Source organism: Phodopus roborovskii, unplaced genomic scaffold (genome assembly GCF_943737965.1).
Source record: "Phodopus roborovskii unplaced genomic scaffold, PHOROB, whole genome shotgun sequence".
Taxonomy (NCBI): domain Eukaryota; kingdom Metazoa; phylum Chordata; class Mammalia; order Rodentia; family Cricetidae; genus Phodopus; species Phodopus roborovskii.
Window position 1 is genome coordinate 12676159 of NW_026126409.1, and position 121896 is coordinate 12798054.

General features: G+C 48.5%; 2 protein-coding genes across 3 annotated transcripts; both read right to left on the reverse strand.

The window, feature by feature from the left end:
• Nucleotides 1–7112: 7112 nt before the first annotated feature.
• CUNH13orf46 (chromosome unknown C13orf46 homolog) lies at nt 7113–16528 on the reverse strand. The gene is made up of 8 exons (XM_051182043.1): nt 16277–16528; nt 14261–14312; nt 12995–13130; nt 12862–12909; nt 11843–11893; nt 10672–10739; nt 8751–8829; nt 7113–7259 (listed from the first exon to the last, which is right to left on the reverse strand). The coding sequence occupies exons 1-8, from the start codon at nt 16464–16466 to the stop codon at nt 7194–7196; spliced, it is 690 nt and encodes a 229-aa protein (XP_051038000.1). The 5' UTR covers nt 16467–16528; the 3' UTR covers nt 7113–7193.
• A 3859-nt stretch (nt 16529–20387) lies between these two features.
• Rasa3 (RAS p21 protein activator 3) lies at nt 20388–120060 on the reverse strand. Of its 2 annotated transcripts, XM_051182046.1 has the most exons (24): nt 119765–119959; nt 80941–81058; nt 64688–64791; nt 57091–57185; nt 50066–50142; nt 46326–46406; nt 45903–45975; nt 42859–42935; nt 41262–41366; nt 39861–40017; nt 39237–39385; nt 38297–38411; nt 37302–37376; nt 36510–36633; nt 35240–35346; nt 33927–34004; nt 32958–33035; nt 31617–31690; nt 30281–30387; nt 29429–29511; nt 28982–29190; nt 27826–27929; nt 23156–23339; nt 20388–21940 (listed from the first exon to the last, which is right to left on the reverse strand). In XM_051182046.1, exons 1-24 carry the CDS (start codon nt 119817–119819, stop codon nt 21865–21867), a joined length of 2505 nt encoding a protein of 834 aa, XP_051038003.1. In that variant the 5' UTR covers nt 119820–119959; the 3' UTR covers nt 20388–21864. The 2 variants fall into 2 exon arrangements, with proteins under 2 accessions (XP_051038003.1, XP_051038002.1); XM_051182045.1 differs by lacking the exon at nt 80941–81058 and having other exon boundaries at nt 119765–120060.
• Between the last annotated feature and the right edge of the window lie 1836 nt (nt 120061–121896).

The window sequence follows — 121896 nt, forward strand, 5'->3', positions numbered from 1 at the left end:
CAGTACCCCAGCCTCCAACACCAGCAGGCATTCCCTGCGAACACTCCAGCAGATCAGGCCAGGGAAGCAGGTAAGCCAACTGAAGACCTTCACTACTTCCTGTGCTCCAAATCCAAGGTCCTGTCTCATCCCCAGTTCTGCAACGGAACATCTCCCGCAGGCTTCTCCCCACTCTGCCCACATCTCCTGTGGGCCCCACAGATCTTCCACTCCTAGCCTCCCTCCCCTGACTTGTTGCTTTATTCCAGCCCCCAACTCCAGCAGGCATCCTTACTGACCCACAGCCCACTCCCAGGGAACCAGGTTGGCTGAATGCAGCTATTCACCTCTCCTGGTCCCCCAGACCCAATCTCCCAGTCTCGTTCCCAGCAGACCTTCTGGAGGAACCACACTTCACACTCTGCCCCCATTCCAGAGAGACGAACACTGTTTCCTTCCCCTGCCCCATGAATCCCCTCAAACCCCTAGTCTATCTCTAAGTGTCAGCTCTGAATACCCAGAAATACCGTTTACCTGGAATCTCCAGGTATCTATCAATATATAAGTCATTTAGACAAAAACTAAACAGAAATGCTGGAGCTAAAATGTTATAAACCAAACATACCTAACAATTATCTACACAAATTCCACCCAAACACAAAAGAATATACCCTCTTCTCAGCACCTCATGGAACTTTCTCCAAAGCTGACCACATACTCTGACACAAAGCAAGTCTTAATAGATAAAAGAAAACTGAAATAGCATCCTGGATGCTATCAGACCACCACGGATTAAGGCTGGATAGCAACACCAGAAACAACAGAGTTTACAAAGTCATGGAAAATGAACAACTCTCTACCGAATGAGAAATGGGCCAAGACAAATAAGAAGTTAGACACTTTCTAGAATTGAATGAAAATGAATACACAACATACACAAACTTACATGGCACAATGAAGGTGGTTCTAAGAGGCAAGTTCATCATCAAAAAGATTAAGAGGGAATAACCAGGGCACAGTCACAAACAAAGCAAAAACAAACTCCAAAAGTACCAATAAGTCAGTGTCCAATTATCAGGGATTTGCTCACAATCTTCTGGGCTCCTCCAAGGGGCCGGGTCACTTCTCTGGCTGTGTCCTCTGTAGCACACACTGCTGTCTTCTAGGCTCCAGCTGGCTCCACTCTGACAATGCTGTTCTTGGAGGTCACAACCCATGGTACTGGCATCTCCAAAATGCTGGGGTCTTCTGCTGCAACTGGACTTCATTTTTACCAATAGCCTCTCCTGGGCTTATGGTGCCAAGTTCAGCTGCTCTCCACGACCCCTTCAATCCTGGGGCTTCAACTGCTATGGAGGCTGCAACTTTTTCCAATGGCCTCTCAGGGTGCCAAGCCTCAGCTGATTTTCATGACCCATTCATACATACATATATTCATATATTCAAAACCAGTACCACCTGGGTGACTCTTACACATCACCAAGTTTGGCTTGGTACAACCCTGGCCACCTCTGGAATACAACTTCTACGTGTGGACTCCAAAGGACACTTCCCACAAGATTTCACCCCAATGGTGGCGTTCTCTTCTTAATCACCACCAACTTCAAGCCCCAGCTGACCAGCATCCATTATCTCAGTAAAGCATGGGTTTTATGTCAGAGGTTCTGGTCTCTTGTTAATCACAGCTGATTCTTCAGCCTCAGCTGATGAGAACCTCAGTCTTAATCAAAAGTCTTGGTAGAGTTTTTCCTTCTTCCGAAACTATCGTCTGAGCTGCTCTCAACATCTTTTCAGCTCCTACAGAACAGCTCACTAAGATCTTAACACAATGGAGTTTCTAGTCAAAAGTTCCAGAGTCCTTCCACAATTTGCCCCAAAACAACACTGTCAGGTCTATCACAGCAATACCCCATTACCCTGGTACCAACTTGTCTTAGGGTTATTATTACTGTGATGAAACACCATGACCAAAAGCAAGATGGGGAGGGAGGGAAGGGTTTGTTTGGCTTATGCTTCCATATTGTAGTTCTTCACTGAAGGAAGTCAGGACAGAACTCAAACAGGGCAGGAACCTGGAGTCAGGAGCTGATGCAGAGGCCAGGGAGGGTGCTGCTTACTAACTAGCTACTGGCTTGTTCAGCCTGCTTTTTTATAGAGCCCAGGACCACCAGCCCAGGGATGGCACCACCCACAATGGGCTGGGCCCTCCCCCATCAATCACTAAGAAAATGCCTTGCAGATGGATCTTAGGGAGTTTTCTCAATTAAGGTTCCCTCCTTTCCAGTGACTCTAGCTTGTGTCAAGTTGACAGAAAACTAGCCAGAATACCCTGAGACTCCATTTCCAGTGCAATTGCAGAGTCAGGGTGCCCTGTAGCTTGTTTGGCATTTAAAACCTCCTGTCCCATACCTCCATGAGGTATAGCCTTATAACATTCCTAAAGATGGCATCCTATAAATTCATCAGATTGGTATTGTAGGAGTACACGACCATGCTAGTCATATTAATTCAACTTCTTTACCTGGACATGTAGAGGACACCCAAGTCAGCAATGGGACAATAAGATGGTCACTTGCTTGTCACCTAAGCATCCTGGAGAAGAACTGAGAGGCCAAGAGTGCCTACTAGACCCAGGAGCTTCATCTTAGCTTGGTCTTCACAGTTGATGGGACTATTCAAATTGCCTTCCATCTACTCTATCTGGAGCTAGTTCTATCCTTTGTATCCATAGCTTCTGGTCCCACCATTGGCAAGACAGCTCAACTCCTTCCCAGAAGCTTGTCTCCATGCAGTGCCTCCAACCCACAGTGTTGGTGGTCTAACCCCTGCAGAGACTGAATCTGCAGCTGCCCAGAGCAGCAATTCTCAACCTCTGGGTCAAGATCCCCAGGGGGTCCAATGACTCTATCATAGGGGGTCTCACTTAAGTATCCTATATATCAGACATTTACATTATGATTCATAACAGTAGCAAAAACACACTTACAAAGTAGCAAGGAAATAATGTTATGGTTGGGGTCATCACAACATGAGGAATTGTATAAAAAGGTCGCAGCATCAGGAAGGTTGAGGACCACTGGGGCTTCTGCCTCTCAGTAAGGTCTCTGAACTGCTTGAATTCTTTAACACTTTGTAGCCTTCCTGTGACCTACACACATAGGTTATAGACAGACATTCACTGTGTGATGTGTAATTTGAGAATATTAGTAATTAAGATTGAAATAAGGGCTGGAAAGATGGCTCAGCCATTAGGAGCACAAACAAAGAATCCTTGCGGAGGAGCTGAGTTACATGGCCAGCAACTGTGTCAGATGGCTTTCAATAGCCAGTAACATGGGGGCTGGGGCTACCAACACCACTGACCTCAAGTGCATCGGCATTCGCAAACCTGTACACAGACGCATAATTTACCTATAAAAATAGGTTAGAATAAAATAACCTGCTTTGCCAATGGCTAGCTATTAAGGGAAAAGTAGATTACTTGTCAAACTGTAACCAACAAAGCAAGCAGTTGGTGAATTGTTAGTCAATGTAATCTGACATTGTGGATACAAACATGTCTGTCAGTGTGTTAGAATCCCAGACCAGATGCTTCTCAGTCCATCTGTAAACCTCTCTCCATTGTCACAGTTGTTCCTGGGGTTCCCATTGCTATAGGGATAGACAGATACCTAAGAGCAGTCAGTAATTTGTAAACACACTCCTTGGGTATCCAGAGTCCACCGATGGTAAGCAATGGTCTTACTTTCCAAGGAAGCTTACAGGTGTTCAGACTTCTCGGGCCACCACAAAGTCCTCTGTGCCCACACATCCTACCCCTATTTTACACAGGCCACTTGAGAGTCAGGGACAGCCTAGCTTCTGGGCTTGTGCTAGAACTCTTCACCCTTTCCTATAACACCTATATGAAGCAATCCCTGCCACCACAACTCTCCTCACAGTCCCTGCCCTGCTATCAGCTTAACTATGGTAACTATGGTAACTGAGGCCTGAACTTCCCTTGGAAGCCCTCTTGCCTGTATGCCCATGGTATGAATTCTCATAAACTTCTTGCCCAAAAGAACATTCTGTGTCAGTGTCCCTCTCGAATCCCCAAAGAGAGACCTTTCCCTGTGCTCCTGATGTAGCATGCTCATGACAAACGATGAGTCCAGGGGAACCCCTTCCCTCCCTGGAGGACAGTGCCACCTACAGTCTCAGCTGCTGGGCTCCAGGCATGCCCCAGGCATGCTCTTCAGCCATCAGGAAGGAAGCTGTGGCCCGGGAGGGACCTAGTAACTCTTTACCCCCAAGGCCTTGCATGGAGTGACACCCCATCTGAGCATCCTGCTCACTGTGCACATCATGTCAAGGGATGTTGGGCATATGACACTAATTATATCCTTGGCTGCAGACACTTAACCAAGGTGTTTCCCAGTCTGAGTTATGAGTGTCCGAACTGCAGCTGGAAGGGGGGGGGTCTGCATTTTACCAGTGTGAGAGACACCCCTCTAAATATGTAATGGAAATTACTTTCTCCTAGTTACTTGGGAAACCACAAGCCATGCCAAGCATTTGCTGAGTCAGGCTAACAGAACAGCCTTCAAGGTCATGCCCCCAGCCCTGGCAGGGACACTCTCAAACAAACGAGCAAGCAATGAATTCTGGGGCTCTGGCTTCCTCCAACTCCTGTCCTTTCCAGGTCTACCTAGCATGCCAGATCCCCTGCTGGTTCCTGGAATCTGCGACTTGTTCCCACCTCAGGCAGCAAACTTGGCAGCAAACTCAGGAGGATGTCACTGGGTTCCTTGCCAGACAGTCCTCAGTGGACCTGAGTGGGAGGCTGGTTAGGCGGGCTTGTAGATAGGGAAACTCAGGGAGGGCTGCAGACATGTCTCAGCAAGCCTGGGCCTGCCCCACAACCTGGTTCTGCAAAGTTGCTGACTGGGGACTTTCCCTGTAGTTCCAATTTCTGAGACTCCCCTCTCTTTCCCAGTGACAGACAGGACTGCAGGGAACATTGCTCCTAAGCTGCTCGAGGCCAGGGCTAGGATGAGAGACTAGAAGGTAGAAGGCTGAGTTCACAGTTGGACTGACCAAGGATATGGAACTGTCTCGGGATGAGGGTGGTGGTGGTTGACTTTGGCCTTGAATACTTGGTGCTTGCCCAGCAGCTTATGCCTTGCTATCCATCCTGTACAGCCCGGGGCTGTGCTGAGCCTGTGCTCTTTGGCCTCAGTGAGCTGAGGCCACAGGTAAGAATCTGATGGCTATGATTGTTACTTCTAGAAAACAAAATGGTGGAGTAGAGGGGAACTCCTTGGGGAGTCTTGCATCAGAAGGGGGTACTATTGTGGGCAAAGGTTCTTTGGGAGACAAGGGCCCTTGAATGTGGGATAGAGGCCCTCAGAGAATGAAGCCTTCCCCATCAATGGGCACTGAGAATAGGGATAGGTGCTACCACAGGGCTGGATGGTGATGAGAAGGCCCAGGGCTGAACTGAGAGGTCATGGGCTTGGTAGAAGGGGTGGAACAAGCCTGTGGGTAGCTCATGAGGATGTGTGCCCCACCCCAGCGCTGCTCAGTCTCTGGGCTCTGCCTCAGCTTCCTGCCTGCTCCCTGTACCTCCGTCCCCTATCTGTAAAGCCAGGGTCATCCTTTAAGATGCCTTAAGCTGTGTCAAAACCGAACAAGATGGCTGAAACCAGGTGCTCCTTCACCGAGACAGCCTTCAAGCTCCCTGACCCTGGCAGAGCTTTTACCCATCCCTGGAGAGGGCCCTGAAACCACAGGTCACTTTTGTCAGCTGTGTGCACAGTGCATGAGCTCTGAAATGTGCCCCCAAAGCTCAGCTTACCCAGGGAAGATACCAAGAATATTGTCATGGTTCTGGTGCTTACTAGAGCAGCTGGCATGTACGGCATATGGGCCTGTCTGTACATTCACCAACTCTTCTAACCAACTTCTTACCAGAAGGGACAATGTGTCTCAGTGACCCAAGGCCTCTTTCAAACCTTTCAGATATGAGCCCAAATTCCACAAGGACCCACCCCACAGACCATCCTTGGGTCCCCACTTCCCCTAGTCCTCCCCATTCAGCTTGAGGTCTATGTTCTACACACATACTGGGCTGCTGTCAATCATGAGTCCAATAGAAATCTGTTCTGGGAAGGAGGCTGTAGATGCCCCCATCCATCCCCATACCTCCTAGTGACCATGACAACTCCAGAAACCCTGTCACCAATGAACTCACCATGTCTACCATGTCCTTGAGGATTCCAGGTACTCAGGGCCTCAGATGAACATGTTTGAGGAATTGTTTTGCTTTGTCACATGGGAAGATGATTGGGGAGTTCACACCACCAAGCATCCTTAGGGAACCAGGCTTCCAGGTAGAGGCACTACGGAAGGCTGTGGCCCAGGGCCTGGGGGATGCAAGGATATGAATGCAGGGAGGGTCAGTTCGGATGTGACCTTTGCCCCTCTCCTCTGCAGCTGTGGCCTGGAGGTTGTCTATGTACGACACTAACTCCAGCGATGTGTTCACATTGTGTTGTTTCCTTTAGTGCGCAATTAGCTGGAGTTTAAGTTCTGTGAGGGCGATGAGGCGGCCTGCCCATTGGTCCTGGGTACTTGGTTCCTGGGCCTGAAAGCGAAGAGGGTGGGAGAATCTGAGTCACCAGGGGGCGCCATCAGACAGGCTAAAGTCCTAGTCTGGGCGCTTGCACAAAGCCTAAAGGGGCAGCAGCAGAGTGGAAATTGAGGGGAGGTTAGCAGGCTTCAGAAGCATGCGGAGGTGATGGGAGAGACTGCCAAAAGACTGATTTTTATGAGGTATCAAGAGTTATTGTCTGCCCACCCACAGGTAGGGTCCATGGGCATGGAGGACTTGGTCCATGTGCTGCCCTGTCTCGGTATTGAGTGGCACATGAAAACCGTTATCAAGTGACAATGCCTGTGTTATAGTGAAAACTTAGAGTTTTATAAACTCAGGGGCAACTTGACCCCAACTTGTAACACAGTCTACCCCTGACCTGAGTAGAGGTCCGAGCACCCTCCCTCTGCAGCGGCCATCTGCTGGAAGGTAATGAGTTCACTGTCACTTTCTACCTTACCTGTGATTGGCCTTGGGTTGGAGGAGGGTCCCTGCCTCGGGTCTCCGTTGGCTGCTGTCACTCTGGCCCTGCCCATGGAGTGGGGATCATGAAGCGGTTCCAGGCCTGGGCTGTCTTCCCTTAGTCCCCAGAGAGTTCTACTAGTGGCTGAGTCAGAGGGGTCCTGTCCTGAGACGACTGGTGCTTCTAATAAAGCCAAGCCTGTTTCAGTCAGTGCCTGGCTGGGAACATGAGGCCCGAAGAGCTTGGGATCCCTGGGGTCTGAGTCACTGGGGCTCCTGGGAACCAGGAGGCGGTGGTGGGGGTTGGAAGGCTAGAAACTAGGCTGTCAGCACTCCCTGAATCCCAGCATCACTTGGATCTTAGCAGCCAGTGGCTGTGCTGGATCGTAATGACAGGGGTCCTCCCACAGCCTCTGACGACCTGAAGCAGCAACAAGAAAGGCCCTTCGGATGATGGCTCGGTGTCTTTACCAGCCATGGACACGTGGACAGGATGCAGGCACCTCTTATTCCTCAGGCTCCAGGCCTGTTTCATCTTTCTGGTAAAACTGGCTGCTGCCAGCTGCTGCCCAAATATAACGGAGCTCCTGCCCGACACTGAGCCCTCAGCACATAGGTGACCACCCTCTTCACCTGCTATGACCTCCTCTCTGATGGGTCAAATGACACTAAGAAGCCATAAGACTAAGAGTCCACAAACAGACCGATGCTTAGGCATGGAAGTGAGACTCAGGTCTTATACATGTAGAAATGCTCTGAAGCAAGGCTCAAAATATTTTTTGAGCCTTTCAAAATGTGATTTGAAAATATGACATCCATCTCTGGACCTGGCAGATGCTGCGACCTTCTACAAAGACACACAGAAGGAACAATATCATTGAGACTTAAGCAAAGGTTCTATCCTGAGGACTGGCTTTGGCCAACACAGAACTGCCATCCAGACTCTGCAACAATGGATGGATGGGTAGACAGACCCATGCTGAGTCCTGGAGCCATGGCTAAGGTCTTTTCTTCCTCCCTGTTTGTCCTGAGTATCCCTGTGTACCTTTCTAGAGTACCATTCGGATGGCAGCTGGAGAATGGGAATGGTTCTAGACCACATATAGCAGGCCCAAAGGGTTGCCTCACTTTACCATATAGACCCACTGGGAGGACCATCTGACCCATTTGTTTCCAAAGAGTAATGATATGGGAAAGGATTGCCCTTTCAGCCAGGTGTCTGGGTGGAAACTGATGGGTGGGCCTTCCTTCCCTCTCTACCCAGACAATGGCCTCCTGGAAAGTAAATTCCAGACTCTAAATGCTTCCAGGATCTGCAGGGTAGACTAGTGTATGCCATTACTGACAGGTGGCTATGAAAGATATAGCCATCTTCCCGCCTCTGTCCACATCCCATGGAGGAAGATCATGATCTACAGACATCATCATGTCTCTGGTGGTCAGGCTGCACACCTGGGTACTGCTCATGCTTCTCCCTGAGCATTCTCAGGCCACAGCAAACTAGGAAGTCTCTACATCACAGCACCACTGCCCTTTCTGCCAGCTGTGGCTAACCTTGCACGGTGGAAATGGAAACCCCAGGGGACTGGTCAGGGGGCTCTGGAGTGAGCACACCACCCCTGTGTTCCTAGCTGTTCAGAGTCCTGCCCTTCACTGCCCTCCTGGTCCTGAGTACCTTCTCCAAAGCATTGGCAGTTTCCTTCACTTTCTTCTTTGTGGAATACGGGATGCAGCACATCCAGCTGGTCCTTGTCCTGGACGCCAAGAACATGAGGGAGTAATAGTGCACTCCCTGCTCTGTAACACACCAGCCTCCATCCCTTACTCTCAAACCCCACTCTCCCACTCCACAAACACCCAGGGAAGTAGGGCTCTCCCTGAGCCATCTCCTCTCTTCCAGACCAGATTCCAAAGCTTGCTGCTTAGTTTTGCTTTCAGGTACCCAGGTCTCTCATTCTCTGGCTAGAGGGACTCTTATACAAGAGAACCATTGAACCTAGTCTTCCTCCAGGCAGCAAAACTTGGAGGCAGAGGAAGGTAACCTTCATGGATGTTTGTCTCTTAGAAGACGTGGCTCCCACAGTACGGTGAAGGCAGTCACCCAGTTCATGGTCAAAGCTTCCCAAGTGGGTAGCAATGGGGCTGTTGGTGCATGGTTGGCCCATTTCACTGAGGGGTGGGGGTTCTGGGCATAACATTGGAAATTAACAAGGTAAGAGGTACAGAGTGTCACCTGTCCCGATCAGGTTGCATGTAGGACCTTTGTCTGTACCAAGTAAATGTAGGTCTCAGGGCTACGCTGACACCTACCCTACCTAGGGTAGTGAGCATTAGGGATTGGAATCCAGACCCAGAAAACAGATTTAATTGTCTATCTCTTAAGATAAAGAGTAAAACCAACAAGCCCCTTGCCTGTGGTTAAATCCATCCAAGAACCAGTAAGAAAAGGAATCATTTGGAAAAGACTTGCCTCTCTCAAGTCTGGACTAGGGACTGTGACCAAAGTGTCCTGATCACTTGGTAAAACTTGATATGGTCACCTATCATGGCCTGGTCATATGGAGGTCAGTCAGGGGAACTTCCCAGTAAGGATGAACAAAACGTCACTGAATTCCTTCCCCCAAGAGAGATGCTTGAAGCCAAGGTGGCAGTCACTGAGACAATTCCCCAACTGCCCACCAAATAGAGGACTAATTGGAGTGTGATCAAAGAGCAGTGCCTGTGGGTGGCTTATGGTCCAGAGGGCACCCACCCGACACAAACCCAGCTTATGTCTGAGTATGATATCAAGGATCATGCAGCCTAGCAGTGTCCTGGGTCTATAAGGTACAATCAGGGGTGACTACAAAACTCCCCTTTTTTTCTGTGCTACTCCATATTGTGTGAGTTCCTTCAAGACCACATGCCAGTTTTACAAATCCATTAGAGAAATTTTTATCTTGAAAGTAAATAGTATATAAGCCAAAATACTAACAAAGACATTAATTCTGAGGCGGTGGGAGTTTGAGTAACTGATTTTGTGTTCTCTGCATTTCTCTGTATTGTCAGAAATGAAATAAACTAGATCCACAGGCCAGAGGCAAGTGTCTGCCTGGATCCTGATAACTTTCTTTATGGCTAATGGCTCTGAACCTCAGGAAACCTCAAGGTTTTGCTTGTCCACCCAGGGGCATGAGTCTTAGTACCAGTGCACAAAACCCTGCAGGGCTAAACCCAGCTATAAGAGGCTAGCTCTCCCTGCTGGCATCCGTGTATGCAGGGCCTTCTCAACCCACTATCTGTAGCTAAACTCCAACTGGGGACCCTGACACCATATTGTTACCTTCTGCTTCCTGGTCACTTTGCTGGCTGATGGCATGGGGAGCCATGGTCTAGTGATGGAGTGAGATGTGGCGCCTGGTTCATTGGTTCCCACGCTCTGAGAAAGTTTATCATATTGTTGCTTGTTCCCTGGCACCTCTGGTCCAAATAACCACTTGGTTTGTGCATGGTTCAGGGGTGGAGGAGAGGCAGGAGGCACAGTGCTGCCACCATAGGAGTGGGAATGTCACTCTGATAAGCACCCTCATCTAAGTTATCCCCTAAGCAATACTCACTCATCCTCTGACAAGTCCCCTGTGTCCAGGGGGGGCCTCTTCTCTTCTCTCACGGCACAGGTGACTATCTGTGGGAAGTGGCAGAACAACCTAGGAGACCCACCCAAGGAACAGACGGGGCCAGAGAAAGCCAGTCCACGCTGGCCCTGAATCCTCATTCCAGACAGTGCTCTGTTGAGTGGGAATGCCCAACAAGGGACCCAGGCGCCTTGTGTGAGCCTCCATGGCTTCTGGGCTACAGTTGGAGAGAACTGGCCCCTTGGTCTACTTCTGCTATTGGCTGACATTTCTGGAGTTCTTAGAACTTGGGGCCCTCTGAGTAGCCTCACAGAGAATTAGTAACCAGTCTTTTTACCACACAGTGTGACTCAGAAGCTAAGGGTATAACAGGTGTAATCTGGAAAGTAGCCAACCCTCAGGTACTCCTTGAACTTGTCAATTTCGGGAGTCACCCAAAAAGAGATCTGCTCCTTACAGCAGAGAACTGGAGAAAGGCTCCAAACAGCTATGTCAATAAGCCACTGAGAAGAATCTCACCATGCTGTGATAGTGGTGATGGTGATTATGTAGTAGTGATATTGACAATGATGGCAGTGATGCTGGTGGTGCTGGTGGTGACTGTTAATGGTGATGACAATGATGGGGATGACAACGGTGGGTGGTAGTGATGGTGATGATGATATCCAGGGTGAAAATAAGAATGTGATGGTAGTGGTCGTTACAGTAGTGATAATGTTGGTAGCAGGGTGGTGATGGTGATAGTACTGTTGGAGATGGTGATGACAATGGGTTGTGAATAATGGTGACACAATACCAAGGCCACTATTTTGAGAGCTTTACAAAGCAGCCTTGAGATGGGGCTATGTGGCTTCCATGACAGAACAACTCAAGCCCAAGCTGTTCTTGAGTATTTTGAGCAGTTATTGATGGAGCCGTGTATCTCCCGTTCTCTCAGCACAAGCCCAAGGAACTAGGTTTGGGTTGGGGGGACAAAGGTGTTTTCCTTCTGCTCCCACAGCCAGCCCTTACCCAAGCACCATGGAGGGTCCCTAGAATTTCTGGCCTTGGGTCCATGCCTCCCCCTTCATGTGTCTGTTATGCCCCCCCCCAACAGTGTGGGTGCTCTCCCAGGGCATAGTTTGGATCTCTGGTCTGGAGAGTTTTGCTGTACCTCCTCCTCAGTATGGTCTCCCAGGTCGATCTCCACAAATACAGATGGTTTCTATGGATGGAAGCAATAATTTGTGAGTGAGCTTGGAAGGAAGGAGCTGTCTCGTAGACATGTAGATCTGGGTGGTTTCACCACATTCAGGTGAAGGGAAAGGACCCTTGTGAAGCTTGCAGGTCCCAATGGCAGCTCAGACAGTAGTGTCCGGAAGGCTAGCTAGCTCTGAGCAGGAGAGAAGTGTGACCTTCTGACCCATTCCTACTAAGTGGAAACAAGTTCTTGAGATCCTAAGAGTTTCTTCATCCTCCGCTTTGGGTGCTAGGGCCTTCAGGTAACAAGGCAGTGTGGAGACTGTGGGATCCCTCCCCAGCCCTGATCTACCAGGAACATGTGGCTCACCTCCACACATTTGACATTTGACTTGTCATTGAGTGACAAGTTCACTCAAATGAGATCTACTCTGTAAGGTGGGCCAGCTCAGAGAATGCCAAATCAGTCTCTGTTTGACACCTTGGCTGGCCCAGAATCTTGCCGAGGACTATCTGCTATAAAGTCCTGGTGAAAACTGTATCCCTCTGTCACCATTCTCAATAACACGGTTTGGGGAGGAGGATAAAGCTTCCTTCCTTGTTGAAGGTCACCGTGAAATTCTTAATTCAGTATGAGGCTTACACAGATGTACCTCAGTGACCAAGGTCGGGTGTGCCTTTGGTCAGCACACCTGGGTAAGAGGCTGTGGAGCAGGGGATTGTTCTGGGTAAAGTTCAGCTGGAAGGGAAAATGTTCTCAAGAGCCACAACTTTAGTGACTTCATTGTTTGGCAAGCGAGGGCAGGATGCTGCAAGGTCAGACAACAAAGAGGCCCAGAGTTTGACCCCTGAACCCTTCTAGCCCAGCCAGACAGCACAGCACCTGCTCAGGTGGCTTTAAGGACCTCAAGTCTACAGTGCGCACAGCCTGCTGGGAATTGTGCACAGCCAGACTTGCACATCTTAACTCCTGTGGCTAAAGTTAGTGCTTGCCTGTTTTTCTAGAAGGTTATTCAGCTTCATGGATTCTGGCTCTTGCTCCTATAAGTGAAGATACCAACAGGTGAGTACAGGGGATGCCAAGCAGGAGGATAGAGTGTGCAGAGCTGCCCAAGGCCAGCCTGACCTCGGCCATTGAGGTGTGTCTTCCTTTTTGGGCACCATCCTGTTCTGAGGTGCTGGCCTCTGAGTCGCTCTTCTCATCCAGTTTTCTGGGCTCATCCTGGCTCTTTTTCTTTCTGTCTTCCTCTAGGCTCACCTGACTGGAGATAAATGGGTAGGGGAGGTGTTGAAAAAGCAGTTTACAGGAGTCAATTGCTTTTTGTCTCCTCCTCTATGGCTGGGAGTGGGGTGAGCCTGCGGGCCCTTTGGGGACAAAAAGGAACGCTTTTTTTTTTTTTTTTTTTTTTTTTTGTCCTCTAACAACTCATCTTGTCTGGAGACACCAGCTGCACACTCCCTCCAGGTAGAGACTGTAGGGCTATGGGCATTGGTGGACTGTTCTGTGTCTGACACTCATGCCTAATCTGGCGGCTCCCCTACTCCATGTACCCTGTCGAGTATGACTAGGGGAGATGCAGGTATGCCCTCGCCATTGCCAGAGGTAAGACTCAGATAGCTGCTGGCCTTTGACATGTTTTGATGTTATGGGTTGCACCACCCAAAGGCCTTCCAAGCCCCAGACTGTCTTTTTTTTTTTTTTTTTTTTTTTTTTTTGGCTAGACAGCTGCTACAGGCCTATGTGACATGTTGTTCCCTAGTACTACCAACCAATGGCACTTTCAGCAGCTTCTGAGTTGCCAACATCCCTTCCACCTCAGTATTTTCTGATCTAGCACCTTCCACTGGTGTTGGCTCATGAGCAGCCATCTGTAAACAGGCAGCCTGGTCTGTGCCTGGTCCACAGTGAACAGACTTAGGATCTGAGAAAAGCCCTTGGGTTCAGTGACTTTTAAGCCCTATGGAAGGCAGGATGGTAGGCAGCCCAAAGGGATGATGGTTCTGTGTTAGGTGTCCAGACAGCCTGTTCTATTTGACCACTAGTGAGACTAAACGGTTATACAGCCTCACTGTTCAGCAAGGGCGCTTGGCAGGACACAGGGTGGGGCTTCCTTTCTGGGAGAGGCACATGGAGATATTTGTGAGATACTTCCACCAAGCCAGGTGGATGCCAGATAAGGACCAGCCAGAAGGGCTTCCTGGAGCCCTGAGACACTCTACGGTGGGTTCTGTTTTTATGATGAGTCCCTTGGGTTAAAAAGGATCTTGAGCCATCCCAACCAACCCCCAACAAAAGGACGCTTCCAAAGTCCTAACCCTGAGGGAGGGCTCCATCCCTGTCCCCCCCCCCCACTACCTCAGTCCTCACATTTCAGAAGTGTCTTCCACTCACCAGGTGGTATCATCCGTGTCACTTCGTGAATCTTTACCTTGGTCCTCAGACTCTGAGGACAAGGGCAGTTAGTTAGTAAATGAGCATTCCAAGGTATGACGCTCCAGCACCCAGGCTTCGCCACAGTTCCATACCTCACTGACTGGCTGTCCTGGCTAACACTCCTCTCAGGCAGGCTCCAGGCCAACAGCCATGGCTAAAAAGAACTCCTCTCCTCCTCTACTTCTTTGGCCACGTTCCAACCACTCCATTTTTCTTCCTAGCCCAGCACCTTCCATGCCTACGCAAGAGCTTTTTGAGCCTACTTCATGCATAGCTGCAAAAGCCCACCCCTTGCTCTATTATTCTCCTTCTGTGATCCAGGCTGGGCCTCCATGACCTCCTGGAACACACCCATGGTCCCCAAATCTTCCTCACCCCAGCACAGATTACTGGAGTGGCAGAGCAGGAAGATAAGGAAAAGGATCCCTCATAAGATGGTCACTCGCTGGAGATGGGGTGGCTTGTTCAGGAACATCCCAGCCACCGATGACTCCCAGCTCTGAGGACCATCACTGGGGTGATCTTAATTATCCTCTATTTCATGGGGCAGGAGGTACCTGCTCAAGGCTGAGGGGACCCTAATGAGTGGCCATGAAACATGAGTTCCCTAGCTTCAAGGACAATGACTGCAGGCAACCATGCCAAGTGAACCTGGGTTGGTCTGTGAGCTTTCCCCTGACACAGCATGTAACTTCCTCCCCTCTGCTTCCCAGGATCTGGCCATCCAGCACAGCATCTAATGGGAGGAGTCATGCACAGATGACTACATTGAGGCCTCCATCTGGCCCCAGTGCTGCCACGGGGCGGGGGGGGGGGGGCGGAGGGGGCAGACCTCAGCACGGATGGCTGGTATCATCTGATCCCCACAGTGGCTGTGGGATCCCATGGTGTCAAGAGTTCTGGTTCAAAACAAAACAAGCCTAGAGACTGGGCTGGGGCTGCCCTGTTCGGACAGCTCGCTAACAGGACTGGCTAGCCCTTTCCTTGGGGTTAGTGTCCAGGCTAGTTGATGGCAGCACAGGAGATGCTTCTGCACCAGTCAGTCATCTTCTTTCCATCCTTCCCAGCCTTCTGCCTCAGTGTAGGCCTTCACAGAGATGCTAGGTGCTTCCAAGATGCCTTCTTCCCACAAGGGAGCCTGTATACTCCTGATCTCAGCACATCTGGCCTTGGCTTAAGCCGTGTCCCCTTTCTCAGGGGACCTCATGTTTGTGTTCCTCTGTTGCCTGCAGTGCTGGTCTCAGACTTGTGGACATGTGTGGATGGAAGCTGCCTGCCCAACAGTGTGTGTGTGTGTGTGTGTGTGTGTGTGTGTGTGTGTATGCTTTACACAGCCTTGCATGTGGCAGGTTTCAGTTCCATCTCAGCTTCAAAGTCCAGAGAGTCCAAATGATGAGAGGAGGGCTGGACATCAGGTCTCCTGGGAATTTACATAATCCCAGAAGAATTTAAAAGTGGACTAGAAGGGCTGGAGAAATGCTGTTAAAATCACTGGCTGCTCTTGTAGACGTCCAGGGTTCGATTCCCAGCACTCACACGGGGGGGGGGGGGTTCTCATAACACTAATTCCGATTCCACGAGTTCTGGTGCCCTCTTCTGGTCTCCACAGTGCTGCATGCACATGGCACATAGGCATATATGCTGGCAAAACACCCATACACATAAAGGAAGATCTGTAAGCCCCACCCCGGCACACATGTATACATGCACCTGTGTTTTACAAGATGCCAACTATTAGGACACTCTTCTAGTTCTCATCCTTCCTGTGAAGTGTACCTAGCCACAAACAGTCAAGAGAAAGACTGGCTTTCCATTGCTCGGTGCTGTTCTGGAGTTAGAGGGCAGCTACTTCTTACAGGAATATGCTTGCATGATGTGCAAAATATCTGCATTCAGATGTCCACAAACTCTACTTTCTTGAAGTTGGGCCAGGTCTGGCCTGCCCTCCCAAACCACTAGGGAGCCACTCCCTACCTGGCTCCTTGCGTAGTAGCTTCCTGATGCAGACTGGTGGATCCCCCTTCTGGTGTAAGCCACCCACACTCCTGCTCCTCTGGAGTTCAGCCCCCTCAGTGGTCACCTTGAGGTATCCAGGGACTATTCCTGAGGGCAGGGCTCCAGGACCAGGCCGGTGCCTCCTGTGAGTGATGGGATCCTTTTCCATCCTGACCCAGAGGGGAGGAGGGAGCCACCAGGGCAGCCTCAGACGAAAGGCATCTCTGCCAGCCTCTCTCCCTGTCTCTCTTCCAGCAAAGTGGTCCAGAGCAAACTTAGTCTCCGTTACTATGGTGCTGTTGTGACATCACAAATTAGAGCTGAATGTTTGTTGAGGGCCATCCCAAAGGTCCTTGAAGGCTCGAGGTTTTTTGAGTAGTTTCTGGTCTGCCACTTTCCTGTACTTCTAGATTCTTCAACAGCCAAGAGCCTTCCGGAAGACAATGCCTCACAAACATGTGTTCCTGACATCTCTGCTTTCTCCTATTGGAGAGTCTTCCTTTTTCTTGAGAGATGAGGATGGCAGAAAGCAAAGTCAGGAAAATGACTGAAGGGCCCTGGGACAGTGTGATCAGATTTACATCCAGGTCAGTGGGTCAGGGGTCACCACCGAGAGGAGGGCTTGATGACTTAAATTACACTGACAAACATCTGCCTATACGGGATCACAACCTGAGTGCTTCAATTAGAAAAATACCTCCCAAGGCTGGAGGGTTAGATCAAGGAGGGGAAGGGCTGGCTCCCTGTAGCCCTCTCAGGGTCTACAGATGTCATCTTCAAGGGGCTGCCCCCAGGCTGTGTCAGCTCTTCTATGAAGACACCAACCACACAGGATTGGGGCTCCCCCTAGTGTCAACATAACACACAACCACCCCCTCAAAAGGGATAAAAGTTTATTCTGGAGCTAAATATAATGACATTCATGGTGCCCCAACTCCATGCCCCAACATGATAACAGTTGAAAAAGTTTTTCTTTTAAATATATTAATTAGTACATCTGTGTCTGTATGTAGGTATGTGCACACATGGGTGCAGGTCTGGTATGATCCAGAAGAAGGTGTTGGGTCCCCTGGAATTGGAGTTAAGCAGTCATGAGCCATCTGATTCAAGTTCTGGGAGCTGAACTCTAAGAGCAAGATAGGCTCTTTGCACTGAGCTATCTTCAGCCTCTGGAAGTTTCTAGCAGAACAAAGAAAGTCATAAATAAAAGCACTTTTCAAATACAATCAGTGGAAATATTAAATAGATGGCTTAAAACCACAGGGACTCTTGGTTCTAGGCCTCAGCTGCTATCTGGTGACACCCATAGCTTTTTGGTTGGGGAAATGAGTTTTATGAATGCATTCCAAAGGGTTGACCCTTTGTTAGGTCAGACACAGAGGTAGGCAAAGAATGGCTATAAGGTGGTCACATATAGCCCAAGATAAATTGTAATTAGGCTCTGGACCTGCAACATTCCAACCTATCCACAACCACTGAGGTTCTTATCAGTTAATCAGCTTTGCAGATGTTTAATGTAAGGTGTCATTCTTTCCACACTAGAGACCTTATTTCATTTTCATAACTTTCCAAGATGTCCTTCTCAAGCACAGTCACACCCGAGGTTTCTGGTGTTAGGTTGTCAGCATAGGATGCTGGAGATATGCCTTGACCTAACATAGCCTAACAGAAGACCCTGGTTCACTGCTCAATTACACAGCCATTTCTAGCTACAATGCTAGGAGGAGGGTCACCTGACTCCCCAGGGCTTTTGAGTGGGCCTGAGAATTAAACTAACTCAAGGTAAATTCAGCAGGAAGAAATTTATATGAATTTATTCTCCTGTCATGGGACCTGAGCTGATTAGTTTTTATCAACTCGACACACAAACACATTAGCATCAAACCATAAACTTTCCTTTGTTGTTTCTCTTCAAGATGTCATGTTAATATTAATACCACAAGAAAAAACATGGTTTAGCTTTTAAACATCCCACAGTCTTTCAATAATTCTGATAATTTAAAAGTTTGATTTCTCTTTAAAAACCCAACATCTCTTTAAAAAGACAAAGTCTCAACTGTGGGCTTGTTTAAAGTAAATACCTTACATATTTTCTTATTCCAAGAGGGAAGAACCAGGGAAGTCACAATTAAAGCTAAGCAAACCAAAATTAAATAGCTTAGTGTCTGATGTCTAGGACTCACATTGTCTGGCCTACACAGGAATTGGCAAATCCCTCTCTTCCACACAGTACCCCACTCAGCAGCTTTCTTCTGAGGGTCCTGCCTTCCCAACATTAGTTCTGCCCTGTGCCCAGTGACTGGTTCCTCCCTGCCTTCCCAGTGATTGGATGTGATCAGGAGGTATAAACCCAATCTCTTTCCTCCCCAAGTTGCTCTTGCTCATGGATTTTATCACAGTAATGGAAGCACACTAAGACAAAGCTTCATAAAGAATGAAGCAGAAGTAACAAAATAAAGTTTTCCTGCTAGCTGCATGGAGAAGAGTGGTGAAGGGATTGTGTGGGATTGTGGCGGGGGGACAGCAAGGGCTGGGTCAACCCTCTTCTTGCTACAGGGGAGATGTTCACCGAGGTTTCTATCTGCAACCACTGCTTTTCAAGTGATCTCAAAACCACCATTTCAGAGCACATAGCTCCTGACAGCCGTTCCCCTGTGCAGACAGGTCTCCCCACCCCTCTCTCCCATCCCAGCATCTCACATATGGGAGGCTCCAGGTCACTGATCCAGTGACCAGTGCAGAGACCTAGCATCCCCGGGGGTGGTGGCAACCCTACCCCACTCCAGATGCTCTGATGGTTGGAGCTCAAGATGGAAGTCTAGAGGTTGTTCATGGTGACGGCCTTCTACAGTGACTAACAGGCCTGGAAGAAAAGCACACAGACATGACTGAGGTCTCCATCAGAGAGAGCTGTGGAGGGGCTTTGGGGCCCTGTGTACTCTGGTGTTTCATTTTCTGTATGTCCTCCATACAGTGACTTGTCTATCCCCAGCCTCCGAGTTATCCCTGGGTTGACTCTTAACTGACAGGATCAAGAGTGAACCCTGCCCCCGTACCCCGATGAGCTGAATCCTAACTAGGCAAGCTGGAGTGTGAGCTGGGCCTTAGCTAGGCATACCCCAGAGTAAACTGAATCTTAACTAGGCATGCCTCAAAGTGAGCTGAGTTCTAATTAGGCATGTTCCAATTTGAGCTGAGTCCTGACTAGGTATGCCCAAGTGTGAACTGGGCCCTAGCCAGACATGTTCCAGTATGATCTGAGCCCTGATTAGTCATGCTCAAATATGAGGTGAGTCGTTTGTCTTGATATTGTCCAATTCTTTATGGATACTTTGCTTCCAGCTGATCCAGGCTGACAATGGCTGTAGCCAGGGCAGCAGGCACTCCCCGCTCATTCCTAGGAGTTACTGGCAGACAAGAGCCCAAGGAGCAGGGTCACACCTTCCTTGCTCTACTCCACACTCTTTTGTGGCCAGGTTGACCAGCGACCCCTGACAGTCTCATCCTGTCCTGGGAAGCCTTTTGGCCTGAGTTCTTGACCCCAGAAAGTCCCCAGAGTAAAGTCTAACTCAGTGCTCCCAAAGCCAAACTCTGGTCTTTTCTTATAATGGTTCAGACTCCTAATGAAATTAAAGGAAAAGAAGTTAATGAGAGTCAAATAGAGAGGAGAGGGCTAAGGGATTAGGTGCCACAGTGGTGTCCCTCGTTCTGGAGAGGGGCCTCCATGCCCACTTCACTCTCTAGGTCTCCAGGAGAGCCTCCCCCCAAAGCATCTGCTTGTCTGTTCCACGCAGTGCTATGACCTCAGGCCACCGTGTCCTTGGAGACACAGGAGAATCTGTCCCCTCCTCCCCTAGCTGTCTTCAGCTACATAGGACCTACTCTTTTGAGGGTGCCAAAAAGCCAGGCCCTCACAGAGTTACAAGTGGACACCATATGTCAGAGACATCATATGCTGTCACCAGAGACAACACCTGCCTGGTTTCACAGCAATTCTATCTACCTTTACCTGCTACCCTCCCTGTGGGAAACCTCTCATACACTGTTCCCTTCATGTGAGCCCCTCCAGAAATCCAAACCACTCCTCAGAAAGAATAAAACATCTGTTTTTAATTGCCCAATAAAATACATTGCAAAACGTTAGTATCTTATAAACAGAAACATTAAGTTACAAATCCACTTTAAGAACAAGCTCAGTGCAGCCTAATCATTGTGTCCAAAGTCATTTCTTTTATCCTCCATTTCTGTGACAACCAAGGCTGTTACCATGTCTTCTAGATGAAGCGTGAACTTCCCAATGAGAATGAAGAGAAACTGGCATTGGCATATGTGGTCGTGTCCTTCAGCAACATCCAACAACAGTGTGCCTTTTTGTCAGTCTGTGCAGACTGTGTGTGGGGGACGAGGCTCCAGCAGCATGGTGGGGCCAAGCTGATGCGGTCTGTCTTGTCTGTTTTGGGGCCCTCCCAACCCGACCAAAAGTGTATCTAGACAGTGCTGTGAGTAGCCTGTTGGGTTCACAGAGACACAGGCATGTGAAATAGCATGTTTGGCCTTTATTACTGACGATGCAGCTCCTAGCCCAGGTCTCTGTCCCTCAGGACCCTCTGGCTTTGTGAGCAAACAAATACTGTTCCCTTAGGATTTCCCTGTGCCATCCCCTTTAATGCATATAGGTGTTGATGCTCCAAACTGCCTTATATCAAAATGCTATTTAAAAACAGTCCCTTAAAAACATTAAGAAAAACAGCTTGAAAAATGCACATTTTAAAAATCTTTCCCAAACTTCCACCACGGTAGCACGTATGTGGATTCTAGTTTTAAAACTTACCCCGAATCTAGATGGATGCCCAAACTGAGGGTTAATGGCCACCTGTCAAAGACTGGGCTCACAGCCCTCCCTCTCCATGTCCCCAAAGACCCAAGGCTTCCTGTGCCATCCTGTCCATCCCAGCCACAAAAAGACCCTTTAGCCAGGAACAAACCAACATAAGCTAAAGAGAAAGGCTGCCTGCCTGCTGGCTGCCAGGAAAATGCTACTTCTAACATCCCAAACAGGGATTAAGTAGAACAACAAGGATTAAGTAGAATTTCTAGGGCTAGGGCCAGACTGCTACATGTATGCAGAGACACAGAGTTCAGCAGGCAAAGAACAAGAGACAGTGTACACTACAGAGGGTGCACATCGCCATGAATGCACCAACCGTGCCTCTGTGAAGAGAGATTGGGTCATGAGGAACACGTTTAAACACAGTCCACACTCCCCTAATAGTTAACAGACCGCTAGATCCCATAAAACCAAAGTAGTAAAAAAAAAAAAAAAAAAAAGACAAATGATCATACATTCCAGAATGGCTCAGACCACCTGTGCTGGCAGCCAAGGAAAGTGCACAGCCCAGGCAACAGTTCCTGCTGGGGAAGAACATGCTTGGCTCACAGTGACCTGTGGGAACTGGTGAACACAGTTCCTCTCCATGTATGTGTTCTGTCTTCTTCTCTCATCTGCTTTTAAAGGTTGTGGGTTTGCCGGTGTGGCTCAACAGCACATTCAGGGAGATGCCATGACTTTAAATGGAATGGGTGGAGATCTCAGACTGTTGCCTGATGTAGTTCTGGAAGCTCTTGTCTCCAATAGGGTGCTCCCTGGAGAGGAAGCAGAGAGGAGAAAGTAAGGCTCCACTCCCAATAATACTCCAACAACTACTGTACTTTTAGTAGGCCTTGTATTTGTCACCGACACACACACACACACACACACACACACACACACACACACACACACACGCAGGTCCACAAACAGAGCCAGTTCTGATCCCAAGGAACCACTTGACTGTGGTTTCTCCTGTGTGTGGCATACTTCACATGCTGTACATGTGTAGATGTCATGTGTGTTTACATAGAATACATTTAGAACATGCATACTATACACACATACATGTGGGCTGTGCATTTTAACCATGTGTGGCACATGTACACAGATGTATGCATGTGCTAGTATGGACATATGTGGGCTGGGTGTACACATGTGCACTGCACAGAGTATGCAGCACTTGAAGCATGTGCACATGTACATGGTGCTCTGGGAGGCCATGGTTCTGTCCTCTTGTGTTGGTGAATGCTCTATGCTGTGACAGAGCCTGGAGCACTGTGGGTGACTGTTGCTGTATGGTGAGTGCACACCTCACCTCCCTCCATGAGAAATGGAATCATGCCTCTCAGCCTGTGTGCCTCAGACTGTGAGGTTGGCACACACGTTTAATACCAACAGAGCAATGTTTCCAGAAGGTAAATGTGGGCACTACTACAGGTGTGTCTGAAGGCATCTGGTAGGATGATGAGACTAAATGGTCTCAGGTATGTCTGAGACCAGGGCCAGCAGATGCTGACATTCAGTCCCATTAACACCTGGGGGAGTCAGGACATGGACTATGGCCACCTCTAAGGGTCCCAGTGCAGATAGGATTAAACCCTGTTAGTACCCTTAAGCACTCTTCCCCTGGAGGAAGGGTGCTGTTACAGGGAGGGCGGGTAGGCTTCTAGGCTTCCCTATGGGTCACCCGCTCAGTAAGGGTGATGCCCCCAGTGGCCCCGGAAAGATGGCAAGGGACATGTGTAATGGGCAATGGGCCCAAGCCATTGGTGCAGCCTCAAGCTGGGAGGCTAATGGGATGGTGCTGCCTCCCTGTACACCATGGAACAGAATTAGATACCTGCTCTAAAAGAGACAGCAGGAGAAGCTAAACCCAGGCCACTGAACTCCATGGAGCTCCAGGACCCTCCACATGAGGTAGGTGTTCACTGAGGGTCCTGATCTCTACATCAGCCCTCATGACCTGGAGCCCCACCCCCAGCACTCACTGGCTCCCGTATCTCGTCTTCTTGAACTTGTCCCTCCTGTATTGTGCGTGCTCCTGTTCAAGGGTTCCCACCCCAGCGATGACCTGCTTCAGTGTCTTGTAGGTCTCCTGGGGATCATCAATGATAAACGTCGAATATTCCTCTTGCTCAGGGCCGTCGTACACAGACTTGCTGCCACAGGCCTCTGCCACAGGGTGGGAGAGGGGCAGGAGAGTGTCAGCATGGGATGTAGCCCAGGGTTCTGCTTTTCCTAGCCCTGTGTCTGGATGTCTACACAGATTACTCCAGTGAGCTCCCCAAAGTAACGCCTGCAACATAAAGGTCCCCGACTCCTTTTAAAACAGAAATGGGGCTACCTCTAGGATCAAGCATTGTCTAGCTAGGAGGAGCTCTGGATGGGCTGTATAGCCATGGTTTCTCCAGTTTGCATTCTGAGACCTCACATCCCAAGCCACAGTTCTGACTCCAGCCAACCTCACAAGGGTGAGTTTCACACCCATGTACTGCCAGCCAGCCAGGTCGGGAGAGGTGGCCACACCTGCATACTGGGCTCGCTGTCTGGGGGCTTGTCAGGAGGAACTTCCATTTTATAGGGTAGAGTCTGGCACATGTCACTCACCAGAGGCTTCTGGCTAGCTGTAAGGACAGAAGGACAGAAGGAAGGCCTGGCAATAGCACCCAAGGACCTCTGCTCTCTACCCCTTTCATCTTCTCCCAGGATCCATCCTAACACCCCCACTGAAGCCACGCTACAGCCTCTGGCCATCAAGGATCATCCAAGCACCGAGCTGCCCATGCTGTCCCCACCTGACCCTAAATACCTGAGTTGGCAAGCTTCTCTACCTTACTGTCCCAAAGACAGACAGACACACACCCAGAGTAGGCATTCAAGCCCTACAATTCTTCATATGTCATGGAATGAGAGACTGCTTTCCTTCAAAGTTATATGTTGAAGTCTTTTGCTAGCTTGGTTGATTTTCTGAGCTAGCTGCTTAGCATGGATGGCCTCGAACTTTCTGAGGCCCCCCAGCTTCTGTCTATTGAGTGCTTGGGTTACAGGCACGTGTCATGTCATGTCATGTCACATGGCTGGCTTATGTATGGAAATGCAGTAGCAGGGCCCTGTGGATGGGACTTGTTCCTCTGTAAAAAGAGGCCTCTTCCACACCTGAGGGAATGTGAGAAGTCCATCTGCAATCAGAACAGCCCTCCTCCCCTCCCCTCCCCTCCCCTCCCCAGAATCAGCAGCATGCTGTCTGGATTACAGACATCCAGGCCCCAGAGCAGTGAGAAGAGAGTCACTGTCACCATGACTACAAATGGCCAGTCCATGGAAATCCAAAGCAACCAAGGGAGAAGAGGAGGCAAAAGTTAAGAGCTGCTAGGAGAGCAGCCACTGTTGGCTCTGTGGGTACAAATCAGAGTGAACTCTGGCCTCTGAGCTTGTTTTGGGGATGGACAGTAACATATGCAGACAATGTCCCTTTTACTAATCCAAGAAGAACGAGGTGACGGTGGGAAGGCTTCACATTTGATGGTTGTATAAGAACGAGATGTGGGTACCAGGTTCTACAGAAGTCGTCCCACTCAATCTCCCCAGGCCTGAATAGTAGTACAACCTGGATGGTAGATGGACAATTGGCTTGCCTATGACATAGCATGGTGAGCAGTGCCAACTGTCCCCCATAGGGACTCTTTTTCACCCCCTCTGCATGCTGACCATAGCTCAGCAGGGCAGATGCAATGCTGGCCTCCAGTACAGGCTCTCCCCAAGCTCTGGACAGAGTGCAGCAACTGAGTTTTACTGGGTCACCAAATTTCAGAAGGGATATTAAGAGCTACAGCAGGCACATGTGGGTGGGCCTGAGAGGAGACCATGCATGCCATCAGAGAGAACAAGGAGTTGCTTGGTGTTTGAGCAACACAGCCTCCAGCTGACTGAACAAGCCGAGGCTCGCTGAGGAAGGGCTTTTTGTTAGATGGGAGTAAGCCCCACAGGAGGAAGAAGGAGCTTGTGTAATAGAAATGGGGGACCTCAAAGCATTAGAACACTCCAGCACCATTCGCAGAAGAGTGAGACTTTGGAACACTCAGCACTAAACAGATGTCTTCACTAAACCCCTCCCTTTGGGGCTCAGGGAGCCAAGCAGAGGAGGAGGGGGAAAGACTAAGAGCCAGAGGGGGTGGAAGACATCAGGGAAAGTGTCTTCCAGACAGAACAGGACTAACACACATGAACCCACAGAGACTGTGGCAACATGCTCAGGGCCTGCGCAGGTCCAAGTGAGACAAGGTCCTCATGCTGAGAAGGGGAGGGCTCCTGTCCTTAACCAAGAAGTCATCTCCAACTGACAACTATTTGCAAAGCAAAACTTAGTTTTCTCCAATGGAGTCTCACTGGGCATATAAACCACATCTACAGCTAGGCCTCATGTCCAGCAGTAGATGGGCAACACAAAACAAACTCAGTGTTTTTGTAGAGCTTTATTTTTTTTGTTTGCTTTGTTTTTGTCTCATATTGCTTTGTTTGGGCATTTTTTAAAAAAATTACTGGTCTTTTAATTGTATAATATAGTTTCTGGTTTTGTGTTTTTATGGGTTTGGGTTTTTTTTTTTTTTGCGTATATGTATTTGTGTGTTTTCCTTTTTATTCTGATTTTACTTTATTTGCCAGAGAGAGAGGGAGGCAGGAGGGAGGGAGAGGGAGGGAGGGGAGGGGGGAAGGGAAGGAGGGAGAAGATAGGGAAGGGGAGGGGGAGAAGAGGGAGGGAATCGAATTGGATGGGTGGAGAGGATCTGGGAGGAGATTTTTATTTAAACAAAACAAACTCTCCACCTACAAAACCACCAGGCCAGCACGGAGGAGATGTCAGGCAGAAGCCCACACTGCAGAACCCCAGCACTTCACAGGCCATAGTGTTGGACCAGGTGAGGGCCAAGGTTTCAGCCATAAACAGTCAACGGACCCTTATTGTTAAGACAATGCCTTAGACGGATGGAGAATGAGAGTGTGAGAACAGTTGGTCTGTTTTCCATCCATCCACTTGTCTGTAAGCCCTCATATCTACTCACTTTTCTGTTCACAGTACAGCCATCTGTCTAATCCCACTTGTCCATTACCCATTTATCTGTTTGTCTGTCTTTCCAAACATAAGTCCACCTATCAGCTATTTACCATTTGTCCTTCTGTCTACCCATCAACTTGTCCATCCAGCTGTTCATTTATCCATCTACCTGTCCATCTGCCTGTTTATCTAGGAGCCCATCCATCCATCCACCCGCCCAACCACCCACCCACTCATCCATCCATCCAATGGCTATTGGTATCTCCTTTGCACCAGGCTCTGGGGCAAATAAAATCTGTCCTTTGTTCACAGAAGGTCATAGTACAGAGCGAACAATTCCAAGATGGTTGCATATGCACTGACAGAGGCAAGAGCTCAGGTTGCTGAGCTTCAGAACCTGGGAAGAAACTGCATAGAACCAGTCACCAGAAAGAGTGAGGAGGGTGGGGTGGGCTTTCCAGGCTGAGCGAGGAGTGGGACCCTGGGACAGAAATGGAGCTCCATGGTGCAAGACAGCCCCAACTATGTAGCATAGCTAAGAGAAGCAGGGAGGCACTCAGTCACAGGTGCAGTCACCCTTATTACTCACTGAGTCCTCTCCTTCATTCTACCTTACTCTGCTTCAGTGACTGTTGTTGGAGCGGCCCACGGCTGGCCACATGTCTGCTGAGGCATCAGGCAGTTGTAGGTCATGGCTACATGGCACCCTGGAACCTCAGAGTAGGTACTGTGAATGCCTTGCTGGGGGGTGAAGATGCAACTGATGTGTACATGTATGCGAAGCCCATGTTATACTCAAGAGTCCACGTGGGCATGCATAGTTGCCCCGTGTTGTCCGCGCATAGGTGTGCACATGCCTGGTACACTCAGATGATGCTGGGTATGGCTTGGAGAGCAGGTGTGGCTGGGCTCATGTGGCACTGGCATGAGGCCCATGGAAGTTACACTCTTGTCTCACCAAACATACTAATGCTGCTGGGCCAGAGCAGGAGAATGAGAAGGGACATGCAGGCTTATTCCTTGACTTTATTGCACGTTTCCCGTGGGCCATAGAGCCCATCATATAGTCCCTAGGAACAGTGTGAGCTCCCTCAACTCTAGGGCAGATGAGTGGTTCACTTGCTTTTGGTGGGCTCTGCATCTGTAACTCTGAGTTATAGACCTCAAACCCCGTTCAGGTGACATATAATTTGTTCCATCTAGAGTGCCTGCTTTAATTCTATGAAGCAATTAAATGTTAAAGGTGACAAAGTAACAGATATTTGAAACATGCAGTATGCCTGGCAAGGCATGTGGCATACTCACATGTGTCCACACACTTGTGGGCATGTACATGAAGCACACGTGTGTATGCACGAAATCCTTTGTTGGTGTAGATGTTACTAAGAAGGGTCAAAGAATATCAAAGCTCACAGTTTGCATGTTAAATGCTATGAGAAAATGTCAGAATATCCCATGGCCAAACTACTCTCCTACCAATTGCTCTTTAACCTTCACAGACACCCTCGGGCACCACAGAACCCCAGAGGCTCTGTAGTAGCATTTTTGCAGTGACTCACCCAAATTTTCAACTCCCCATGGTTGATGCCCAGGGCCCACACTCACCCTGCATCTTTTCCAGCTTGCCCATGTACAGGTTAAAGAGAGAGTAGATGCGCTCTGTTTCACGGTCCCCATCAATGTCCAGCTGGATGTTTGCTGGGAGCCCACTGTCCAAACATAGCAAGTACAAAACAGTGAATGCAATGCCTTAAATACTGCTGTGTGTGTGTATGTGTGTGTGTGTGTGTGTGTGTGTGTGTGTGACGGGGGGGGGGGGAGGAGAAAGGGGGGACTGAATCTTGGACATGGTATGATATGAGAAAGGACTGAGAGAGAAAAAGGTCTTCTTGGGGCACATAGGGTAGGAATGACCCAGAAGAGCCTCACACATGAGTCCTCTCATCCTTGCAGGCTGTGGGGCTCCGGTTCTTGTCCTTGATCCCCTCCTAGGAGAGTTCTGCAGATATAGCCCACACCCACACACACACACACACACACACACACACACACGCGCCTGAGAGCCTGACAAGGTGCCCCCTGAACCTCAGGCTCTATATTAATGAATCTGGGCACAATGACTCTAAGTCTCTGGGAGAGTTCAATGACGGCCCAAAGGATGAGTGACCCTGAGCATTCCTTCATTTCAGGACTTGTCACATGAGGCTACCATTGCTTCCTTTATGTGGACAAGCTCCATAAGAGTTGAACAAGGGGCACCAATCTTCTAGGCTGCCTCCAAGATTGGCAGGGTTGATAAATGCAGGAGGCCCAGCTGACCACAGGGTCAGGCGGACAATGCCTGCCTCAGTTTCCAGGAAGGGGATGGGTGCAGTGGTCCAAGCAGAGAAGCCAGGGTGTGGCACATGTGAGCTGAGGATGTGCTCAGGGATACGAAAGTCACTGATGCTCTTGGTTAAAGAGACAAATCACCCTGCTCTGGGACAGCTGTGTAAGACACTGTACATGAGCCTACCACCCCAAAGACATTTCTGCCCTGGGCAGGAGAAAGAGAGGAACTTTGAGGGCTTGCAGCTCCTACCAGCCTATGCAGAGCCTTCCAGAGGACCGCACCAAGGGTCCCCTCAAGAACAGCTCCGCATGTGTGGTTCTGATTTGGTGCATCTTAGTCACTATTCGGTATCTCAGCTGACTCGCCTTACATAGTGCAAAGGCCAACAGCTGTGCCTGGCCGGACAGGGCTGCGGAGTCATGGACCTACCCAGTGCAGGGAGTACAGCCAGCAGCTGTGTCTGAGGAGGCCCTGCAGCAAAGCCAGTGGCCATTCAGGTAGGCAGACGGGTGGTACACGGTGAGACGCTTCTGGTTACACTGACTCACTTTGGTGAGGATGTCGATCCAGTCCTTGGCCTCCACACAGTTGTTGGCCTGGATGTACAGTGCACGCTCTGGCTGGATAACCTGGAACATCTGAGCACACAGGATAGGATCGGGGCTGTTAGTCCAGCAGGTGCCAAGCCATTTGCCTAGCTTCTGGTAGGTTCTACACTGGGCCAGGTAGAGAAGGAGGTGGGATGATGAGTGTCCAATTGGCAGAGTCCCCAGGTCTGGATTTGCAGGGTAGTGGGTGAGGGCACATTGCCAACAGCAGAGGTGGACAATGAGGAGGTAGGACAACCCGTTGGGTTGGAACTGGGCCATCACTCACATTTTTCATTCTGAAGGACTCCTCCTCTAGTCTCTCCACAGCCAAGATGTTCTCGATGGGGATACTACAAAGGGGCTGATCACCTACAGCAAAGAAGGTGTGAAAGTTGGGCTCATTTGCACAGCATGCCCCAGGGGTGAGGCGCCCCATGGCCCAGTGCCTGCAATGTCACAGTAGAGGGCTCTTGGCTGTCTTTCCTGAAGGCTGGAAAAATAGGAAGAGCATGGATGTGGGGTTGGAGTAAGCATGGGGTTCTCAGAGCACAGTACCTACACAAAGGCAGAACCTTGGCTCCATTCCCACATGTGATAAAGCATCTCGTGTCCACAGGGACATGGCCCACAGTCTCCAGCACTACAACACACTAGCCAGTTTAGATCTAGGACATGACAGGGCTGCTCAGCTCTATCCCTATGACTGGAAAACAGAACTCTGAGGTCCTCTCCTGATGAGGCATGAAGACACCTGGCTAAGTAGGTCTTCCCTAAGGAAAGCACACTGCTGCTGAAGTCAAGGCCTCTTTCCCTTTTGCTGAACCACTGCTCTGTGACTCTGCATCCTGCATAGAAGCAGGAGCAAGAACGACACAAAAAGGGGTACCGGGGGGGGGCAGCGGTACTACAGACAGTTGAGGAAATAAAAGTGGGGGTGAAGGGTCTGCTGTACCCAGTCAGCTCTGTACCCTCTGGCTCTGTGGGGAGCCGGTCCTGAGGACAGAGTCATCTTCACTCAGCCTCCGATGGTCTGAGGTGCCACCTGCTCCCAGGCTTCTGTGGCAGAAGCCCTGTACTGTTAACTGGGGGCCTCTCTGCTGGGCTGGGCCCCAACTGAAGGAGTGCAGTAACCAGTTACCTTTGCTTTTCTGGTAGGTGAACTCGTGGTTCGTCAGGCGAAACCACCTCTTCTTGAAATTCTTCATCCCAAATCGTTTCCTTCCTTGGGCCCGCTTAATCATGAACCTGTTACAAAGGACTCAAGTCAGGGCCTGAGCTCTTCATTCTCATAAGCCGGGCAGTGTTACCAACACCCTGCCATTTTACGTCCTTGTGCTAAAGTTGAAGGGCACACTCTTGTTTTTTTAAACCGTTTTGCCTCTTACTAGTACTTCCTTAGAAAAACACAATTTTCTTTGTCCTGTAAACACATAGAATTTGGGTAAAATTGAAGAACACAGCATCCCTTGGAATGTTGGACTTTACCATATAGAGGAGCAAATAGATGGCTCTGTGGAGAAGTGTCTTTGGATCCCTTGCAAAAGGATTCATAAATCTTCTTGCTCAGTTCTTGACCCAAGGACTACAAGTGGCTTTTTCTAACTGCCACCAGTCTTTCCTTAGGGCTTGGAGAGAGGCAGTAATCATTGCTGGAGGCTACAGTGAGGACCACTGGCCTCACAACCTAGCAAATACTATTAAGTGTGCGAAGTTGGCCTCTCAGTTCTGTGCTGGCAGGTAATGGACTGGGCAATGTTTTGACTGAAATGGAAGAGCATTTAATCATGGTGTGGGCCTTTGTGGACACAGTTACTTTAGAAAGTGGATGTGGATGATTAGATAGGACAGGGTGTGAAGTGACAGGCCAGTCTCCAGGTCGACACTGCAGCTAAGCGTGTAGAACTGTGTGTGACCCAGCAGAGGAACAGTGTTGGGTAAAGGCCCGAAGCCTCCACCTGAGAAAGCTAGTGAAATTCTAGGAGTGTGTTGGCAGAGCTGCAGAGGCTGCACTGCTCCCGCAATGGCTGGTTATGCTGAGAGTTTGTCACCATCAGTATGAGGTCTGTAAGACCTGTACACCCTGGGCCAAGTTAAGAGTTATGAGACAAAGCCTGTTGCTTTAGAGGTTGTAAATTAATGCATATCACATGGTGTCGTGTATGTAGTGTTGAATACCTGGTTAATGTAGAAGGTGATTAAAAAAAAGACATCAGACAAAGTTAGGGCAGCCTGATGGTGACCTATAGATGGCTCAAGCTTGAGCCAAAGGGACATTGGCACAGCTGAACTGGGAACTGGGAATTGAGATTCAGAGCAGGGCTCATGGGAACTAGGCATGCCTGTCAAAGTTCATGCAGACAAGAGCAGGACGCATTCCCAGGACTCCTCAGGCATGACCATGGGGTGGGAAAGGTGGGGTTGGAGAAGGAGGTCAACTATACAATAGTCTCAAGCACCAAGACCAAATTTCTTACCCTTCTTTAAGCAGGATTGGCTGTTCTATACTCTTGGGGTCCCTTCTCCCCGATGATGAGATCAAATCCAGGAACTGAAGTGGGCGGAAGTCAGACCGTCAGAAGGGAAGTGTGTGGACAGAGTCTGAGCCACCAGAACCCTAGCTGGGTGCTTAGACCTCCCCCTCTGAACCCAGGGGAGAGATCTGGGAATGTGAGTGCTAAGAGAGATGCTGTAGGGTGTGCTCCAGTATATGATCCCAGTCCATCCCACAGGTCTTGTCCATCTGCTGTGACCTTGCTGAGGTTCTCTCACCAGGAGCCAGGTGCATGCCAGGGATTCTACCTGAGCTTCGTGGGCCTAAGTCAGTTCTAGTGGTCCATCCTGAGGTACATGGGAGGCAGGGGGCTCTAGTGTTACATCCTGAGGTACATGGGAGGCAGGGGGCTCTAGTGGTCCATCCTGAGGTACATGGGAGGCAGGGGCTCTAGTGGTCCATCCTGAGGTACATGGGAGGGAGGCATATACCACTAGAGCCCACTTCCCTCTAGGTCTGCCTGTCTAAGGTCACTCTTCCCCCGGCCCCCAGCTTTGGTGTGTGACCTCTCCACTCCTTGGATTCCTTCTATCAGTTGAAGGTCACCCCCAGCTTCAGTCCCCTACTTCCCTTTCAAAGTTCAGGACTTTATGATCTCTAAGATAGAAGTCGTGTTGACCGCTTCTGAATGGTAGACAAAAAGCAAAGCCCAGGGGAAGGTCTCCGTTCTATTTAAGGGGGTGGCCACTGACAGTTTGACCTTGCTCCAGTGAGTGTATAGATAACACAAATTGGACTGGTTTTGTTTTTTTCCTTTTTTGTTGAGGGGGAGGTCACAAGGGCAGGTGGCACAGAAATACTGGGAAGTGTGTGTGATCGGGTGTAAGATGTGAAATTCCCAGAGAATCAATAAAAATACTATGTTGAAAACAAAACAAAAAGCAAGCTGAGCAAAATATGAAAAGCAAGCCAGTCAACGGCATTCCCCTGTGGTTTCTGCTTCAGTGTCTGGCTCCAGGTTCCTGGTGGAGTTCCTGTCCCGACTGCACTCACATGGACTATGATATAGACGTGTACATCAAATAAATCCTTTCCTCCCCAAGTTGGTTGTGGTTGGTGTTTTATCATAGCAACAGAAAGTAACTTAATAGAAGGCCTTTGGCACAGAAAACAGAAGGTGAGCCTCCATACTGGACTCTGAGGAGAGCCAAAGGTGAATTTTAGGGCATGCAGGCCAGCCTCAGTTTAGGGGCGAGATGGGTCCTGGCAATGACCATGGAGAGGGTGTGGGGACCTGTGCCTTGGAGGGTGTGGGGACACTTACATTTTTTACGGCATCCGCATATTTCTGCTCATTGAAGAATTCATAGAATGTTGCCATGTATGACTCCTTAAAACTGGCCTGAAATGAAACAGGTCATCTGCTGACAGCCACCAGCACCAATGCTCATGGCCAAGGACCAGAAAGCTACTACACATAGTGACAAGCCTAGGGTGCCACCAGGGAGGCGATGCCAGGCCGCACAGGTGAATTGTAAGCACACAGCCCCACCTAGAGGTGTCTGCATGAAGCTGGGATTTTGAAGCACTAGCCACAGATGTTGCTGGGAGTCTATGTTGAAGCTCTTGACTCAAAGCACATCTTCACTGAACACCTGGGAACCGGGCAACAGGCTACAAAATAGCTATAGATGTCATCATAGCGGCCTAGGGCTAGCAACATGGATCAAAGTAAAGATAGGTTTGTAGGAACAGGAGTCCAGGGCAGGCCAGAGACCTCAGCACCAACCCCTGGGCTGGGGCAAGTGACGATTAATGCAAATGCAGATTTGTGACCAAAGGGGTAAGAGGAGCTCAGCCTCTGCTGCTCAGGATATAGAGGCTACAGATGGGTGAATGGCAGCTTCAGACAAACCCTAGGTTTACTCCTATAGCACCAACAGCCAAGGTCAATTCCACATGTCTGTCCTACTATGGCTAGGGGTCCTGGGGCAAAGCTGAGGAGGCTCAGCTATCTTGTCCACTTAAAGAATCAGATGGTGATGGTCTGCTTGCCACTGTGACTGGTGAATCTCCCCCCACAATGACTGGTAAGGGTAGAGGCAACAGGAAGTGCTGGGATGGGAACTTTTGGAGCTGGGAGATGGACACTGGCTTTGATTCTATTCAATATCCTAATAGCTGGGATGAACACACCCTCCCCTATATGCAAAACATTTCATTTATAGCTTCTGAAGAGGAAAAAAGCCAATAACCCCTTGTTCATAAACAGATAAAATAAACACAGACTCACAGACTTGGACTTGGACAAGCTGCCGAGAGTCTGGATGGTCTTTGAGATAAGTGTCAGGGTCCTAGAAGTCTGAGGATCCTGAAAGGACAGGACAAAAGAAATATAGGCTTTATTAGTTCTACAGATCAACTGTCAATCCCAGAATAAGGCAATAAAACATATGACAATGTCTCAACCTTCCTGATGCCACAACCCTTTAATAACAGTTCGTCATGTTATGGGGACCCCCCCAATCATAAAATTATTTTCATTGCTCTTTCATAACTGTCATTTTGCTATTGTTATGAATCATAATGTAAATATCTGTGTCTTCTGATGGTCTTAAGTAACCCATGCGAGAGGTTACCTCAATCACAGGTTGAGAATCACTAGTCTAAAACCTACCATAGAATGGGAGTATGACCATGGGTAAAGATTTGGGAAGATCTGCATTGCCAGGGGCTGGGCCTTGCCATACACCGGGAGCCCATTTTATCAAGCCACCAGGTTCCTGGCATTGCTAGATTGGAAGAGCCACACGGCTGAGGACTCTTTGTCCGAGACTCAAGGACCGTCTCAAGAGTAGGGCAGTCCAGATCACTGCAACCTTTTTAAGGTTCCCCAGCCATGGCTAGGGATGCCTGCAGCTTTGACACGGATTAGAGGGTTGAGAACCCCTAGCAGGGGGCTGCTCTCCTGCACCTTGCCACTACCAGGCAGCTATGTCCACCCACAGGACCTGGCCATAGCATGTGTGCCATGAGTAGATGGAGTAATGCATGTATATCTTAGGTGGTGGGAAGAACACTAGTAGAAATTATTAGGTAAGACCCTGGTCAGACCATGAATTATTATTTAAAACAGTATTAACTGGGGGTTGGAAAGATCATACAGGTGGTACAGTGCTTGGTTTACAGGCATGAGTTTGATCCTTGGCACCCACATAAAAAGTGGAACATGGTAGCATGCACCTGTAACCCAAGCACTGAAGATGTGCTTCATCTCCTTAGCTCACTCGTTGATCAGTCTAGCCTAAATGGCAAGCTCCCAGTCCCAGTGAGAGATCCCTGTCTCAAAAGGCAAGATGGCTTGTACAAGCAGAAAAATATCTGAGTTTGACCTGTGCACCACCCCCAACACATACCTAGATATACGCAGATACAAAATGATAAAATAGTACTAATTCTTCCATCAGAGGCAAGAAAACTGTTCAACCCATCCTCACAGGCAAGCAGCTGGTGAAGGAAAACCTATTCTTTAAGGAGGTCTGGGGTTAAGGTGGACTGCCTAGTTGAGGAGGACTGGCTGTCTGGCTTACACGACAACTCGCTTACCGTGTGGTGGGGTGTCAGTTGGAAGAGGTTTGGGGACAGAATGGCAGGAGCAAAGAACCTCAGGAAGATGAAGCTGCTCACGGCTGTGTACCTCACATCCAGGTCATCTGAAATCAGATGAGACAGTTTCAGTCTGGGACAGAAGCAATGGCATGGGTTCTGATCTTGCTCTGCAATCCTCAAAGGCCTCACCGATGAGCTGGACTTGACTTCAGACTTACTTCCATCTCTCTGTTTATGTATTTCTTCTGCATCATCCGTTCTTCATTCTATATACCTTTAGGTTTCTGTCGCTTCTTTGTCTGTCTCAATAGTACTGTCATAATTCTACGTATTTCTTCCTGTCTCTGTATCTGTCTGTCTGCCTCTCTGTCTCCCTATCTGTTTCTTTCATTATGTTACGGAGGACATAGTCAGACAGGTCAGGGTCACAAATGTAATGTCCCAGGGTCTCCTGGGAACTCATTGCTGGGTGAGATGACAACTTTATTTTGTAATTGGAAACTCCTTCCCTAGCCCTCTTGAGGCCTGCAGTCCCAGAGCTCTGGGGATGGAGCTGCCTGGGGTCTGCAGGGCACATGCAGACTCATGTTTCCCAGAGGTTGGTCCCCAGAGCAAGGTGCTCTGGCCTGAGATGCTGCTCCAGCCTGTGTGGCATAGCGATGGGGGCATACACGCTTGTGGTCTGCTTGGAGTGGTAGGTGTGGGCCTAGAAAGATGTGGGTGGGGCAGGGGTTGGGGCAGGAGAGTTCAAATAGCACTAGGGTACAGGGTTGGAGGAGGTAGGGGGCAGCCTGAGAGGCTTGGTCTGGTCTGCATAGGACAGGTGCTGGGCTCAAGGCCTATGGGGTCCACGAAGTCTGAGGAATATCATCATGTGAAGGGAGGCTGCCATAAGGATATGGTGTTCTGAGGGTGAAGCATGCAGTTTAGGGAGTGCTGTGGGGGGGGGCATTTCTGCTTCTCCAGGAGCTAGTGTGACTAAGAAACAAGTCTGCAGAAGTGGGTCACCAGGAAACCTTTTCCTGGATATTCACAGCATACAAAAGGACCAACCCCCTCCATCAGGTCTTGGTGAGGGAAAGGCCCCTAATGGGCTGGTCTTCTTGGCAATTCCGTAACTCGGAATTCATGACCCTAAGAAGAAACCAATTAAAGGCAGTTCTTGGAGGACATGCTCTCACTACATGGTGTTCCTTCCCAGAATCTGGGGAATTATGAGCCAAGACAGCCAAGTCCTCATCCCCCAGCTCAGGCCCTGGTGGCTCACCTTGAAAGCGCTTGGCAGCTGCCTCCCGCAGAGAAAAGAAGATGTCACACATGACTGTGGGACAGCTCACCCCAGACTTCGTGATGACAGTGAAGATGCGATCCACATACTGCCTCAGGCTCTCCTTTAAGAGTTGTGAAATTAGACCCCGAGTCTCCCTGAGACCGAGACATCACCAGTGACATGCCCAGGGATAGGGGAACCCAGACCTCCATGATGTTTACTAACACACTCCCAGTAAAGATCTGTATTGAGTGGCTACAGTAATCAATCCCCTGGATCCCTTTCTCAGCATCACGGAACATAGACTGAACTCACTAGGGTCTAAGGAACATGCACTTCTGTTTACAAGCGTGAACCTAACGAAGCCTGGCTTGTATGAAGGCATAAGAAGACACTAACAGGTGGGAGCCCCTCAAGCAACCTGACACACTTCATGAGGAGAGGTTTGTTTATCCTGAGGTGAGAACCGGTGGAGTTCATGGGTCAGGTCATGGGGCTCACAGGTCAGGTCTGGGTCCTTGGGAGGCAGTGGGAGCTGATGGAGCCTCGGTAGACAGAGGCAAGTGTGTGGAGTGGTGATTGATAGGAGGTTAATGGGCATCTGATGCTGATAGCTTGTGTGGGCTCAATACTGTATTCAGGGTCAAGGGCCAGATAAGTGGTTTGGGGCCCAGCCAACCCCACCCTGCCTGAGATCTTCAAACAAACGATGTCTCCATGGCCATTAGTAGAAACCCCCAACAGGAGACCGGCTTTGCAAAGTGTTCCGGAACAAAGCATGTGCCTTACCATGTTGTTCTCAAGGTTTTCACCATCCTTCAGCTTCACAGGGTCAATTTCACAGGACTTGTGGCTCTGGCAAATCTGGAAGAGTGTTAAGATGGTGCTGCACATGGTGGGCACAGCAGACCTGAAAGACTTCCAGGGGAAGCTGGCCCTCCCGAGGCAGCTCCTCCACACAGCCCAAAAGAATCCCAGAGTCCCATGAGGCCCATGGGTTCCTGCAGTTTCCCCTACATGGCTGCTGGACGGAACCAATCAAACAAGGGGCACAGCCCCTATCCTCGCCAGGCTGTGGGCATTTCCCCCAGGTGGAATTGCTTGATTTACTTATGAAGAGATGTGTCAGAACTTCAAAAACATTTGTTCTCTGGAGTGTCCCCATGGTTCTGCTCATAGATAAGTCAGTATTCTAGTTTAAATTTTCACACATTTGCAAAGAACCCACTTTTCACAACCGTTCTTGCTAGCAAGATGTCCAATAGGAGTCATGGTAGAAGGAGCAGTTTGGATACAAAAGACAGCTGAACGATGGGCAGGGGCAGTCCAGGCTTCAGACAGTGCAAGTCACAGCTGTAGCCCTTAGGGATTGAGGGATCCACAGCATGTGGGGAGATGTCTGCCCCTGCTTCTCATTCCCGTCTTTAACAGTGAGATTATCTATCTGTCTGTCTATCTACTTACTTACCTATCCATCCATCCATCCATCCATCCATCCATCCATCCATCCATCCATCTATATCTACCTACCTACCTACACACACACACACACACATCATCATCATCCATCTATCCATTATCTAGCTAGCTATTTATCTGTCATTCATCCATTTATCCATCCATTCATCGACTGATCTGAAAGCAAAGAGGGAGGATTCTGGAATACATACAAAATGTCCTTTATAAAAGCTGATAAAATGAGGCTAATGTGGGTGGGTGGCTGGGTAGTCCTGTCTCCCATAGAAGTCCCGATCAACATGCCAAAGTGGCCAGGGCCATCTCACCTCCTCAATGGTGGGCTTCAGGGTCACATGGAGGTAGTGCATACCCGCCAGCTTCATCGTCTCATCTATGCACTTAGATGTCAGTGAGTTTCCACGGAAGATGGTATTGGGGTCTCTGGAAAACAGCAATGGGATGATGTCTGCCTTGCTAAGGCACCAAAGGGAGCAAAACCTCCTCTGAGAGTCTGGTCACCAGGTGGGCACATGAATGCTGGCAGGCCTGCTTCCAGACGTCTTATGAGGACCTCAACGCCTGGGGCTCTGTGGGAAATAACCCTATCTCAACAAGTTCTTTACTATTGATAGGCATGGTTGGATGGACCCTGCCTCTCCCTTCTATGAAGGGTGCTTCTTTAAAGTCTTGAGGTTTTTTGCACCAAAGTCTCAGACTGCTCACAAAGCCAGGCACCAGCTGGCTTCTGATCACCATGTCACCTTCACTCTGATTCATTCTTCATCAAGAGCATATTGAGACGAGGCTTGCAGTTCTAGAGGTGGGGGGCAGACCCCACCTTTTGACTCAGTAATGGGGCTCTCCAGGAAAACATGGGGCTCATCAGGTTAGACAGAGGGGGTCCTTCAAGCCCTGGGACCCCTTCCCCACCCTCTCTGGATATTCCCAGAAATGGTGGTTTCTGACAGGACTAATAAGGAAATCTGTTAAAGGGGGTCAGAAACCTGTTTGGCTCCCGAAGACCTTCACTCCCCACCAATGCTGTGCACAGATGTGTGTTAAGATGGTTACTTTTGATGTCTCCCCATTGGGTTGCAGGGGCCCAGCTTCCCATCAAGGATATGGATAGGTGGGGAGAGCAGCAAGGTCAAGGGGAATGTCAAGGGCAACGGGAGTGGATCTTTGTATGGGGTCGGGATACAGGAAATATAGCACGAGGTGGGAAGGGCTGGGCACGCAGGGGCTGGGCATGCAGGGGCCACTTACTGGGTCCTTTTCACCTCCGCACTGGCGATAGCACTGATGAAAGGCACCACCCTGCCGTAGTGCAGCAGGAGCCGTACCAGGGGGATGGCCGCCTCCTGCTTATCTCTGCACACCTCACCCAGGATGTGGGCTGCTGAGGCCGAGACGGGCTGGGCAGAGGGGAGGCGTGAGCAGTGAGCACAGGGGTGGCACGTGCCTTCTGCAGGTTGTACCCCATCCACAGGTCAGTGCCTGATGACTCCAGGCTGTCCCCCTGTGGTCATGTGCATGGTAGCACAGGAAGAGAGCCACTCCTCCCCTGGCTTCCTTTCCATCTATTAAACATCCCATGTTAAAACCACTCTGCAAGTGTGGCCTAAGCGCCCTCCCACCAAACCCCAAATCCAGTAGCACCAGGGTTGGGAAAGAGTGCAGCCTGAGTGGGTTAGGCTCCAGAAGCTGAAACTGGACAGAGTTAAGAGTCACTTGCATAGCAAAATGGGCACAGGTGTCCCCAGGTACTGAAAACAGGGTGGCAAGGGCTCAGTGGTATGCTGCGGATAGGGAGAGCCCAACAGGTGGGTACCCAGGGTACCCATGTGGAGATGGACATGGTTGTCACCAGTAACTGTGGCTGACACACACCTCCACATCTGCAGACTTCAATAGCAGGTCACGCAGTGGGCTGTAGTACTCAGAGGAGAAGACATGGTCTTCTGTATAAACTACATTTAACCTCAGCGATCCCAAGTCATCTGGCTTCAGGCTCTTACTGCCATTGTCTCGGGGCTGGAGGAAATACCTAGGAAGGAAGGACATGTACCAGCAGGTAAGGGCAGGGTCCTCCCAGAGGCATTTCCAGGGCAGCTCAGTGCCCTGCTCCTGGGTAGTCTGTGCTGTCCCAGGTGGGTCTCAGGCAGAGAGACAAGGTTCTAAGGCTGTTCTCCGGGACATCTCAGGGCAAGGCCACCTGGATGTTTCCTGTAGCAGAACCACAGACTTACAGGGAAGGGGAAGCTGAAGCAGAAGGGATGAGGGAGGGGTGAGGAGGACAATAAGGGAGGACAGGAGCCTTTGTAGGCAGCGTCTGTCTGAGGATAGGCCCCATACCAGGTCAGTGCTCAGACGAAGTGGGGACTATTTTAACCAAGTGTGTGGTTTTCATAAGAGTAAGTTGGGTTGTGCTGGTGGTCAGTGGTCACTGAAGTGTTTTCTGTCACCTTACTCTCTCTGTTGGCTTATATTGGCCATCCCTCTTTACCAAATACTCTTGGCCAGGCAGCTGGTCATCTTCTGGGGTGGAGCCCTGTGTCCCAGAATCTGGCCATGGGACTAGCAGGGAGATCTACATGAGAACCACCTTTGTAGAATTAAAAGTCAAATCCTGGTGACAAGAGTCTACTTTAGCACCCTCAGAGTAGCACCTGACACGGGACACTTACTGAACAGGACACTGACAGCAGGACACTGGATAGCGGGACACTGATAATGGACCCTGGACAACAGGACACCAGGCCCCGTGTACTTTCTATCTTTAATGAAGCTATCATGGAATAAAATGAAGATATACTCCTGCTAAAGCCAGTGTCTGGAGTAAGCTAGAAATCAAGGCATGAGAAGCAGAAAAAAAGCTTTACAAGCACCTGGGTGGGCTTCAAGACAGAGAAAGTCTGTCTGAAGAGCCTATGAAGACCCATGCACCCTGCAAACTGGTTCTGAGCCAAGATGAGCAGGAAAACCACCCACAGCCAAGCCAGTCAATAGAGTGTGCTGATATGCTCTCTAAGAAGAGGTCCAAAGCTGCTCTTAGTTCTAACACTTGCTTTTAACTGGACCTTTGTCGTTAGGTTCCAAGCACCACGCCCTATGGTCACCTCTCTCCATCTGCTGTGTATTAACTACTGTAAGAATAGAAACCCAGGCAGCAACTGAGTAAAGCAAGAACAGGCAGAGGTAGGTGAGGGTAAAGGTCAACATAGCACAGAACCCTTCACAGTCTGAAGCTACTTTGTATTCCGAGCCATTTACCTTGGAATGCACACCTACCAGGCTTCATAAGAGCTAGAATGTCGCAGCACTTTGAGGGGGATCCTCAGCTCCCCAAGAAACTCATCCCCAAACTTCAGGTTGCTGGCATTCCAGAGATCAACCCTGGAAAAGATGAGTAAGTAGCATTCAGGTCTCATCCACCCAGTGGGCAGGGGATGGAGGGAGTCTGCTTCCCTGTGGGGCAAAGGATAAAGACCTCCTGTTCTCAGAGTGGGTTAAGAGCAGGTGAACCAGGCTGCATCGTGGGGCAGAGGTTTTGAGTCTCGGTGCAATGGACAAGCAGAGGGCACACAGGGTACCTGTGTCTGGGAGCCAGCAGGGACCCCCAGCTCAGTCTGGTGGAGGGAACTATTGAGTGTTACTACCCATAGAGAGCCAAATAGCTGCTCTATTCTTGGCTAGGAGTCACCCAAGGGCCCTATGCAGATGTTAGAGATGTGCTAAGGCCCCGGGGGCCCTGCCTCTGCCCAAGATATGCCACACTTTGATCTTCAAGCCCAGTGCATCAAACAATAGAGGTGTCATGAGGCTGAACAGCTGCCCACAGGACAAAACAGCAAGCCAGGGCAGATGCCCCACCACTGGATGCCTGAGAGCCCTGCTCCTAAAACATTACAGCCCTGCTTCTGTCTCCATCAAGCGCTAGACTGTGGGCATGAACCATGATCAAGGGGTACTACATATCCACTGGAGGGTCTGCAGTTGGATTCCGAGGAGTCACAGCCACGGCAGTGCCAGTGCTTCTAGGGAGGCCCACTCAGTGATGCCCTTTTTCCAAGAGAATACTCCTCATCCCCCAGATTAGGGTCTGAAAAATGGCACCAGAGTAACAGTGGGTTGGGTGCATGGTCCCTGACAGCACTAAATACTCAGCGTGGTTCATGGTCAGAGAGCTGAAAGTCTCCTACAGGTTCTACCATGCCTTGACTATAGGGCATTGCTATGGAAGATGATGCTTTTAGAAGACTGGGCTGAGCTTTCTAACATCTTTGCCAATCCTAAAGAGCATACCCGTATGACCAAGAGGGAGAGAGCTTCACTGACAACACATGCCTGTTGGAACCAGGAAGGCTGCTGGGGTCTCCTACCCCAGTGTTGAAGGGTCCTGCAGGCAAGCTTGATCACTTGATGGCTAGCATGTCCCCCAAACAACTTAGATGGATTTAGGAATCCACAGGGGGAGGATGTGGTGCATACTAACCTTTACAGAAGACGTGGTTTCTATAGCAACGAAACAGAAAGACCCATACAGGATCCACACGGTACCCAGAAAGAATCAGTAACATCTAAGGAAATGGGCTCTATAAGGGTTGCCAAAGCCTCAAGGACTCAAACAACACTGCTCAGAAAATAGCCTGGAGGAAGAGATCTACCGGATGGCAGCAGGCTTTCCCACAGTGCCAGTGAGAAGACAGGCCCCCACCCCCACCCCGGTGGTTTCTAAAACTGATCCTAGACCTGAAGGTGGCCAGTAATGACACCCCCAAACAGCTGTGGCTGTGATGTTCCAGGGTACCTCAACAGTTTGGGGAATGGACCTTGTTTAAGGGATACAGCTCCTAACCTTGGCTATCAACCTCTGTGAGAAACTCACCGAATTTCAAGTTTGTCTACATCTTCCTCCTCAAAGTCAAAGTGGGACTTTTTGCTGTAGCTGCAGGGTCTGGTCACCTGAAGTCATAAGGGGATAAATAATGTCAGACACATCTGCCAGAAAGCTTGGCATCCCATAACCAAAGGAAGGACCATGCAACTTGCCCATGAGAATAGATACAAGTGTGTGCATGTGGTGGTGAGGGGAGTGAGGGTTTCTACACTAGGAACTTGCTCCAAGGCCACAACAAGCCATGACAGGGGGCTGATTTCTCAAGATGCAACATGCACAGAGGCAGCTTTTTCCATGTCTAAACTGCCCATCGAGTTCATGAGCTTGCAGGCCCCAAGGCCTCTGGTCCTAATGTCATGAGGCAGGAAATCAGAGCTACAGGGCAGTAACCTGAACTCTCATAGTTTCCTTTTTACCCACAATAAGGTATGGACAACACCCCCACAACAGACACAGTAGGTCCTGCACTAGAGATGAGTCATGACTCTCTTGGCAGTTCAACCTGTCTTCCAACCTTAGCAAGAAGTTTTGGAGAGTTTATACCCTGGGAGAAGCAAAAACAAAACTGAATGGTAGCTTAGAACAGCTGAGCTCCTGTAACATAACTTGTAGGGAAGGGCTGAAGACATATCTTGGTAGAATGTCCACCATGCATAAAGCAATGGGCTCGATCCCTAGCACCATATATATTAACATGGCCATATTGACACACATGTTTTTTAACCCATGTGCTTTAACTTACTGGATAATGAGGCGATGGTGAACACTAATACCTCCCTCCTGAACACCACACCTGTCAACCAATTGCTTCTCCCAGAAACACACCCATCAGACACATTGTCCTACACCACCCCATCCTGATGCCACTTTGTCCCTATCGACTCTTTGTCTTCCCACTCAGGATGGTGGTATAGCCCACAGTGATTCTCAGGGAAGCAGGCCCCAGGCTTCCCATAACCCTCTCCCCAGAGAGGAGAAGCTCAGGTAAGTCTAGGAAGAAAGCGATCTGGAAACTACCTACCACTAAAACACATACCCTGTAAGAGGCTACACATTCAGCCAGGTAGTATACTCTCTTCCCAAGCCCCACCCCATCTCCAAGTCTGTCCCTAACTTAAGTCAATCAGTGATAAAGAATCCTGGTAAGTCTTGTAAACCTGGTGTAGCTGCTGAGTCATAGGATTGACAGACTGACAGCAGCACCTCAAATCTGGGCCTGGGAGGAGCAGGGACTTCACAAGGAGGCTCCCAAGCTTCTCAGGGATACTGAGTTAACCCAATGGGCTAGAGCTCATGTCTTTAGAGTAAATTAGACATGCACAGCGCAGAGATACAGGGCCTCACACAGTAGAAACAGGCTAGGAATGAGGCTGTCACCAGAGGAGATATGGTGTCATGAGAGTCCGTCCTCAGTCCTCACTCCTGCTACATAGTAATGGCCTACTGGAGCCACTTCAAGCACCCAGCCAAGGACAGACATCACTGGCTTTGATTTTCAATTCCTACTAAACTCTCACATTTCCTAACCACAAGTTCATGCCTCCTGGGAGAGCCTGCTGAGCCCCCAATGCCGTGCCCTGCTCTGTGCCATCCTCACCTGCCTGTGTGGCAGGATTTCCATACAGTACAAAGCCCTGCTACTCCCCTCCCTCCCCAGTGCACCCTCCAGGCCACAGACCTGCCTTCAGGCCTCCTGCTCCCTGCCTGTCTACCTTGCCTAGGGTTGGATCTGAATATTGTCTGTTGTTCTGACTGATGAGATTCCACAGCACTCTTGTTCGTGAAGGTTTCATGAGCTACTATCAGAGCAGCACAGCTTTGATAGTAACACTGTCCAGTTGGGAGCCCTGCGCAGGCTGTTCAACACTCCACATGTGAGAATCCCTGCCCTCCTCGGCCACACAGCAGGTCTCTGTGCCACCCAAGCTGGGTGGCTTTGGTGTTTTAATTTAGCAAGCGGGGTTTGCGTGTCTGTTGCATGTGTGTAGGCCAAAAGCTCTTTCCTCAACCACTGCCCACCTTTATTTTTTAACAGGGTCTTTTTCATTCAACCAGAGCTCATTGATTGAGCAGAGTGCCTGGCCAATGGGCTTCAGGGTTCCACCTGTCTCCTCACCCTAAGAACTGGAATTACCGGTGTGCACTGCCACGCCTGGATTTTTAGGTGGGTTTTGGGGATCTGATCTCAGGTGTCTGTGCATGCATAGCAAATGCTTTACTGAGTCATCGCCCAAGCCCTAGTTTTTGTTTTGTTTTGGTTTTCGTGTTTATTTCTAAATTAAGGACTAGCTATTTAACACTCATTGGTCTGAAAAGCTGCTATACAGTCCAAGCTATACTTAAACTTCTGACCTTTCTGCTTCTGACTCTTGAGCACACGAGTTACGATGCTGGGCCACCAAGCTGGTCTACAGCCCAACATAACACGAGGCTATGTGGCACCTACATTTTTGCCTTTCCCTGCTGCTATGTGGCAGGCTCCGAAGATGGGAACTGAGACACTGTCTGTCCCCCTCACCCCCAGAACCTGGTTCCAAAGAACGAACAGGAGGCACGGATACGGATACCGAGAGGGAACCTACTGCCCTGAGCAAGTTCCAGCTTCACCCTTCTTGACTAGCCTGCTCTGGTTCTAAGAGGCCCCCAGGCGCTCTGGGCTGAATCATTTCCCCTTTTTGCTCAAACCCTCACGTTTCCGGAGAAATGAACCTCACCCTGCTTGGGGAAACTGTGGTGAACAGCCAGGAAAACAAAAGCCCCAAGGCCAAAACAAAAACAACCCAAACCCAAGTCCTGATGACAGCGACAGCATCAATCTGCCCCTTCCAACCCGAGCCAGCTGGCTCAGGAAGAGACATGTGGCTTTTCTCTCCTGAGAGGGAGGAAAAGCTCCCAGGGAATCAAATGCCATGCCATCTGAGGATCCCTGGGCTGAGCCTGGACAGCTCCCGCGACAGTCGGTGGCTCAGATTGAGACTCAAGCTCCCATTCTCAGAGCCAAGGCTCAAAGTTCTTCCCACTGAAGCACCGACCTCAAAATAAAACACCTCATCAAAGTGGGGATTGTTTGTTTTCTTCTTCACCTTTGTCTTCTTTGCTTCAGACCTGTAGTAAAGAAAGGAAGAGTTAGGCCGATGGTTACAGATGGGCCTGAAACTGAGCTATCAAATGCACAGTTGTTTATTACCTTTATTTATCTCACAAGTACTGTCTGTCTCCACCTCCAGATGGTATGTAAAACAGGGACCTTTTCTGAGCTCAAAATACCCAGTATGAGGCTCATGAAGGCTTTCTGAGAAACAGACCTCACCACAATAAATCCACACAACACATCCCACGTCAAAGTGCACCATGCCCACCCTGCTGGGAAGGGGGACAACCTCTTGTCTCCAGAGTTCCTGTGCCCCAATCCGAACTGAAACCCAGGCAGAGTAGATGTCAGAAAGACAACTTACCTGAAGGGTCCAGCCAATGTCACTGTGGCGTAAGGGTCACACTGCCCGTTCACAATGGGGAGGCCTTGGCACTCGAAGATGCTGAGACAAAGAAGACAGTGGTCAGGGAAAGGACATGGAGGTCACAGTAGATAAGCCAGCTCTTCCTGGGTCAGGAGTTCTATGGCCGGGAAAATCCTGGCAAGAATGTGAGTTAGCAAAGGTAAAATGTTGTGGAAGGAAAAGTAGAGAGCAGGTGGCCTTCACAAGATTACCTCTTCTAGGGTATTTATCCCTGTGACCACCACAGTCATACCCCCTACACTGCACTTCAGGTGACAGCTGAGTACCATGGTGTCATCCCAGGGCCAGGACCACTCCCTGCTGCTAAGAGGCCTGCATTTACACCCCCTTTGTGGGGCCTCTACACTGCTCCTGATCTCCTAGAATGCAAGCTCTCAGCCTGGGATCTGTCTCCAGGCAGGAGCATACGTGGTGGCCCATGGCTGTCCATATATCCTGGCCCAACACCGCTACTCTCCTATACCGGTTACGAGCGCCACGTCTCCACCACTCTTAGTCGTTCTGCTGACTGTTTCTCTAGGTGTTTAGTTCCACTCTGCATTGACACAGACTCAGTGATGTTTAGATCAAATACCCAGACTTTTGCAGCTGGTTATTAAAGAGAAAAGTTGCTGAACTCAAGTTCTAAACTGTGGTTATTATTCTGATTTGGCTAGGTTTTTTCCTATGCCTTTTGGGGGAGGCTATGCTTTCCTCCAGGTAGTTCAAAATTTACAAAGCTGTAGCCCTCTTTCTGTCTGCACTATGTGTTCTGGGCAATAACAAGACTCTTCCCTGGGCCAAAGTGATGCAAGTGATTCTCAGACACATGTAAACCCAGGGGACTTTCAGTGACCTTCTACATGTGACTGGGGTTCCTTCCGGTTATCTAAAACCTCATGCCACAGCTCCCCTCAGCTTGTGTTCTGCCATTAGCTGGTTGGAAGCAGAGTCAGGGACTCCATGCCTGAAGATGCACCCCTTCTCAGGGGGATCATTGCTGTCCCCCAAGAACTGCTTCTGAAGCAATGTATATACAGTGTGTATATATGAATAATGTGTGTGTGTGTGTGTGTGTGTATGTGTGTGTGTGTGCCTTGTCTCTTCCTCCTCCTTGTCACATTGCTCCATACTGCCAGACTTTGTTTAACCCAAGCTCTTGCTTTCTAAGATCCCTGCTAGGAGAAATGTGCCTTGTGGCATGGCCGGGCACCTCCCAACCTTATGTCCTCTGCTTTCTGGGATATGCTCTTCATCCATTCTGATCATTTGGCCTTTGGTTACTTTCCTCCTTTATTAACTCATCCATCAACAGGCCCACTGAACAGATGTCCTTCCAAGTTATTCTGAAAACACAGTGAGCAGGGAGCAGTGAAAGGTGGCCCTGCTTGTCTGGCACAGCATGAAAACGCAGGGGACAAACATAGTGTTGACTGTCTGGCTGCTTCTCCACACAGAGTTTTGTGGGGTACACACAGGGAAGAGAACCAGATAAAACAGAGACAAGTAGTGGTCAGGGTCTGTAGAGGAGTGAGGCAGCTGCCACAGGGTGACACAGGACAGCTGCTGGTCCAGGAAGACCACGGAGACCCACCTGAGCGGACATCTCAATGTAATGCAAACATGTTTCATGAGATTCTGCTATTAAGCATTAGGCTCTGCAGGCACAATTGCACAATCACATTTTGGACAGGCTGGGTCGGGTGACTTTCACCGCCTGTGGCATAGATGGAGCCATGTAAGTTTGCCCGGCTCCAACATCCTTGTGTGTCTGCAGAGCATTGCTCTATCCTCTCTCCAGTCCATGCAGAGACCAGTGGAAAAGGCTACTCTTTCCAGTTCAATGTGAGACTGGCCATGTAATGGCCGGCCAGGGTAGCCTCAGACCAGAAGAGACCATCGACATGCAGGGTGTGTCACTCAGAATAAAAACCAGCTGGCCACTTCTGCCCCTCACAGTGCAGGGCAATACAGTGCCTAAACTATTCCAATTGTCCACCCTAAGAGTGTAATCACTAGGGTCTCATTTCCAAAGGCTTATTTTGTTTTTATGTGTGCATGTGTGTGTACATGCACATGTGTGTCAGCACCTGTGTAGGCTGGAAGAAGGCAATGGATTTCATAGATCTGGAATTTGTGAGCTATGCAAGAGTGGGTGCTGGAAACCAAATGCTGGTCTTCTGCAAGAGCAGCAAATGTTCTTAACCATCTCTCCAGCCTCAACACTGGGGCCCTTGAGATTCAGGGGCCAGGTTTATTTGACTTAAAGTCAGGGATAATCCCACAGTGTGCACTGTACTTATCTAAATCTAACTTTATACAAATCAAGGTTCACAAACACAGCACATGATCCGTGTGAAAGAGTAAGATAATAAAATGTTCACCATGTCCCCACCACCACTGGTATTCCTAAATTTTGTGAAGGGAAAATTTAAAACACATTAAGTCCCCAAATCTAGAGTTTTACGTTCAAGGACTGTAGTATTCCGTGTTTAGTATTTACGGGCTTTGCTCTTCAACTGAACCCTCAAAATGGGCCTATGGTGCATTGGTGTGGAGATGCTGAGGTATAGCTCCACATACCAGTGAGCTCATCAGGGAAATGCACCATGCAGAGATGTCTCAGGAGGTACTATCTCCACTAATTCCTGACCATGGCCAACACTGGAAGCTTGGCGTTGGGTGGCATTGCTGTACCGAGAGCTAGAGCAGACAGCACAGGGTGCTAGTTTCCATCCCTTCCCATCGTTACTGGGCAGCAGAAGGTGCATCCAGTGGCCACTACAGGACTAGTCTCTGCCCTCAGATTCTCTTCTCAGGGTCACAAAGAGACCTTTTCTCTTACTGAGGCCTCCTCACAGCTCCTGGAATACAACAACCACACTTGGGTGATGAGATGAAGGCTCAGCCAATAGCTGAAGGTCACAGTTTCATCATGGAGTGTTCTGTCTCATTAGGACACAGCACAAGGCCTCAGCAGAACCATGGCCAGACAGATCTCTGTTCTTTGTTAGTTACCTGGCCTCAAGTATTTTGTTATAGTAACAGAAAACAGATGGCGACATTCCTATTACCAGAGCTGTCTTCCTACTTGGCCAAATACATGGAAGACTGTCCAAGACACAGCTTGGGTCCTTGTAGAGGGAGAGAGGTCCACGGAGACCTCAAAGGACAGGATTGATGTGTGTGGGGCTACTCTGCATGTGAAATAAGGAGAGGAAGCAAAGAATCTGTCTAGTACATTTAGAAACATGGTCAGAAGGTGCAGGTCTCAACTGGTGTGCATTCTCAGGATGAGGATGGGGCCAACCTGAAACATGAATGCCAAATGGAACGTGTCTAATCACACTCTCCTGGAGCCACTACTTCCTATGGATTACTCTACGGGCCCATCACTCTTATTGAGGGCCTGAGTGCTGGGAACTAACTTTAGCTAGGAGTGTGTGTCATACATCTATATGTGCTCATGTGACCTCATTGTTGCTGCGCTACCCCCTGCATGTCAGCTTCCTTCCATTTCTAGCTCTGGAAGGTAGTGCTCCAACTCTTAGCTGAAGGATGGAACTGAATATGTTGGGTTATCTTCAAGAGCTGCGTATCACATCGGGGGTGGGCATCAGCTCCATCAAACACAGGAGGGGTGAAAAAGACAGGCTCTGGGGAAACCAAGTGTGCACTTATCTCCTTGGGTGACCTACCGTGCAGCGAGCTTGTGGCAGACAACACCAGTGTCTGTAATGACCTCGCTCAGCCTCAGCTCCAGATGGACCTTGCCCTGCAAAGCACAAGGACAGTGTTACAAGTATACAAGAATTATAGAAAATCTGTGGCCCTTCAAGTGGCTCCGACACTAAGAGAACAGGTGCAGCCCACTAGTCTTACACTGGGCTCCAAGTTAATGAGTTCAAGAGTGTTAAAAAATATGAAAGGGCATTTGGACACATGGCCCTAGAAGTGCTGTGAGTGTGGGACATGTAGTAAGGCACAGAAAGTAAGGCTTTCCCAAGAGGGTCACCTTCTCCATGGGGAGGTCAGAGCATCCAAATCTTGTTCTTCATGAAGAATGTTAACATTCATGGATGCTTCTAGAAGAGCAACAGGTAGCTGTCAACAAAAATGTCCTGTCGTTTATCTATCCAGTCACACTATGAGTATGCCGAAGGAATGGCATCAGAAGAAAAAGATTTGTTTCCCAGTAGAAGCCCCATGAGACATGGGGCCTCCCATAGGTTGGATGCACACAGATGTTAAGCCAAGATATCTGTATTAGAGATGGGGAGGCTAAACCAGGCAGACTCCAAGGCTTCTTGTGATTGCAACCTTTGGGCTATAGAGTCATCAAACAATGCCTTGCCTAGGAGAGTCCAAATTTGTTAACTTTGTTTACAACAAAGATAACATACCTTCCCACATCATTGTAAGCTAGACTTTTTACCTTATCAAGTGTAATTCTGTCAGGGGCCCACCACCCCCCCAGGAACTACTCAGTGACCTCATTTAGGTTTAACATCTCTTCAAAGACAGTCCCTTCAAACCTCACCCAAACCCTACATCCTATTGTAAAAAATAATGAACTGTGACTCTCCTCAAGAAACCTGTACCTACACTTGGGCGTTTCACTTTCTGTGACTCTTTGTGAAGGTCACACCTATGCTTTCAAGTGCGTCAAGATCACACCCGTGCTCTCAAGTGCGTCTTTCTCCTAAGCACCTTTCTCCTAACCTCCATGCATAAGCCTATATTCAAACAACATTAAATCTAAGCTCTGCCTCATACTACCAAGCTCTGAAATTCTCTTTTATGTTGAAGCCACAAGTCCTCTTTTGAATTGAACGGAGGTCTCTAGAAGTCTAGGGAAACTTTTGCCACCCCCAAAATACTGACATAAGGTGTTCTGGTTGGTTTTGTTGTTGTTGTTTCTATCTTGACACAAAGATATACAAATCTTGGAAGAGAGAGAAACCCAGTTGAGAAGAAGCTTCCATAAAATTGGCCTGCAGATAAGCGTATGGCACATTTTCTTAATCAGTGATTGACGTGGGAGAGCCCAACCTATTGTGGGTCATGTCACCCCTGGGCAAGCGGTCCTTGGCTGTATAAGAAAGCAGGCTGAGCCAACCATGAAGAGCAAGGCAGCACTATAAGCTGGGAGGTAGAATAAACCTCTTCCTCCCCAAGTTGCCTTTGGCTGTGGTATTCTGTCACAATAACAGGAACCCTAACTAAGACAGAAGGCCCAGGAAAGAGGGCACCGGCTGTCCCACCCCACCCCCCACTGTTTGGTGGGAAGGAAAATACCCAAATGGTAAGAACCACAATATCAAGAGCTTTTTTTGTGGATCCCTTTTCCATGACCGGCGGAGCTTGTTTGAAGCTACCACTTCCCTAAGGCTGAGTGGCTGCTGGCTCATGCCGGAACATGGGCCAGAATTTAGAAGGGGAAATGGCCATTCCAGGCACCAGAAGTCAGCCTGACCACCAACAGGCCATTATCAGGACCCAGCTGAGCTGTTCCAGTGGATGGAACTCAGCTCATCTTTGACCTCTGAAAGGCAGAAGCATGAGGGTGACCCCACCGCCCACAGCTGATGGCAGATGCCTTCCTGTTTCCTGTTTTTCCCACACACCAGCAGTGCCCCGAGACTCAGCACAAACACTCCTCACAAGGGCGGCTCCCACCTCAATGAGCAGTGGCTTCCGTCTCTAGAGGTCTGGGAGAGGCCAGAAGGAGGTGAAACAGCAGACTACACCGTGACCCCTCTGCACCTCTGAGCAAGCCTGTGGGCCAGAAGTCTGGTTCCATCCCTGCACATGATGGGCGTTTCCTAAAGGGCGAGGTGTCAGGGTGGAGGCTGGGAGGTGCCTCTTGCTCTGTGGGCAGGTGGTGCATAACATCACCACCCATCAGGCTTCCACCCCTGCTTCAGCCTCTCAGAACCACACCCTCTGCTCCCAGGTCCCACATCTGGGTCCACTTGGCTTCTACACCACAGGCACAGGTGCCCTCCTCCTCTTTCAGAGCTACCGAGGGACAGGCAGGTGGCCCTGAATTCACTCTGCTCCGTGAGAGACAACCTTTTGTAAGGCAGAAGGAAGCACTTGAAGTTGCCCCTCAGCCTTACTCAAGATGAATTATCAAGAATGTCCATGAAGGAGGGCAGTGGCAGAAAGAGACAGGCAGCAGGGTTCCACTGTCTGAGGTCCTAAGAGGAGCCAGTCAGAGTTCCCAGACCTTGCCATACAGCAGGGAACACCCTATTGAGCTCACTGGGGACAAGGGAAGTACCTTTAGCACCATTCATCAGATATGTGGGGTGGAAACCACAGAGTTCACTCTCAGAGCTCATGGGAACACACTGGAAATTAGTAAGAAAAAGGGTGCATAGAGATGACGACAACTTCTAAATACCACATGGGTTAAAAAGAAGCCTCCAGAGGAATCTAAAAATATGTATAAGTAAATGAAACAAAAGTATAGCTTAGGAGAATTTGTGGGAGCCACAGAGGCACTGTGTTAGAGGGAAATTGGAGTGCTAGCTTCAAGCTGTGGAAAGGAGAAAGACCCAGAGCCTGCAACCTTGGGTGAACAGAATTAATCCCCCGAAAGCAGAAATAACCAAACACCTGATTAGGAGTAAAAACATAAACACAAAAAACAAAACCTGAAAGCAGGATGTCAGAGGAAGTCAAAACCCTGATCAGATTCTCTGAAGAGATGCTCAGAATGATAGGCCTATAGTCAGGCTACCAAAACCAAAAGAGAAAGACACAGATTCCCAAGACCACAATGAGGGTGTGCCCAACCCGAGTGTGCAATGCAAGTAAGGCTGCTTGTGCAGCAAGCTGGCTGTGGCCCACCTACCACTAAGGGTGTGAACTGTGTACACTGGGAAACACTGACTGCCAACACTGGTCACCAGGGGAAGATATATGCACGACTCAGATCTCTGCTGAGTTTCCCTATAAACTTAAAAGCTCGAACTAAAGTTCAAGTTTATTAATTAAAACAATAAAATGCTAGTGGTCTATTGATTTCCTCTCGGGTGATACTCCCCACTAATAGCTGTCTCAGGGAATGGAGAACATTCCTGGGGGAGAACCCCCCCACACACAAGAAGGTGGCTCATGGTAGCAGACACTCCACTCTAACTGTCCCTAGCAGCCTGAGAGGCCACTGGGCCAAGGCAGGGAGAAATGTGGAGCTGCTGTAGGTGAGATTTGTGTAGCAAAGACAGAGGCAGGCCAGTGAAAAGAAAGGCAGGGCTGGCCCAGGGGAGGAAGGAGGTCAGCGCTTCCCCTAGCCTCCAGGCTCTCAATCCTAGGAGGCCAAAGTGGCCCTTGACCACGGAGAATCACTGGCAACCTTTTGGATTATCTGACACATCAGAGACTAATCCCCAAACACTCTGGGGAGAGATGGAATGTCCACCCTTCTCTGGCCTTTAGAGCCAGCCTCTAGCCCCAAAACGGTATTGGCCTTGGGCCTTATACTGAGTTACAGATCTATGGTGAACATACCATGTGTCCTGACTACATAAGCAGTTCTGAGTTACAGATCTATGGTGAACATACCATGTGTCCTGACTACATAAGCAGTTCATAGACACAGATCTGGGGGTGAGGGGTATAGTAAGCGGGGAGTCAGAGGAGAAGAATCAGTGTCACCCTCCCCCCTTGCCTTTCAGAGCTGGAGAGCCTTGCACACTGCAGGTGCCCCTCCAGCTGGAGCCACTGTCCTCTTGACAGGGCCACCCCTGTGAAGGGAGCAGCAGAAGTAACTGATCCTCTATAACAAAGTGGCTAATCAAAGGTTTTTGAAGACCATCAGTTCAGGAAGGAAGCAAGACATTTAGCCATCTTTCCCTTTCTGTGACACATGGTCTCTCATGTGGGCCCAGTTCCCTCTGTCATAATGCATGATTCTTCCCTGTGAATTACAAAACAGGTGGATCCAAGAACCCAAATGCCACTTTCTGCCCTTCTAGAAGCTGTAAATGTGACATTTCAAAACAAGCAACAGCTGCGGCATAAAGATGGCGATTGCAACTTAAAGGTCGCACTGAGGGGAGGAGCCATCTCCCCATCTCAGGCTCTCTGAGAATGAGAGTCTAGCATTTCACACACTGGAGAAGTGCCAAGTCCTCCAGAGATCTGCTTATTCCTCAGCCCTGATGTAGCAGCTTAGTCTTAGTTTTTTGTTTGTTTGTTTCATTTTTCTTTGATATTATTTATTTATATTTTATGTGTGTGGATATTTTGCCTGCATATATGTTTGTGCAACCATGTGCATGCAAGGCCTGCAGAAGCCAGGACAAGACGTTGGTTACAGATGGTCATGGGCCGCCAAGTGGGTGCTGGGTCCTCTGGAAGAACAGTCGATCCATTTAACTGTTGATCCATCTTCCCAGCCCAGGTCCCAGGAGACTAGAGGGCTAGTCACTGACAGAAGAGCTAGGCTTCAGAGGGAGAAAAACCTGCCCAGTGGTACTTTAGTCACCTTCTGGCACTGAGTAGGAAATTGCCCTCCACTCATGAGATTGACACGGACATCTATATTTACAGCCTTGTGGTTTTGAATCTTGATTATAGTAGCTCTTATACAATTATGTACACAGAATAAAGTAACAGCATCAGCTCCCATGCAGCCCTGGGTTAACAGATCTGTAAAATGTGGTCCAGCCACCCAGCCTTAGGAAGGCAGGGAATCCTGAGATACAATACTCATAGACCGGGGAATTTACACTCAGTGAAATGAGACAGTCACAGAAAGAGATAGTCTTTAGGGTTTTACTCACATGGTGTCTAAGCAAACTTGATGCCCCCACCCTCTCCCTACTCCTGGGCCAGCAGAGTAGTAGATCCTGGACCTGGGAACCTGTGTTTAAGAGGTTGAAAAGAGTTCTGGAGATGGATAGCAGCATGACAGAAATGCAAACTCACACAATGATACTGTACTTAGAACTGGTTAAGGTGGCAAGTTTTATGAGACATGTGTTTCACCACACTGAAAAACTGAACAGAGCATGCATACATGCATGTGTGTGAACATGCATGTGTGGGTGTGTGTGTACCAGTGAGATCACACAGGATAAGGGCACAGTCATGTGACCTGTACCAACCACCCCAGGAGGAACCATGGGATGCTCACAAATGGTACCCCATCTTTAGACAAGGAAAAGATAACACAGGAACTTCCTGCCATGTTCCCTATGGACTCCTATTTGTAGCTTGCTGTGAATCTACAGTCATTTAAAAATTAAATACCTAATAAAAGCAAGAACTAGGAAATGTCACACTTGTCGATGAAATTTAACTCAAGGGAAACCATGCCCAAAAAGGGATTTGTGCAGCTATATGCAGGTGCTAAGCTGGCCTTGGTCTTAGGGATCTCATGGGGAACAGGCCTGAAGCTCCCAGACATGCACAGTGGCCTCTGCAGGAGCTTTCTGAACCATGGAAGGAAGGGGTGGCTGCTGCTTCAAGAAGGCTCAGCTTTCTTTCCCACTACAGCAAGGGCATTGCTTTCTTTAGCTCTACTGGGAGGCTGGGTCAATGAATAGGGAAATTAGATGTGTCCCTCCATGGGTGGGACTTCATCTGCAGCTTGGCCAGGTGACTCTACCCCGTGCTTCACTTTCTCTTGGGCCGGTCTCACTGACAACTGTGTGCTTGACCTTTGACCTTGGCAAGGAACCCTTGCCCTGTACATAGAGAAGCTAGGCTGAGGAGGAGAAACCTTGAGGATATAGAGTACGCAAGCTAGCCTGACCTGTAGTCCTAGGACATACGGGACACACACGACTCAGAGCTTTCCCGATTAACTGTTAGTAAATCCTTTCTGCTGAATGTCAGCACAGGTCTTTACAGTATGTCTGTTTCAAGAACTTCCCCCAGACCTACCTACTCAATATAAAAACAGCAACTATCACCATATCCCATAGTGCACTCAGTATGGCAAGGCTACATGCATGTCTCTGTAGCCTAGAAAAGTCCTGCTTTACAGGTGAGAAACTGAGGCTTGGCACCAATAGACTGGCCACCTAATCATGTTATTCCTGAACATGGGAGCTGAGTGCTCACTGAGCCGGGACTGACCCAGCTCCCAGTCATGCCATGGCCACAGCAGGGCACCTGCAAAATGGAAGAGCAATGTAGCTGTTCTTTATCGAGGACCAGGGCTTAAGACTGTCCCAAGGTCATGGACAGGCTTACACCCTGGGTGAGCGACCCTGCTGCATCCCTTTTACAGGCCAGTCCAAGACTGGCTAAGGAGGGAATGGCCAAGCTACCAAGTTTTGTGCTGCTCATCAAGGGTCAGGCATGCCAGGCCTCCTTACTAAGCCTCCATGATTTCTCTGTCCCTAGAAGCTGGGTGCTCAGTCCTAAAGGCAAACTCTGTAGGCAGGCCATGGGGAGGCTACCGAGGTGGTGGAAATCTAAATGCTCAGCTACTCTCACCCAGAATAGCAGCTTGGAGCCCTACCTAAGTTTACTATATGCTCTTTGCCTTCTCTGCACCACCTCCCTTCCCACCTTGTGTATTTTTAAAGTTGCTTCCATCTGCCTGACAAAGCGTGCCAACAACCAGAGCAACAAACACAACTCGCAAGCCTGCACAGCTTGATCAGAGGTGAAAACACAGTGTGCAGGCTCACCCCCATCCCCCTTCTCAAGCCCAGAGCCTACTGAATACCTCACCACAAGCCACATTCGCAAGCCTCACCTGCACCTCTGAGTCAGCGTCCACATGCTGTAGCTGGAACCATGTGTCCCTGTTGTGGTAGCTCTGCAAGTCTTCCTTCTGGATGGCCACCTTGCCTGGAACACAAAAAGAGAGAAAGACCACAGAGGGGAAGCTGTGGGAACACAGAAGGGGTCAAGGCAGCTGGATCTTGACTCCTTAAAAAGGATAAGACTCAACTAACCCACACTTCAGAACACATTTCACACTGGCTTTGGTCAAGGCTGCAGACTTGCCTGTTCACGTAAAAGCCCTTCCGGCAAGCTAAAAGGCATAAGAGCCAGATTCTACAAATAAGCACTCTCCCGCCTTGCCGGTATCTAAGCCGCTACAGCGGGCAGGCTATAAGAGAAAGGGGTCAGCCTGTTTTCCACCATTAATGGCCTGCCAGGCACCCATACAGCAGATCTGGCTGTCCTAGCGCCTCCCTGCTGCTGTCCTTCCCATAATGTAGACACGAGCAAAACACACTTTATAGGTCTGTGATAATTTAGAAGGAGTTCGTGCCTACCAAGACAAGCTGCAGAATGGGACACACATGTGCATCTTTAATTTACATATCATGTGGCATATGTGTGTGTGGCATGTGGCCATGCATGCGTGCCTGAAGGACAGTGGTTGCCACAAGGGCACAACCTGTCTACAGGTCCTTCCTCCCCTCCTACCAGCTGCCCTGTGACCCTTGTGAAACAGACCTGTGCCCACAGTCAGGGATTATGTTTTTTGGTTTTTTTTTTTTGTTTTTTTTTTTTTTTTTTTTTTTTTGTCTCTTGTGAATAAGCTCACATGAGATCGAGCTCATGTCTGTGAAGAGGGATAATGAACTCCTTGGGCTCTGTGCTCAGCTAGGCTGGACAGAAGGCTAACCTCTGACATTGGCGACTCTAACAGCTGTGTCCTCTGTGCTTTCACAGGCTGACCCAGTACAAGGAGCACCGAAATTACACACGTAACATCCTGAGTCCTACACTTTAGACACCACTACTAGCATTTATTTTTACTTCATCCAGCGTTTATATACGCAGCTGGATGCACACACACACACACACACACACACACACACACACACACACACACACACACACACACACATATATATATATATATATATATATATATATATAGTCAAGGCATTCAGAAGGACGATGCAGTGAAGGTGCATCTCTCCTGGGGTCCCTTTCCCACATAGGGGTACCTGTCAACTACTTCCTGTTCTCCTAGCTGTGAAAAGAACTAGTTCTCTCCAAAGCAGGCAGTAAGGCGGAACAGACCTCATGCTGGGCCCATCTGCTCAACATCACCTCCTCATCCTCTCTTTTGTGTTGGGACACGGTCAGGGACTTGTCAGATAGAAGGATTATGATTCTTGAACCCTCCTAGCCACAGAACCATCATCCCCATCAGCCTCTTAGAAATTCTCATTTCAAGCATTTTTTTCCCTATAAAATCCCACTGCCGAGCCAGGCTCTCAAGGTAGTGTGGCAATTTAGGGAAAAACACTGAATTCTGTTCATGATACACATCTGCTTGTGGCCCAAGCTTCATACACAGCAGATCCAACCAAACCTTCTCTCCATCTCCAAGACGAAGCATCTCATGTGTTTTGGTATATTTTCTCCAATGGCACTGCTTTGTGAGACATATACTTAACATTGTTATAGGAGGCAAACGTTTACAGAACTGTGGTGACACTGCTAGAATTTCAATTTAATATTTCATATTTTCTGGTACACCTGGCCCATGCTTCTGTGAAGCAGTTGGGGATTGTTTCTACATGATTTGTCTGTTACTCTCTTCCTCAGGAGCATCTACTGAAATCGACCTCACTTTGTGCTTCTAGAACACACAACCAGGCTGCTCAGGCCCTTCTTGATAAGAGAAACCAGTAACCTGGAGGCTGCCCTTCCTCATGGTCTGGAACCAAGAGGCCATCAGGTCAGTCTTTGGGGTTGGTGAGGGCCGAGAGAAATCTCACCATGTGTCTGAGGTTCTGACAACACCTCTAATGCCTTGGAGAGTATCCATGAACCTAAGCCAACAACACTAGATCCTGAAGAGAGAAAACCCACCCCAAGACCTCAGAGAAAACCCAAAACCCCTTCAAACACCAAATCCTAAAAGGCTTGCAGTGCCTGAGAAAGCACCCCAAACCTGAAAGTAGCATAGAGCCTGGGAACACCCTCAGCACCTTTAAGAGATCCCCAAATCTTCAAGAGAGAACCCCTCTAGCAAAGAGACTAGAGCCTGGCATGGCCTCTCAAGACTTGCTGGCAACAACTGGCTTCTAGTGTGTCCGCACTGTACACTTAGAAGGGCAAGCTCCCCTTACTGTCTGGACTCAGGGCCCAGAGTCCTGTGCCAAGTGGAAGTCCTGAGTAAGGAAGGAAGGAATCTAAATTAGAGGACGGCATTGGCCGCACAATCAAGATAGTTTCCTCAGAAAACAAACACAGATGAAACCCAGTCAATGAGGCTGTAATCCAAAGAAGTACTTTCATGGATGACCTTCCCAGGCTGTGTCTGAGCAGCTTGGTCAGGGGAGGCTGGGGAAGACACAGATTCCAAAGTACAAGCAAACTTCTAGCGAAGAGCCCATGCTCACTACTCTCAGGAGACTACAGTGAAGGACCACAAGCCCTGAGAATGGCTAACCTCTGCAGCTAAGTACCAACATGTAGACTGGCAGATGGTTCCACCGGTGAGTTGCCTGACAACTTTTCACACATAATGCCAGCCCACCTACACAAAAACCACCTGCCCTACTTTCTCCCTTGTAAAACACCTGAATTAACCAATTTTGCTTGTTCTTGGAAGCCATGACCCATTTTTTTCCTTGGCATTTTTAGGATACATGTGGCTTGTTGGAGCTGAGTAACAGTCACAGTCATGGTCTTGCCTCTCTCCAGGTGATACTCAAATACTAGGAGACAGACTGCTGGCTGTGGCAGATCTGGGGTTCTACTGTCCTTTGCTAATGGAAGCCACAGCTAGCTCCTCATCTGAAACAAGCAAAGAAGAATGGTGTGCCTGCTTTCCTGCTACAATCTCCCACAAGCTCCCACTACTCCTATCAAGAAGTATAATAATTAGGGAGATGGCACAGTTGGTAGAAAGGTTGCCTAACACACATGAGGGCCTAGGTCCCACCTCCAGTATTATGTAAACCATGCACAGCAAAGCATGCTGACCTCAGTGCTCTGGGGGTGGAGGTAGAAGGACCACAAGCTCATCAGCTACAGAGCAAGTTTGAGGCTGTGCTACATGAGACCTTGTCTAGGGGAAAAAGAACAAGAAACGGAGGAGGTAGAGGAGGAGGAAAATGAAAGCACCAATAAAGCCCACAGGCACACAAATGAGCGACAGATAGCACTCTGGGAGCTCAGCCTTCCTAGGGGTCATGGTCGAGCTGGCCTAGGCAGGAGAGGAAAGCACACAGGAAGCCGACAGCAGAGACTAGGAAATACTACATAGACAGACACAGCATGTGTAGGAGGAGGGATGAATAACGTAGGTCTCATGAGGGGTGCCCAGGAAGGGGAGCTGGAGCCTGGCCACCCACAGGGCTTGCAAGAACAAAGCCAAAACAGTCTGAAAACTGGGGCCCAATAATGTGTCCCCAACAGTTTACATCTATTTTCTATTTCTAATAATGCAATGTGATGCTAATGATTAAAAAAAAAACAAACAAAGATTCTCTGGCTGATTTTGAAAGTAAAAATTTGGCCCCATGATCACCTCTGCTCCCCACCCCCACAGTAGCTCAGGCAGTCCTAGGCAGTCCTAATAGCAGCTAACTAGTGGCTCACACCCAGAGCCCGTTTACAGTTGCCACCAGCCAGACTTTATGTGTCTTGGGGAATCACAGCCCCTTCGGGACTGAAGTCTTTCTGTGTCCTACTCCCTCACATGGACTTCTGTCAAGGCTTGAGACAAAAGGTGAGTTCCGGGTCCTAGTTTATGCAACTTCACTCATTCTTCACCCCATGTCACATCCATGAATATTGTTAGTTGGGCATAAATAAAAAAAAAATTAGGTGTCCAAACTAGGTCATATACAAGCAACTGGTCACTGACAGGGACAGGCTGGAATACAGGGTACTGAGTCCTATGATGGCTCTCAATTGGTGCCATCTAATAGTCACAGTGGCAATCTAATTGTCCAAAGACTTCACAGATTAACACGCTTCCCTAACACTGAAGGAAGACACAGCAGGCCACAAATGCTACGTGGACACTGAGACATTCCAAATTCAGAGAAGCACAATGGGAAATGAAAGGTGTTCACAGGAATAACTGTGGCACAAAGTAATCTCATGAATAAGAAAATGATCAGAAAGAAAGAATCCTTGAGGGCTGGTGCCATCTAGGACCCCGAGCTCCAAACTCAGCTATCTGGTTAATAATGAGCACCCAACAAATGTCTGCAAGATGACCACATAAACTAATGAACGACACACGTGTACAAGACAACTAAAGTGTGCAATGCTGGAAAAGCACTATATGCATGGCTGACTTCTCGGTTTTCCACTTTCTTTACATGATGAAGTTAAAGCTACACATGTAAGTGTCTACATTTGCACACATTTATTCTGTTTATGCATCCCTCCAGCACAGTGGCCATATGTCAAGCATGCACCTAAGCAACCTAAGGAGTAAATGCGATAAACACATCCCTGTCTCCAGACATCTTAAGTCAACGGGGCACAGACAAACACATAGGCGAGAAACTCTGACAGCAGATGTGGAGGAGCTCTGGGGACAATGGGGCAGGGACGGAACTAGAGGTGAGTCATTGGAGAGAAGGCAGTATGAGGAGCAGTGAGGGGAGGAAGGGTGTGTGTGGGTAGGTGTGAGGAACGAGCTGCCTGTAAGCAGAGTGAGGTTGGGAAGGAGCAGCAAGTTGTGGACTAGTGTGAGGGACAGCTGAGGGAGATGTAAGCTGTGAGTGTTAAGTGGGTGTGAGGGAGTAAGTGGTCAGGTATGAGGAAAAAGATAAATATAAGAAACAACATATGAAGTTAGATGCGAAAGACAAGGAAAGATGTGTGAAGTGTGAGGTGAGACGTGGTGTGAGTGTGAGGTGAGATGTGGTGTGAGGTGAGACGTGGTGTGAGTGTGAGGTGAGATGTGGTGTGAGGTGAGGTGTGAGGTGAGACGTGGCGTGAGTGTGAGGTGAGACATGGTGTGAGTGTGAGGTGAGACGTGGTGTGAGTGTGAGGTGAGATGTGGTGTGAGTGTGAGGTGAGACATGGTGTGAGTGTGAGGTGAGACATGGTGTGAGTGTGAGGTGAGACGTGGTGTGAGTGTGAGGTGAGATGTGGTGTGAGGTGAGGTGTGAGGTGAGACATGGTGTGAGTGTGAGGTGAGACGTGGTGTGAGTGTGAGGTGAGATGTGGTGTGAGGTGAGGTGAGACGTGGTGTGAGTGTGAGGTGAGATGTGGTGTGAGGTGAGGTGTGAGGTGAGATGTGGTGTGTGTGAGGTGAGGTGAGTGCAGAGAGTGAGGTGAGACAGAATATAGGGGACAAAGGTAAGGCAAGGTCTGTGTGAGGACTGAATCAATGGGAGGTCTGCTGTGACAGACCCATTGTAACAAAGGGTTAAGTGCTAAGGGCAAAGTGAGATGAGATGTGAAGGATTGTGAGAGATGAGGTGAGTTGGGGAGGTGGCATATGGTAGATATGAGAAACAAGGGTGAGGGGTTGAGGACATAAAGTAGGTTGAATGTTGTGAGGTGGGTATTAGGTTAGGTTCAAGTAGCAGAGTGAGATGGCTGTGAGAGGCAGGGAATACACGGGGTATAGGAGCCGCACAGCACACTACGAGCGAGCGAGGGTGAGGTGATGATATCTGGTGTGAAGAGAATGCAACAAGGACAAAGTGAAGTGCAAGGGTCAAGGTGAGCTCGGTGTGAGGGTCATGCGAGGGTCAAGGTTAAGGGGATGAGAGAAAGGAGTAAGGAGGTGTGAGGTGGTTGAATGAGAATGGCCCCGATAGATGATATGTTGCAATGCTTGGTCCCCAGTTAGTAGAACCATTTGGGAAGGAAGGATTAAGAGGTGTGACCTTGTTGGAGGAGGTGTATCCCTGGGAGGAGGGCTTTGAGATTCTAAAAGCTCAAGCCAGGCCCAGTCTCAGTCATCACCCACCCCTCCCCCACCACACCTGCAACTTCCGGATCCCATGTAAGCTCTGGGCTATGCTGCTCCAGTGTCCCAGCCTGCCTGCTGCCACCATGCTCCCTACCACGATGACAATGGACTCACCCTCTGGAACTCTGCAGCAAGTCCCCAATTAAATGCTTTCTCTTATAAAAGAGTTGCCTTGATCATGGTGTTTCCTCACAGCAATAGAACAATAGCTAAGGCAGGGTATGAAGAATAGGGAGTGTGAGGTTGAGTGTGAGATGTGTATGAGGTCAGATGTGAGGCCTGAGGTAAGAATGGGCTTGAGTACAAGGTAAAATGGTGTTGGGGTGAAGAGTGAGACGGGTGGGCATAAGGGGTGAGGGCAGGCGGAATGGAAGGGCTGGGTCTAGTGGGAAAGCTAGGTGAAATGGTTGGGGCAGTTGAAGAGAGATGGGTCTAGAGGTGAAGCACCATGGGATGTGAGGAATGAGTGGGAAGTTGGGAGTGGATTAAGTGTGAGCTCAGATGTGGGGAATGAAGTAAGGCTGTGTTCCTCTTCCAGACCTCACCTCCATTTTGTTGACATGAACGCACAGGGTCAGCCAGACACTCAGGGCTTCCCTCTGGCCAGGCTTAGGTCAGTGACCTCCTGGCTTCAGCAGTATTCCACCCTGCATTCTGTGACTTGTCATCACAACTAATGTGGTACCTCAGACAAAATGAAGGGAGTCACTTCCTATCCTGAACAATGAGTTAGGGTAGGCTTGGCATTGCCTGCCCACTTGTAGTGAGTGGGTGGACTCTGGCATGACCCTGTCACCATTTTCCTATTTTGGATTATCTTGGATTCAAGGGAGTACCAAAATAGTAACATCCTTTGGCCTGCCTCATCGCCTAGACTCCTCACACGACTACTGTCTGGGGGAGAATCAGGACTGCTGCGGTCTTGAAGCCACGGGGAAACTGAGGCTCAGAGACATGGGCTAACGTGAAGAACTTCATACGTGTCTGACTGGCCCCGAACCCTCATATTCCTACCACTACACTGGAGTTAGGGGTGAAGAAACCTAAGGACAGCGAAGAAGAAAGTCCATGGCCACACTTCCCTATGGTACCTGGGTAGGAGTTCATGGAATCTGGCTAGGGATATTTTGCTACATGCTATCCTTAAGAAGGCCCTGATCAGTGTGTTCCAGACATGAGGTTCCAAGTTTTTCTGCACACTGTCAGGCCAAAAGATGATACAAGAGGCCAGGCCACATGGGCAAGCCTCCAAGCTACTCCCATCAGGAGTGACTCAGGGCCACAAGGTCCTATTCAGGAAAACCTCAGATTAAATGCTAATCACCTCCCAGTCAGGAGGTCAGCAGGTGCTGCCTCTTCTACCAGGATGAGATCCTGTTTGTAAAAGGAAGAAAACACCCATTTAAGTACCTACCATGCAAGTACCTACCTATGATGGAATCCCTTCGGAAAACATCTCTATCAAAAATGTAAAAGGACAGGTGACGGAAACTCCGAGGGATTTCACAGTAAAAGTCTTCTCCATAAAAGGGGCTAGACAAACAAATGAAATGCAGGTGGTTAGAATACATGTGGATGAGTCTTTGAAATGCCTAACATGTCCATGGGGAATGGGCTTGAAAAATATCAGAGAGCTCAATGGGGGGCCCTTGTCATTAATAAAGCAATCTCCAGTACATTTATCTACATGTAATGGAAACCTCGGGACTGTTACAGTGATCTGACAGTAGCTGAGAGGAGAGCAGCAGCGTTCATGGATGCAGCAAAAGGAAAACACACTGAAATTTCAGATATGCTCCTTTCCCGAAGGGCACTGTCTGCCCTTGCTTCTGGTAAGGACAGGACCCAGCCCCAGGGCTGACTCCCACTGTTCTCATGGCTCATCAGCCCCCTCGTGAGTCACCCCACAGCTGCAGCAGCCCTACAAATGGAAAGTTAAAATAAACCCAAGTTCTAATTAAAGGGGCAGAAAGCCAGAGGGCTTTGTCACTAAACAAACTTCCCATTGTTCTAGGCTAGGAAAAACTGGCTCATGACACTCTGAAGACACCACCGGACCTGGCCAACTGTGAAGGAAACCCAGTGACTTCAGTGCAGACATGGGGGCTAACTTGAAATTAGATGTGATTCCAATTCCATGCATGGTCATGGCTCAGGTCCAAAACAGGAAGGGTGAGTATTCAAGAGGGAACCCAGGCAGTATGCAGCGTGTCACCACTGGGGGGTGGGGGCAGCAGGGCAACACACATTGGCATCCATGTGCAAAGGCCTGCTTACCACCATATACAAACAGAACTTGAAACCTAATGGCTAAATCTACAAACTTCTCAGGAGTACAAGGGAACAGAACTGTGACCTGGAATTAGGTAATGATTTCTTTGATGTGACATTCCCAGTATGATTGCTATAAAAAAAAAAAATAGCATTAGACTAAAGGAACCTAAAACATTAATTTAAACTGTTTATGCTGGAGACTAGACACAGGATTAGGTGTTCAAAAACACTTGGTCTTTTCCAGATCCGAGTTTGGTTCTCAGTATGCACACTGGGCAGATCACAACTGCACACACGAGTCACACATACACAGACACACACATGCAAATGAAATATAAAAATAAGAACTTATGATTTAAAACATATAAAGCATAAAACTTTATGCTTTAAAGTAGATAATTAAGAACATAGAGATGAGAGACTAGGGGAGAAAATGTCTGTAACTCAGTTATCTGACAAAGGGTTTGTATCGACAATAAGTGCACTTACATCACAGTCATGCCAAATGCCCAAGAAGCATACAAAAAAAAAAAAAAAAAGCCAAATACCATTAGCTGTTATGATTTGAATGTGCAGTGCCTCCCCCAAGGGTCCTGTGTTTGAACATTTGATTCCCAGTTGGTGGAGCCACCATGGTAGGTTTGTTGGACCATTTGGAGCTATTACCTATCTAGCAAAAGTGGGGTCCTGAAGACAGGTCTCTACTTCCAGTTATTGTCTGAGTTCTCTGCCTCTTGATCTGACAGATTCCGAATGGCAACTGCTTTTATCAGATATATTGCCAAAGCAATGAAAAATTAACTATCCACTGACCATTGGGAAATATAAATTAAAGCAGGAGACACAGGTGAGCCTTCCACCCCAGCCTCTGGGTGGGACAGCAATATGTAGTGTTACATCCTGGGGTCAGAGAAGGAGCTCGGACATCTTCCTTCTCAGGCCAGGACTGTAGACGGACAACTCTATCGATGTGTAGCATCATTTAGAATAATTTGTTAGGAAACTATCTCTTGGAAATGAAAACAAAATCCTCCAAGGGAAATCTAAGATGCTGAAGTTGTCTTGAGCATTTTGGATACAGAGAGTATTAACTTAAAGACAATAAGAAATATAATTTATCTCTCATAGAAGCAGGATGCCCAAAGACTTCCATCCAGAATTCCTTAGGTTAACGGAGCTTAAGGAAATTGAACTTTATCCCTGTATTCCTGTGAGCCTTTGCTTCTCCTGTTTGTACACCAGACACAGATCCAACCTGAGGACAAGGCCCTGTGTAAACCTCCATTCCCCAGCCTCCTTGCATTGGGCACTGATTTCTCAGGTACATTATCCTCTCTGTAATCCAGGACCTTAAAATCAGTGCGTTTTCTATGTAAGAATTCTTGAAACCCTGGGAGACAGAACCTCGAGGTTAGGCATCCAAGTGTGGGTGGGGGTGTATAAGTGTAAATACTTCTGTGTGTGTACCCATGGGCACAGGCGTGGGTGTGTGGGCACACTAGTGGGCACATGTGTTTGTGAACACAGATGTGTGCATATGTATACAGGTACCTGTAAGTATGTATGCATGTGTACCTTCATGTATATGTCTATGTACTTGTCCTCTGGGGGGCAGCTGTGCATACCCTATATGCATACGCCAGTCCATAAAGTGGCAAGGTGTGAACCACAGGCATGTGTAAAACACAACCAATGTATGTCTCCCCACCATGCACTGCCATTGTAGTGTGGAGTGAAACCTGTCCACCTCCACATGAAGCCACAGATGCTGGAAAATGATGAGATTTTACAAACAAGACACGTCTTTATTCCTATATATGCATGTTCCAAGGAGATGTGTCATAGTGGAAACAGCCCATGCTCCACAGGCTTTGGTCCAGTAACAAGAAAAATGATCATCAATCCTAAAACTCAAAGAAGGAGCACAGAACAAGCCCAGACAGGCACCTTGTTATCCACTCTAAAACCTCAACAGCCACAAGTACCAATAATTGTCTCCATTTAATAGTCAATTGTAAAACATTCCAGTTTGATTGAACTAGGCTACAGTAACTAAACTTTGGGGCGATCCTTGGTCACAGCAAATCTTGCCACATCTAGGGTCCCATTGTAACCCGAAAGAGAGAGGTCCAGATGGCGTCACTTAGCTTTATGTTATGATATGTCACAACAACAGCAAACATCTGAGATGGCCAATTTACAGAGAGAACGTGATTATTTTGGCTCAGAGTTTTGTAGATTCCAGTCCATCACTGTTTGGCTGCTATCCTGGGGCTATGTGAGACATATCATAGCAGGAACACGTGATAGAGCCAAAGTTTACTTCATGTCAGGAAAGCAAAATGGAAAAACAGAAGGGTCTGGGAGCTTACTGTTCATCCTGGGCATGTTTTTTTTTTATCATTTTATTTCATGTTTTGTTTTGTGGTTTAGTTTGTGTGGGATTCTTATTGTTAGTTTGTTTTGGGACCATTTAGCCCAGGTTGTCCTGGGACTCATTATGAGCCCAGGCTAGACTAAATGCACAGTGATCCTTCTGCGTCAGTTTTCTGAGGGTTAGGATTATAGGTGTGTACTACCATGCTTGGCATTCTCCTATTCCATAGAACTTTTAAATTTAAATTTTGCTAATTAATTTTACTTATGAGTCACATCAAAACTTTGGAAATTAACTTACTATGAGTCACCAGAAAACTTTGGAAATTAAGGTGGGGCACTGGCAGATGGAAGAATGATTTTACCAACTGAGGAGCTCTTAGGTGCACGTTAAATTTTTATGAACTGGGCTGAGCTGGTCAATGGGAAGAGAGTAAGCAACATCAAAGATAACTCCCTATCTGAGGAGCACTGTGCCCTCAGAGAATGAAGAAGTGTCATTTCTGATGAGCCTGAAGGAAGGGGGCTGCTTGCCAAGCAGATGATGTGTGGAACTTTGAGGGTTGACCACTGCTGAAGGGAAGATGCCAAGGTGACTGGCCTGGCGAGTTGGTATTCATTTTCATGGGAGGCAAGGGTTTCATAGAGGGAAGACTCCACATCCCTGAACATAGTTCACTCAGCTTTCTTTTTTTAAAGAGAGCTTGGGTGTTTTCTGCTTTAATATGTATTTATTGTGTGTGGATGCAGGTACATGTCCCATGGTAAGGATGTGGAGATGAGTGGACAATTTGGAGTCAGCTTTCTCCTTCTATTATGTGGGTTCTAGGAATCAGATTTATGTCAGGGATCTTGGTGGTCAGCACCTTGACCCTCTCCCCAACACATAATTCACTCAGGTTTTTAGACCCCAGATTTCTTTGTGAAAAATAAGAAGAAAAACAAAAACCCATAAGTCTTCCACTCCCTGGCACTCCATGCGGTGGCTGTGATCTCAGCCCAATGAGAGCCGGGCATGATGAGCTTCCTTGAGCATGAAGGCTTGCAGGGCATTGGGGACCCCGATCTGTAGCCACACAAGCACCTTCAAACCACAAGCAGATTTTGTAGCACAGGAGTTTCTCGAGTCCAAATGAAGGCAGGAAGTGGGGTCAGCTAGGCACATCACACTGGGCCATTCCCTGTGCTCAGCCCAGCTCAGCTACCTGGCCTAGAGCAGAAGTGGAGCCCACAGAGCTCCAGCTCTTGCCTGGTCACTGGGGCAGGAAGATGAGGTAGATGAAACTCCAAGTGGGTCAGCTCTTAGAAACAAAGTGTCTACAATGGTATCTGACCACAGAGCTATTGGGAACATTTCTGAGATGACCCAGGTCTTTGACCAAGTCTAATCATGAGCACTGGTACAAACTAGCCTTGCTATCCACATGTCTACTGGAAAATATAAATGAGGATATGCAGCTAGCTGCCCACCTCATTTACACTACAGCCTGGCAATCTATTTACAAACAGAACTCTCAGCCACTGTCTTGGGCAACAATCAACTTGAGCTTCCCAAACACCCTGGTTGACTGACCCTAGAACACCATGCACTGGAGTCTTGCCCTATGATGAGGTATTAAGAGGAATGTAATCTAAATTTGGAAGTGATCAGGAGTAGATAAAGTGAGCTGGCCATGGCTACTTTTCCTGTTATGCCTGCTGCTTGGGAGGCTAAGGGAGTATCAGTGCCAGGCCAGCCTGGGCTACGCAGCAAGGCATTTTCAAAAGGCTGGGAGGCAGGGAGGAAGGAAGAAACATAGACAAGGCCATCACTGTTCCCTGGCCAAAGGAATGGACCACACACATGCACTCATACACATGCACTATGTACCCTGACTGTCCCACCATGACACTTCTGCTGCCTGGGAACCCTATCAGCAAATAGCTGCCACCCAGGTTTAACCAACCAAACTACCCTCTTCGCTTTACTGTCTGCCCCATGTGTTTCAGATACTTTGTAAAAACAATTAATATGATGCTGCTACTTAAGTCTAAAGTGATTTCAATTGTTACATTTAGATAGCCTCATGTGATAGGGGGCCACCAGATTCAACAGAGCATTCAGAGGCAATAGTCACACAGAGAGAGAAGGTCATCGCCTTGTCCCTTTGGACCATCACCTGAGAAAGTCTCAGGCTGGCATGCGGGGCAGGAAATTGGGGCTCACTTGGGTTATCAGTGGGATAAACTTTGCTCTAGACATGGTGCCACACCACAGCCCTGTCTCTGCTCCAGAAACAGAGAAGGCAGAATGAGTGAATACCAACTTACTGGCTATAAATCTTGCAGCCAATTGCTTGTCAGAGAGAGTGGCCCTATATTCTCTGCTGTTTGCTGAAGGAGGGTGTGAGATTGGCCAGTGTGGGATATCACTAAGAGAAACACAGCAACCTCTGTATGTAGCACTCCGCACTTACCACAGGAAAGACGAGCCAGCTGTACCCACTCTGGCTGAGAGGCAAGTCACAGGGGGTAGCAGGCACCCCAGGATGAATGACAGGAACTGGAGTAAGACTGTACCACGTGCCAGCCTCATGTCTCATGGGTCAGCAAACCCTCTCTTCAAAGCCATTACAAATTCACAATACATAGTTCATGTTTCATGTGCAACCTTTGTTTCCCTTTGTTATATTCCCAATTTTTGGGCTTTTGGAAACAGGAGACATCCATGGAAAAGTATGTTTTATCTTAACTAACATTAAGGAATAGCTTTTTTTTTAAATGAGAAACAAAATTAAATTACTGATAAAATTTAAAAAGAATGAAAACCTATTAAGGCTACATTATTAAAAACATTTGTTTTTAAGGCCAGGTCTATCATGATAGTGTGTGCCTTTAATCCTACCACTCAGGAGGCAGCGGCAAGTGAATCTCTATGAGTTTGAGGCCATTCTGTTCCATGCAAAGAGTTCTGGATCAGCCAGGGCAACACAGTAAGACCCTGTCTCAAAAACAAACAAACAAAAGCAGCACACTAAGCCAGCAGTGGTGGGACACAGCTTTAATCCCAGCATTTGGCAGATCTCTGAGTTTGAGTACAGCCTGATCTAGAGTGAGTTCTAGCACATCCAGGACGACACAGAGAAACCTGTCTCAAAAAACAACCCCACTAAGATGGCTATGACCAAAAACTACAATCAAGGGGAGGCCCTGGGATCAGAAATGCTGGCACCAGCTCTGTAGAGATGGTCACATACATGGTAGCAGGAGAAAGATTTGGAAGTCTTCATTGCCACCCATAGCAGTCAGGTAACCCATAGCTACACTCCTAGGCGGGTATACACCTGAGATAAATGAAATCTCAGCAAATTGGAACTTGCACACAATGTTCCCAACATGAGAGAGAGAGAGGGGGGGGGAACCAGGGGTTGCGGTGTGTACCTTTAATCCCAGCACTCAGGAGGCAGAAGCATGCGCATCTCTGAGTTTAAGGCCAGGGCTGCATAGAGAAACCCTGTCTGGAACAGGCCAGCTCTGATGAAGGGCCAGCCCTGATGAAGGGCCAGTTCCATCAGCAAATGGTGTGGAATTCAGCTGCTGGCAAGAACTTGGCTGACAACACAGATGAATCTCCGGACACTGGGTGAAGATGAGCCCCACACACAGCTCCACCCTATGAGATAGCTGCCTGGGATCCCAGGCTTGAAGGACATGGTGACAGTCACAGGATCCACACTTCTTTTGGAAAAGTGAAATGTTCTAAAAGTGACTGTAGTGATGGTTACACAGGCCTATAAAGTTATCAAACGCCATAGAGTTGAGATTTTAAATGGCTGAATTATATGATCTGTAAATTATATCTCAATAAAACTATTTTTAAAACAAAACACATAGCCAGATGTCAGAAAACTGGAATCTAGAATTAACATTCTGGGATAAGACCTCCTAGGATGTTTTGCCTTAAATATATACAGAGAACTGGAAATAGCTACATTTGGCTTTTAAAGGAAAAGTAGGGTTGCCACACATGTTCTGACATGGCTTTCCCTTGGCACCATCCTTACAGCCACTTTCAGGACAAGCAAATATAATGCCTGGGCCAAATGTCCCCATGGCCACCAACACAACCACCAGACTCACTCACCATTGGCTTTCCCCAAGCTTCCCAGCTAAAGCAGTGTGACAGTGAGTCCACACAGCTCCCACAAAGACATTCTGTGGTGAGACTGTGGGTGGAGAATGCATCATGCCACAGAACCTTCCAGAAAGTGTAAACTGGCTCATGTCTCAGCACACCAGGTCACATCAATAAGGTTAAAGTTTGCTCGTACAGGAGTGTAGCTCTGAACCTGGGTATCTCCAAGCACCATAAAAATAAATTTGGCTCAGTTGATAGCAAGGGGGGAAAAAAAAGGAAGAAACTATTTACTTTAAAATGTTTAAATTACAGGTGAGTTTGAGATTCTCCCATATATTTATGAGCTTTTAAAACTTCACTTTTCTTAAAGACTTTGACCCATTTCCCACTAGTCTCTCTCTCTCTCCCTCTCTCTCTCCCTCTCTCTCTCTCTCTCTCTCCCTCTCTCTCTCTTTCTCTCTCAGGACACTGATCCATTAGGAATGTTTGAATCTGTGTGCCAATAATTCACAGCATATGAGGGACCCTTTTAAAGGGAACACACCCCACATCTGTGGACAACTCCACCCCCTACTCTGAACAGCTTCGCCAGCAGGACTTGGTCCTCTCACCCTCTGGACCGCGATGGCCCCAACCTTACACGGTGCCTACAATGAAGACCTGCAGGACGGCCCCCAGCAGGGACCTCCAGTTTAGGCAGAGACTCCAGGCTGTAGTGAGCTGCATGCTAGGTTTTCTCCTGTGCCACATGCTAAGGATCAGGCTAGAAGCAGGAAGAGCCAGACACAGTCCCACAACTTCAACCCCCTGTGCTCTGTGTTCTCTCATCAGTGGGAGTCTGCCTGTGCCCCTTCCTGGGCATCATTAGAGTTTAAAGCATATTTTCAAAAAGAAAAAGGAAACAGGCTGAACATGAGGGAGGGCATTCTTCTAGCGGCCTCCTCCCAGCGCTTCCCTGTGAACAAAGCCTCCTTTCTCTGGCCCTCAAAGGGGCACACAGTGAGGGTGCTTCCCTTCCCAGACACTGCTTAGCCACAGTTGTGTCCACACAGGCTGCCTTTGTCCAGGCCACAGCCAGTGGCAGGAAAGGCATGATACTGCTGGCCAGTCAGCCCCCATTTCAGTCCAAGGCCTCCAGAAACCACTTTGCTGATAAAGAAGAGACCCACGGGGAAGGGCTGGGCTCCCCATTCCTCCTTACTGTTTGACAAGAGGAAATTAATCTAGCCAGCAGCTTCTGCCTGGAGGGCCAACAGAATGATAGACACACTGTCTTTTACCGCATCATAAAGGAAGAGGCCAGGGGCTCAAAGGAGTTTTGCAGAATTAAGAAACTTCCATGGAGAAAAAGAAGGGCTGACAATGGGCCATTATCTCCAAGTGGGCAGGCCTCTGGCAGGGGCCCTCTGAAAACCCCTCTTCTTCTCTCTACTTTTCCTTCCCTGCTTTCTCCCTCCCCTCTTCCCAGAGCCCTCTGAATCCCTTCTCTCATAGTCCTCCAACCTCCCCTCCTTCTCCCACTGCCCACAGAACTGGGCACAGGGCTCACATATGCCTCACTTGGGACCTGCAGAGAAACCACCAAGTCTTCCTTGAGTCATTTCCCGACATCTACTGCTGCCCCACCCCATCCCAGCTGCTTGCTGCATAGGCCTCGTGACAAGTGACATTGGTCATGAGAAAATGATAGAACCAGGTCCCCAGTGTCCTCCCTAGAGCAAGTTCCTGGGCCTATTTCCCAACATCAGGAGGCAGAGGGCTGTGTGGAGAAGAATAATGGAATCTAGTGGGGCTGTGTGTGCCTGGTCTTTGTGCCAGTGTCCAGGAGGACCTAGGGCAGAAGCCACAAGGCTCTCAGGCTGGTGGCCCCATGGGCTGGAAGCCGCATTCTATAAATATTCTAGCCTGTTTCTCAATGGCTGAACATCCAAAGAGGCACTGGGTTAATCACTAATTAAAAGCTAGCTCAAACTTTCATTAAAACCCACAGCATATCAATGTCCCCAGGAGATAGGCTGGGGGTAGAGTAAAGCTGCAAGGCACAGAACAGTCCTGCGAGGGTGCAGTTTATCCTCAGGTAGCAGATGAATTCTTTTTCCTTCTGAGCTGAGGGAAGCCTCAACGCTTTGCCCAAAAATCTGCCCCTTAGACCCCCGGATTGGGATTCTTAAAGCATCACAGGTGGCCAGGAAGACAGAGAAGTCAGACTTAACGGTTGGTGCGCACCTGAGCCCTTGGGAAATTGCTACCAGACTAGCCCACAGAGAATGTGCAGAACAGGGAAGCACATGGAAAGAAGGCCACCTGTCATCTGATAAGAAACTGAAAGGCACCATTGGTGGCTCTCACACCACTTACACACCTACAGAGGGGACTGGGAACAGACAGACTGACCCTGAGGACAGGTCATAGAGCTTCTATACTAGGCTAGCTTCCTGCCTGGCTCCCTGTATGTCATAGCCTAACACCCCAGGGTTTGGGCAGGAAGCCTGCAGGGGACTGGCTGCAGGGTACCTAAGTGTAGTTAAGACAGGAGGTAGGATTGTTTATCTTGAAACCCTGGAACACAGATCTGCAGATTTTCAAACTAAACACAAACCTGGCGAGAAAAACAGCTGGGCTGACTCGAGACTCCTGGTCTGAGAGATGTGGGCTGGGTTTCTGCCTCGACTGTCTTCCGCACCAGGAAGCACCTGTCACCTGTGTCACTAGCCCTGGAGTCCTGTGCATCAGGTGGGTATTGGGATAAACCAAGCCTCTCATTCCCAGGCTCTTCCTTTTAGCTGCCCCTCATGCCCAGATAAGCCATGAGCCCATAAGAACACCCTGATGCTGTCAAGACAAGATTCTGAGGAAGTCCCACAAGGTCAGACACCAGGCCAGCCGTGGGACTGAAATGTTCCAAGGCCATGCCATAGGGCACAGACAAGGGCACAGGAGGGAACTGCGGTTCCCAAAGAGGCCCCCACAGTTCTCAAAAAGAGCAGAGGTGTCCAGTGCAGAGGGAGAGGGCCAGTGTTGGGCCACATAGAAAAGGGACTCACAGTCCCTCCCTGCAGCTTCCTGGGGACCAGGAGGTATCCATTAGCAACACAAGCAGATAAGCTCCGGCTTGGCCTGGATGACTGATATTGTCAAAGAATGTAGTAAGTGCTTAGAGAGCTTGTGATACGGAAACAAAACTGACATTTCCAGCCAGCTGCTGTCCGCAGTGTAGAAGGAACCCCACATTCCAACACAGGTGCGCTCCTGACACAGGTGTGCTCCTGGCTAGGAAATAGTGTCTAAAAGCTTTTTGGATAAAGTGGCTGGGGCTGTTGTAGCTGAATGAGGGCTAAATAAAACAAGGAGTTGGGAGTAGGAGACTTGGTGGCCACATCCACATGAGAGAATGTTACAGTGGCTGTCTGAGCTGTTGAAGCACCCTAGACCTGAAGAAGCCCCTTGAGGTCATTATAATCCCAGGGGACTCTTGGGCCCAGGAACTTTCCAAGTTGGCCAGACCCTTAGAGAGATAGCATAGCCAAATGGTAAAATTGTGGAGAGGCACCAGCCCCCTCATAGTTCCCACAAGTAGCTGGACTTTAATGACAGTAATTCCCTTTGGGATAGCACAGACTCAAACCAACCCTACTTAAGAAAACAGACACGTGACAGGATCATCTCGGATATCTTCATGTGTGTAAGCCATTCTCCAGAATCCAGACTCAAAAAGACACAGACGGGAGAAGACACAGCAGGCACAGGACCTTCTATGCTAGGGGCAACTGCTGCTCTCCCTCTCTTGTACCAGCCTCTTACTCTGGAGCCATCAACTAGAAATCACCGAGAATATTTGCCATTACGGCTGCCAAGACTCGCAGGTCTGCCACGGATTCCTGCTAGGCAGTAGCCTTCCTTAACTCCCTAGTACTCTAGCCTGGACACCTCACCACAGAGAGCCAGGGCCGCCAGCTCTATAGCGGCACCTGAAACTGCCTTGAGTGAGCACTGCTCCCAACCATTGCTTCTGGCTGTAGACCAATACCAGGAGGTGACGGTGCCACACCTGAGCGAATTTTCTCGCAGCTATGGGGGTGCCAATCCTCTTGAAACGGCCGTGCTGTGTGACAGCAGCACACGCCTGCACTGGTCTGACAGTAGCTCCCTGTACAGAGCCTTCCCATCTTCCTGGTTGTTATGGAGTGTACTGGGGATTTGGAAGCGGCAGTCCCGAGATGCCTTCAGATAGAACGCTGTGCTGCCTTCTCAGCATCCAGACCAGGTCACTGAGCACTTAAGTGAGTGAGAAGGTGAGGAGTGGGCTACCCTCAGAGGAAAAGTTACAACTCTACCAGGTCAAGAGTGAGGAGAGGTTTGTGTGGTGGTTTGGATAAGAATGGACCCCACAGGCTCGCGCATGTGAGTGTTTAGTCACCAGGGAGTGGGACTGATTGAGAAGGAGTAGGAGGCATGGCCTCATTAGGGTTCAAAAGCCCTCTCCAGGCCCAGTGTGGTCTGTCTGTCTGTCTGTCTCTGCCTTTCCCTCTGTGTTTTTCTCTCCTCTCTCTCTCTGTATGTGCCTCTCTCTGTCTCTCCTGCCTGTGGATGAGGATGTAAGGCTGCCTGTCTTGTTTGTCTCTGTCTTTCTACACCACCACCCCCCCCCCCCCCCCCGTGAATCAGAATGTAAAGCTCTCAGGTAATACGCAGCGCCACACCTGTCTGCTCCCTGCCATGACGATAATGGATGAACCCTCTGAAACTGTAAACTAGCCTCAATTAAATGCTTTCTTTTGTAAGAGTTGCCTTGGTCGTGGTGTCTCTTCACAGCAATAGAACAGTGACAAAGACAATTCACGATCAACATCAGGATCACCTCTTCCAGGTGGACGTAACTTTCACTGGGAAGGGCTGGGGCCATCGAGCTGGGCTTGTTCTCCCCATTGTGTCCCTCCCAGAGCTGACAGCAGGGGAAAGAGATACATAGGCGAGCACTCTCCCAGAGACACTGGCTGGGAAGTGAGAGCATGAACACTGAGGCCCACCAGGTCCCACCCATGCTTGGGAAAGACACAGCAGGAACTCTGAGAAAGCATCCATGTAAGTGAAAGGGGGCATAGAAACTCACCCCCCCCCCACACTTTCTCTGTGAATTGAGCCCAAGCACACAGAAAGACTCAGGTGAGTGTATCTTGTGAGCACCTCCCAGGGGACCATGCCCAGCTCCTGCCACTCCCACTGGCTCTGCCAGGCTGCACATGTGCAGCCAGAACACCCTTCCACACTTTCCAGTTCAGACTTGCAGTTGTGTGAGTCTTTACTTCCTGCACCATCTAATCTAAAGGGTGTCGCTGATGCTGGAGGGCACTGGGGAGCCATGGAGAATCTGTTTCTGGAGGTTGATGCCAGGTAAGTGTTTGATGGGCAGGGTTGCCCTCTGTGGAGCAGCAGTCACATGATGGGACACTGTTATCTAGCTATAGGCTCTCAGGCTGGACCAGGGCCCCATTTATTCCATCTTACTATTCATTATTATCACAGTTGCCATTGGGTCTGCCCCTCCTGTTTCTCATCTCTATAGCTGCCTCTTGGTCCCACCCCCTGCCTCAAGGCCACACCACAGAGCAGGACCTGGGCTTTTCAGGTCTGGGTACCTAGTGCCCTTTCCTCTCTTCCCAAATCCCCACCTAGTAAGCTGTCCTCCACTTCTCCAAATGTCCTGCACTTCCCATTTCTATTTCAAATTTTCCTTGAGTTTCCTCTTCAGCTATGTCTATGTGCAATTAAATCCATTCACCAAATTTTCCACTTAAGTTGTTGCACTGTTCATTCCTACAAATGCTACTTTAAAAAAAAAAATGTTCTTTATATAGCCTTCTGTCCTCCTGCGGTGTGTCCCCATCTGCTGCCTCTCCAACAGTTTATCACCCCTGCATTCACACGTGGCCCTCCTAATTCACATTCTCTGGAACCTTACATAGGAAAATTCTTTGAGATTTGAACTGAAAGGGATGATTGCACTTGCTTTAATGGGTGGATGCTGACCCAGTATTGACCTGGAACACATGGATTGAGGCTCTTGGGCCACAGATGTGGACTCAGCACCAGGATGAAGCAGCACCTACCATGGCTCCTTTCTTCCACACGTCACTGGCACACACAGTCCAGAGCGGGCTTGGGGTGCAAGCCTGGAGGATGCCAATGTAAGGAGGGCTGCTCAGCTACACAGGAAGTGACCACACAGGCCCGCGCTTAAAGTCCTTGCCATAGTTTCCCTATGTTCACTTCTGTGGTCATCAGTTTGAACTTGTAACAGCACCCACTTTTCAGTTGGCATAGTCCATCCATAGCCTGAGGCATGATGGGGAGTGGGGACGTGGGAAGGGAAAAAGGGTCACTCCTCCTGTAGTTTGAAGTCTTCCACCAGATGAAAAGCAAAAGTTCCAGGACAATTAAAACTTTGTCTGTGAAGGTGGCAAACATGGAAACAATGTTTCTTTTATATAGAGATATTTCAAATAAGAATATTTAAATAGCAACAAACTTTGAGTAGAAAGGGCACCGTCCTATAAATTTGTCAGTGAATTGGGACATATTAAAGTCCTATCAGGAAGACAGGACCCAAGAACTTACTGGATAAAGCAGACAATGGAAGGATGTAACTCCCTCCCTTGGACCACAATGGACTGAACACCAAGCACAGCGATCACCCCATGACTGATCATCTGGCCCTTGGTGTGTGCACCCGGGACTGGAAGACAGGATTTCTAACCTTCCCAGGACATGGCCTACTAGAATTTCTGTCTGTCTGTCTACCTGTTCACCTGTCTGAGCCTGTGTATGTCCATCTGTTCATATGTTCATTGATCTAGACTAGGTCAGTCCTTAACTCTACCACACTCCTGAAATTCAATTCTGACCTTGCAGCCTAACTCTACAATAGCCGCTGAGCTTCACCTGGATTTGCTATTACATCGGTAGACTTATTTACACTTTTATCAGCTTCCCTATTCTCAAGACTCCTGAAACCAAGGAACTCTGCTGCAGCATACACACATGCACACATACATGCATACATTCATGCATGCATGCCTATATGCAGACATGCATACATACATGTATGTATATATGGGTGCGTGCTTACAGACAGGGAGACAGACACACGTGTGATATGTGATGTTTGAAAGTTAATATTAGTAATTAAGCATCTTCTTCACCAACCCCACAAGACATTCTTTAACACAGACTTGACTCCTCACAGTATTTTTCAGCCTTCAATTAAAAACAAAAAAAGTCTAAGCATGCACAAATAACAACACAGACATCTGAAACATCAGGGCCTCAGCAGGGTGACTTCAAGGCAGACAGAACTGAGTGCACCATCCACCTCCCTCAGGGCGGGCAGCATTAGTGGCTTTCCAAAAATTAAACTCATTAAGTCATCAGGACATGCTGTTTGCTACCACTTGAAGCAGCAATAGGCAAGGATATAATTCAGCTGCTAAAAATGCTCCTGAAATCAGAATAGCATTTTGAAACCACACAACCTGTAATTCTAAACCTAAAAGGTGGAGTCCCCAGCTCAGAGCTGTCTGTCGCCTTTGATCTTGAAGAACTGCAAGGGAGGCTGGTGTGCCTGCCTAGATGGTCTTGGCTCCTTACTAGCGCCAATGGAATGCTGGCAGCTTTCTTGCTGCCCCCCCCCCACACACACACACTGCCATGGGTTCTAAGATGTCACTTCCTGTTCCCACATGCTCTTAACCACAGCCTAGACCCAAGGCAAAGACCCAGAATTCTAGTGCAGACATCTGTGCTGAAAATTCATGAAGACATAAAGCTCTCATCCCAGATCACAAACTAACAAGTCAGAGGACCCATTACATTCCTGTTGTCCCTGGCTGACCCTCCCTTTTCAAAGTGTGCCAATAAATGGTTTCTAGGCCCTTCTCCCTGTGTACAGAGCATGTCTCATAAAATTCTTTAAGAAAATAAGGTGTGGGAAGCTTTAAAATATTTCCTTCCTTAATATTCTTACTTAAAAAAATGAATATGCATGTTTTGCCTGCATGTATGTATGCTGTTCTTTTGCTGCAGCTTATGCCTATAAAACACAAACACGAGACTCAGCGCCCACGTGGAGTTTATTGAGAGAGGGGAGAGAAGGGGGGGTAGCTGGTGGCCAACCGAAAGCAGGAGAGAGAGAGAGAGCAAGAGAGAGGGGGCCAGAGAGAGAGAGAGCAAGAGAGAGCAAGAGAGAGAAGCCAGAGAGAGAGACCAGAGAGAGAGAGAAGCCAGAGAGAGAGAAGCCAGAGAGGGAGAAGCCAGAGAGGGAGAGGGAGAGAGAGAGAGAGAGAGAGAGAGAGAGAGAGAGAGAGAGAGAGGCACTTGGTGAGCTTGCTTTAAAAGGGGGGCTTGCTCATGTGTAACTGAGTCCTCTGGCAGCCAGGTAAAGCTTGACGCAGCGATGACATGGCCATGAACGACCCACCCATTGTTGGGGGTGGGGGTCAGCTGGCTGCTAGTTCCTAACAATGTATGTGCACCGTATGCATGCCTAGTTCCCACAGAGGCCAGAAAAGGATGCCATCCCTGGAACTGAAGGCAGGGATGACCATGAGCCACCTTGTGGATGCTAGAAAATGAACCCAGGTTCTCTGCAGGGACATCAAATACTTTTAACTGCTTAGCCATCTCTCCAGCCTCATTTACAGACTTTCTTACACAGTTCCTTCATGTCCAGAAGGAAAGAAGTGGTCCCAAGAGTTTCCCATGCTTGAGGGCCCTTTAGATCAGGAACACTATCTCTTCAATCCAGAGGTGCCCACTCTAGAGCCCAGCAGATGCTTCCTCATACAAAAACTCACATGTGCAGCCCAGCACAGACAGACAGATACAGAATCAAAGTCAATAAAAGCAGCAGTGGACATTACCAGAGTGACTTCTCTACAATTTTGGTCCGGAAAACCTCTTCCTGGTCCAGGTTCACGGTGCAGTAGCAGTCCCTCATCTTGTTTGGCCCCGGGTAGGAAGGAAGATTCTTTGCTTCGCCTGAAGAGTAAATGTGACACATACCAGCTTAGCATAGAATGCTCAACATCCTCGCTGTCATACACATCACTAAACCTACCCCAGGACCCTCTGCACAGCCAAGTACATGTCTGAATGGTGGCATCCCTTCATAGGGAGGCATGTGCCTTCACCTTGTACAGTTGCTCACTCTTCATGTGATTTGGTTTTCTTAAGAGTCACAGAAATCGTCTAGAGTGATGTTTGCCACACAGGCACCTACCTCTAGAGCAAATTAGGAGAGCAAGGATCCCTAACCTTGGGGTTGAAGGTTCCAAGATAGCCAAAGCTACATAGAGAGACCCTATCTTAGACTAAAAAATAAAATAAAGTCTAGGATGCACAGATAAGAGAAAACATGGTATCGGTGGTAGTTTGAACAAGAATGGCCCCATTGGCTATAGGTTTGAATGCTTAGTTACTAGGGAGTGACACTATTTAAAAGGATTATGAGGTGTGGCCTTCTTGGAGGAAGTGTGTCACAGGGGTGGGCTTTGGGTTTCAAAAGCTCAAGCAAGGCCCAGTGTCTCTCTCTTCCTGCTGCCTGTGGATCCAGATGTAGAACTCTGAGCTACTTCTCCAGCATCATGTCTACTTGTATACTGTCATGCTTTCCTGCCATGATGACAGTGGACTAAATCTCTGAACCTGTAAGCCAGCCCCAATGACATGTTTTCTTTTGTAAGCATTGCTATGGTCATGGTGTCTCTTCACAGCAATAAACACCAAAAAAGATAGGATTCATTGTTTTGCCTGTCTTACTTCACTTAATATGATGGTCTCCAGTTGCATCCATTTCCTAGAAAATGACATAATTTCATTCTTCTTTATGGCTGAATAAAATTCTATTCGCACATATACAACTTCTTTATCCATTCACTTGCTGATAAATATGTAGGCTGACCCCATGACTTGACTATATTAAACTTGGGTGTGAGCAGATATCTCTGTGGTGTGTCATCTTATCTTTTAGTTACATGCCCAAGAATGGTATAGCAGGATCATTGGAGAGTTCTAATTTTAGTTCTAATTTAGTTTCTTCAGGAACCTCCATATTAATTTCCATAGAGGCTGGACAAATTTGTATTCCCACCTGCAGTGTATAAAGGTTCTTTTTTTCTCTACATCCTGGCCAGAATTTGATGTTTGTTTGAACGACAGCCATTCTGACTGTGGTAATATGAAATCTCAATGTAGTTTTAGTTCACATCTCCCTGATGGCTGAGAGGTGTCTTTTCACATGTTTATTAGTCACTTCTACTGGACTGTGTTGAGAGCTGTCTGGTCATTTTATTAACCCATATGTTGACTGGACTGTGTGGCTTTCTGGTATTTTATTTCTAATTCTTCATTCAACATATGTATTAATTTTTTGCCAGATGACAGGCTACAAAAATTTTGTCACATCCTGAAGGCTATATCTTCATTTGGATATTGTTCCCTTTGCTGTGCAGAGGCTTTTAAATTCCACACAACCTCATTTGTCAGTTCTTGGCATCACTTACCAAACCACCAGAGTTCTTTTCAGACAGTCTTTGGCTATGCCTGTGTCTTAAAGTGCTTTCCTATAACAGCCACAGATTTTGAGTTCTTATATTACTGACTTTGACCCTTTTGGAGTTGATTTTTATACAGAATGAGGGGCCTAGCTTTATTCTTCTACATATAGATCTCCAGTTTTCCCAATATTCTTCTATGATGGGGATATCCTTCTGTATATATGTTTCTCTTATTGGCTGATGAATAAAACACTGGTCAATGGAGGCAGGAAGATAGGTGAGACTAGGAGACTAGGAGAATTCTGGGGAAAATAGGCAGAGAAAGACCGAGAACAGACCGCATGTAGCCAGCCAAAGGAGTAACAACAGGTCCAGGGATTCTCTGGTAAGCCAAGACACATGAAAATGGATAGATTAGTAGTTATAGGTTAAATAATTAAGAGAAAGGTAGCCAGTAAGAAGCCCTAGCCACTGGGTCAACAGTTTTATAATTAATATAGCATCTCTGTGTGTTCATTTTGGGTTGAAGCAACAACAGGACCTGGCTGGAAAGAAACATTCAGCAACACTTCTACATATAGATTTCCACTTTTCCCAGAACCATTAGTTAAAAGCGTTTTTGTAATATATGTCTTTTGCACCTTTGACAAAAAGCAGGTAGCTGGAGCTATGTAGGTTTATGTCTGTGAATTTGAGGAGGGTTGGTTTTTGTTTTGTTTTGTTTTCTCTAGTTCTCTCTAGTTTCTCTAGATTAAGATTGCCATTGAGAATTTTAAGAGACTTATTTTAATCATTTGTGTTCGTACATCCATGTCTCTGTGTGTGTATGTGTGTAGATATGTGTGGCTGAATACATTTGTGTGCATGATTGTAGAGGTTAGAAGAAAGTGCTGTATTCCATCAAAGCTGGAGTTACATGCATTCAAGGGACACCTAGCTTGACACATGGGTGCTGGCATCTGAGCTCTGGTCCTCATGGCTGCAGCAAGTTTCCTAACTGCTGAGATAGCTTTACAGGTCCTCATTGGCTTTTTATTGGGGATTGAATTGAATCTACAGATGACTTTTGGCAAGAGCCATTTTTCACAATATTAACTCTACTAATCCACGAGCACGGGAGGCCTTTCCATCTTGTAGTGTCTACTTCAACTTCTTTCTTCAGTGTTGTAAAGTTTTTATTGTAAAGGTCTTTTACACCATTGTCAAGTTCATCCCTAGGCATTTTTAAATGCTGTTGGGAATAGGACTGGTCCATTAATGTCTTTCTCAGCATATCCATTATTGTTATATAGAAAAGCTACCAATTTTTGTATGTTAATTTCATGGCCTGTCGATTTACTGAAAGTATCCACTAGCTCCCAGAGCTTTCTGAAGCCTTTTGTGTAGCTTCTGATGGAATCACATCATTTGCAAACAGTGATAAATTTCATTTTTCCACTGGTATCCTTTTCATCCCTTCCTCTTGTCTTAAGACATTAGCTGAGACCTCTGAGACTACACCGAGTAAGAGTGGAGGACATAAACGCCCCATCTTGCTCTGGTTTTCATGGAACTGCTTTGGGTCCTCCCCATTTAGTAAAATGTTTATATTGGATTATCACATTGTCTATTGTGCTGAGGTAGTATTTCCACTATTAGTTTAAGGTTTTTAACCAAGAAGGAAGTTTATATCTTATATTTATTGATTTGTTCCATCCTTGCATTCTTGAAACGATGCCCATTTGATTGTGGTGAATGATACTTAGGAGGTATAATCAAATCACCATTTATTGATGGTCTTTGCATCTGTGTTCACCAGGGAGGTTGGCTCACTGTTTTGTTTGCTGTTGTGCCCTTGTCCAATTTTGTATCCATGTAATATCAGCTTCATAAGAAAGAGCTCGGAGGGTCCTTAGTTTATGGAATAGTTTGAGGAGAGTTGCTGTAGCTCCTCTTTAACAATGGTGGTGCTCAGTTTGGCCTAGGGTTGTATTAGTTGGGAGTCTTTAAGTTTTTTATTATTAATGTTTAATGTGTATACGTGTTCCACCTGTATGTATGTGTATGTATCACATGTGTATCTAAAGATGGCATATGACACCCACATATGGACTGCTACAATCTCTGGGGGATAAGCCAGAGATATATGGAGTGCAGCTATCCTAACAGTAGGTGATGGTGACAAAACACAGGTTTCACTCTTAGAACCGTATAAGTAACCACACTCACTATTGAAGCTCCATTAACCCCACCTCCATTCCTTGCTCCCTGCCAAGGGATTTCCCAGACTCTGAAAACCACCAACAAAAGTCAATGGCAGCACTTGAAAGCTAACAAAACAAACTATAAGCCAGCATGACCAGAATCTAAGTTTGGGGAACTGGGAAGGATTAGGCTGCTGGCCAAAAGCTGTCTCCCTCCCAGACTCAGCCAGTAGCAGCTCTGAACTGAGGAGGGTAGGAAGGGCCACTGAGCCCAGGCTTGTCTGCAATGCAGAAACTGACATCTTTAACTTTGAATCAATAACTGGGCCTCAGAGTTCACATCTGTCAAGACTGTGTATTGTAACAACACCGAAGACTTTGTGATTGAAATATTCTATTCTTGGAACTTATTTTCCCTGCCGTGTTATGTTAGTGGGTCTGGGTTTCTAAACCACATTACACAGACTGTGAGCATGCTGAGTTAGAGAGCTCAGGAACCACAGACCTCCAGCACAGAGTGAGCCCCTGGAAAGAGCATGCACAGAGGCTATTGCCACATCTCAGAGTCCTTCAGTTTCCAAAAGGACAGGAAGCACTTTACAGCAAGAGAGATGGGCATAAAATCATACTGCTATGTGGAAATAAGGAGACTGGGAGTGACAAAAATAAAGAAAATTACATCTACCGATTCCTAGCTTGTGGGAACAGCATTCTATGAAGCTTCTGGGAGCTAGTGTAACATAATTTTATTATTTTATTAAAATGAAATGCACCAACTCTCCAGGAGGGATTTACCAGACATCTTATGCAAGTGATATTAAATAATGAATCAGACATAATAATGAGTCTTCCATGACGACTAATAAAAGATGCAGAAACAGGGCCATGTTTCCTGCCCCCATTAAGAGCAGCAACAGTATGGACAAACTACAGACTCCCAGAAAAGATTTCCCAGCAGGAGAAATGAGTACTAATCCAGGGGGATTAACTCTGGGTTCATCTATCCAGCTCAAGCCGGGACCCACACTTAGAAGGATCCTAACAAGCAGGTCCACTGAGCCACATCTCACAGCAGGGAAGAGTTGACAAGTCACAAGTCAGCTGAGCAAGTAAGAGGAACAGGCCCCTCCCACCAGCACAGCAAGCACCTTTCCCTTCAAGCTCAGGCCTGGAGGCTCTGCCCACCTACTCTTCCACCTACTGGACTCTTTCCTGGACCTGAATGCCAGTGGCAAGCCTGGGCCTCAGCTGGTCTTTGCGCTTTGACTCCCGAGCAGCATGTGGGAAAGTAGTATGGAAATTCTCAACCCCTTGAGATGAGAAACGGAAGCCCTGTGGGAGTGCACCAGGGAACGAACGTGGTTGCTTCTAACTAACGTGGTTGCTTCTAACTTGTTTAAATATAACATAAATGAGAGTAGCAATCTGACAAGCCAAGGATAATAAACTAAATAATGGAGATAGGCATTCACAAAGGAAGATACTGTCTCCATAGACACATCACCGGGAGACTCAGAAACACCCACAAATGTTCCACATGCAACTCTGCTGCAAGCCACAGACACTGAGAAATGTGGAAAGGGAGGAAAACTCAGGGACCCACATGACTCCAACCAAATTCACAAACAGGCAAGGAAGCAACTGCACTGTATATAGCTTTCCCTATTGACACACAGCACAGTCCACAGGCTCTATCACTGTAAGGCCAATCCTGTGCTGGGCATCTGCCCATACAAACAAAACCTATGGTGACATCTTCAGGTCAGGGCCCAAGATTCTATTCCAGGTGTTCAGTGTAAAGCCACAGAAGTGGCTCTAAACTTCCCCCACAGTAAACCTCTAGAGGTCCTTCAGAAGACAAACACTCATAGTACACCCAGAGTCCAAATCCTATTGGAGATATGAGCTAAGGGTTTCAGGAACCAGGCATGAATGCTCCTGGCTGGCTCTGGGCACAGCCCAGGCTGGCAACACTGGTTTCTGTCAAGAGCTGCCCCTCATAAACAAGCTCACAGACGAAGCAGGAAACCAGCGACACTTGGTCCAAGATAAAGGGATTTTTCATTAACTCCAAACACTGCTGCAGATTTTAGTACTCCCAACCCAGGACACTGTTGCTGTCCGCACCCATGTGCAAAGAGCCCGAGCTTAGGCTGCATGAATCATAGGCTGACAGAGGAGGTGGAACATGTTTTCACTGCCACGGGTAGAAACACACCTCCCCTCACTCAAAGGCTGTGAACAAAGTGGAGGTGGGGGCCAAAGACAACAGAATCTCTTCCTACCAAGACATGGAGAGAATTGTCCCTACAGAATCAAGCTTTGGAGAGCAAGCAGACAGAGGCGTAGGAGGAACAATCCCAACCTGCATGATGCCCAACTCCAGCCAAAGCCAGCATGGAAGGGGCCGTGATGAGCTGGGGTGCTGGGAGGTACTGGTAACAGGCTCTCCAGGGAAGATGCACATGCATGTGTTTACACAGGCTAGCCATAGATTACTCAAGTATCACATGTAGCACCCAGCTTACCAAAAATACTAAAATGCAGAATACCCTTTATTTAAAAGCAGATAATTTTACAAGCTGACAAGTTCTCGCAGTGGCTTCACTCTCTTGTCTCCATAACCAACCTGTGCTTTCCATGAAGCTTAGACTTGACGGCTGAGCATGTAAATGGGTTCTCCATATGAGTGTCATACAATCTGTTTGTTGGCCTTAAATTATTCAAGTAGTGTCAATCAGGCCTCTTCCAGCCTCACCCTAGGAATGCTGACACTTCCCTCATCTGTCAATGTCCCAAATGACCTAGTGGATCAAGGTATTAAATCCTGGAAAGTTATGTTTTGTTTGTTTGTATGCTTTTGTTTTGTTTGCCTGCATGGTTGGTTTGTTGGTTTTGGGTTTTTTGAGACAGGGTTTCTCTGTGCAACAGTCCTAGCTATCCTGGAACTCGATCTGTAGACCAGGCTGGCCTTGAACTCACAGAGATCTTCCTGCCACTGCCTCCTGAGTGCTGGGACTAAAGGCATATGCCACCACCTCCCAGCTTAAGTTTGTTTTTTGTATTGTGCTGGTCATGGTGTGATTAGATACCAGATCTAATTTACACTCACATTTTCTCCATCATTTTCTCAGCCCAGACCGTTGAAAACCACCAATGAGCCTAGCGTCCTCACCCTCAAGCTGCTCCTAGGCTCAGCTCACAAAGGCATGACATACATGTAGCAGTGCAGAAGGTGAACATCCAGGGAACAACAGTTGTATGTTTACCACACTCACTCTTGATGCAACATATTTTACTCAAGACCAAACTACAGAACTTAAAACTGCGTGTGTCAGAAGAGCAAATATTTTCTTTAGATTCTGACTGGCAGGTTCAACAAGAGGCCTCTCGGCACACCTCGGCACGTGCCAGGACCGGCCTGGGAACTAAAGTGGGTGATGTACAAAAAAATAGTGGGGCGACAGTGACATGGGCCCTGTGGAGCTGACACAGGCACCCATAGAAAGCAGGCGTGCTGGTCCCACCCTCTCCTGAATCATATATGTTGGAGGACACCACAGGGCAGCTCCACCAGCAAAGCCACTGTACCAAAAGGGAGCCTGCTTCAGAGATGCTGTTTGGTGACGGACAGAAAACAGACTACTCCAGAGGGAGCAATATCATGCTCTGTCATCAAATTCCCAGAGGGAGAAGGCAGTGATCTCTCTATGACAAGAGGGAACTTGGAATGGCATGCAAAACAAGCTTGTTTCAGAGAGACAGAGAAAGAGAGAGAGAGACAGAGAGAGAAGAGAAAATAAATACTGTCCCCTTCCAGTAAACCTCACACTGTCAGCTACCAGCCTGCAGGCCTTCCAAATACATGTGGATATCACTGGGGCCCACAGCTGTCCCAAACTAATACTGCAGGTAAAGATGTCTGGAAAGGGCTCTGCACATGTCAACCCAAGAGAACTGTTATCACATCCCATCTGGCCTTCGGGGCCCATCTACACTGCAAAAACACAGAAGGGACCTGCTCATATATAGCCCTGCAATCTCAAACCTAAATGATGAGGGAGGCCTGTCCTGACCCTGGATCCACTACAAAGTTGTCAGAATGACTCTTCTCTGTCCTGGTTCCTGCATTTGCCGAATCTAAATGGGTGGGGGGGGGATAGAAACCTTCCGTTGGTTTCTGGTCTCCTTATACCTCTGCCCACCCCCACCAGCCATGATACCCAGCAGTGTCACAGGTGTCACTGGCTTCCAGCATAGTCAGAAAAGTGTAGCCACAGTAGTCTTTGGTGGCGCTCACCGGGTAAGGCTGTGGACCAGCTTCCTGTGTGCTGGGCATCTATCTGCATTGTATACTAGCAAAGGACAGGCCAGCTGAGCTCCTCGGAGCTGACACAGGGACAGTACTAATTACTAGTCCTTTAATTAGCCGGGTGAAGCCTCCAAAATAGATCCAGGCACGTTTTAAATACTATTGAAAATTAAACGTCACTATCATTGTAGTACACTTGGGAAGTTTCACACTGCTACCTACACACATGGTATACCAACAATACGGTTGCAAAACTCCATGCAAAACAATTGCTATTAATGAACAGCACCGTTTGGAAACAGGTGATTATCCTGCCTTGAAATTAGAAGTTACTGTGGGAGGCTTTGCTTTCCAAAGCTCATGGTGGGTGCCCTGCTCTAGTTACAGTGTCCTACCCACACTGAGCTCCAGAGCTACATAGCCACCCTCAGGCCCAGCCCAACTAACAGAGGCCCCTCTCACTGCCCTCCAGACCAAGTCACTTCTAAGGTCACCCTAAGCTACTTCCTTCCCTCTCAAAGCTTAATCCTTGAAGGAAGGAGTCACTATAAACAGCTTGGAACTCCTGAGTTTGGGAGGTGGGGGCTGGGTTAATCTACATCTGTGGGTTTCCAACTCATCAGTTTCTTTGTGCTGGAATGCTGCTCCTTAAATCAATGAAAGAAAGAAATGGGGAGAGAGAGAGAGAAAGAGAGAGGAAGAGAGAGAGAGGGAGAGGGAGAGAGAGAGAGAGAGAGAGAGAGAGAGAGAGAGAGAGAGGGAGGGAGGGAGAGAGAGAGGGAGAGGGAGAGGGAGAGGGAGGGAGAGAGAGAAAGGCCCAGCAGCAGCTCTCCCAGCCACATCTAATCACACCTAGGACCCAGGTCTCTCCTGTCTCCTGCAAGGCTATCTTCAAGCATCCTGTTCATCCTGTTGCAATTCAGCTTTGGTCTTAGTCACTGTGCAGCAATTTCTAGAGAGTTGTCACTAAGCCAGTGGGCTGGGAAGCTCAGGGTAGCTGTAAAGGAAACAAAATAAAGGAAGCAGAGTGGGCAGGGTATGATGAGACTAAAAAGGGAACAGTGCTGGGAGGCTAAGGCTAATACAACACAGAAGCTTCCAAAGATGTGACGGCCCTGGAAATGGGCCGAGGAAGGTGACTAAAACCTGCTTCCCTGTGGCCCCCCAGAAATCACTAGAGGGCAGGGAGGTGACAGGAGGCGTCAAAATAACACAGGCCAAGGGAAAGAGCCAAGCAAGAAGATGCCTGTCTTGTCTTCTGTGTAGGGAACCTCACAGAGGAATGCCTGCTCCCGAGGAAGCAGGGTATGAGGGAGCCAGCAGCTGGACAGCACACACCACCCCAGCAGCCAACTGTTCCCTGCAGTAAGGTGTGTGGGACACGTTTTGCGTGTCTCTTGTGTCTTGGGTGCTGGGTTGTTTTATTTTTGTTTTTTCTTGAAACAGCTCTACTGAGACAGCATTTCAACACCACTCAGCACACAACTGATTAGTTCCCAGGACAGCAGTGGAGTTGTGCAAGCATCACCAAAGCCAACGTGAGAACGTTTTTTTGTTCCCTGGAAGAGGGCAGTCCTGCTTGGTGTCACTTCCCCGTCCCTTCCTCCAGCCCGAACCTACAGTAGGTGGTGACGTCATCTTCTCAGGGTTCCTTTACATTGTAGTGGCTCTCGTGCTGGGTGATAACCCACAGCACCGATGCACTGAGATGACAGATGTCTAGGCTAGAGCCAGTGCCATGCTTTCATGGCACCAGAATGCACAGAAGAAAACACTCAACCAGTGAGGGCCAAGATGAAACCAAGTGCAGCCACACCCCTGCTCCCGCTCCACAACAGCCATGGCACCAACTCCTACCACCTCAACAGCTAGCCTCCCTGCCATTTCTGGGCACATCTCCTCCAAGCTGCCTGCTGACTCCCTGCTGAGAGAGAGAAGGAAGCCAGCTGCCACCTTCGCTGTCAGAGTGGGCACTCTGTCCAAACTGGTTTCTCCTGTGTCTACAACTAACTCTATTTTCTTTAAAAGTCGACTACTAAAATATTTTGACTCCATAAAATGTCATCTAGCACATCACCATCATCTAACTGTCTGCTGAGAAACCCAGTGTCATGTGTGGCCTGGTCAGGGGACCCTGGAACCCATGGTAAACCCATGAATACGGGCTGGAGAGATGGATCAGTGGTTAAGAGCACTGGGAGATCTTCCAAGAGACCCAGGTTCAAGTCCCAGCACCCACAAGGCCACTTACAACTATCTGTGTCCCAGAGGATCTGACACCCTCTTCTGGCCTGTGAGGGCACCAGGAATGCCTGTGATCTACATATATAAATATAAGACAAAAGCACCTGTACACAAATATATTAAAACATTTTCTAAAATCTCAAGCATCATTCGTGATGTGGCCTTAGTCACTGCAGTTCTGTCAATCATTGCCATCTGCTTCACTGTCATCACCCCACCCTTTCTGTCTTGTTTGTCCCTCATCTACCACATGTAGGATGGAAGACTGGTACCTCCACTGCCCACACGTCCTGTTTTGGGGCTCCTGTTTGCTGGGTTGGCAATATTTGGATTCCAGTCTCAAACTGGCATTCTTTCATATTCCTGTGGACAACACTCCACAACAGAGCTCTCTAAAAAATACCATGAAACTCACATCTCTGCAAGTATGCAGAATAGAGAGAGCCTGCTAAGGGTTCTACAGCTTAGCCTTCCCTGGTAATGGGCTCTTTGGTTATTTTCTGTCTTTTGCTATTACCAAGAAAACAGCATAAACAGGCTTCTATAGAGTCTGTTTCTGTGTGATAAATTCCTGGACTTAAAATATCTGGCACAAAACTTACTTACATGATCACATTGCTAGACCGATAAAAAAAAAAAAAAATACCAGTTTCTCATGCCCTCTTTCTGGTGTGTCTATTACAAGGAGCTTTTTTAAAGGGCTCTAAATCTATTTCATTAATTCAGAAGTTAAAGCCATTTCCTGGTCAGCTGTCTAGACTACTTTATACATCACGTTTCTCTCTGGTTCTCGCTTCCTCCTTGAACCAATCACAGCAGCCGCCCACACAAAGGACTGTGTTTGTACCATGACAGGCCTTCAGCTGGACGGGGACGGGGGAGGAAGAGCCTTCCCTCTGTTCTAGATGAAAAACCTTCACAAGATAGAGGCTTTTAACAGCAGAAAGTTAATCACAAACTCTTTGAAATAGTACTTGCTGAGGTTGAGTCTCAGGGGCTGCTGGAATTATACCAGCAAGAAGCAGCTGCAGTTGTCATGTAGCTTCCTCAGGGCATCTTCAGTGTTTAAGGCAGCAGGAAGTGGGCATGAGGGAAGTCTAGCTGACTGTGTGACTGACGATTCTTCCCTTAATGCATTTAGGGGACCTGGGAAAAGGCTAGTAAAGGTCAATTAAGAAGTGGCTGTGAGGGACGAGTGCCTTCTTAGCTTATTTAAAGAACACTTAGTATGGAGGGGAATCTTTACAATCCACACTTACTGTTAATATTGCTATGACAATGCTGTTTCCTGCCTTGAGGTTACCTCTTTCTGATCTGTCCCAGTCTTGGTGGCCTGGTGGCTGATTTCCCCAAATGTATTGTTTCCCAGCTCCAACTCATTAAATCAAAATCAATAATGCACACACCAGAGGAGCCCTTGCTGCAAGTCTATGTGGCAGCATGTCTGAATTTGTGGTGCTTCCAGAGACGGCTGTCAGGGAAGGCTGTAGGGAGGTGGCAGGGATCCTATAGCCTGACTTATGGCTGGATGCTTTTAGTGAATCGAAAGTGTTAGGTCCAGAAGATGCTGGGGAAATGAGATCTTTGATAGTAAAGATGATTTTGGCTCTCTTAAACTGTCTTTTGAGGGCCCCATTAGACAATATGTGTGCAGCCTCCATCGGTACTGCCTTGTGGTTTCTTGTTGCTTACTTCTACAGAACTGGCCAGAAATAAAGAAGATGCAGGGGAAGCTCCAGCAGCAGAGACAGTGGACAGTTGGAAGGCCAGGCAGAGAGGCCAGCTGCTCCAATAGACACGGACAGAATGGGTAGAGCCCAGAAAACGGCTGGCATGGCTAGAAGTGGGAGGGGCCCCTCAAGCCAGGTTCAGAAGTGTTAGCAGCTGCCGAGGGCTGGGGAATCCCAGCTTCCTGGGCCTATGCAAGAGTGAAACACTTGTAGTACTAACCCTGAAGCCTGCAGAAGACCATGTGTACACATGTGACAGCCTCCACTTGCCTTGTCTGCCCTCACGGCTGTCAAATACTGACATACACAAATGGTACCAAAGAGCAGCTCTGTGAGGCCTCCCCTACCTATGACTTCTGTCTGGGAAGAATGAAAGAACCCAGCCCCACGGGGACACCACCAAGCCCTAGTCCTAACCTGGGGGCAGGGACTCCCTCCCGTGCGTGACATTCATGCCCTCACTTGGTAAAAAGAATCTCTCCTCTGAGAGCAAACAGAGCGTTATTCCGAGCTCCTTCAGTCTCTAATCTGGGGACTGTTCACTTCTCTTTGTCCTTTCCACGCTGTTATCTGAAAGAGTCCTGGACTGGATGTGAGAAAGAAAAATATTTGAATGTCAAAAAGTTTTAGCAATTCCCCCACCCCTTCTAATTAGAACATCAGTGCCTATACTCAATTCAGTTGGTACCAAAAAGAAAAAAATCTAGAACAAATTATACATGGATGGCATCTATTTCATCCTAAGCCTCTAACTGGAAGGGAAACCGCTTAAATAATTACAAGCAGGTGACAAAATGTCCCAGCTCCACAACTACAAAGCTGTCTTACAGAACTAGACGTGAGCTGCACAATCCAGGCTTAAGGAGCACTGAGCACTGGTCCAGCCAGAGCCATATTTTTCACGAAACACAAGGCAGGTGGGCTTCTCAACCATCCGGTTGGTAGCTCAGGCTACCTTGAACACTTCTTGGGAGATTTTCTCAGGAGCAAGGATGGAGAGGACACACACAGAGCTCCTGTGCAGCAAGGGCCAACATGCAAGTGTGACCTTGGTGAAGACATGGGGGCAACTACCCAGGCGCACTGTCCCAACAATACTCCATCCAGCAGTTAGCATCCAGAGAAGCCATGCTCTCATTACAAGCCAGTAGGCTCTCCCCGCCCCTCCCCCGCCCCTCCCTGCTGTCAGCAGACAGAAGCAGAAATATCTGACATAAGGCTCTGATGACATAGAAAGACCTAGTTGTCACAACCCCATGAAGCCCTAGAAATCTCTGATACTCAGATCAACTGTCTCTCTAAGGGCATGTTCAACAACCCCACACACACACACCACACACACCCCACCACAGAAAGCAGTGGGAAGTAGAGAACGGCCTGTGATACTGGTGTCTGGGATCAAAGACCTCACACAACACAAAGACTAAAGAGGAAGGTCCCCCACACGGTGAGAGTAGTAGCTGTCACGTCACAAGTCCTGTAAGAGTCTAGTACACATGTGTGGATAGAACCCAGGGCCTTGCACAAGCTTGGCAAGTGCTCTACCACAGAGCCATGCTGCAGCCCTACAATGCAATTTTAAAAACTTGTGCACCTCAACAAAGAAAACCAAACTGGAAAAGAGAGAAAAAAACCAAAGCAAACCAAAAGCCCAAGGACCTAAACAAATACTTCCTCAAAAAAGTACAAAATGCCAGTGTCATTAGTCATTACAAAAATCTCAACCCAAAACCACAAGATATCACTTCACACCCACAAAGGGCAGCTACACTTTAAAAGAGAAAAACAGAAGAAACAAGCAACACAGCAGAGGATGGGGAGAAGCTGGAACACTGGAGCATTGGTACTGGGTCATAACAAGACAAAGTTACAGGAGACAATGATCCTGCAGGACCCCAGCTACAGGAGGGCCTCACTGTGCCCATGAACCCTTCTGCTTATTTAGAAGGGGAAGAAAGGGAAGGAACAGAGACAGGGAGAGAGAGAGAAACGGAGGGAGGGAGGGAGGGAGGGAGGGAGGGAGGAAGGAGGGAGACAGGGAAGGAGGGAGGGAGGAAGAAAGAGAGGGAGGGAGAGAAGGAAATTAATAATGTTGAAACAAAATTGTGGATATGCTTAGCTACAATAGCCAGCAGGTGGGAACAACCCAGGTGCCTATGGATGTAGGAGCTGACAAACCATAGCCAATCATCCGGGCAGGTGTGGAGGTTGCTACTTAAAGGGACAGAATATTCTGGAAGTGATTTTTTAAAACATAACAAAATTAACTAGAGATCCGTGGTGGTACACTGTTGTAAGTGGTTAATGGGAATCGAACTTTAAAGTGAATGGGTTAGTACTGCAGTTTTCTGAATTCTACACTGTGTGCCATCTGCAAAATTCTTTTATATGTTTATTTTATGCATGTATGTATAAGTGGGTACATGTGTATGCACATGCATGTAGAGGCCAGAGATCCACCTTAAGTGCCATTGCTCAGGAGCCATCACATAGTTTGAGACAGTAGTGTCTCTCACTCTCTGGAGCTCACCAGTAAGCTATGCTGGTTGACCAAGAGTCCTGGAGATCTGTCAGTCTCCATCTCCACAGCGCTGGTGTTACAAGTGTACACCACTACATCCGGTTTTTTTTTTTTTTTAATTAATGTGGATTCTGGGGTTTGAAATTGGGTCCTAACACTTTCAAGTCAAACACTACTAATTAAGCTACTGTCTAACCCTGTACCAATCTCTTTAAAAGGCTGCTGCCTCCATATTGATAGAGGCCATGACCCACACACGCACGACTCCTTACGCTAGCTCACATTCTAATCCCCATCTCTGTAAGAAACCATAAAGCGTAGGAAGAAGCACATCTTTGGGTGTCTGTTTTTAGCTTTCTTATTGTCACATGGCCAGTGGGATATGACAAACATTCATTAAGTCAGCTCATGGATTCTCACATCCACTCCCAGCAGTGAGTTTGGAACCCCAGCTGGGATGGCAGCCCCCTCTAACACCCTCCCTCCCAGTTCAGCACATTTCCGGATTCTAGACCCTCTTTGCCTCTTCTTACACACACGGAAATGGAGTGCTTCCATCTTCACTGATGAAGTGAATTGGTAAGAAGCCCTCATCTGTTTCGGTGAGCCATTTATGAAGCCACCACATAAATTATCATTACTTTGTGTTTCCTGAGTTCTTGAGTGATGACTTGGTCCCCTATGGCACTCAGAAGGTAGCTGTGCTGGTTAGTGTTAAGTCAATTTGACACAGGCTAGAGTCACCTGAGAAAGTACCTCTATAAGACCAGGCTGTGCACAAGCCTGTAGGACATTTTCTTAATTGATGATTGATGTAGGAGGGCCCGGCCCGTTGTGGGTGGGACCACCCCTGGGCTGGTGGTCCTGGGTTCTGTAGGAAAGCAGGCTGAGCAAACCATGGGCAGCAAGTCAGTAAGCAGCATCCCTCCATGGCCTCTGCATCAGCTGCCTCCAGATTTCTCCCTGTTTGAGTTCCTGTCCTACCTGCTTTTGACATTGAAGTATGATAAGGAAATGTGAGGGACATGAACCCTTTTCTCCCCAAGTTGCTTCTGGTCATGGTGTTTTATCACAGCAATGGTCACCCTAACTAGGACAGTAGCTAATCTGAGAATTTTTGGGCAGTTATGTTTTACTGAGATGTAATTCACGTACCATACAACTCTCCCTTTCAAAGTTTGCACCTTGGAGGCATTGGTATGTGTCATGGAGCAGTGCAACCTCCCTGTGTAAGGCTGCTCATCACCTGAGGAAGCAACTCATCGCCACCAGAGCAGTCCTCTACCTCAAGATGAGGTGCACACTTCTGCTTTGTTTCTGCAGATTTACCAATGCCATGGGCATTTCACATCCATGGACAAGTATGTGGTCTCTACCCAACTTCTATCACAGCACTGCATTTCCAGGCTCTGTCATGCCATGGTCTGTCCAGGGCTTCACTGCACTGGTATCATAGTCACCACGGCACAGAACGAAGAGTGTACGCAGGAGAAAGCACCATGGCCAAAAGTTCTCAGAAAGCAGGGAAGAACAGCTGTGACTGTGGCCCAGGGGTAGGCATTTGCCAACAAATCCAGGGGACGTGGAGCCTCTCACAGCCAGTTTTCCCACCTGTAAGTGAAGTGGCTGGTTATCAGGCAACCAAGTGTCGTAGTTACTTTTCTTTCGCTGTGAGAAGGCACCATGACCAAAAGAACTACAGGAAAGAGTTTCCCAGGGTTTACAGCCTCAGAGGACTAGAGTGATGACCGTCAGGGTGGGGGGCACAGCAGCAAGCAGCAGACACGGTGCTGGCGGTGCTGGCGCAGTAGCCAAGGGGTCACGTCTTCATCAGGCAGGAAACAGAGTGAGACACTGGGAACACTGTGAGTCTTTTGAAACTTTGAACCTCATCTCCAGTGACACACCTCCTCCAACAAGGCCACACCTCCTAACCCTTCCCAGGCAGTTCCACCAAGTGGAGACCGAGTGTTCAACTATGTGAGCTTACAGGGGCCGTTCTCACCCAAAATGCCACTCTGAGTTTCTTCCCAACTCCACAACTTCTGTGGATTAATGCAGGGAGACTGGCCCCAGGCCTGTGCCTCCCTTCATGCAGCCAGATGTGCACTATTGCATCCATGCCACTCAAAGTCAGGGGGAGAGGGATTACAGTCAGAAAGCAAAATAAAGCAAAACCAAAGCCTGTGGTCTCAGCTACTTAGAAGCCTAAGGTTAAAGCCAGCCTGGAATACACAGCATGACTCAATCTCAAAGGACAATTAAAAAACACATCTTCTGTGTCCCCGTGAGCTAACACAAGCTCCTCTTTTCCACTTCAAGTATATTAAAGTTCTCCAGAAGGAAAAGGCTGACAAGTTTGTGCATCAGATACCACAAACACACGACACGTGTCAGTACTCCTGGACAGATGGACAGACTTCCTGCCTGAGAGAGACTGCCCCGTCTCATGTCTGTGCCCCAGCCTTTTTTTTTTTTTTTTTTTTTTTTTTTTTTTGCTCATGACTCTACAGGATGCCAGATCAGGGTCATCCTCCTGCCTCATATGGCATCTATCAATTGTTCTTCCATCTGCTTCTTGCCAGACTCTTGACATGGCTTGATGCCCAAAATCCAGCTCCCAGCCTGCACCTCGTCTCCCAGACAGGACTCTCCTTCATTTCTGTGTAGCCATCTCCACCTGGAATAAGCTGATCCCTAAAAGAGGAGGGACTGCTGCTTCCCAGTAAACCCACACGCCAAGTCCTCTGCTTGTCCCCATTCTCCTACTATGTGCATGGCACACTGACTTACAACTGTGCTCATCACCCTCATGGCGTCTCTGTTGCCTCCAGTCAAGCTTTACTCCCAGTCACCATGGAAGCCCCAACTGGTGTATGCTCACACCTGCACACACTCCCATCCACAGCCCATGCAGCTCTGGATGCACCCTCCCCTCCTGCTGATAGCTCCAGCACCTCATCCCTGGGTATAAGCCCTCTCCCCCCACATCAGGCTTCCCTGGGCATCCACCGGAACCAGAATGGCCTTGGGCTCTAAGGTCCCTCAGCAAGCTGACATTGTCACCTTTGTCTCAGCCCTCACAGTCCCTGCACAGGGCAGCTGTATCTCTGATACTACTTCCTTAGATCAAGCATTTCTGATCAAACCCCCGCCTGAACCAAGTGCTAACTGCCGAAGGGTCAAAGTCCTGTATAACCTTAGACTTGTCGCTTAGCCTGCTTCAGTCACCTGAGCAAGAAAATCCTCAGGTTAGGTTAACAGATCAGTCCTCAGTGACCCACTAGCTGAGTTCCAGAAAAGACACCAGCGTTGTAACCAGCCAGCCTCCCCACCCCATGCCTAGTTTTAGGGGGCAGACAAATCAGGACAATGTCACTGTACCACCAGGGCCCTATGACAGCCCGTGCCACCTCCATACAAACAGCTCAGCCTCTCCTCCGTGTTCACACACAAGCAAACTTCATTTGACTAGAAGACTGCTTCACGTTTCCAGGATGAGTTTTAACGTTCTTAAGGAAAACTGCCACATCTACGCACGGTCACCTGCATTAGAAGGACCATGGGTTGTTACCCTTGAGACCAGATTCACGCCTCTGAGCATGATTTCTTTTTGATTTGTTAGAATAAGGAAGGCACTGAGAAGAGGCAGAGGACTTGCACACATCTTAATTCCGGTTTAACCTCCCTACTCAGACACCCCCAAGTGAGTGGTGTGTGCATATGTGCACACACACAGGTGTGCATGCATGTAGGGGCTCATCAATCTCAGGTGTTGCTCCTCCTCAGGAGCCATTATTGGGACCTGGGGCTCCCTGATTAGGCTACAGTGGCTGACTGGTGGTCCCGAGGGATCTATTTGTCTCCGCCTCCCCAGAGTTGGAATTAGAAACACAAGCCACAGTGCTCAACTTTCATGTGGCTCTAGGGACTAAAGTTGGGTCCTCATCCTCATGTGACAAGTCCCATCCTGCTTATGTTGAGAGTAGGGTATCATGTAATCCCAGGCTGCTTGCAACTGGCTCTACAGCTTGGCAGAGGTGGGGGAGTTGGGGGGTTGACCTTGCTCCTGACTGCTCCTGCCTCTACCTCCCAGAGCACAGGTTACAGCCAGGGGTCACCACACTTGGTCTGTGCAATGCTAGGGGCAGAACACTAGGCTTCGAACATACTAGCAATGCCCTCTACCAACCCTAGACCATCCTTCTCCAGAGGAATGGAGATCAGCCCAGCGCCAGGCTCCTCCCTGGTTCTGCGCCTTCTGCCCCTTGGAGGGGAACTCCATAGTGGAACAGTTAGTTCATGGCTTCTGTTTCCTATAGTGAGCTGTTTTCTATAACAAACACTGGTCATTCAAAACTTTAGCGTGTCATTTCTGAAGACTATTCAGAATATTAATTCGTTTCCATGGGGCCTCTTAATCATGTACCCTTTAAGAGCTGAGAAGAAGCTGTGATCACTTCACCACAGTGTAAGGGAGAAAAGGAGTGAGTTAGGTCAGGGTTTGCTTTTCTGCACAATTTTGGCTTCGCAGACTCTGGTCCACTGCCAGCTCTGAGACAGATTAAGTGAGGAAGTGTTCTGTCACTATGTCCTCTGATACGATCTGGCCTATGGGGAACGCACTGTCTGTATTCATGGTCCCTGTGACAGAGCTGGACCTGCAAGCATGTCTCCTCTCGCAGGGCTTCTTCATACAGTGACCCGAAGCCAGGCTCCAGGGAACTCCCAGGCAAAGCGCTCCTCACTGGCCACTGCCTCTGTGATACACGGCTCAGTATTTGATCACCAGTGGTGACTGAGGATGACAGGTCCAGGTGCCCTTGCAGCTGGAACCCCATGAATTCTCATTGGATCATTCTCGAATCCCCAGGGCCGTCTCTGTGCTGGTTCTGGGTGGCACAGACAGCCACCACCCAGGGCAATTGTTCTGGGGCAATTGGAGCAGAGAGGGAATTTTATGGTCTATGTAGGATGCTGAAGCTAGAGGGAGGACCCAAGCCACTCTTCTGTAAGAGCCACTGTTTTGTTTTTATTATTCTTCTCTCATACAATATATCCCAACCACAGCCTCCTCTCTCTCACCACTTCCCTTCCCCCCTCCACCCCCACCTTCCACCCCACCCCAACCCCTGCCATCCACTGCTCCTCCATTTTCCCTCAGAAAAGAGCAGGCTTCCCAAGGATACCAACTGAATATGGAATAACAAGATGCAAACCCTCATGACAAGGCTGGACAAAGTGCAGGCAAGGATCACAGGCACCCCCCCCACTCCCACTGCTAACCCCACAGACAACCCCAGCTCAATAACCATAGCGTGTATGCAGAGGACCCAGCACAGACCCATGTGGGCTCCGTGACTGCCACCTCAGTAAGATCCATGGTTTCTCACATTAGAGTACACAGGCTGAGGACTGTCCAAGCAGAACACACACGTGAACTCCAGTCTCTGTTCACTAGCAATCCTGTCACAGGCAATAGACACGGAAAGAAAGCCAATGTATAATTTTACCGCTTCCTCCTACTTTAAAATCATCACCAAGAATTCAGGGGTGGAGCTGGTTCAAGCTTAGATTTGTGGTTCTCCACAAGGGACAGAGAACTAAGACAGGCCCCACTCTGTAATCATTCTGGGTACACCGCCTGCGCCCACTCTGTGCCATGCTGATGACTAGGTTAAGCAAGGAAACCCATTGCTGCTGGGCAGATGCCATAGGCCACAGCACAAATGCAGGTAAGAATTACATAGAGTTCAGTCTTCTGACAGGCCCACACCACCAAAGTCCCACTGAACAGGGTGCACACTTGTTCCTGCAGCAGTGCCTAGAGCATGTTGTGTGTGTCCAGAATTAAATCTTACAAAAACCATTTCCCTGTATTTTAAATCTCATAAGTGCATGTGTGTTATTATATAATACATATTTCACATATGCATATATATGTGTCACACGGGCCTCAGCAGGGAATCTGCTCTGCTCCCTTCACCTAATCCCACACCTAGATGACCAAGCAAATCATGTGGTGTGGACACTGTGTCCCTTTCTTCCTGAACATACAACCAAACAAGGAGCAAACACATTTAGGAACAGAGGGGTGCTCTTAACTTTTACTGAAGTTGTTTGTTTGCTTGCTTTGAGATAGGCTTTCACTATGTATCATTGGCTGGTCTGGAACTATGTAGACCAAACTAGCCTTGAATTCAGAGAGACCGGACTGCCTCTGCCTCCCCAGTGCTGGGATTAAAGTTGTGTGTGGCCATGCCCAGTCTACTTTTAATGAAGTTTTATCACACTATACTGAACTTGCTCCCCTGCCTTTCTGCTAAATTGGAATAGCTATCCCATGGTCCTAGCTGTGGATTGACCATAATCCACTAAGGCACAGGACTGAAACAAAGCATTCACATGACTGAAGACAGGCCCATCCACCTGGCTTTTCCCCTAACTGCTCTGCTCATCTCCATAGCAGCTTCTGCCTCACAGCTGTGCTGGAGGCTGCTGTGACCACATACCTGCCAATCCTGTGAAAGACTGTCACTAAATGATCTCCAAAGCCCTTACACACATCACTGTACATGCTGGGCACATAGGCGCTCATACACAGATACCATGGAGCAGAGTTCACATGCTCACTACCTTGAGCCCTCATCTGAGTAAAGGAAGACCATGGCTCCTCCCTGCAGCCACAGCTCCCTGCTTGTTTCCAGACATGCTAGGTGGGCAAGATGACAGCGCCAAGTATGCACTTTGTGTTTGCTTGAGCCATAGTGTCACTGTATAGAAGCTACTGTGGGCTGTGGTCTACTTCAAATCTGCAGCCACTAACATCTTGCCATACAGACATTTAGAGACTGCATCCTTTCAGCATCCCTGGGTACCAGTCCCAGCATCCCTCGGAGATGGATGCTCAAGGCCCTTGCAGAAAATGGTGCAGTGTTTACCTGTAGCATTTTCATCTCCATTTTCAATCTCTCTCGGCAACTTATTGCATTAGCAACGTATGCGTTATGTGAATACTGGCTATGGAATGACGAGAGAAAAGACTGATTGTGTTCAGTAGAGGTTTGCTCCCTGATGATGAACTTCCCCATGTTTCTGTGGTCACTCAGGACACTCTGATGGCTTACTGATTTAGTTGTTTCCCTTTTTCACAACGCAACCTTTAATCATATAGAGAACTTGTGTTTTATACAGTATGAGCCACAACGCAATTCCTTTTGTGGTGAATAGGTAAGGAAGACACCCCACTTATTAAACCGACCCCACTCTCTTGGGGAATCAAGATGCCTCTTTAGCTGTCACCTTGGCTCTGAATCCACTGTGATTCCTACCCATCAAGAAGCCTGATTCCTGTGACCAACATAAAAAACTGACCACACATGCATCCCAAGACTGTGTAGAATGCAAAGTCCACTTAGCTCTTGGCAGTCTTTCATAGCTTCCACTTATAAAGCCCAACTTCCAACCAGAACAGGTACTAGTCCAAATAACTGGGCTGGCAAGATGGCTCAGTGGTTAAGAGCACTGGCTCTTCTGGATGGCCAGGGTGATTCCCAGCACCCATGAAGTAATTAACAACTGTCTATAACTCTAGTTCCTGGAGATTTGATACTTCTGGCCTCCAAGGGCAATGCACTCACGAGGTCCACAGACATACATGCACATAAAATAAAAATAAAATCTTTTTTTTTTTTAAGAAAAAAAAGCTTCCCAATAATTTTTTTCTTTTTTAAAAGTTTAACCAGAGCTAATAACCAAAATTAAAAGTATTCTTCACTTCACTGCAACTTAAAGTAATCGCATCCGCCCAACTGCACACTGCCTGCCTAAGGAAGTGTCCTGAAGACGTTCCACACCCCATGGGTGGCCATTCTTCCTCCAGCTCTGTGCCAACAGAACCCTTTCACCATGAATTTCCCCCCCCCCTGGAGTTTCATCTTCAGTTCAATCCTCCTCTAAATGGTTCTTTCCCCCTACCGGTTCTATTTTTATCTCCCAGAACCAGAGCCTTCAGCTGGTGGAGACTGTCGTTTACTATCCAGCCAGCGGCTGACCTCAATCTTCCATGAATTAAAATCAACTGAACTCACAGTAAATCCCCGGTACTGACTCCCATCATCATGTCTAATAAATGACCTTTGCTCCAGAACCTAAGGACCCCAAATCCCACCAAGCCCAGGCAGAAGGCAGAGAAGTCAGTATGTGTGAGAAGACAAAGCCACGAGTAAGCCTGGCTCTCACCACGCTGGAGCCCATCAAGGGCCTTCTCCTGGTGGAGAAGGATTTTCCCTGCATCTTGCCTGTTGCATGAGCTCTGGAGTCTGATCTCCCCATCCTCCAGCCTGCCGGGGGAGAGTGTAGCACATGTTTCCTCTCACCTCCTCCTTCCCCACATCCAGTGTGAGGATCTGGACAGTTGCCTTGGCATTTTGTTATATACCTCCTCAGGCAGACTCTGGGCCCTAGTTTAAAGAGCATCTGTCTCCTCTCCCATCACCACCCATGGTACCCAGTCAACTCAGAAGGTACAAAGCCTGTGACAGAAGAAGCAAAAGCCAGCATAAGCCAGTAGCAGTTAACAGGTTTCAGTGGACTGCTGGATCTCCAGTGGCGACTGGAGAGGATTCACATTACAGATGTCCCTTCCAACAGAACCTCATGGCCCTGGGTCCACAGAAAGAGGCCTATATTCAACAGGACATTCATTCAACATAGAAGATGGCACTCAGTACAGCTGGGAGCTGATCCAAGCCTCAGTTTCCCTACCAGTGAAATGCTTGCTCGGTCTACGGGAACATCCTGCACATGTGAAATGAATAATCTTGTCCCATCCACTTTCCAACTCCGCAGACAGCAGAGTTCCACAAAAGGAAGTTGCAAGATAGGAACGGGCTATGCATCCCTCCCAACAGCAACATCCTAGTACTGGAGCCAAGGGTTAACTTCAGCTGGCACACAGCCTTTACCCACCTGCTGATCCAGGACCAGAGAGACATCAGCAACAACAGAGGTCTCAAAGTTCAGTTTCAGTAATGCTCCCCACACTTGTCATCTTAGCAGAGAATAATGCAATAAGACCAATGAACACATAGCTGGCTTAGAAAGTCCTAGTTCACCTTTCTACAGCTATGGGGCAGACAAAGAACTGGGCTGATGACCCAAACAGCTCTTACAACCCATAGCCAGCCACTGTGTCCAAGCAAAAAACCGAGTCCCCGAATACAATTTCTTACACTGTCTTCTGTCCACCAAACAAAACTTACAGGTCTTCATCTGAACTACAGTAATAGGACCTTCAGACCTCTGCAGGCACCTTCCATCTATGGCTTTTAGGGCTGGCCATACACACAGTCAGCATGTGGCTAGGTCGTGGGGTTAGAGAGCTTTTAGATAAGAGGGTCTCCCCTCAACACAGGCTGAGAATCTTGTGTGGGGTCAACTTGAAAACATGCAAGGCAGTCCCCAGAGACCCACACACAAAGAAAGCCCAGTCTTCCAGAAGGAAGTGAGTTTTAGGGTTATAGTACACAAGGCACCCTTGTGTGGAAGTCAGCTATGCATGTTTTAACTTTCTGTTTTCCCCCAAACTTTCAACAGTGATCATACAACCTCACCCACCACCACTCCATTCACACATGTAAAGTCATAGGAAGACCTAGAACAGTGGTTCTCAACCTGTGGGTCACAACCCCTTTGACAAACTCTGTCGCCAAAAATTACATCACTATTCCTAACAGTAGCAAAATTATAGCTCTGAAGTAAAAACAAACAATTTTATGGTTGGGGGTCACCACAACATGGGGAACCGTATAAAAGGGCCACAGCATTAGGAAGGTTGAGAACTGGCCTAGAGGAGCAGTTGCCAGGAACTCGCAAGTGATGTGGGCAGAACAGGATTTGGGGAGAATTCAGGGCAGAGACCTGAGGAAAGTGGTGAGACACACACTCTGCTACCTTCCTCTGCTTCCACTTCTCACCCGAGCCCACATCACTTCCCCAAAAGTTTTCAAAAGCAGCCAGTCCCCGCCCAGCTCAGAAATTTGGGGAGTGGGCTGTGTTCTGGGGCGGTTTGGGGGTCCCCAGTAGTTCTGATACTAGGCAAGGGGCCTGGATTCGTCCTGAGGGCCCTCATTGGACTAAAGAAATGCTGTCATGGCATCCTTACAAGGACACGCCCTCATCTGCTGCAAGCCCTCTCTCTGCACTGCAAGGAACACACCCACATCTGCGGAAAGCCCTCTGCACTGCAAATATCAACAGAGCTTGCAACATGAGCAGCATAAACCAAGGAGAAGAGAGGCCAAGCTGGGAGGGGTACCACTCACGTGTGCATTAAAGAGGAATAGTCCTCTCTGGTAAGGCCAGAGCCTGTTCGCAATAATTCAGCTCACAACCACCAGTCTCACACGAAGAAGCAGAGCATTGCTAAGCACACTGGTCTCATGAAATAAATAAATAAAAACAAATAAATACATAAATAGACTACTGCCATGTGATGCACCACTGAAAGGTGAAAGCAAAGAAATGGGTGCTGGTTCACATGCCAGTGATTGGCAAGAAGCTCGTCCGGGATGGCAGGAGCTCACACCACAGTAACAAACTACTTCCACCAGGGATGCCCAACTCTTCAGCTTCACCTCCTATTGGCCCAAAAATCTTTGCGCTCCTGGGTCGAAAATTTCTGCGGTAAGAATTCCAACCAAAACACTCCTAAGAGTTGTTTGGCCCATGGAAGCAGGCCCTGCCTTTCCCCTCATCCTAGATTCTCCTAGTTTTGCTTTCCCTACCTAGCTAAGGGCAACCAGCTCCCAGAGTTTATAGGCCAGGGGCACGGAACCTTCCCTCAAAAAGTCTAGGCTCTAACACAGCCACCTACGTCAGGACAGGGCACAAACCCTAAAGCCAGACCCTCTCATGCTGACAAGACACCAAACAGCCTCCATTAGCTGTGGTCCGAATGTGGATTGAGGAAAAACACTCCTTCTATAAACAGCAACCTTAGTGGGTCAAGAAAAAGAAGAGGTCAGAATCTGACACACGAAAGAAGAGCAGCGGCAGAGAAGCTGGAGGACCTAGCGACCGAGCGGCATAGCGGCCTGCAGCCCTGCTCTCAGGCTGCCCGCGGCCCTGCATCCAGACTCCAAGGTGTCAGACTGAAGCCCCAAATCAATTACTCTGCTTGCCAAAGCCGGATAAAAATGGCCTTTTTTATGTTTTATGGCTTGTGTATGTGTGTGGAGAGCACACATTCATGTGGGTGTACATATGTATGTAAATGGGTATGTGTAAACATGTATGTGCACGCATGTAGGGGACTAAGGTCAACCTCAGTGTCTTCAGCAACCCCTCTGTATTTTATTTGTTTGAAACAGGGTCTCTCACTGAGCCTGGAGCTCATCAGTTCTACCAGGCTGAGGAACCAGTGAGCCCCAGAGACCCCCTTTCCTACCCCTCCTTCCCCCAGCATTGGCATTACAGACGTCTCCCACTGTGCCCAGATTTTACTATTTTATTTTATTAATTTTTACCAAACATACAATATATCTTTTCAAACAATATATTCTGATTATGGTTTCCTCTTTCCCAATTCCTCCCAAATCCTCCCCACTACCCCAACCAACCAAATCCATACCCCTTTTTCCCCCATCTTCCTCTCATTAAAATACAAATGGACAGCTAAAATAATAATAAAATAACATTTAGAAAAACAGAAGGACAAAACAAACAAGCAAACAAGAAAAAAGAGCCAAAGAAACAGTACAAGAAATACATATGATGAGACACACATTCTCCCACACAGAAAACCTAGAAACACAAAATGGAAACAATAATAGATAAGCAAAAGACCTGTAAGGTAAAAATAAAATGTTCAGAGCACTACAAGACCAAAAAAAGAAAAAGCACAAAATTACCATGGAGTTCATTTTGTGTTGACCATCTGCTGGGCATGGAGCCTGCCCTTACGTGTGGTTTATGTACCACACGTAATGGAGTAAGACTCCATTGGGGAAAAAAAAATTCCTTTCTGAGTGATTGCCAGCTGGAGACAGTTTCTGGGTTAAGGATGGGGCTTGTGTGTGTGTGTGTGTGTGTGTGTGTGTGTGTGTGTGTGTGTGTGTGTGTGTGTGTACACCTCCTGTCTACACCTCCTCTCAGCTCGGGGACCCCACCTGAGTTAGACCTGTGCAGGCCCTGTGCATGCTGCCATGGTCTCAGTGAGCTCATATGTGTGCATCAGTCCTGAAGGCCTAGAAGGTCTTGTTTCCTTGCTGTCCTCCATTCTCATCAGCTTTTACATACCACTGAGAACTGAGTCTTCCAAGCTCTCTCACTCTCCTGGGCCTAGATTTTACCTGAGAGGCAGGGATCTGAACTCGTCTTCATTCTTGCATGGAAGGCATTTTTTTTTTTTTTTTTTGACTGAGCCATCTCTCAGACATGGCTTTTAGGTTTCTGAATATCTTTATCAAGAAGATATTTCACAGCATAAGAAAATTATGTGAAACCCAAATGTCAGTGTCCATAAATAAGGTTCCACAGACACATAGTCACACTTTCCCAGTGACACACTGTCTGGCTACTTTGAGCTACAGCAGCGAGACTGAGTAGCCACAGGCTCCAAGTGTCCCAGTTCCCAGCCCACACAGGTGGAGCTCACAGTGGTTCCTTGGCCGTGTGAGGGTCTGTCTGTACAGGAGCATCACCACTTGAGCTCAACATATTCACACCAGTCTTGTGCTGGCTGGAGAGTGGGTAATTACTCAGAGAGCCCCAAATCCACATGGACAGCAGGTTGAGATTCTATCCCAGATCTGGACCTATATATGATAATTAAGCCACAAGCCAAGAGTATGTATCCACCATGCATACTGACACCATCATTATTAGGGCCACGGGAACCATCAGAATAGTATCTACTGATGTCATCTGTAGCTGGGTCACAAAATGAATTATCCTGGCTAAATGCCTTCACAGAGGAAATGCCACCCATAGGACATCCAGCCTCTCAGAGTGCCACAGCTAACGGCACGCTGCCTTTTATCCCAAATCACATCTAACTGCACAGCTTCCCCAAATACCTTAATTGTACTAAATCAGCATCTGGGATGAGCTGTAACTGACAAATGTGTTTCTAGAGGGCCACTGAGACATTTGGGGGTGATTCTAAGTGCAACTCAGAACGGTGCCTGTCTTTTGTCAGTATTGTAGCGAAAGGGAGGATCCCTCCTCTTACTCCAAAGAAGAGAAATGAGGGATACCTAGGGTAGGACAAGAAGACTGTAGGGTGCATAGGGATGCCACAAAGCCCTAAGACCAAAGAGCTGACCCAATAGGTCAGGAGAGAAGCCTGACAGAGTATCAGGTCCTACTATCTAGCAGGCAGGAATCAGAGTACAAATGATTCCTGACCACTCATCCTGAAGCCACACACCTCCATGACCACAGGGTCTTTTCCTCCTTTGTGTTCTCCTGCAAGGGTGGAGCATGGACACCCATGCATGGAGACTTGGGGTTGGAGGACTCCTGCATAGGCACCAGCCACACACAGGCAGACACATTGGGAGGCAAGCACACAAGCCATGGCTTCTCCATAAGCTGCCACTCATAAAATGAAGGTGCATAAACAATGGGAACACTGCTGAGCTCCTCCCAAAGACCAAGTGGCTGGCCCCTGACAATAAGAGGAGCCTAACAAGACAATGGGAGCACTGCTGAGCTCCTTCCCGATGACCCAGCCCCAGCTAATGTCAGACATTCATTTGCTCATTAGACACCAAAAGTCCTTAACCCGCATTTCCAGGTTCCAATTGGACACTGACCCCAGTCCCCTGAGTGAGTGTGACACCCTTCGTCTTCAGCAAGCTGCCTGGCATGGCACTAGTAGAAAGTCAGACCACTCACATATCTGTAGGGCTTAAAATGAACTTCCTCTAGCCATGTGCTAACTTTCTATTCTGGATTTCCTGAGGTTTCCTTTATTAGACTGGAGTCCAAAACTATCTTGGAAGGAGCTACGGGACATATGGGTCTTACCCATTTGAGGGTAAGGAGAAGGGGCCAGGACAGTCAGCATTTCCCAGCTCTGACAGCGTGCTCGAGCTCCGCCCATTAAAAAACTAGCCATTTGCTTGCTGAGAATGAAATGAGCCCAGACCTTATTTCACCCTAAAAAACATAACAGCTTATCCTTGTGTCCTCTAAAGCACACAAGACACACTGCTTCCCACACTCCTTCAGGGTTGGGTTCTCAGCATCTCTGCTTCTAAATGCATCAACAACGAAGTAGCTCAGGAGAGGTAGGGAATGAAATCAGGGGCATTCCTGGTATTTCTGGGCAGGACAAGTTCCAAGGACTGGTTCCTTGTGGTGCATGGAGCCAAAGTCTAGCCACCTGGAATTACTTCAGATTCCCTGAGGCCTTCGCTGTAGGTGGAGAGGCCACTGTATTCCTGTCTGTGAGCAATGAGGTACCCGTTGCCTTTGTGTCACTTTGGAGGAGTGTTCCTGGTTGAGGCATCACAGTAAGCTTGGCTGGGTTCAAGCCTGGCAAATGAACACATCTTAAAGAGAAAGCAAGCAAGAACCTCAGAGTACAAAACTGGGACCCAGTGCTGAACTTGACCTTGCCTTCCTTCCACGTGGGGGTTATGCAGCATGCAGGGTCTGCTCTGAGCTAGGCCCAATGTGGGAGCTCTACTATATTCTGCAAAATAAACCGAAGATGCATTCCCTGTGCTCAGTCCTGGAGGCTCCTGCTACAGTAGGTTGTACTCTAGAAGTGTGTTACCACAATGAGTATGTATAGTGTGGAGAAATAAAGTTGCTTATCTTATAACCAAGAATGGACAGGAAGGGGACCAGGACCATAGCGTCCTCCATGTCCCACTGTCCAAAGATCTGTCCTTCCACAGCGTCAACCTGGAGACCAAGCCTCTGATACACAGGCCTTCAGGGACATTCAATACTCTTACCATAGCAAACTGCATCTGCTGTTATGATGGTCTGTGTAGCACAGAGAAAATGACTATGCTGAGTGACTTCGGGCTACCTGCAACACACACTACATACTCATGTGCTTCATTCAGCTTCAATATCCTGTACCAACTGTCGCCAGTGGCAGAGAGCCCAGTCACAGCTTCTGGGAAGGCAGCCTTTCTAGCCTTGATATACAACTCCACAGCCTGGTGCTAAGCTGCAGCAGACATGGTATAAAGGCTGAACCTAGGCGTGGGGTTAGCCTTCCATGTCAGGACAGAGCACACTGTGGAAGACATGTGAATACTGTCAGTTGATGCAGGACACACAGCCTTTGCAAGGCAGGCAGAACAGGCTCTGGTTTACAGGTGTCCCACAAATCTCTACCCTCCTAGTCCAGCTCCACACGTGGTGCCCGCTCATCAAGAAAACTCAGCAACCTTGCAAGGCTTTTCTGCCGATTACACACAGCCCAGCCCTTGGCTCACCCATAGGAGTCCCATGACCCTGAGCGGATGCTGGTTCTCACCAACCCCCACATCACGCCTGAGTGAGATAAAAAGCCAGAAGGGAACAATGACAACATCTCGATTTATTCTGTGCCCACACAGAACTGGCACTTCGCAAACTAGCCAACCCTCAATGCTACTAGGAAGGGACCATTATAATTCTTGTTGTACTTTAAACCGAGGCACAGAAAATTCAAGTAACACGTGAAGGGCGGGCATCCAGCTGGTAGACTGCAAATGCCTCTACCCCTTGATCCAACACCCAAGACTGGGAAGCAGCAGTCACATAATGCACAGATTTGGAGTCTTTTCTCCAGCAGATGTGCAAGGAGATCTTTGCTCCCTACTCCCAAAATATGGCTGATGGTAACATGCTATTCTATTTCCTGAAGAGAAGAGGGGACCTGAGTCTGACACAGTCTTGGTGTTCGCAAGTATTCAACAATATCCCAATTCCACTCTTCTTCCACCATACAGCTCAAGAATGTCCTCAAACAAGGGCTCCACCTTGGCACCCCACGCCACATGGATGCATGGCTTGACCCACCATGTAACAAATAAGAGTCCCAGACGTTGCCAAATAACCCAGGGGAATGGGAAAAATTGCCTGATAAAACCTGTGTCAGAGAAAAACAGGCCCTCTGTGCACACTTCCTCCCAGACTATGGGATGGCTACCAACATGAGAACAGCATCCATTTTGCTGTGCACTGGTGGCAGGTGCCAAAGGACACCCATAAATAAGACACCAAACAGCTGCCCCTCTGGGTTTTTTGTCTGACCTGACAGAAACCATAGCTTTCTCAGATATGTGTAGCAAAGCTGGGGTTAATGGAGCCCCTTAGAGCCAGCAAGCTGGGATGACGGGGCCTACATCTACATCAGCTCATGACCAGGGAGGCCGAGGTCCTGGGTAAACCTTTTCCAGGCCCACTTGGCCTCCCTTTAGCCCTCTCTTTGACGTCCACTCTGGGGAAAGGGCTGTCCTGTCACCCTTCTTGCCCCGATGACAAGGACCAGAAAACTAAGAAGAATTCTTATGAGGGAGAGGATAAAGCCCAAAACACAGAACCTGTGTGCCACCCCCTGATGACACCTACCTTGCATTCCCTTGGTAGCCAGCCATTTGAAAACACACCAGAATCCAAACATATAGAGTTACAACTATGATCCTGCCCATCATATTCCAAACTAATGCGGCTGATCTGCCTCAAGACCCTGCCCAGACCATCAGCATCCAGACCCTTGCAGCCCAACAGTTTCTAGACCCTCGCAGCCTCTCGGCCTCCAGACCCTTCCCCAATGCAACACAGCTGTAGCAACCCATTCTTACGACCACACCACCACTAGGTGTGGCATAGCCCCCACCGCAAGCCCAGCCACGGAGTGGGAACTGAGACTGGGGGATGAATGACACTATTGACAGCGAGAATGACAATCAGGAGAAGGAAGCAAGTTGTGTTTGACTCGGGGCACAAGACCCCATGGGACCTCTCTGCCTGCCAAACCCTCCCGGTCCACTCCCTCTAACCCTCTGGAAAAAATTACATCCTGGGCCTCAGCAAGGGGACAACAAAGGAGACAAAGTTTTCCTGCAGATGTCATGAAATATACTTGATAAAACAAAAAAATCTTAAATCAAGACACTAGGCAAAAACAGTGAAAACAAACTTATTTTTTTCTTTCCATGTGACCCTTCATTTCCACTCAGGACATGCATAAACACATTCTTGGGTTCCAATACTGAGAAACTCTCTCTAAACACTAAATGCAGTGCTGCCCAAAGCAGGAAATGATGAACAGCAAAAGGAATGTCACAGATTCCAGACGGATGGGACCAGCTGGGGAGCTGGGCAGCCACACTAATGTCTCAGATGTTGCCTCCAGTACTCCTCAAGGGATTGTTGCTGTATAACTGAAACCCAGGAATAGCCAGAGGCCTCAGAGAGGCTAGGTGTCCCCAGCAGGGCCTTCATTCATCCTCTGGCAAAAGGCCTCCAGGCATAGGGCTTTGCAGCAAGTCTGCCTGAGACAACCTACAGGTAGAAACTGCCCATGAACCCGCCCCAAATTACTTTCAAAACACAGTGGTCTGCAGGCAACTGTTTCCTGCTTCTCATTAACAGGCTATGGCTCATCCCTGCCTGGGGTCCCTGGTCATGTCTTACCTACTGAATTCAAGCTCTGGCACCTGCCCATGGCTCCCTTCCCAAAGATAAGGACCCAGGTTGTCCCTATATTCATTATGGCTTCTTGAGCACACTGCTTAGGAAACTGAGCCTTGGCTCCTGCCTGACAAAATCCACCTAAGAGAACAGGCCAGAAGCAAACAGAAGAAACGTCACGAGAGAAACTTTAAGCTGTGGGCCTACAAACATGAGTGTGCCACACAAATACAAAATATGTGAAAATCCAAAATAATTGTGGGAAAAGTGTGGGAATGGAAAGGCAGGGTTCCCTAATACCAAAGACATAGGAGCAGGAGGCAAGTTGTCTGAAGGGCTCCTAGACTCCAGGTGACAAAGTCCCACCCATGCAGGTGACAGGAAAAGTAAAGGACTTTGTGAAAAGTGGACTAATTTAAACTTTGCAAGTCTCACAATGCCAGGAGTGACCCATTCCTGTTGTTACCAACCCTGGAAAAAAGTAGAATCCCAACCCTCAACACGATTTGTACACTATGCACACTGTTACAGGAGGACACCTTGAGAACGGCCCTTGACTTAACCTGAATGCTGGCCTCATGGGTCATGGGTGCAGTCAGTTCTCTCTCTCCACCTCACGCCTCAGTAGGCTCAGATGGTGACCAATGTCAGCTCTCTATCGGTGCAGACAACCACAGGGCACAGTTCCGGCCCCTAGAATCCAGCTTTACACAATGCAGGAAATGCCCCATTGTGTGCTTTTAGGTCAACAACCTTACAGAGCTGATGACCACTACTAAGAGATATCCTTGACACTCAGGATTTATCTTCAGTGCCCCTTCAGGCTTCAGGCCAGCCGCCTGCTTCCTTCTTCCTGTGCCCTGCTTAGGGCCAGGCTCAAAGGCTGGGTACCAGAAATGCATTCTGTCCTCAGAGAACTGAATGAGGCTGCTGCGCAGATGAAAACTTGGCACAAACTCTGAATCCAGCAGCAGAGTCTTGGAGATCAGCCATCGGGACAAGAGGTAGTGTCCTCCTCTTCAGGCTCCCTGGTGGATGAGCTTTCCCAGAATCCTATCCTGCAGCAGTCTGCCTACATCAAGGGCCTCAGGCCAGCTCAGCAAAGCTTCCCAAGAAGGCTAAGTATGCCATCTGCAGATCTGAGGGTCTGGAATTCCCCAGCTCAGCCCTCACCCCCAAAGGCCATGGGAAAACCAGCCCCATTCTAGCACTCATCCTAGACTCTAGATGAGAGTCCAAGCCGGCCAGGGCCTTTGGGGCTTGCACACAGATGAATTTTCCAGAAGTGCCTCATTTTCCTGGACTAATGCTAATGGCCCTGTGCCCCAGTCTGACCCCAGCCTTGGAAAATCCCAAATTAGTGGGAGCCAAAACAAAGTAGATGCCCAGAGGTTCAGGGACTTAAGACTAAAATATGTCCCCACACTGAAACTGAACTGTATGCCACCCACCTCCTGCTTGCCAAAGCAAAAGAAATCAAAGCGAAGCCTGAGTGAGGGACTTAACCCTGAGAGGAGCTTAACTGCTGTGGGTCATTCCTTGTAGCCTCGTCAGTGTGGGAGGGACCAAAGTAGAACCCAAGAAAACAGAACTGGTTTCACATAGTGCACAGTGACCCAGAGACAGCTCCCCTTGTCCCCCATGATATAATCACCCTTCAACTGGCATTTACTTTACCCTGTTCCCACTTTTTTGTTATCTGTTCATTGAACTGCCGGCTATGGGGCTGTGCAAAGAGCACTTCTGGACATGATCACCTTCTGGTCAGAGCAGGAGCATTCCAGTTGTGTGGGTAGTTCCTCCTCTGCCCCAACATAGACTGGGGCAGGCCTTGACAGGATAGACCAGCATATCTTGATGGGTACCTACAGAAGGCCAGCTATGACCCATGAGGTCCCTCCCAGCCCAACACTAATAGCCATACATCACTCACTCACCTTGTGCCTCCCAGAAGCCAACCAGCACCCACAAATCATGTCTCCTCCCTCCAAAGCTCCTCTTCAGCCCGCCAGCCACCATTCAAGTCTAAGATCACAGAGGAAGTAAAAGGCCTTGTGAACTGACAGGAAGCATCCAGAGATGCATATATATAGTCTCCCTTCATGGACATCAATGTCATGAGGTTGTGAGAATTTAAAATTAATGAGAGAGGTTCAGAGGTTAAATGCACTTGCTGCTCTTCCAGTGACCTGGTCAGTTTCCAGCACAGCTGGGCAGCTCACAACTGCAACTGCCTGCAATGTCATATTCAGGGAACTCAGTACCCTCTTCTGACCTCTGCAGCTATGGTACGAATATGTACACATAGACACACATGCACATGCACATGCATGCATACAAATGCACACACACACACACAAATAAATAAAATAGCAGAACAGAATCTTTAATGACACAATGCACACAGACCCCCTCACTTGAAATCTGCATTTCTCTGCCCACCATAAACATGGCTAACCCAGCACCTGGCAGGCAGCACCTGGATCAGCAGGACAAAGCAGTCCAACCCTGAGCTTCCCCAGCTTCCACAGGTACAGCCTAGAACTGCACATTAGTCCTGGGCAGTTAAAAATAGCACAGGCAGCTGAGCTGAGCTCGGTTAATGGAATACCCAAGTTAATTTTAGCATGAGAGAGCTCAAGAGAATTTAAAATCTCCCATGCCAAGGACCACATTTGGCCTACACAGCATCTTCTTAAACTCAGACCCTGAAGCTACTGTATGGAAAAGGCTATTTCCATGACTCACAAAACACCTCTGCTATCTGAATCCAGCCTTGCCCAGGCCATGACAACTGTTAACCCATAAAGCACAACTGCCCCCTGCAGGTCCATGGCCTGCAACCATGGTGTCAACACTCGGTGGAGACAGCAACTTTGCTCGATGGGCTAACTGAGCTCTAAGCTTCCAGACCTTAATCTAGGGCTTTGTCATCTGCTGACCAGCCAGGCAGGCTCACACCCCTGTTTGCCCCCATCCTGCACTTCTGCTCATCCTCCCTTCACTGGCTCTTCCTTCTTCTGGTCAGATTTTGTTGTGAGCAGAAAGGCAAGGAGAAGGAAACCAGCCCTGGTCCACAGCAACCCAGTCCTCCTGGCTGGGAGGAGCATACCATGTGTATGCTCTGCACTTCTCCACAACCACATTCTAACCTTGGAGAAAGAGCACAGAGCCTCAGGGACAATGCAGAGTGGCTGCTGTGATGTCCAGGCAGAAAGTCCAGAGTCACCAAGAGCCCAGTGGAAAAGCAGCAAGTAGAGCCTGTCTTCCTGGGGACCCAGGGAGCTCAAGAGGGACCTCAGCAGAAAGAAAACAAAGCCATACATAATAATGCAAGAGAACATTTCTAGTCTGGGAATGCAAAGCCAGAATTTTGAATTTTTATTTATTAATTGACAGATGAAAATTACATCTATGCACTCAACATTTTCATCCAGAGAGCACTTTTAAAAAATGAGTAATAAATATTATGCAAAAGGAAAACAAGACTGGGAAGTAAAGCTATATTGCAACCCCAGGGAACACTAGGCCCAAAATAGCATTGCTGGGCAGATGAGCTCTGGCCACAGCTACCCACCCAATCACCAACCAGCATTGACTCTAGAGAGTTGGGCTATACACTTCCTCAATACAGCAGCCTCAAGGAAGTGAGGGTCAGTCACATGCAATGGCTGAAGATGGCAGTAACAAAGCAGCGATTGTTACCACAGATACTCAAGATTCTAAGGGCAGGGGAAATACATCCAAACAACCATACACATTTTAAATGGGGAAGCAACGGATTCTCCAAGACAGGATTCGAAAATGCTCTCTATTTTTTTAAATTAAGATATTTTACTTTTATGTGGCTTTTTTTTTTTTTCTGTGTGAGCAATGTGTAGATGGAATGAGAAAGGGGAAGAACATGGAAATCCATTTCTGATGAAACCAAGTACTATCTTATGCTCTAAAACTGAGAAGTAGAGGCCAAGCCTCATAACATTGGCCCCTTCCCTAAGTTCTTACAACAACAGTGGCAATGGTGTTTATCTGTATGGTTTAGGGGCATTTGTCTCTCTTTCCTTCTCTGGGTGGGGGAGGGTGTTAACTAGGACGACCACAGCCTTGTACATTCCCACCGGATGCAGCCCACATGGACTCATGCTTTATTCAGATGGGGAAATGGCTGTGACAAGAAAGAGGCTCATCTGGGTCACCCTGTAAGTTACCAACAGGCTTCCTGGAAGCCAAAGCACCTGGAGACAAGGCTTAGCTAGAGGAGTGACTGGTGTGTGTGTGTGTGTGTGTGTGTGTGTGTGTGTGCACCCTTGCTTGTGCATGTATGAAAGTGGAAAAGACAGAGATAGAGAAACAGGGGCAGGACAGGTCAACACTTCTGCCCTCAAGTCAACTACAGGGTCACAGCAAGTGACACTCAGGCAGATGTTAATCACAGAGTGACCTGACCACAAACCAAGAACTGCAAAAGGAAACCCAGGAGCCCAGCACACAGGGAGCCAGCACATGGGGAGGCCAGCACACCACCCACCTTGCTAGGAGTCCTATTTATTCTTCTGATGGGATTCCCCTGAGGACCCCAGTATCAGATGAGCAGGGCAGCTAAGCAACAGCAAACCCAAACCAGTTGCCACAGCTGTTTTCTGGGCTCCAAGGGGCTAACACAACACACCCACATCTGTACTCAAACACAGGAGGCAGGCCCTCTATGCAGAACTGTGGTCCCCGCATAGTCCACCCAGAGAACACACAGGCACCCGACCTCTTGTCTAGCCCCTAAGGACCTTTGAGAAAGACCAGCCTCTTGGAGACAGAGCACATTTAGGCAGTAGGCAGTTTGAGCTTGGGCAACTCTACCCAACCTCATGGCCACCATCCTAAACATCTGAGAGTTGTCCAGCCCACTATGTAGTCAGATGCAATGAAGTCTCCAATCACACACTTATTCAAAGTGTGGTAACAGGGAGACCTTATGCCTTGTCTCCACCACTGCTCCTCTGGTGAAGACCCTACTCTGACAGACAGTTTGAGCTACTTGTCTTAGGCACCAGAGCCTTCTCTTTCCTCTTGTCTTTCTTAGTATGCCCTTCTGGAAGAGAAATCCTCTTTGATTAGAACTAAAATCCTTCAGTGTGTGTACAGCAGCTGATGCTAGGACTGTAGCTTTTGAGCTAGGCACACTATACTGAAGAGGGAAGTCCTTGGCCCTTGTTACCTGCTTACCTGAAGGCCTGGATTCTCCCCTAGCAGTATTCCACAACAAGACCACCCTCCCCTTGTTCTCCTTCACTAGAGGGTCACAGCACCCTCTGGAGCCTGGTGGACTCACTTGGTGAGATGGTCTTGGATGAAGGAAACTGAAGCTGGCCACCCTCACACAAGTGCTCTTTGCCTGCCCCCACAGCAGACAGAAGCAGCTCCATTCCTCAGATTGAAACTGACAGCAATTCCCGGCACAAAAGCAAGAGAAATCCCTCCCATGCCCTCTGGGAACCCAAGCACCACATGGTATCTGCAGCGCTTCTGAACCAAAGATCAAACTGTCTCGGCGATGATTCAAAATCAAAATAAAGCGGACAGGAAGCAACACGCTGATGGCCAGTGGCTGGCATTCTTCAGACAGCATCGAATGTCAGCAACAACTGACATTCGGCTGTGACTGTTGCCACCCACTAGGGGCCTTTTCACATAGGAACAGGCCAGTATGTGGGACACAGTTCAGAGGGGTAGGACTACAGAACAGCGCACTAGGACCCAGAATTCCTTCCAGAAAATTGGCCCTTGCCCAGTGCGTTAATGGTTTGATGTGTAACGGTCACTTCAGAAAACCACTGTTAGGAAGTGGATTCACACATCACTCATAAGATTTAAAAAAAGAAGGGGGGAGGGAACGACTGGGAAAAGCAAATTCTCCAGGTTTTTTTTTTTTTTTTTAAGCAGGAAGTCCTTTCCTTCACTCCAGTCCGACTTCAGTCCCTGCCCCCAGCGTTGCTGCCGAAGTCCGGAACAGCCTAGAGCAGCCTGGATGCCAGGCCTGCCGGCCACCGCTCCCACGGCCAGTTCTCAATGAAAGGAGGGGGAGGTGCTGGCAGCTCCATCACCACGCCTGCAGCGCGCAGACACACAGTCGCGCGCGCGCTCACGGCCTCGAAGCCTGCAGCACTGCACAGCAGAACGGGTGAAGGGGCGCCCCCTCCTTGGGAAGGAAGTTCCTGCGCACAACTGTGGAGGGAACACCCGGGGACTGACATCAGTAGACCTGATCCCTGAAGTGGGAGCACCCAGACGGAACCGCGTGTGCTCGTGCATGTAAACTAAGGCGCCCGAGACCCGGAGAGGTCCGCGAGCGGTCCTGCGCACACCGACACAGGCAGGCAGCCACGCGCGCTCACGCACACAAACAGACGCCCCCTGATGCAGGTCCCGCCTCCCCCGCAGTGCCACGGAGAACCGGGCTATCCGTCTGGGCGGGGAAGCACGAGTAGCTGGTCCAGCCGGGCCGGATACCAGGAGCAGGGGTCTGGGGAGCTGCCCACGCCACCGCGGTCCTCACCGATCTTGATCCTCACGCTCTGGAAGACCCGCAGCCCCTCTTCCTCCACCGCCATGCTGCTTGTCAACCTCGCCAACGCGCGAGGGCCCGGCAGCGCGGCCGCAGGAGGAGGACAAGACAGGCGGACAAGGCCCGCAGACGGAGCCGAGCGGCGGATGCCCCCGGAGCCCCGCGCGCTGCGGTCCGCGCTCTGCCCGGGTGCACCGCCTCGCGCCCTTCCATTGGCAGAGCTCGGGGGCGGGGCGGTGGGCGCCTTCCTCTGACAGACCCCCGACCTTCATTGGCTAAGGCTCCTCATGGGGCGGGGCAGTACGACTCCGCCTACTGTGAAACACTGCATCCCTTTGGTCGGATATGTAAGGGGGCGGAGTCGGGCTCTGAGGCGGGATCGGAAGGGACTCCGGGTTTAGCGGTCCATGTTCTCATGATCCCTGCTGGTCTGGTCTCTTTGGACCGGGGACAAAGAGAGGGTCGTGAGGAGTGATCTGTGTTTTAACTGCCAGCTTCCGTGAGACTGACTCGCACTTAAGAATTTAAAAGGTATATTCAAGCAAAAGGTACGAAAGGAGAAGGTTTCTTCTAACCAAGCTTCAGCACCTAAGAGAAGTGACACCTGCCGATCGCGTTGAAGAAATTGGACGGTGATGCACGGGCAAAGAGAGGTCCGTGCGGACCCCGTGCCTAGCAGGCAGACCCTGCTCGCCCTGGGGTGTGTGGGCCTTGAGTTTGCTATCCCAGAACCTTCAAACCTGGTACTTTCTAGCAATTTGATTGGTGTCCAACTTTGGAGTTGTTGGCTCACTGCAACCATCAAACCTCTCTGATGTCCTATCCTGATACTTCCACTAAGACAGTTTTCCCTCCAGCTGGCACAGCTCCCAGCTTCCTAGAGGGGCAAAAGAACTCCAAGCGCCTCTCCTCCCTTAAGTGTCTCTCTCCCACAGACTTGGCCCAGGTGAGTGGGAGTGGTGGCAGAGGCATCTTCTGCACTGAACTTGAAGGAAGCCAGTGGAAAGCTGGGTGGAAGACCTGTGGAAACAATACACTGACTTTGGAAAGGTGTGAAAATTGAGACGGTTTTGGCTATGGAGTCAGGGGGCTAAATCATTGATAAAGCAACTGAAAGAAAGGTGTGACACAAAAGCCCTTGACTCTATGTGGTAGCTCTGTCATCAGCAACCAGGCAACAGAAATATAAAGTGCAGGACAGGACTGTCAGTAAGGCATTGGAATTCCAGAGCAGCTGAAGGGTGGAACCCGCCAAAAGCTGCTGTGTCACAGTCAGGCTCTGTGAAGGGAGCCCCTCTAGGTTGACATGTTAAAAATCCTGAATTCCTGGCTTGGAAATTTAACTCAGTGGTGGAGAACTTGTCTAGCATGCACATGGCTGGGCAGGGATGGAGTGGTGGGGGAAAACAATGCAAAAATTACCATAAGACTATCTTAGTTAGGTTTCTATACTATGATCAACACCATCACCAAAACCAACTTGGGAACCACAAAACAAGCAAACAAACAAAAAGCTAGGTGGTGGTGACCCACACCTTTAATCCCAGCACTCAGGGGGCAGAGGCAGTCAGTTCTCTGAGTTTGAAGCCAACCTGGTCTACAGAGTGTGTTCCAGGACAGCCAGGGCTACACAGAGAAACCCTGTCTTGGAAGAAGAGAGAAAGGAAGGAAGGAAGAGAGAAAGGAAGGAAGGATTTACTTTCATCATGGTCCTTTGTAGTTGGAATTGGGGTTTTTTCTCTGACCTGCTGGTCCTCCTGCTGGACGAGTTTCTCTCCCACTCATAACTCCCTGAAGCTGCTTAGGAAATAATCACTCAGAAGCTAATATATTAAATATAATTGTTTAGCCAATGGCTCAAACTTATTACTGGCTAGCTCTCTCTTATAAATTAACCAATTTTTAAAAAATAATTTGTATATCACCACAAGGCCATGACTTACCGATAATGCTTACATCTTACCCCTTTGGTGGCTACATGGCATCTCCTTGACTCTGCCTTCTTTCTCTCCAAAACTCTGGGTTTCCTGCCTAGCTATATTCTCTCTGGTTATTGGTTAAAACAGCTTTATCTACCAACAAATAAAAGCAACACATATTCACAGCATACAGAAGGACATCCC

Excerpts from the sequence above, each read along its gene's own strand:
- Rasa3 (XM_051182045.1), bottom strand. The coding sequence starts at position 120,045 with ATGAAGGTCGGGGGTCTGTCAGAGGAAGGCGCCCACCGCCCCGCCCCC. Across the intron at positions 46,407-50,065 it reads TGCCACAAGCTCGCTGCACG|CATCTTCGAGTGCCAAGGCC; the intron begins GTAGGTCACCCA and ends TCTTTGTCTCAG. Across the intron at positions 37,377-38,296 it reads TGAAGCCCACCATTGAGGAG|ATTTGCCAGAGCCACAAGTC; the intron begins GTGAGATGGCCC and ends ACACTCTTCCAG.
- CUNH13orf46 (XM_051182043.1), bottom strand. The coding sequence starts at position 16,466 with ATGGAAAAGGATCCCATCACTCACAGGAGGCACCGGCCTGGTCCTGGA. Across the intron at positions 13,131-14,260 it reads GACACGGATGATACCACCTG|TCAGGTGAGCCTAGAGGAAG; the intron begins GTGAGTGGAAGA and ends ATTTATCTCCAG. Across the intron at positions 7,260-8,750 it reads CTGCCAATGCTTTGGAGAAG|AAGCACCAGTCGTCTCAGGA; the intron begins GTACTCAGGACC and ends TGGCTTTATTAG.